Source organism: Haliotis rufescens, unplaced genomic scaffold (genome assembly GCF_023055435.1).
Source record: "Haliotis rufescens isolate VD_foot unplaced genomic scaffold, xgHalRufe1.0.p SCAF_12, whole genome shotgun sequence".
NCBI classification, from domain to species: Eukaryota; Metazoa; Mollusca; class Gastropoda; order Lepetellida; family Haliotidae; genus Haliotis; species Haliotis rufescens.
The window spans coordinates 11574458-11701736 of NW_025963802.1; the positions used below are offsets into that span (position 1 = coordinate 11574458).

Here is a 127279-nt window from a genome sequence, read left to right on the forward strand (position 1 = left end):
GATTTCTCCAAGCGCCAGTTACCGTCATCTGTTGGATTGAGATGAGCAGATTGGCACCATGTTGTCTTGAATACACTGATCGAGAAACTTTTAAGAATTTAAGAATAGGAAATTAAATATCATAATCAAATGATTTTAAAACACAATATATACAATGTACAAAAATAACTTGATGTTGAATTTCGTAAGTATGGAAAATGCCAGGAAGTATTTAATTATCAAGTCAGGCATCAAATGACCACTACCATCAAAATACACATCAACATTACCTGTTTTAAATCAAATATTTGTGCCATGACCCCCAAAACACTACATCATTGACAGGAAGACGAGAACGCAAAGTTTGAACTTCTTTTGACCGTAACAAGCCATCTCAGCATGTCTACGAGTAGGCATGGGATGTCTGCAATAGGCGATGTAATTACACCAAAACGCGCGGATCACGCCGTCTGTCGGTCTGATCTTTGCTTTCCGTGTCTATTTGAAAGGTCACCTGCGAAAGACCCACTGATTACGTATCCATATGACAAAGAACAAAGAGAAATATATTTGTTTTGTAAAAAGTTGTAAAGCCTCTATGTTGACCAAATAGAAGCCTTTTTTCAGAACGCAATATCCTGATTACCGTGGCATCGTCGTCGATGCAAAAGCCGGTCATTTTCTATAGTCAGGGAGGTAGTGTCTGGATGCTATCAATTCCGTGCAAGGAATCATTGCTGGGTTATTTATGGAGTTGTGGTCGTTCCCTTTCCTCAACAATTTATGTGAACTCTATTTTTTTTCTTGGATATTTGGTATCATTATTTATTTCCAGTTTGACCTTAACGTCGTGTTATTAGTTACTGAGGAGAGCTGAGGTGAGGTGAAATGGGGTTTAACGTCGCGTCCAAGAGTATTGCACTTTTATAGCGACGTGCAAGCACGTGTGTGTGTGTCGCTGCTTGTACTAGTCCGTACTCATGTCAATTTATAGTGCTATTACACTGAGATACCATGCAGCAGTTTAACATGAATAGCCCAAGCAGACGCAGTATATTGACTTGGAGCCGACTCCTTGTTTAGCCCCTTAATGCCGAGCGCCAGACAGGGTAACAACAAGTCCCTTCTTTTAAACGTCTTTTGGGTCGAACCACGGACCTTTCGCTCTCCGGGCGGACGCTCTAATACTAGACCACGGAGGCGGTCCTAGTTACTTAGTCAGAAACTAGGTAAAATGTTTTGTTAAGGCCTTTTTAAAAAGCATAGCAAAATAGACTCGTGTACATATCACTACTAAATAATAAGCCCAAATAACTACCACTTCAGATGTATTAACACCTATGACCACGTTCAGCAACCCATGCTTGCCGTAAAAGGCGACTATGCTTGTCGTAAAAGGCGACTAACTGGATCGGTTGGTCAGGCTCGCTGACTGACTCGTTGATGCACGGTCATCGATCCCAATTGTGTGGATCGATGCTCATGATATTAATCACTGGATTGTCTGGTCCAGACTCGATTACTTACAGACCGCCGTCATTAGCTGGAATATTGCTGATTGCGGCGTTAAACAACAAACCAACCAACTAACCAACGTAGAAACGGGGACAGAAGATAGATCCGGGTTCGAAACCAAGAATCATGTTTCGAGATATTTTTGACTGGAGTATTGGGCTTTGTCATGAGGGTATTCAGAGAGATAACACAAATTAGAATTTATTTGACGGATTTGGTCACATGGACAAGACTTCTGATCAACTGCTGATGGTACGAATATTTGCACGTGTTATCTGATTCTTAGAAATCCTTCACTACCGCTTCGAGAATTTTGAAGATTAAAATATAAGTTGAATATCCGTCACGTGTCAGTCCACGCACTTAAAGAGGGCCTGACAAATTCATTATCAAGGCGCCGTCGGCCAATTGCAACTCCAGCTTTGAATTACGTCTAGCCGTCGATGGGATTTGAATGTTAAGCGGTATATTTGGTAGTACATTTCCGGGACCCTGCAATATATATTTCTTAAAAGGATTCATATGATCTTAGGAATCCAGTTGATATCCATGACAAAGAGGACCAATCGAATTATTTCTCCTGGGAAAACCCTCGGTTTGAAGTCTGTTAACCCACTCGGTATTCTCACGGATTGACCACCTTACAACACAGAGTTAAGGAGATGAATCTTGGTTCGAATCTCAAAACTTATGACTGGATTGCACAGCTTTGTTAGAATGACATATTCAGTCAGATAAGGAAAAAAGCAACTGATTTTGAAATTAAAAGCCTTAGAAACACTGGATGTAAGTATATGCATTAAGACGAACTGTCGAATTCCCTTTTGAAGTGAGCATCGCTCAATAGCGTCATCAAACCAAACAAGTCGTGTTTTGAATGACTTCTATGTCAGTTATAGGTGCAGCAGTCGATTACATTTAAAATCCCGCAGTTGATTTATGTTTTATACTTCAAGACAAAAACTTTTCATGTCGATATTCTACATAAAATCGTGCAATGGCATCATGCACACTTCCACGATGACCAGTCAAACAGTGCAGATGTCAGGAAGATACCAACTGGACGTGTACTATTTTATTATGTCCGCGAATGATTATCATGTTGCGCCTATTGCCTGATAGCACATGACACAATACTAGAAGATAATCCACGTGCATGCACGTGCATGATCTATATTGTCTTTCAAACCTGCATGATAAAATCCTACTAAGCTGATAGCAACGATTCCTTAGTGTGGATGTCAGCAAATGTGCCTTCTGTGAACCATGCTGTCACTAATAGCTAAAATGTCTACTACTTACTAACCCGGGATCTGTGAAGATCCGGGGTAGAACAAGTCTTCAGCAACCCATGCTTGCTGTTAAAGGCGACTATGCTTGTCGTATTAAGAGGCGACTAACGGGATCGGGTGGTCAGGCTCGCTGTCTGGGTTGATGCATGTTATCGTATCCCAAATGCGTAGAACGATGGCTTGAATATTGCTGATTGCGTTGTAAACAACAAACACAACCCGACCCCCCAAAAAATACCAATAGGAAGTGATAATAGGGACCACTTTGGGTACACTACACATTCATAAAATACAAAATAAGCAATCCTCATATCTGTTTTTTGTTATTTAATAAACCAGGGAACGGCAAAATAGGCCTGCAACATAAACCTCCCAATCGATGAGACCTTGTATTGCAGTGAGTAAGAATCCAACCCATGTACTACACTGTTTGAACTTTTCTGTCATTGATTTTGTGGATACAGTTGAGATCTAGGGGATAAAATCAATTTTTGGTGATGATTATTTGAGGTGAAAAGAGATTTATCTGTGGGATACACTTCATTTTTTAAATATTAAAAAAGATACCCAACTGAGTACCGCGTACTGTGAATGCCCAATCGCAATAATTACTTGCAAAATACAATCCCTCTAACCAAACAAAATTGATTTTTTATAGAATTTTTTTTTATAAAATGGCAGATGCCTGAGGTATACACATAGGATTAATTCCCCGTTTATACTCGGGACAGCAGACGGAATGATGAGACGACAGTCTCATCTTTGTTATGAGTGAGTGAGTGAGTGAGTGAGTGAATTGTGTTTAACGCCGCTTTTAACAGTAATCCAGTTATATCACGGCGTGTCAGCTTAATGTGGGAGGAAAGCCCGAAGTGATGCAGGTCTCAGACGTTTACCACTTCGGTGAAACCCACGAGCACGGGTACGGTGCTGACAAACCTAGAAACATAATCGGGGTGAACCGGGATTCGAACCCACAACCATACGTTTCTGGCGTGCCCAAGGGACGCAACTCTGCACAGCGAATCGCGGCGCCTTAGACGACTGGGCCACCCGTGCCCCACCTCTTTGTTATGAATTCTTTGCCTTGAGAACTGCAATGAGATTGGAAAGTAAGAATGAAAGGGATCGAGTAACGTAAACGAAGTAAGCGGTAATATTAGGGTCATAAGTCGATACCAATTTTTTGGTTGGTTGGTTTTTGTTTAACGCCGCACTCAGCAATATTCCAGCTTATGACGGCGGTCTGTAAATAATCGACTCTGGACAAGACAATCCAGTGATTCAACTTTATGAGGCCATAGAAACATAAATCATGGATAATTTGCTTTTTGTGGTTTATATTTTAATGACGTTTCACACACATAAGTTTAAAATCGGCTTCTGAATCAAATTAAAACAATGACGTATGTTTAGCATTACCACACAATATATATTTAATAATGATTAGGCCATAATGAACATATTTTCAGAATCTGCACATTATGTTTTCCTATCATCGACCTTGAGAAAACAGTCTGTGGTCGTGTCACCAACTACGAATGGTGTATGCATATGGAGCCCCAAAGCGAGCGACGTATTTTGTCAACGCTGAATTCAGATAATGTTCTAAGTAATGAGTAATAAATATGCTTTCGCTCGTTAGATGTGTTTAGAAGTAAACCAAATTTGTAATACATGATCATAAGTTGGAATAAAAAGAGTTATCGAATGGGGAATCGTTATAGTAATCAATATTTATTGATTCTTTGTGGCGTTCGAGGTCACACATTTCTTTCAAAGTCAACGTCAAAATCCTTACACACTCGCCAACGTTCTCCAGGGGCGTCATGTATGTTTGTTTTAAGAAAAAAAATCTTCGTATGCAATGAATCTTGACTTCAAACACATTATATTGTCAGCGATATTGGAAGTTTATGTTCAAATACCAGCCTAGAACAGAAGCTGAGCAAGGAGTGAGTGAGTGAGTATGTTTTGACGCCATTTTTAACTATATTCAGGCAATGTCACAGAGGGACACACCAGAACTAGGCTTCATTCATTGTACCCATGTAAGGATTCGAACCCGGGCCTTCTGTGTAACGAGTTAACGCTTTACCCACAAGGCTACCCCACCGCCCAGTTGAGGAAGGATTCATGTTGTGAAGAGACAATGAAAAACACTTGGCCAGGTCACACAGTGTAACTACCTGGTCGTTGTTTGGTCAGTTCTGGGGATGACTGCGACACTTTCAACCATGAAACCACAGTGTCTGTCTGACATTATGTAGCTCTACCACTTTATGCAATATTCCAGCAATATCACGGCTGGGGACACTATGGTTTGGCTTCACACATTGTACCAAAATGAGAACTCGTTATCAGGTATTAAGTGTAATGAGTGAACGCCCTCTTGCTATGGTGAAATATGAGCTAATGCTCCTGTATTCAACAAATATACAGACAATTGCTGCAAGGTCAAGTTATGGTACGATCAGAATGACTACAAGCGATGATTAGTTAATCAAAACGGAAAAAATAACAGTCCATGCGAAACCTCCAAACAGGGAAATTCATCTTGCAATGAAAATGGCGTTAACAGGTGTATGTGGTTGTTGCCAGCTTTCTCTTTGTTTTGCAGAAATTTGTCGAGCACCTGTTGTTGTAGGTGCAAGCGTGGCGATTGGTTTGTTTGTTTGTTGTTTAACGCCGCAATCAGCAATATTCCAGCTATATGACGACGGTCTGTACATATTCGAGTCTGGACCAGACTATCCAGTGATTGACATCATGAGCATCGATCCACGCAACTGGGACACGATGACATGCATCAACCAAGTCAGCCAGCCTGACCACCCGATCCCGTTAGTCGCCTCTTACGACAAGCATAGTCGCCTTTCACAGCAAGCATGGGTTGCTGGAGACCAATTCTACCCCGGATCTTAACGGGTCGGCGATTGGTAAAACAATAGGAGTCTAATGGGGGCATCTCTAGTAGTGAACAACTATAACTATATAGAGTGAACACAGTTAAATGCATTTAAATATTTGTGCATTGATAGTGTGTGAGCGAGTTGTGTTTAACGCTGCTTTTAACAGTATTCCAGTCATATCACGGCGTGTCTGCTTAATGTGGGAGGAAAGACCCAAGTGATGCAGGTCTTAGACGTTTACCACTTCGGTGAAACCCACGAGCACGGGTATTGTGCTGACAACCCTGGAAACGTAATCGGTGGAACCGGGATTCGAACCCACAATCGTGGGTTTCTGGTGCCCCAAGGGACGCAACTCTGGACAGCGAATTGCGGCGCCTTAGACGACTGGGCAACCCGTGTCCCCTGTTTATTTATAGGTGAGTGAACGCATTAGTCATTTAGTATGATTTGGACTATAAAAGGGATTACAGACAGACAGACAGATTTCTTTATCAACACAAGCGATGGTTTGGTATATCGGGATCATGACAAATACAGACAAGAGACTGTATTCCATTGTGGCAAATGCACAGGATGACGTACAGTTTATTCCCAATTCTAAGGGCACTTTATTTTTGCCGGATAGGTGAGGTGAGGTGAAATGGGGTTTAAATGGATTATTGCACTTATATAGCGACGTGTAGCATGCAGTTTCACATGAATACCCCACTCAGACACAGTATACTGACTCCGAGCCGACCAGCCCTTGTTTTAGCCCCTTAATGCCGAGCGCCAGACAGAGTAACAACAAGTACCATCTTTTAACGACTTTTGGTATGACGCGGTCGGGGATCGAACCCCGGACATTCCGCTCTCCGGGCGGACGCTCTACCACTAGACCACAGAGGCGGTCTTTTGCCGGATAGAAGTTCATGACTGAGACCAGACGTCAAACTACCATCCATTGGAAATGTTCTCACAGAGGATGTTCAGTCACCATTAACACCAAAGAGGACTTTGTCACGAAGAACGATAAAATCCATAGTTATCTGGCAGATGAATAACGAACCACTGTTCCTGGCAAACCTGCAGCAGAATGTCCGTTCAGAATCTATGCCAATTCCTACCATCTACATGGATAAATTTCCAAGAATGTTACAAGCTGGCCCCAACAGTTGTTGAGATGCAGCCAGGTATTGATGCATCATGTATCATTGATCCTTCCACATGCTGGTGGACAATCTGGAGGATTGAGATGGACATCATGTTCAATACACTTTAGGGACATGAGGAAGCATACATTAATGGAATTAACAGAAGTAAAATTAATATTATAAACAAGCGACTTCAAAAACACCTATATAAACAATTTCTGACACTACCAATACGGCCTAAGGTAATTATTTCCATGATGGTGTATTTGCTTATGATACGGCCCATGCTCTCGAACACATCAAAATAACCTGTTCCAAATCAAGTAGTCATGTCATGTCCAAACGAACACAACCGTATGAACAAGACAACCAGAACACAGATATTTAATATCTGTTGAAGCCATCTGTCAATGCAGGAGATAAGGAGTTGAAACTGGTTCGACGTTTAAATGAAGGTCGAGACTGCTGTCAGGTGTGATGTATCATGTTGTTGTCACGAAACAGATCTAGTCACAATATGGATCCTTCCCGGTGCTTGATGACGTAATATGTGGGATTGAGACGAGCTCTTTGACGTGGATTTGAATGCGCTGATCGAGAATGTCCACACTCAGTTTATTATGGTAGTAAAGGTCATACCAAAAACAAATGTAAAATTTACAGCTTTGAATTTACAGGTAGAATCGATTGTGCCTGTGATTATTTTATTACTGAGTCAGCCATGAGATGACTACTGCCATTGCGGCACAGTGTGAGTATTTCCATGGCGGCATATTTGCATGTAATAAAGACTATTATCTCAAACAGATCAAAATAACCTGCAAGTAATCATGTCATGCCCAGACAAACACTAAAGTATTGACAGGAAGACGAGAGCACAGACATTAAGTTTCTGTTGAAACTGACAAGCCATCTGATCTTGTCAGTTCACAGGACGTGTGCACTAGGCGATGTAAATACACCTGACCATAAGGGCCCCGCATTCTGTTGGCCTGACATCAGAGTCAATATATTTATCATATGCGGACATGCTGACCTTTGTTTCCCGTGTTTTTTCAACGATCACCTGACGGAAAACCATTGATTACACGTCCAAAGGACAAAGAACACAATGAGGGATATTTGTTTTCTTCCTTAGAAGCCTATTTTAGAAAGCAATATCCTGATAATTGCGACATCCTTGTGGTTGAAATTGCCGTGTAATGTTTGTCGTGTGGGAGGTACTCTGTTGATGCTATTAATAATATCTTTGCTGATATATGCATGGAGGTGTGGGAGCTCTATTTCCTGAACAACAAGTGTGGCACACTCATTCTTTTCTTGAAATTTTCATGTGTTTATCCATTTTCATGGTGACAATTGTTACGAGATGATTTCCAAATTGACATGCAGAGGTTAATCCAGAATCTAGAAACTAAAAAGTGAAATCTATAAATGAGTGAGTGAGTGAGTGAGTTGGGTTTAACGCCGCTTTTAACAATATTGCAGTTATATCGCGGCGTGTCAGCTTAATGTGGGAGGAAAGCCCGAAGTGATGCAGGTCTAAGACGTTTACCACTTCGGTGAAACCCACGAGCACGGGTATGGTGCTGACAAACCTAGAAACATAATCGGGGCGAACCGGGATTCGAACCCACAAACATAGGTTTCTGGCGTGCCCAAGGGACGCAACTCTGCACAGCGAATCGCGGCGCCTTAGACGACTGGGCCACCCGTGCCCCCGAAATCTATAAATGACCACGCAGGATCAATGAACAATCAATGAATTATATTGAACCACAGTTTTAGGTTTCCAAGTAATAGCGACGGGTGGAACAAGTGTCGGCAGCTGTATGTAAACACGCCCTAGATTTAATGTAAGTGCACTCATTTTTATACGGGTACAGCGCACCTTCTTGATACTGTTCTATTCCAAAACTTCTCGAACGAACAATTCTGCCATGTTCGTAAACATCAGGGTCAGATAACTCTAATCACTCGCAGCGGCCGACAGAACTCGACATTTTAGTAGCACTTCAATCATTTGCTGCTTCTGACACAATCAGTACAAATAAATTTACAACAGCCTCTTCTGCCACATAACACATTGTAAGATGCATTTTGAGAGATTTAGTCAGAAATTGCGTGACATGTACTTGTATTGACAAGATGCCATAGTTTGTTTAATTTTCTTCCATAAAGGATTAGACTCGTGAAGATCCGAGGTAGAATATATCTTCAGCAACCCATGATTGCCGTAAAAGGCGACTATGCTTGTCGTAAAAGGCGACTAACTGGATCGGGTGGTCAGGCTCGCTGACTTGGTTGATACATGTCATCGATCCCAATTGCATGGATCGATGCTCATGATATTAATCACTGGATTGTCTGGTCCAGACTCGATTATTCACAGACCGCCGTCATATAGCTGGAATATTGCTGAGTGCGGCGTTAAACAACAAACCAACCAACCAGCCAACCAACCATAAAGGATTTACAGCCGTAGCAACGTGGACAAATCAAAAACCTCTTTGGAAACTCTTTCTGATGGGTTAATAATGACCACATAGTTAATCAGATGGAGCTAGGTTCGAATCCAATAACTGATATCATTAATCTGATGGGACCATATACCTTTTTCACGAACGCAAAGTCATTTGAATCAGAAAAAAATGTTTGAATTCTCCCAAAGACATTTTGATTAACTAATATTAATGATTTGGCCATGTGGTCAAGGAATTGAACCTACACTCAACTGCACGATTTTGTGGTTATTATGAACGCTTCAATACCGCTTCCAGAACTCGAAATGTTAAAAGTTGAAAATCTTAGAACTCGTCTAATGTCAGAATGCGCTTTTAAAAGGGCTTACCATCAGTGTAAAGGTAGTCGTTGTTCCACTGCGTTTCAGAACCAGGCAATTCTTGCTTTGATCTGAATGTGAAGCAATCTGCTACATTTGATATTTCCGCAGTTTCTTCATGTCTAATTGCTTGAAGAATATAACCTTGCATGGCGTATTTCTCATTAACACTTGTCATTTTAACGTGTACACTTCTAAGAAATCGGAGAAAACAATGCACTAATGCCTTCAGGAAAACAAGACAACAGGAGAGCCAAATTAAAGTTAATAATGATACATTGAAGGATTTTTGCAGCACATTACGTAGCTGAAGAACATAATCCATGTACATATACATGTCTAGCGGCCTATCGTAGTTGTACTGTGAACCTCATTCGTCAGAAATTTGTGTTCTGGGCGAGTGACCACTTTCTGATTTACTACAATTGATTAAAGGGACATTTCTCCACACCAGTGATTCGTTAATCCGAATGGTCGCAAATGCGCGTTCGGTGGGCCATGCCACTCCTAACATCTACAACTTCTACATGTTGTATATGAATAAAAGCGACAAACACATTTCCATAATCATACTATAAGAACATTGTACGATTCCGACTATATAATGAGCATGTATTTTTTAATCACTCTGATATGGTGACGATATCAGGTGTTCGCGAAAAGGTGAGCGCGTCTTGCCCCAACAGTGGCACCCGTCACAAACAGATGCAAAGACAAGTCAACTGTTCATCTGAAATGACAGAGGAACATATGGTACAAGTCAAAATATGGAATTGCATTCCAACATCATTTTTGTCACTGATGCGTCAAATTTGGTAAATGTTCTCCACATGCCTACCCAAAACGTTAAGACATTTTACTGATGCCTTGAATGTTGTAAGCCATATCAAACAACTTTTGAGCATTCTTTCCATGAACAAGCTCGATAATACCTAAAAAATCTTGATAAGAGTGTATTGTAATATCAAAATATGACATAGATGACGATAATGGGTAGGTTGTTATTTCGGGCAGAATTATTAAATATCTCTGAAGTACAATTTTGTACTAATAATTTTATCATCTATTTGTTGTGCTGCTGGGTACTTGCAGCATTCAACACATGTTGAACTTCCTCTTCCGATGGAGTTTTATTGTCATACGAGGATGATCGATTGTGAGAGATGGTCCTGATTACATCTACGAGATGGAGCTAAGATGAGTGAGTGAGTGAGTGAGTGAGTTGTGTTTAACGCCGCTTTTATCAGTATTCCAGTTGTATCACGGCGTGTCAGCCTTGGAGGAAAGCCCAAAGTGATGCAGGTCTCAGACGGTTACAACTTCAGTGAAACCCACGAGCACGGGTATGGTGCTGACAAACCTAGAAACATAATCGGGGCGAACCGGGATTCGAAAACACAATCATAGGTTTCTGGCGTGCCCAAGGGACGCAACTCTGCACAGCGAATCGCGGCGCCTTAAACGACTGGACCACCCGTGCTCCCGCTAAGACATAGGCATAAACAGGTGATAAATAAGACCCAAAGTGTCATCTTATCCTAAAGGTAGAAATACCACACCGATAATCAACATAGCGATACGACGAAGGTGACGTTCTGTCAAGGGCAAAAAGTTGGGTGTGGAATTTCCATCATTTTGTTTCAACACAATAGAAGATCCAATAATCATGAGATCATGCGATTTCCCTGAGCTGGTAATTTGCAAAATGTGAGCTAATTCCATTTTAACGTGGTAGACAAAGCCGAAATAGTTTGAAGACCGAATTTAGGATTTTAATGTTTGACTTTAAGTAGTCTGAAGCAGCGCAATTTGCTGTGAAGAGTTGCGACACTAACAGAAGTCAGTAACAGTATGATAGTGGATTCGAATTCCAGGTTTGCCCTGACTATAAATCTTATATATGTCAGCAAAATCGTTCTCATGGGCTACGCCGAAGTGGTAACATCTAAAACCTGCTTCATGTCGGGTTTTGCTCCCACATCACACTGACATGGCTGTTTAAAGCAGCACAAAAACCAAACCACTCACTCACTCATTCTTCAGAGGAAGGTGCGCTGTATGCGCCACAAGTCTCTATTTCCTGAACATTCAATACAAGCATTTCGAACACAGTCAATGAAGTGACGTGATGGTTAATCTAATACCTCAAACATTTCTGAAAAACGAAATTGTAATATATAGCTAGATATATGTAATACATGAAAATGAAACAAATGACACAAAAAAATATATAATGCCATAACTCATGAGACAAATACAGTTTTCTTCAAGTTTGTAATGAGAAATATAGTGACAGATTCTTTACGTATCCAAGGTGAAAATTCGGAAAAATGTATTTCGGTAACTTTAATAGAGCTGGTAGACTAATTTCTAAGTCACCTAGGGAAACCTTCCCTTTCTTGCTGTGCGGACCCACACTATAACTTGCCTCTAGCATTAATTACAAGTGTGAGAATATAAATCCATTGTGAACATTTCTATGTCGCTTGCTCGTTTTTATCACATGTCATAGATCAACGAAACGCGACAGATTCAACAACGGTGTTTGATCAAGCATGAAAGACAGCTCACAAAACAAAATTTGATGGAGTGAAATCGTTGCTTTCAACCAGCCCTTTTGTTTCTGTCGACGAACTGTTAATGTAAGCATACGTAGGCATTGAGTGGGAGACACAACGGGTCCTCTGAAGCCTACTGAGGTGTGAAGCTTCAAGCTGACTCTTGACAGTCGCACTTGTCACGTCAAGTGTCGAACAGACCCGATCTAAGCATCGGAAATTGGACTTCTGTGATAGTCACACAAGGGGTTTTGGAGTGCCCGTCAGTCCACAAAGGCAGGTATATACTTGATATATATCATACGATATGTTTGTTTAATTCCCTTTTCAAACTCGTCATATGGACAAGTCGAAACGAAAAACAAAATAATGATTTGACGATAACACGTTCATGTTAATACTTACTTTTTGCCTCGAGAACAATAATAGGATTGATTATATTCACGAATTAAATCATTATTTTAGAAATTTATGTTTACAGTTATTTCTTTACAATATACGTGGCGTTTTCGACCGAACCTTTTATTGTCTCCTGAGAGAGTTCAAAGCAAAGACTTACATGTATGTTGATATTTACCACAGTCGTCACTGTTCACGGTGGGCGTCATGAATGCTTTAAGGTTTGCTATATGACAAAGGATTCACCGACATGGAGACTTTTGATTCTGACTGTCGCAATTGCTTAATAAAACGAATAATTTGAGAACAATCATTTTTCATATATATTAAGCTTGTGTTCTTGCTGTTTTAACCAACCACATAATACAGTCAGGAATATTCAAGTTTGTGTCAGTCAGCCTGTACATCCGTGTAAGGACCAGTTGAAACAACCATTCTCTTTTTGAGGTACAATGACAAAGACAAAAATAGTCATGTCATTTTCAAACAAATACCACAATACTGACAGAAAGATGAGAACACAAAGATTTCATATTTTGTTGAATCTCACATGCCATCTTATCATATCCAGAGTCAGGAGTCTTCAATTGGCGATGTTATTGAACTTGTTCATGAGGATCCTGCTTATTACTGCCATGACAACAGTGTTTTCAAATGTATTTAATGATTGCTTTGCTGACCTTTGTTTCCATCCTTATTTCAAGGATTACCTGACGAAGACCCATTGATTCATAGGACAAAGAACAAAGAGGAATATATTTGTTTTTGTCAGAAAGTAAAGCCCTATTTTTGCGAAGAAGAAACCTATTTTGGAAAGTTATCCTGTGTTTGACGATATCTTCGTGGATGAAATTTCAGTGTAATGTGAAATTGCGGTGGACTTTGTTGGTGGTGGTGTTGCCATAAAAATCTGATATGGATTAGTTACGGAGGTTTGGATAGCCCCTTTTTTATAGCGCTCTCAATTTTTCTCTTGTTATTTTCCTATCATTATTCATTTGTAGCCTGACAGGAAAGTGGCGTTCCCAACTGGGCATCATCGAAAGGTTTCTTCTGAAAAAGCCCATGCTTTGAAGCCCTACCAAAGATTTCGGCTTCTCACTGATTAGCCACCTTGAATACATGGACATAAGGATAAGTACATAGACCTGGGTTCAAATCCAACGACTGCTGTTATATTTCTGACAGGATCATATAGCAGTGTATGTGATAACAGTCAGTCAAATAAGGAAAAGAAGTTTTTAATCCTGATCGGGAACATTCAATGTATGTATGTAACTGAATTCTAGAATTCCAAACAGGAGCGTACTAGGAAAGACTAAATACAAGCGTAAGCACCAAATTGAATAGTTGACGCTAAGCTCCCTCCCTGCGACATTTTGATTTTTATAGATTGAAGAAAAAAAGCAGTTTAAGTGTGACACATCTATATAACCAAACACACAGGCTGTAAAATTCATATTTGTTGTGGTAGGCAACTTACAAATCATTTTATAATGTACAATCATTGCAGCACCATTATAGCTATTTTCTGTATCTGTTTCATTCATGATAATTCAGGTGTTAAACCGAAATTCTCAAATTCGGAATAACCTTTTCAAAGTATGAACTGTTTGAAATAAAATTGTAAAGTTAAGTTAAAATTATTACAATACGTTTTAGTTATCATTATGAATGGTGGTTCAATGATTTAGACACCAGGTTATTTACCTAATGGTCTAAAGTTCAAATTCCAAATAATACTTATCAAGTCTAAGATTTGTGTAAAATGTCCTCAGTAAATTTCAACTACCCCTTGACATCAACCTTCGCGTGTATCGAGGGGCGGTCGGGTAGCCTAGTGGTTAAAGCGTTCACTCGTCACGCCGAAGACCCGGGTTCGATTCCCGACATGGGTACAATGTGTGAAGCCCATTTCTGGTGTTCCCCGCCGTGATATTGCTGGAATATTGCTAAAAGCGGCGTAAAACCATACTCACTCACTCACGTGTATCGTCAAATTTCACAGGACACGTCATGACCTCTCCAAAGCTCATGCATTTTGAAGCATATGCTTGCCAGTGTGTATTGGATCTCCATGCTGCCATGTACCTTGCTGGCTGCTTTAGTTGAACTATGTAAAGACACATGTAAGAATTTTCCCCTTTCATTGTTAGGTTTTATGTTTATTTCTAAATTCCTGAAGTTGTATATATGCCAAAATATTAATTGGTCAGTACAAAATTGTTTAGGTATTTCACACAACGTTAATATTACACTTGTACATTTGTGGCCGTTCATTGTGCATACTTTCAATGTATTTAATGTATGTATGCCTTTATTTGGATGTTATTTTGAATGTGTAATCAAAACAGGTAATGTTGGTATTCTGAAGTTAATAAAAAGCTATTGTTTATTGTAGTTTTCTGAACCTCATCAACTCGTCAACTTATCGAGACACAAATTCTTCAATTTGTCAACGCAACTGTACACTGCAACGCACATGACTCAGCGCTATCCAGAAATGTCATGGTTGTATAATCTCTATATTTGTATTTCCAACGTTAAATGTCACTTTATTATAAACCCTGTTGATGCGTGTGTTAGGTTTGTGTTCTTGCATCAACCTGCATTATTATAGCTACGTTTAATTTGGTGTCTAATTATTTGGCTAGATTGAAGACATGATGGCAGAGAGTCATAGAAGAGTTTCCCTTTTTGGATCGTCTCGTCTAGACGGGTCATTACTGATATAACAATCTCAAATGAAGTCAAACATTTAAATCACACAAAAATATTTTCAAATGATTTTTTAAGAAAATTTAAGTGTGGGCATATATCTATTGTGCCTACAGGCAGCTACGCTCCTGTCGAAGATTAATTAGGAATTTGAAAATCTGTCGCTTGTCAGAATAGTCTATTATGGGGGTCTGTCGTATTCCTTGATGCGGTAGATCTCGCTCCATCGCCGCGTTATGAAAGCCAAGCAAATTGTGCTTTGAATGGCACGTGGCCGTAAATATGAATTAGATGCGAAGCTGTATATAAGGCTTATTATGACATCGCGGACACCAAGACTGAGAAAAGAGTGCGCAAAATGGCTAAATGAAATATAAACTGGACAAGCGCCATTTTATAATGTTTAGTTAAAAAGGTTTGATATTTCAAGTTTTTCAGCAGACTCTTGACCAAAGCTACATTTCGTCACATCAACTGATGAGCCAAGTGCATGTGTGCCTAGGAAGGCATAATCGTCCCGGAAGAAGTCGACGCGGAAAATACTAATCCCATTTTGATATCAGTACTAAGAGCTGAAAACTGTGCACTGGTAGCATTCAGTGCTGACATTAGCGGTTTCAGATTGTGATACGTGCGCTCAGGGGATACCAGGATCCCCTTTTTGACCAATAAGCGACAGAAAGTCCGCGTTAGAATTACTTCTTAATCAGATTGTTTCTAAATCTATTCTGGTACCGTTGGGTCAAATTACGTTACTGCGACCGTCTGCTCGCGTGGACACATGTTGGTCTTCTCCATGGCTCTGATGGAGTTTTATCGGCATCCGAGCACGATCGATTGGGAGAGGAGTTCCCGATTACACCTGAGAGATGGAGCTGAAGCAGGGGCGCAAACATTTGACAAATAAGTCGCAAAGTGTCATCTTATGCTGAAATTAGAAATACCATGTCGATAATCAACACAGCAAAGCAATCAAGATGGCGTTCTTTCAGCGACCTTCGAGGGCTGGAAAGTAAATGTGAGATTCCTCTCAATGTTTTTGAATACATGGGAAGATAACCACACATGCATATATATCATGCGATTTATGTACCGTCGTTTAGACGACATGCGGCAATCCCAGGCCACTGCACTTGGTGATAAGATGTAATGGTCAAAATCTTTCGGAAAGTAAACAAATTATGAAATAATACCAAAATACTACAAATAGCTTGTAACAAATGTTATATCTGGGATAACACTTTCTGAGTAAAGTACAGATACTTTTATGGGTTGAGTCCCGTCCGGGATTCAAACCCTCGCTGCCAGAGTGAGACACCTAATCGCCAGCATACAAAGTCAGCGATCTAAAAATACCTTGCCTCCAAATTGAAACTAAGCAATGATATGCATTTCTGTGAACCAAAATATTGGTGTCCACATATGGTTCACTTTGGCAAATCATCAAACATAAAATAAATGTCATAGATCACAAATTTGCCAAAACAGATATACACATGAGTATTTACTAAAAGGTGAGGATCCTCCATTTTGTATCCCTTGTGATGAGAGAATCACGGTCAAGCATGTCGTGCTTGACTGTGTTGGTTTTTCAATCACAAGGGATAAATATTTCAAATCATCAAGTATCAAGGATTTTTTTTAATGGAATAGGTTCTTGTTTAATTATTGTTTTTTTAACATAAATTGAATTGTTTGAATTTTTTTTGATGAATATGTTTTGAAAATGTCTATCTGTCGTTTTAAAAATGGGTAGATTAAAATTGCAAACTGAGATTGGTAGTGGCTATATTCTTGAAGGGGGTTAAAGTACTGTAAATTTATTGCCCCCCTGAAAGAATATGTAAGTTCCACATCATTCAAAGTACATTTGGGTCTACCCCTTTTTTAATCGTAGTATATTTGTTAGTTTTAATTGATAGCTGCAATTGACTATAATCACCAGCGGCTGAAGGCATGGTGTAAATCCTGCTGGGGAGCCGTGAAGGAAGCAGAAGTATTGTAAGTCCCCACGGTCCCCAGTGTCGTGGCCATACTTTGGTTGCTGGCGATCCCTAGCTCGTTTTTATTATGTTTTGTTATGTATAGTAATATTGTTTTATCGTTCAATACTAGTTTTATATATGTCTGTGATATTCTAGTTATTTTACTGTCCTTTGCTGACAGGTATTTTAGAAAGACTACACGTATTTTGTATGTATGTTTAAATTTTTGTAGTCACGATATGGCTGAAATACTGCCGATGTGACTGTAACTCTTAAATCACTCACTCATAGATCACAACGAAATGTCATAGACACAACCTTATGTTTCAATACTTTCTCGAAATTAAAGGACAGAGAAAGGTTAACAGCTAATTACACATCGATTGTGTGAACATGGCTTTGCTTAACGTTTGACAATGCTTTTATCCAACCTATTTGTTTCTGTAGACGAAGTGTTGATGTAAGTAGGCTTTTAGTGGCAGACATAATGGGTCCTCTAACGCCTATTGAGGTGTAAGTTCCAAGTTGACTCTTGACAATCGTACTTGTCCATTTCAAGCGGCACAGAGCCGATCTCGGCGTCGGAAATTGGATTTCAATGATAGACACAAAAGGTGTCTTGGAGTGCCCGTCTGTCACCAAGGGCAGAAAACTGAGATAAATAAGTAGGTTTAATTCCCTTCAAGAATTCTTCAGACGGAGGAGAGGAGACGGCAGACAGACGAGATGACACATTCGTGTAAGTATTGTACTTATTGCTTCAAGACCAAACTCCGGATTGGAACTTTTGAGTGGGATTAACCTGTGGAGATGTAAAGGTGAAAATCGGTGGTATTTTGTCCCATTGTTTTTTTACGAAAATGATTATTTTCGTCTTTAGTCTTTATATTCTTTGCAGTGGCATCATTCCTAGTAAAACAGTAAAGTTTCCGATGAAGTTAAAACAAAGTCTAATGACTATAGTTCCTACACCCGTCACTGTTTGCAATGTGAGTCATATGTTTTAAGTTTGCGTACATGATTTATTTGATGGATGAAAGGATTTAAGGTCATGACGACATGCACGTCACTTCTGCCCTTAGACTTTCATTTTGAATTTCATGCGAACCAAAATTTTAAGTACAGCTGCATCCATAATACTTGATGAGAATAAATCGTTCGTATTTTATATATTCATTATTTCTTTATGCGACAAGTAATACAATCAGAAATAACAACTAGGCTTCACACATTGTACAAATGTGGGGAATGGAACCCGGGTTCGTGGCGTGACGACCGCACGATTTACCAACCACGCTACACCACCGCCCCCTGTGGTTGAGCAAGGGGTCAAAGGAATACCATAACAATCACTTGTAACCATCTTTGCTCGACACACATCTCTATTCACACAGCAGTGAATGGGTACCCGGTAGGATTAGATGGTAGCGTGACTGCTAACCTTCGAGCGCCTCACAGGCAGCTTGGTTTGTGTGATCCCCAGGGAGCTGAGAATGAAAATACAGTGTATAGTGATCCAAAGAGCGCTTGATCATGTTTTATGATGTGGATTTGGCACATTAAGAATATGAACACATTATTGTTTTTATGTTAAGATTAAAATTTAAAATACAGCAAAGAGGGTTTGGGTGATCCTGGCACAGTCGGACTGGTTAGGCTCATCATCATCTCAGGGTCCTTTCCCCCTCTACACGCAGCCCAGACACTAAATGGGACTTCTCGCAGGAAGCGCTGCCTTGTCAAACCCACCCAGAACTTTTCGGAGAATGTACAACCTCCTGCATTACACAGATTATCAGAAAGGCTGTACTCCTGGTAGCAAACCCGGGTACTCTCCCAATGTCTGTCAACAGATTGGTAGGTTCCAAACCTAAGGCACCAAGAACGATGGGAAAGCAGACAACTTAGTACTTGGGATGCAAGTGTGACATTTTGAAAGGGAGGTCTGCATATTTGCTGCTTTTTTTCCTGAATCTTGTCAAATCACATGTGTCAAAAGGGACAGAAGATTCATTGATCTAAATGATTTCATTGGATGTTTCAAAAAGGACAAGATCAGGTTTGTTGGTATGGATACGTCCGAGGCTGTAAACTGGCCTACTCCAAAGAATTTTGTATTTGTCATTTTTCATGAAGCCGTCTACATATTCTGGGTCGTATCATGGATGGAGGTCTGTGTCAGAACCACACGCAATTGTACACTGCAACGGGCATATCTCAACGCTCTCCAGGAAGTCATGGTTCTATAATCTTTGTATTTGTGTGCCTATATTTATTTTTCCAAGGTACCAAGTCACTTTACAATAAACCCTGCTAGTTTTGTGTTCTTGCATCCACATGCATTTTTATAGGTACGTTTGGGTTCCTAATTATTTGGCTAGATGGAAGACATGATTACAGAGAGTCATAAAAGAGTTTCTTGTTTCGGATCGTCACATCTTGACGAGACTTTACTGTTGTGACAATCTCAAACGAAGTCAAGACATTCAAATTACAAAAAACATATTTTAAAATGATTTTTTAGAAAGTTTAAGTGTGGGCCTCTGTCGAAGATTAAAAAGGAATTTGAAAATCTGTCGCTTGTCAGAATAGTCAATTAAGGAGGTATGTCGTATTCCTTGTTGCGGTAGACCTCGCTCCATAACGTTATGAAAGCCAAGCAAATTGTGCTTTGAATGGCTCGTGACCGTAGATATGATTCACATGTGAAGTGGTATATAAGGTTTATCATGACATCGCGAACACTTCTTACAAGACTGAGAAAAGAATATAAGTAAAACAACTCAAAGTAAAGAGCCTTATTCAAATTAACCATAGTAATCTCCTTATCGAGTCCTCGCGGCCAAGAAAATAGTCTCCACTATTACTGAGTTCAAAAACATCTTCAAACAGCCTCCTCTTAATCTATATGTAACATCAAATATTTCTTCTCATGGCTTCACATCTAGACATGTGAGTTCCGGAAGAAACTGCATCATGACATAGACATGTTTAAAACAAATGGAAAACAGGGCTCATCATTGACGTCATTGACACAATTATACCAAAATAGACACGACCAACACAACAACTGATCAGCCAAGTGCATGTGTGCCTAGGAAGGCATAATCGTCCCGGAAGAAGTCGACGCGGAAAATACTAACCCCTTTTGATATCAGCACTAAGAGCTGAAAACTGTGCACTGATAGCATTCAGTGCTGACATTAGCGGTTTCGGATTGTGATACGTGCGCTCAGGGGATACCAGGATCCCCTTATTGACCAAAAAGCGACAGAAAGTCCGCGTTAGAATTACTTCTTAATCAAATTGTTTCTAAACTTATTCTGGTACCTTCGGGTCAAATTACGTTACTGCGACCGTCTGCTCGCGTGGACACATGTTGGTCTTCTCCATGGCTCTGATGGAGTTTTATCGGCATCCGAGCACGATCGATTGGGAGAGGAGTTCCCGATTACATCTGAGAGATGGAGCTGAAGCAGGGGCGCAAACATTTGACAAATAAGTCGCAAAGTGTCATCTTATGCTGAAATGAGAAATACCATGTCGATAATCAACACAGCAAAGCAATCAAGATGGCGTTCTTTCAGCGACCTTCGAGGGCTAGAAAGCAAATGCGAGATTCCTCTCAATGTTATTGAATACACGGGAAGATTACCACACATGCATATAAATCATGCGATTTGTGTACCGTGGGTTAGCCGACATGCGTTTAAAAGTGAGTTAAATGTTTTCTGTGAACCACTAGACTATCCCAGGCCACTGCTCTTGGTGATAGGATGTAATGGTTAAAATCTTACCTGTGACGTACATACTGTTTATTCCACGTATTGTAAATATAAATACAATTACCAGATGGAAGTCATGATATTTGAGTTATATATATGTCAAAACAAATTTCGTATACTTTCAGAAAGTAAACAAATTATGAAATAATACCAAAATACTACAAATAGCTTGTAACAAATGTTATATCTGTATCTGGGATAACACTTTCTGAGTAAAGTACAGATACTTTTATGGGTTGTGTCCCGTCCGGGATTCGAACCCTCGCTGCCAGAGTGAGACACCTAATCGCCAGCATACAAAGTCAGCGATCTAAAAATACCTTGCCTCCAAATTGAAACTAAGCAATGATATGCATTTCTGTGAACCAAAATATTGGTGTCCACATATGGTTCACTTTGGCAAATCATCAAACATAAAATAAATGTCATAGATCACAAATTGGCCAAAACAGATATACACATGAGTATTTACTAAAAGGTGAGGATCCTTCACTTTGTATCCCTTGTGATGAGAGAATCACGGTCAAGCATGTCCTGCTTGACTGTGTAGATTTTTCCAACACAATGGATAAATATTTCAAATCATCAAGTATCAAGGATTTTTTTAATGGAATAGGTTCTCGTTTAATTATTGTTTTTTTTAACAGAAATTGAATTGTTTGAAAATTTTTGATGAATATGTTTTGAAAATGTCTATCTGTCGTTTTAAAAATTGGTAGATTAAAATTGCAAACTGAGATTGGTAGTGGCTATATTCTTGAAGGGGGTTAAAGTACTGTAAAATTATTGCCCCCCTGAAAGAATATGTAAGTTCCACATAATTCAAAGTACATTTGGGTCTACCCCTTTTTTAATCGTAGTATGTTTGTAAGTTTTAATTGATAGCTGCAATTGACTATAATCACGAGCGGCTGAAGGCATGGTGTAAATCCTGCTGGGGAGCCGTGAAGGAAGCAGAAGTATTGTAAGTCCCCACGGTCCCCAGTATGGTGGCCATACTTTGGTTGCTGGCGATCCCTAGCTCGTTTTTATCATGTTTTGTTATGTATAGTAATATTGTTTTATCGTTCAATACTAGTTTTATATATGTCTGTGATATTCTAGTTATTTCACTGTCCTTTGCTGACAGGTATTTTAGAAAGACTACACGTATTTTGTATGTATGTTTAAATTTTTGTAGTCACGATATTGCTGAAATACTGCCGATGTGACTGTAACTCTTAAATCACTCACTCATAGATCACAACGAAATGTCATAGACACAACCTTATGTTTCAATACTTTCTCGAAATTTAAGGACAGAGAAAGGTTAACAGCTTACACATCGATTGTGTGAACATGGCTTTGCTTAACGTTTGACAATGCTTTTATCCAACCTATTTGTTTCTGTAGACGAAGTGTTGATGTAAGTAGGCTTTTAGTGGCAGACATAATGGGTCCTCTAACGCCTATTGAGGTGTAAGTTTCAAGTTGACTCTTGACAATCGTACTTGTCCATTTCAAGCGGCACAGAGCCGATCTCGGCGTCGGAAATTGGATTTCAATGATAGACACAAAAGGTGTCTTGGAGTGCCCGTCTGTCACCAAGGGCAGAAAACTGAGATAAATAAGTAGGTTTAATTCCCTTCAAGAATTCTTCAGACGGAGGAGAGGAGACGGCAGACAGACAGGTGGCCGCGAGATGACACATTCGTGTAAGTATTGTACTTCGAGACCAAACTCCGGATTGGAACTTTTCAGTGGGATTAACCTGTGGAGATGTAAAGGTGAAAATCGGTGGTATTTGTCCCATTGTTTTTTTTACGAAAATGATTATTTTCGTCTTTAGTCTTTATATTCTTTGCAGTGGCATCATTCCTAGTAAAACAGTAAAGTTTCCGATGAAGTTAAAACAAAGTCTAATGACTATCGTTCCTTCACCCGTCACTGTTTGCAATGTGAGTCATGTGTTTTAAGTTTGAGTACATGATTTATTTGATGAATGTATGGATTTAAGGACATGACGACATGCACGTCACTTCTGCCGTTGGACTTTCATTTGAATTTCATGCGAACCAAAATTTTAAGTACAGCTGCATCCATAATACTTGATGAGATTAAATCGTTCGTATTTTATATATTCATTATTTCTTTATGCGACATGTAATACAATCAGAAATAACACCTAGGCTTCACACATTGTACAAATGTGGGGAATGGAACCCGGGTTTGTGGCGTGATGATCGCACGATTCAACCACCACGCTACACCACCGTCCCCTGTGGTTGAGCAAGGGGTCAAAGGAATACCATAACAATCACTTGTAACCATCTTTGCTCGAAACACATCTCTATTCACACAGTAGTGAATGGGTACCCGGTAGGATTAGATGGTAGCGTGACTGCTAACCTTCGAGCGCCTCACAGGCAGCTTGGTTTGTGTGATCCCCAGGGAGCTGAGAATGAAAATACAGTGTATAGTGATCCAAAGAGCGCTTGATCATGTTTTATGATGTGGATTTGGCACATTAAGAATATGAACACATTATTGTTTTTATGTACAGATTAAAATTAAAAATACAGCAAAGAGGGTTTGGGTGATCCTGGCACAGTCGGACTGGTTAGGCTCATCATCATCTCAGGGTCCTTTCCCCCTCTACACGCAGCCCAGACAGCAAATGGGACTTCTCGCAGGAAGCGCTGCCTTGTCAAACCCACCCAGAACTTTTCGGAGAATGTACAACCTCCTGCATTACACTGATTATCAGAAAGGCTGTACTCCTGGTAGCAAACCCGGGTACTCTCCCAATGTCTGTCAACAGATTGGTAGGTTCCAAACTTAAGGCACCAAGAACAATGGAAAAGCAGACAACTTAGTACTTGGGATGCAAGCGTGACATTTTGAAAGGGAGGTCTGCATATATGCCATGTTTTTTTCCTGAATCTTGTCAAATCACATGTGTCAAAAGGGACAGAAGATTCATTGATCTAAATGATTTCATTGGATGTTTCAAAAAGGACAAGATCAGGTTTGTTGGTCTGGATACGTCCGAGGCTGTAAACTGGCCTACTCCAAAGAATTTTGTATTTGTCATTTTTCATGAAGCCGTCTACATATTCTGGGTCGTATCATGGATGGAGGTCTGTGTCAGAACCACACGCAATTGTACACTGCAACGGGCATAGCTCAACGCCCTCCAGGAAGTCATGGTTCTATAATTTTTGTATTTGTGTGCCTATATTTGTTTTTCCAAGGTACCAAGTCACTTTATAATAAACCCTGCTAGTTTTGTGTTCTTGCATCCACATGCATTTTTATAGGTACGTTTGGGTTCCTAATTATTTGGCTAGATGGAAGACATGATTACAGAGAGTCATATAAGAGATTCTTGTTTCGGATCGTCACATCTTGACGAGACTTTACTGTTGTGACAATCTCAAACGAAGTCAAGACATTCAAATTACAAAAAACATATTTTAAAATGATTTTTTAGAAAGTTTAAGTGTGGGCCTCTGTCGAAGATTAAAAAGGAATTTGAAAATCTGTCGCTTGTCAGAATAGTCAATTAAGGAGGTATGTCGTATTCCTTGTTGCGGTAGACCTCGCTCCATAACGTTATGAAAGCCAAGCAAATTGTGCTTTGAATGGCTCGTGACCGTAGATATGATTCACATGTGAAGTGGTATATAAGGTTTATCATGACATCGCGAACACTTCTTACAAGACTGAGAAAAGAATATAAGTAAAACAACTCAAAGTAAAGAGCCTTATTCAAATTAACCATAGTAATCTCCTTATCGAGTCCTCGCGGCCAAGAAAATAGTCTCCACTATTACTGAGTTCAAAAACATCTTCAAACAGCCTCCTCTTAATCTATATGTAACATCAAATATTTCTTCTCATGGCTTCACATCTAGACATGTGAGTTCCGGAAGAAACTGCATCATGACATAGACATGTTTAAAACAAATGGAAAACAGGGCTCATCATTGACGTCATTGACACAATTATACCAAAATAGACACGACCAACACATCAACTGATCAGCTAAGTGCATGTGTCCTAGGAAGGCATAATAGTCCCGGAAGAAGGCGACGCGGAAATTACTAACCCCTTTTGATATCTGTACTAAGAGCTGAAAACTGTGCACTGGTAGCATTCAGTGCTGACATTAGCGGTTTCGGATTGTGATACGTGCGCTCAGGGGACACCAGGATCCCCTTTTTGACCAATAAGCGACAGAAAGTCCGCGTTAGAATTACTTCTTAATCAGATTGTTTCTTAATCTATTCTGGTACTGTTGGGTCAAATTACGTTACTGCGACCGTCTGCTCGCGTGGACACATGTTAGTCTTCTCCATGGCACTGATGGAGTTTTATCGGCATCCGAGCACGATCGATTGGGAGAGGAGTTCCCGATTACACCTGAGAGATGGAGCTGAAGCAGGGGCGCAAACATTTGACAAATAAGTCGCAAAGTGTCACCTTATGCTGAAATGAGAAATACCATGTCGATAATCAACACAGCAAAGCAATCAAGATGGCGTTCTTTCAGCGACCTTCGAGGGCTAGAAAGCAAATGTGAGATTCCTCTCAATGTGATTGAATACACGGGAAGATTTCCACACATGCATATATACTATGCGATTTATGTACCGTCGTTTAGCCGACATGTGGTTAAAAGTGAGTTAAAGGATTACCACGAGGCAAACCCAAGCCACTGCTCTTGGTGATAAGATGTAATGCTTAAAATGTTAAAACAAATTTCGTATACTTTCAGAAAGTAAACAAATTATGAAATAATACCAAAATACTACAAATAGCTTGTAACAAATGTTATATCTGGGATAACATTTTCTGAGTAAAGTACAGATTCTCGTACTTTTATGGGTTGTGTCCCGTCCGGGATTCGAACCCACGCTGCCAAAGTGAGACACCTAATCGCCAGCACACAAAGTCAGCGATCTAAAAATACCTTGCCTCTAAATTGAAACTAAGCAATAATATGCATTTCTGTGAACCAAAATATTGGTGTCCACATATGGTTCACTTTGGCAAATCATCAAACACAAAATAAATATCATAGATCACATCGAAATGTCGTAGATACAACCTTGTATTTCAATACTGTCTCGAAATTTAAGGACAGAGAAAGGTTAACAGCTCACACATCGATTGTGTGAACATGGCTTTGCTTAACGTTTGACAATGCTTTTATCCAACCTATTTGTTTCTGTAGACGAAGTGTTGATGTAAGTAGGCTTTTAGTGGCAGAAATAATGGGTCCTCTAACGCCTATTGAGGTGTCAGTTTCAAGTTGACTCTTGACAATCGTACTTGTCCATTTCAAGCGGCACAGAGCCGATCTCGGCGTCGGAAATTGGACTTCAGTGATAGACACAAAAGAGGTCTTGGAGTGCCCGTCTGTCTCAAAGGGCACATAACTAAGATGAATATGTGGGTTTTTATTCCCTTCAAGAAGGAGACGAGACGGCAGACAGACAGGTGTACTTTTTGCCTCGAGACCAAACTCAGGATTAGAACTATCCAGTTGGGTTGAGTATCACATTTGAACAGTGGTTTGTTACCTTTGCCTGGAGCTCCACACACACACACACACACACACACACACACACACACACACACACACACACACACATGCACTGTTCAAGTTAAAACAAAGTCTAATGTTTATCGTTCCTACACACGTCACGGTTTGCAATGTGAGTCATGTGTTTTAAGTTTGAGTACTTGTTTATTGGATGAATGAATTGATTTAATGACACTTCTGACCTTTCAATTTCATATTGAATTTCGGGCAAACTATATTTTTGAGTACACCTGCATCCATAATACCTGATGAGATTAAATCGTTCGTATGTCTGATATTTATTTGAGCTTTACACAACAAGTAATACAATCGGAAATAACAACTAGGCTTTACACATTGTACCAATGTGGGGAATGGAACCCGGGTTTGTGGCGTGACGACCGCACGATTCAACCACCACTCTACACCACCGTCCCCTGTGGTTGAGCAAGGGGTCAAAGGAATACCATAACAATCAGTTGTTACCATCTTTGCTCGACACACATCTCTATTCACACAGCAGTGAATGGGTACCCGGTAGGGTTAGATGGTAGCGTGACTGTTAACCTTCGAGCGCCTCACAAGCAACTTGGTTTGTATGGTCCCCAGGGAGCTGAGAATGAATTCCAATGTACAGTGATCCATAGAGCGCTTGACCATGTTTTAGGATGTGGATTATTATGACTATGCAGACGTTATTATCCCCCGCCACGAAATGGAAGGGGGATATAGGAATGGGTTCCGTCCGTCCGTCCGTCCGTCCTTCCATCCTTCCATCCTTCCGTCCGTCCGTCACATTTCGTTTCCGGAGTAGATCTTGAAAACCGTACCATATTTCTTCACTAAACTTGGCAAATAGATATATCTAGTGGTGAACTGGTGCCTTTTGATAGTTTGGGATTTAAAAAAAATATATTTTTCGAGTTTCCATGGCAGCGACTTTGATTTAGACTGAAAATGGCGGTAGTCCTCGTTTCCGGAGCAGATCTTGAAAACCGTACCATATTTCTTCAGCAAACTTCGCACATAGATATATCTAGTGGTGAACTGGTGCCTTTTGATAGTTTGGGATTTTTTTTTAAAGTTATTTTTTCGCGTTTCCATGGCAACGACTTTGATTTAGACTGAAAATGGCGGTAGTCCTCGTTTCCGGAGCAGATCTTGAAATGCTTATTCATGCTTATTATTATTATTAATATTATTATTATTATTATTATTATTTACAGATTAAAATACAAGATGCAGCAAAGAGGGTTTTGGTGATCCTGGCACAGTCAGGCTAGTTAGGCTCATCATCAGTTTAGGGCCTTTGCCCCCTCCACGCGCTGCATAGTCAAACCTACCAAGAACTTTTCGGAGAATGTGAATACTCACCAACACTGCAGGTTTCTGCATTACCCAGATTGTCAGAAGGGCTGTATTCCTGGTAACAAACCCGGGTACTCTTCCAATGTCAGCCAACAGATTGGGAGGTTCCAAACCTAAAGCACCGAGCACAATGGGGAGTCGGACAGCTTGCAATTGGGATGCAAGCGTGACATTTCGAAAGCTAGGTCCGCATATTTGCCATGTTTTTCCTAAATCTTGTCAATCAGATTACTGTCAAATGGGACAGAAAATTCAATGATATAAATAATTTCATTGGATTTATCAAAAAGGACAAGATCAGACTTGTTGGCCTGGATACGTCTGAGGCTGTAAATGGGCCTATTACAAAGAAGTTTGTATTTATCATTTTCCATGACGCCCTCTACATATTCCGGGTCGTACCATGGGTGGACCTGTGTGTCAAAACCACAAGCATGGCGAAGACGGTAATAAAATGATCGAGCTACACCATCATGTCGTTTAAGATACTGTGTTTGTGCCAAAGCTGGGCATCCACTGACAATGTGTTAGACAGTCTCATAAAATTCATTACATAATCTACATTTCATATTTACATTTAGATGCAAAATCACACATTGACGGTTTCGAGTGGGAAGTGACTGGTCCTGAGCAGCAAACAGAGAGCCTTCTGTTTCACTTTTCAGGCCAGACGACTTCATCAAAGCGAAGGACTCTGCAGTATTGCTGATCTCAACACACTGCACATAAACTCGATGCAGTGGTCGTTCAGATAGCCTCTCCTTGAGAGACTGAGTCTGGGCCGACTTGATATGGCACTTCGCTTGGTTAACACTCATTTCTGTACCGTCCAACAGTACAGACCTATTAACAAAATCAACATTGACATTGAGATTATGTCCCACATATGTCCTTGGCTCGTTTTAGAAAACGGTGGAATGCCTTGTTTTCATCATGGGCTTTGACATGCAAGAGGTTCATCAGACAAATAAATGTGTGCAAAAGTGCATACAAATTATATCATGAACAACCCCAACGTTAATCAAACCACGCCCTCCCATTGTGATTGGTAAATATAAGCGATTGAGGGAAGAGTGAGTGAGTGAGTATGGTTTTACGCCGCTTTTTGCAATATTCCAATCAATATCCTGAATTTCTTGTTTCGTCCAATCAAAAACACCAACAGAATATGAAAGGACGGGTACAGCATGGTATTTGTGGATTTAACTTTATTGCGAGCGTTCAGCTCTGAACTCCAGATTTTCTTAAGTCTACATTTGTACTCTGCCCGAAGTTTTTCCTTGATATGGGCATTCTGGAGTTTGACCATAATCTGCATCCCTAAGTACGTGTAGGACTGACCATCCACGAGATGGTCATTAACTCATCCCCCAAGTAAACTGACTGATCCCCCCTCTTCTACCTTGCCACGTATCAGTTGAAGAATGTTGCATTTGTCGAGTCCAAAGGACATGCCGATATCATTAGAAAAAGACTCGAAGGTTATCCATGTAAAGGAGGTGAGTAAGGGCGGTTAGCGATCTGTGCCGAGGAGGTCCCAGTTGATAAACTTCCTCTTTGCTGAGCAAAAGGCTTAAAGGATTTAATGACAAACAAATAAGCAAAGGGCTAAAACAATCGCCTTGGAATATTCCTCTTCTGATAGAAACAGGTTCCGAAGCCACCGCCTGTCCCTGCGAATACCTGCAAAGGTGAGTTGACCAGCAATTCATTAAAGACTTGAGTAAAACAAGAAGTCGCTCGGGGAGTTCAATACTTCCATTCGTGAGGTACAGAATCATAAGCTTTTCTGTAGTCTATCCAACACATGGAGAGGTTACGGTGATAAGTTTAAGCCTCTTCAAAGATCATTTTCTGAACTAGTAATTGAACCTTACAGCCCCAACATCCATTTCTGGCTCCTTTCTGTTCCGTGTAGGTGATGTCATTGGAAGGGCAGTGTGATGACACAAGATCTATATACTCGTAACACCCTGTAAATATTTGGTATTGTGTATTCAGACAAGTAATAGGGTGGAAGTTTTTTTGATCAGTCAAATCACCTTATTATCATTATTATTATTATTATTATTATTATTATTATTATTATTATTATTATTATTATCCAAGTCCAAACGACGTACATATTCCCAACGACGTCGTCATGACATGTGTAATCCGACTGACCTAAAACGATTATTAATAAGACGAAACGAAAACAGCTCCTCCAAATTGGAGACCAAAGTGCGTCATCCTGGAATCACTATTTTCAGGAATGTTAATAGCACATTATACATAACGTACGGACGTCACTGCGAAGCTGCCATAGCTGTTGCCATAGCGACATGTCAGACAAGACGTTACCAGTGCTATAGTGATTACCCATAAGCTTCAGACACACCGAAGAGTCCCGAATTGTGTGATAGATGGATGTCGCAGGATCGCTCGGTTCATTTCCGATGTCGCCCTAATACGCCCAGAACATTATCTACCCTCACATATAAAGTCAATGACATTGCTACAGCGGTTTTACTGCAGCGTGTAACAGATAGTCCCCACCCTCATGGCAACAGACATTTTGTCGACCCCTGTCATCGCGGCAATTCAAGCTCCTTATATACGGTTAGCTCTAGGTGATGTACATGTCTGAACATGCAGATATTGCCGGCTGGAGCTCACCTGCCAATATGGCGACAAACGCACACTTCGCATCTCATGCTGATGCAAATATTATAGGCAACGATTAACATGGCGGTGATATAATTTCGTTACTGACGTTCCCTGTCGTCTCGAAGTACACGGCTACACAGAGGGTACATCTAACCGTATTCCACGAGGAATTTCTACACATGAAGATCGGGGTAAGAAAAGTCTCACGCAAACCATGCTTGCCGTAAAAAGTGACTATGCTTGTCGTAAGAGGCGACTAACGGGATCGGGTGGTCAGGCTCGCTGACTTGGTTGATGCATGTCATCGATCCCAATTGTGTGGATCGATGCTCATGATGCCAATCACTGGATTGTCTGGTCCAGACTCGACTATTTACAGACCGCCGTCATACAGCTGGAATATTCCTGAGTGTGGCGCTAAACAGCAAACCAACCAAATCACCATATTTTAAATGATACCAGGTGTTGACGAAAAGGTGAGTATATCCTGCCACACCGGTGGCACCCGTCACAAACACACGCCAAAGGCTGCAGCGTCTGGAATATTGCTTCACATTAAAGGAACGCAAATCATTGGAAAGTGGAATCATCCCTCTTGCCATACAGTCTTGTGGAGAGATTTTCGTAGTCGCCCAGAATATTTATGCATATATCTGAATATGAAACAGGTGAGAGGGTTTGCCTGGTCTCGTATATTTCCAGTTCAGGTGGACAAAGCAGAGGAAGGAAATTGGTTATTTCACCTTCATTAAACGATATCAGACCATCTATATACATGAGGATTAAGTATACCTTGTGGTCAAATTCCTGGTGTTGATGTTGCCAATCTGAGCAAATAAATCAACAAGAAGGGGAGCACAACTGGTGCTAATGGGAATGCCTTCTTCTTGCCTAATGCCACAAATTTCATACAGATGTTGTCAATGAGGAAGTGCATCATTTCGCTCATTGTTTGTCTCATTGAACTTCAGATGGCAATTGCTTTCATTTTGGATAAATATGTTTTGTTCCAAACCTTTAAAGAAAGAGATGTAACTATCTGTACTGTCGCCACGTTTAGTATCAGATGCCCCATTTATCAAAGAATGGAGTTGTTTGGTTTTTCGTGTGGTATAGTTGTGTACAAATGAAAAATCAAATAGTTTGACCGAATTGAACCTGACATTTTAAAAGTTCAAGCAAATCCTTCAGATTTTTGAGAACCCACATGGTATTAAACCACTTATCAAGACTTTCTATGAATATAAAGTTTTTGTTTGTTTGTTTGTTGTTTTACGCCGCAGTCAGCAATATACCAGCTATAAGACGGCGGTCTGTAAATAATCAAGCCTGGACTAGACAATCCAGTAATTGCCTTCATGAGCATCGATCCACGCAATTGGGATACGATAACATGCATCAACCAAGGCAGCGAGTCTAGCCATCCGATCCCGTAAGTCACTTAAATATAAAGAACATCCTTCCTTGATTGTGTTAAGGATTTGTTTTAGTCTGTGAGACAGAGGTTTGGTGATACATGTGTTGGACCCAAGTCAAAATGTGTCAGTACAGATGAGTGGTTTGGGAAGAGTTCGTCCACGGTTGACATACTGGCCTTATATTTGGCACGATTTGATATGTCACTTTACCAGGTTCTTTGACCAAACAATTAATTTACTGATGCTTACATATAATGGTTATGTTATATGAGACCTTGTCAGGAAGAACAACTGCATACTTTTCATATCGGTCAGCTGATTCGGCATACAGAATATAAATTGATTTTCAGCAAATATGTGTACTTACTTACATATTTTATATCATCAGGCAACAAAGCGACCGTAAAATGAAAGGTGAGTATACTTGTTATCATTATTATATTGAAACCCACTGGGTCCCCACGTTTAATCACAACCATATACACAGTGACAAGCTGGGTAATCATCTATGTTCTTAGCTGAGTCTCACAAATAGGAGTAATGCCCTTTGACAGTGCGCTGTGATTGGTTTACCTTGTTTCTCAGCTCCAGCGCATTGCTGTATAACCGTTCGACATAGTTGAGAGATAAGTTGTAACATCTAACCCTGTCGGGACTTTCATTTGCCATATTGGGAAAATAGATTACTGTATTTGTTTTCGCCGAGTGTGCAAACACTCATTCTGTGAGAATATTACATTACTTGTTCAATCTATCTTTTCAACAAACATGGTGCATGCTGTGTAAAGCTGCGCTAATTCCGATTTAGATAAAACAAATATATTACCAATATTTGTTTTGATCGGTTTCGCAATTGCAAACTCAGTGAGGGGTATGTCTCACAGTTTATGCTAGGAATGTAAACAAATGTCAAGACACCGATTTCAATATTTTCGACTCAGGTTTGATAGAAATAGCTTCACTACGTGTTTGTATAGCATGATGGCAATGGTTTTAGAAGTAAAACGTTTTAAAACATTCATTTTCATTGTGGATCTAGTTTTGAATTTAAATCAGATTATTTCTGCTAACCATTTTGACCGTAAACATAAAACATAGGTGCCTGTATCTCATCTGTATCAGTTTACTATTCAGTGCTTTGAATCTGAGTGAATGAATGCTGCTTACCGCCGCGGTCTGCAATGTTCCAGCTATAGCTACATCATGGCAGGCTGTCTATATTCGAGTCCATATTCTTGTCAGACAAATCGTTACTAAAGACAGGCAACTATCAATGCGATAGGGATACGTTGATTCGTCATTTGCAAGGGTTAGAGTCATGGTGTTGTTTAGTGAGTGAGTGAGTATGGTTTTACGCCGCTTTTAGCAATATTCCAGCAATATCACGGCGGGGGACACCAGAAATGGGCTTCACACATTGTACCTATGTCGGGGATCAAACCCGGGTCTTCAGTGTGATTACCGAACGCTTTAACCACTACGCCCCGTGTTGTTTAGTCAGGGCCATGATGATAACATTAACAACCACCTTGGGATACGAGTTACACAGCCAGTTTAAACATTGTGGCTCTCCTATCCTTATATTAATCGCCTCTTACCACACGTCCTACCCTGGAGTCCCGATGGAGATACGCGGGAAAATGGGAACGATCGCAGTTGGTACGAGATCATATCATGATATCAATTTCTGAACAAATGTCTAGTACATGATATAGAACTCGTAAATAGCGATAGCGTGGCATCAGAGTACGCGCTTTATCTCGACACAGCTGTTTTAATGTCGACAGCACGGGTCTTCTTCTGTGATAATAAATGATGTCAAACAAGGAAGCAAACACGATTGCAGCAATGTAATGATCCACATCTATGACAACAGACGCTTTATTGATGAATTTCAGACAATATCTTGCGTGTGCACAGCAAGAATGGGGACAAGTGCAATATGAAAGAATTTTTTTTTTGTTATGCAATAAGTAATGTATGCTGAAATAAACATCAAAGCTATCCATGTTGCATACGTGTTTTGTAATGTCATGATTACAGTCGGTGTAAATAACTCAACCATCACATTTAAATTATTTGGATCCATTTAACTGTCAGACCAAATAAGAACCGTTTCCTCGGTATCAATGATATCAATGACCATATGCATTTTGTGCACCATCGTAATATATTTACCCACGTGAGTACATCCAATTAAGAGATTAGGTTACGATGAGACTGTATATATCGGATGAAAATAATCAATAGGCATTAATTCAGATTTGCTTCATAAACGCCACATCAGAAGGATGTTCTGGCGCCAGATTTATGTTAACCTCTGTCTGCTTCAGACTTCATGTAGACGGACACCAGCGTAAACACTCCACACAAATCTTCCACGTATTCGAATCGCTCCACAGTAACAATACAAAAAAAGAAAAGAAATAAAACCAATCCATCACAAATTACCACACACACACACACACACACACACACACACATGAAAAATAGTAACCACAAACACACAAGCGAGTCACTCAAACGCCATTTTATAATCAATAACATATCACACAATTTGATACAAGCTTCATATCACAAAGAAATAACAATGTATAAATGAAGCTACAGTTTAATTGTCCGGATCTACAAACTTCAGAATGAACAAAACATGGGTATGGTAATGCTCATCGATCTTCCCAATAGTTTCTGTCTAAAGGAGGTTTTTTCGTAAAACTTACGGACTTAACGTATTCATTTGCTTAAACTTGGTCGATGTTTCTGCTGGAGCACTGAAGTCCCTGAGTTTCACAATGAGCTCTGTAGCATTTATCAACTATGCTGAGTCAACCACACAAGAATTGTGTTGGCCGAGCCATTTCAAAACTGACCCCACTCTGTTGCAAAAAAAACAGATTTCTTAAAGGTTTTTCTGTACTTATAAATTCACAATCAGCGTACCATTGTTTAGTTTCAACAAAATCAGTAAATTCTCAATTGTGTCAATGATTTTCTGGACTGTGTGGTTTGTTTGGTGGGTTTGCCGTCGCGTGGCAAGGGTGCTGTTGTACCGCGTCGGGGGAGATGCCCTTACTTTTTTTGTGCGTGATGTTTTGGTGGGGCGGAACGAGCTTGCATTCGTGTGGTTTTCGCTGCTGTGTTGCCCTGTGCGCCCACTAGGACTATATTTATTACAAAATAATAACTTATAAACAAATTCAATCAGAGGTCTACTAAAAGGCGCTAGTTATTTAAGTATTTTCACGTTGTGTGAGTTCTTTGGAGTATGAACCTTCATAGAGTGAGGGCCAGACTGTATGGACGTCTAACAGATTCTAAGGTAAATTCATAGATTGCTGTAGACTGTCACTGTAGTCTAAACACGGATCGAGTCGATACTACGATAGTTTGGATGTGCTTTTGTTCGTTTGGTATTAAGGATGTGATGTTAGGAGGATATCCTTGAACGGGCATGCAATCAAACTCTATAACTTATCCCAATGTATGCTAAAACGCTAAGTTGCAGATTAAAAGGTCTTAATAGTGACAAACAACGCTTCTGTATTTATCCGAACTCAAGAATTCCCAGGTGCTTCCCCGTGAGAGTGGAACTACTCCGTCAGTGTTTACGTCATTTCAAGAATACAGTCTCGTATAAAACGTATGAATGTCAAAATGTGTCGGTCATGTGACCGACCTCGTGTAAACTGCAAATTAAAAAATGATATGCTCTTGAAAATATAGACTGAATGTCTACAGACTGAATCCCTTGTGGCAGCTGCGTGACAGCCTAAACCGCAGTCACTACTGTTAATTATCTCGGCCTTTCATCATAAGGTCCATTGTATTTTCTTTGTTCGCCATATATAATATACCGTCATATCAGGTTCCCCAATTCCACCTAACGGTTAACACACTGGACATAAACATCATTATATTTTGATACATTATCCTTTCATAATACAAAAGTAGAGTAATTGATTACAGAGATGTCATGGCCGCGACGAGGTGAAATGGAGTTTAACGTCGCATTCAAGATCATTGCTCATATAACGACGTACGTGCACGCGGGTGTGTATGGTATGTGCTTACAGGTCGGTTTTAGTGCGAGCCAACTAAGAGTGAGTTCTTGAGTATGGTTTTACGCCGCTTTTAGCAATATTCCAGCAATATCACAGAAATGGGCTTCACACATTGTACCTATGTTGGGATTCGAACCCGGGTCTTTGGCGTGACGAGCGAACGCTTTAACCGTCTTTATGACGAGCGACAGGCAGGGAAACAACAAGTATTATCTGTTATCGTTTTTGGGTATGACGCTTCGGGCGATCGAACCATCGAACTAGACGCTCTGTCCACTACACCAGAAAGAGGTCACCTTGTAAGGAACCTCAATTATATATTTGTCAGAAATGATTTTTGGTACCGCCCGTTTAAGATTTTGTGTGATGAAGGTTATCTGAGATGGACTATTTTTTTACGTAAAAGGTGATGCCAGACTTTTTATTGGCCCCACAACACATTACTTTCATTAGATCCTGCATATCCTGGAAACACGGGTCTCACACATTGTACCCATTTAGGGAATCGAACCCGGGCGAGAGAACGATGGCAGCGACATGATGTACCGATGTGAGGGAACGATGGAGCGATGACATGAAACGACGAGTGAGCTGAGCTTTAACGTCGCATGGATGTTATTTCAGCCGCACAGCGATGACTGACGATACTATGGGGCGTTGGCGGTCGGGCAGCCTAGTGGTTAAAGCGTTCGCTCGTCACGCCGAAGACCCGGGTTCGATTCCCGACATGGGTACAATGTGTGAAGCCCATTTCTGGTGTCCCCCGCCGTGATATTGCTGGAATATTGCTAAAAGCGGTGTAACACCATACTCACTCACCTACGGGGCGGTGTGATGAAACGATGGACCAATGCAATGGCACGATGAAAGGATGCGACAGAACGGCGATTTAATGAAGGGATGTAGCGATGCTATGCAACGACAAAGCGATGTGACGAAACCATAGCGGTATGCGAGGGAACGATGGACCGATACGATGGTACGATTGACTGATGCGATTGAACGATGGGGCTGTGCGGGGGAACGATGGGTTAAGGCGATGGAACGATGGACCGATGGTTGAAACGATTGAATTATACGAGTGAATAAACCGATACGATGGAACATTGGTATGATGAGACGAAACGATGGAACGATATAAAGATACGATGGACCGATGAAACGATGGAGAAAAGTAACAAAATGATGGATGTGATGGAACGTTGATGCGATGCGATTTTTTTCCTCCAAACTCTTGTATATGTTCCCAGCAGGTACGGCATGGTAGGTGGGGTTTGCGGGTTATCAAGGTCGGGGTATAAGGTTTTTCATTACAAGCATTCTACGATCTACGGTCACTTATTTGAAACACAACCACAATGCACGTGCTGGTTTTTTTAAATATAAAAGTCTAAGATTGAAAATCAAACCAGAATACTCTGCACGGAAACGTTATGTAGCCCAATGATTATGAATCTTAACATGCAAACAGACCAAATTAAATTTGAAAATACGTGCTTTAACAAGTAAGGAAACACGCTACTGAGAAATCAGAAGTGTAAATATAGCGCAATCCGTGATTGATATTGATGGATTTAATTAAAGTAGTGTATTGCATGCATGTATTAACAAATCTTTTTCGTGTGAACGTTTTTTGTATAAAATGGATGTTTTTAAATAGCGGTCGATGCTTTGTATTATTGTAAACATTGGAGGACACTTGTACTGTGGTAATAACGATTGAAATACTCATTTTACATTTTGTAGCAACCCCGTGGGATTCTGAAATAGAATAGGTCCTCACCATCCCGAGTTGTCGTAAAAAAGTAACTAATTATGAATCACTATAAAGCATGTGTTCTATAAAGATATATTTAATGCATCAGAATAATCATTAATGCGTAAAATGAATTATTCAAAGCCTTAGGATGAAAAAAAATTTCAGTAAAAACTATGACAAAGAAGCGTTCCTTATTTCAATTATAGTATCCGTTACCGTTTACTTTGATCAAAAGCAAAGGATACAATCGATTGATTTGTGTTTATTATTGCGAAATGTTGGACACGCCTCCGCAACGTGCTGCGAGACCACGACGACGTGTGTTTGACCAAACCTGGTAATGTCCAAACAATGGGTTGCTAACGACGTTTCCGAAGTTGACACTAATTGGACAGGTTCTACATTGTATTGAATCCATGGATCATTACTGTCCAGATACACGTACTCTCGTGCTACGTGTGATGCACCTGGCCATTAATTAGATCTCACCTGCATATGGTATCGTCGGATCATAGGTTTTGGCATCTAACGTTTTCGAAAGGCCATGTTTATCGCGAGGACTCACGCTAAGACAAGGAGTGTGGCGTCACACAAACATTGTAAATACTCAGATGATGACCTGGTTTTAAAATAAAGTCGTGTTTTATAAGTGATTGAGATGCTTTACAACTGTTCTTGTGATTAACGATAAAAATGGTTCTTAAGCATCAGAGGTGAGGTGAGGTGAAATGGGGTTTAACGTCGCGTCCAAGATTATTGCACTTATATAGCAACGTGCATGTACGTGTTTGTGTTTATGTGGCTGCTTGTACTAGTCCGGACTGATGCCGATTTAAAGTGCTAGCTCACTGAGATACCATGCCGCAGTATAACATGAATACCCCACTCAGACACAGTATACTGACTCCGAGCCGACCAGTCCTTGTTTTAGCCCCTTAATGCCGAGCGCCAGACAGGGTAACAACAAGTACCATATTTAACGTCTTTTGGTATGACGCGGCCGGGGATCGAACCCCGGACCTTCCGCTCTCCGCGCGGACGCTCTACCACTAGACCAGGGAGGCGGTTTCTTAAGCATCCGAAAACCCATAACACAGGGATAATAAAATTACATTGTACTTTACGTGTTCACGGCCACAATGGATTATTGCAACAGTGCGTTTGTGTATTAATAGATTCCCTTCCACACTACACTTTTTCATCGAGGGTGGGGAAAAAGAGAACCAAGTGTAGAGTTATGTTCCCTAGTCGTGGCAGGATCCGATGGCCGAACTGTCGATTTCGAGAAACTCCAATGATATTGTACGTAACGTAACAGGGTGGGATTAAATTTATTTTAGCAGTAAAAATGGATCAGTATTTGTGCAACCAAGAAAGGTTAAGGGTCTATCGTAGTAATCAGATACTTTCCAGTCTCAACTCGTGAAGATCCGGGGTAGAATTGGTCTTCAGCAACCAATGTTTGCCATAAAAGGCGACCACGCTTTTCGTAAGAGGCGACTACGGGATCGGATGGTCAGGCTCGCTGACTTGGTTAGTTCATGTCATTGTATTCCAATTGCGTGGACTGTCTGGTCTAGACTCGATTACGTACAGATCGCCGTCATATAGCTGGAATATTGCTGAGTGCGGCGTTAAACAACAAACAAACAAACAAACAAAACTAAACAAGATTCAATATGTTTACATTCTAAACATGTTTTAATGTTTAATCTGAACATTATCAGATTATAGAGATGTTGTGTCTAGGTGGTGTTTAGGCTGTTAGATGATAGCTCATTTCATGTGTTACCGAAATAACGTCAAGATGGAATACACCAAATGTGTTTAGGATTTCAACACATTCCTAATCATGTTTAGATCTAAACATGTCTTGTCTGTTCGAGTTCGAGTTCGTGTGCAGTTTGTTGAGAGGGTCAGCAACCCCCCAGAGTCCTTTGCTTGGATGAACTCGGCTGGCCTGAAAAGTGAAACAAAATGTAAACATGAAATGTAGATTATGCAATGAATTTAATGAGACATTGTCAGTGGATGCTCAGCTTTGATGGTGTAGGTCGATCATTTATTACCGTCTTCGCAATGCTTGTGGTTTTGACACAGAGGTCCATCCATGGTACGACCCGGAATATGTAGAGGGCGTCATGGAAAATGATAAATACAAAATTCCTTGTTGTAGGTCCGTTTACTGCCTCAGACGTATCCAGACCAACAAACCTGATCTTGTCCTTTTTTATACATCCAATGAAACCATTTATATTTTTGAGTTTTCTGTCCCTTTTGACAGTCATGTGATTGACAAGATTCAGGAAAAAACATAACAATTATGCAGACCTCGCTTTCAAAATGTCATGCTTGCATCCCAAGTACCGAGTTGTCCGACTCCCTATTGTTCTCGGTACCTTAGATTTGGTACTTTCATCATGAGTCTTAAAAATAAATTTTATTATTATTAGTAGTAGTACTACACAGACAAGACATGATTAGGAATGTGTTGAAATCCTAAACACATTTGGTGTCTGGGCTGCGTGTAGAGGGGGCAAGGGCCCTGAGCTGACGATGGGTCTAACCAGCCTGACTGTGCCAGGATCACCAAAACCCTTTTTGCTGCATTTTTTAATTTTAATTTGTACATCATCATCATCATCATCATCATCATCATCATAATAATAATAATAATAATAATGCAGGGTGCATCAATAATGCGCCAAAGCTACCCCATTTTTACTCGATTTTTCATTTCATGTTACAACCCAAGCTGCCTATGAGGCGCTAGAAGGTTAAGAACCACATTATCATCTCTTCCTACCGGGTACCCATTCAGTGCTGGGTGAACAGAGGTATATGCCACAGATCTGGTCGATAGTTGTTGAACATCATACATGTAAATCAATTTTGAGTGACATCTTACATGACGATATTTGGTACCACAGATATAATGTGAAATATCAATATGATTAGATGTATTCTTCTACCCAAACCCGTAGTGTCGGAAGAAAAATGTTTGAGGCTGACCAAGGTGTGCGTATGCCTCACGATCAGTTAAATGTCGCCACCATCTTCCACGAGACCTACGTCTGCTATAAAAAAGGAACAATGTAGCATAGAGGAGAAATAATTTACTGCTTTGTAATTTGTTAATCAACTATTCTTTTGTTTTTATTTATTACAAAGAACACACTATGCCTTTAAGGTTTAATAGGTTTAATATTAGAGCACCAGTTAAAAAGTGGGCAATGTTGTAACTGTTGACAATCCTTCTATAGATATCTACATGGTTTGCAACTTGCTAGTGCTTGTGTTTATGGTTTCCATACAATTACGATGGAAAGTAAAATACAAAAGGTAATACCTTGCCCACGGATAAATAATAATTATTGACGCGTTATATGTTGACAAACTATTTTTATATTATGATCTGCCTGATATGAGTGTTTCGAAGTTTTGCACGCTTCTAACTCACTAACTTCCTCATTCACCGATATACCATTCATCGGACATACGACTCATTTTCACTTACAACGTACATATTGAAAACTAAAAATTAAACCAAAACAGAATATTCTAACCCTACTCTTTAGATATGTTTGACAAACGACTGGTACCAAAAAAATCATCGCCCGCGCAATCAAGTTTCACCGGCTGTGACACCATAGCGATTAGACAGTGCACATGGTTGTCCCTGGGGGCACGGGTGGCCCAGTCGTCTAAGACACCGCGATTGCAGAGTTGCGTCCCTTGGGCACGCCAGAAACCTTTGATTGTGGGTTCGAATCCCGGTTCGCCCCGATTAGGTTTCTAGGTTTGTCAGCACCATACCCGTGCTCGTGGGTTTCACCCAAGTGGTAAACGTCTGAGACCTGCATCACTTCGGGCTTTCCTCCCACATTAAGCTGACACGCCGTGATATAACTGGAATACTGTTAAAAGCGGCGTTAAACCCAACTCACTCACTCACTCATGGTTGTCCCCCCCTGGTGTCTCCTCGACACCAGCCACCACCTATTGTTTTGAATAGGGAGTTCAGTCGGGCGTACAGATTAGATTGACAGACAATAGAGGGTGTCGTGGGCCATCTCAAAACCTGTATGTCCATTGTACGTTTGGACATATAATTGTCATATTAATTGTCATAAAGACATTTGTATCTTATATAACAGTATATCAAATGATCAGATATGATCGTTTCATCTTCAGCAGGCGTAAATTTTTGTTTATGATATATAACCAAATCAGGAGTGTAATATTGATTACTTTCCGATCCAAGCCGTTTTAAATTTTATAATCATGACAAATCGATACCAATAAGTACTTTGACGTGCATACACTTAACAAACGGTATTTCTCTTCGATTAATGTTGTGATTTATTGATATTACGGGAACATATAATCAATACAATCTTTTCAAATGCAAGTCTTGTTTTTCGCTTGAGCCTAACGCAACGGGACGACCTCCCTGGTGATTTGTAACGATAAATATATGCTTGACCAACTCGTCTCCCCCAGAGGTATGGAATGACGTCATGTGACGGATGGCAAAACACACAAACCGCTCCAAACGCATCGCCTGTATATGACGGCACCACGAGCTAGGCGCAAACGATCAATTTGATAAATTTATCAACCAGCCTTAAAAGCTATTATCAACTGTCCATGTAATCTGTGGAAGCGGTTAATTCCCAGTTGCTGCTCAATCGATCATTGATCGGCAGTCCTGGTCGTTGGATTCCGGACTCGTCTACTCTCGGTCTCGCTTCCGACTCGAACAGGAACACAAGCACGAGCACAGCCCTACATGTAGCACGGCGCTCTACCCGACTTTATGTCCCCAGAGACAAAGTCAACCGTCACCCACAAAAGGAAGCATTTCAGTATCGAGCAGACGACATCAGGCTGTCGTCTGCTTCAACCGGAAGTCGCCTGCCTCAGCTGGAAACACAGGTAAGATATTCCTGTAGGGTAATGTAGTGTTTGACTCGTGATCGGTGTGATCTAAAGGGAGATTTTACCGGCGGTATTTTTAGTACGATTAATGACATCTTTATCACAAGAGCCTTCGTTTATGGCCCACCACTCTCCTGACCGTTGAGCATGTCTGTTCGGTTTTAGATTTGATTGGAATCTCGGGTCAACGGTAGTACATGGTGCCATCGGCTGACAACACATGATGACGTTTTTATTCGATTGGCTGCATCTATGACTTGCAACAGTTCCCGAAACCCCCGTGCTTCATTGATAATCACGGCGCCCTATACCAATTCCATCGGAAAATGAAATTAGTAAAGATCGATGTTTGATGTTTTCGTCCTGCCATATTAAGAGTGTGTGAAGTGAATGAGATTTTGTCAGTAGAAGTCTATGCTAGGCCTACACCAACACTTTTGTACCGACGGGGACCTTATAACATGAAACCCAGGAAATGAAAATTCCTAACATTTTTGTCCTGTAGCAGTTTAACATCCAATCACCCGTGCTTTTATCATGTGGATATGGCTTCATGACGTTGTGTCGTTGTACCCTGATCTTACTTATTTAACTTGCCCCCTCTCTTTCCCTTCGCATACGTCGATTAAGATGTACCAAAATACATGGTCAGAAAGACATGCAACTGCATTTTCTTTCCATAAGCTGTGTATTATAATCATACACGCGTGGCTGGAAACGCTATGTTTGTTTGTTTGTAGTTTAAGCCGCACCCAGCAATATTCCATCTATATGACGACGGTCTGAAAAATAATCGAGTCTGGAGCAGATAATCCAGTGATCGATATCATGATCATCGATCTACGCAATTGGGATACGATGTCATGCATTGATCAAGTCAGCGAGCCTTACCACTCGGGGGGCGGTCGGGTAGCCTAGTGGTTAAAGCGTTCCCTCGTCTCACCGAAGACCCGGGTTCGATTCCCGACATGGGTACAATGTGTGAAGCCTATTTCTGGTGTCCCCCGCCGTGATATTGCTGGAATATTGCTAAAAGCGGCGTAAAATCAAACTCACTTACTCACTCAGTCACTTATCACAAAGTGCCGTAGAGGCGGTCGGGTAGCCTAGTGGTTAAAGCGTTCGCTCGTCATGCCGAAAACCCCGGTTCGATTCCCGACATGGGTACAATGTGTGAAGCCCATTTCTGGTGTACCCCGCCGTGATATTGTTGGAATATTGCTAAAAGCGGTGTAAAACCATACTCATTCACTCACTCACAAAGTGCCGTAAAAGGCGACTATGCTTGTCGTAAGAGGCGACTAACGGGATCGGGTAGTGAGGCTCGCCGACTTGGTTTGAAGCACGTCATCGATCCCAATTGCGTGGATCGATGCTCATGATATCAATCACTGGGTTGTCTGGTCCAGACCCGATTATTTACATACTGGATATAGCTCATATAGCTGGAATATTGCTGAGTGCGGCGTAAAACAACAAACCAACCAGCCAACCAACCACGGGTACACATAAAAAACTAACTTTCATGTTAATCTTCAGAGATTCGCCACAAAACTTCTACCTCCACATTGAAGCTAATAAGCTAAGAATCACTTTTCAGTAGCTCGTAAAATATCGAAGAAAACATTACATTTAGTTATTAGTATTGATCAGTCGAATATCATTTGGCATTTGTCTTTCAGCTTGGTAATTTTAGGTTGTAAATTACTCCGTGCCATAGCTTCAAATCAAATTATATTATGTAGTACACATGCTGAGTGGTACGTTTCTGTGCCTTCATATCAGCAAACAATTATAAAAACTATTCCTTGGGAATGGTTAATCATTTTCTTGTTGTCAGTAGTTATATACACGGCGCCAAAACGTGATAGGCCCTCATCATCAGAGAATGAATTAAATTGATTTCTTCCCCTCATTAGGTTCATTCTTTGTAACAGAAAATGCAAGTTAGCTTTTCAATCATTTTCTTGTTAGAGGCATTTCCTCAACATGATTTAATATGATTTTATTTTTTTCTTAAAATGAAATTGAATTGTAATAACATCTTGCTACAAAGGCATGAAGTTGCTGTGCAGAGTTGTGTCCCTTGGGCACACAAGAAACCCGGGACCGTGGGTTCGAACCCCGTTCGCACCGAGTGTGGGTTTGTCAGCGCCATACCCGTGCTCGTGGATTTCATCAAAGTTGTAAACGTCTGAGGCCTGCATCACTTTAGGCTTTCCTCCCATATCAAGCTGACGTGTCGTGATATAACTGAAATACCGTTTAAGACGCATTAAACCAAACTCACTCACTCCCTACAAAGGTTTGAAACTGTTATTTAGGCTTGAGATATTGCTCTGCCTCTAGCTGCCACTCGTGTCCACGGGGGTAACATTCACATTGCCCGGCGCCAGTGTCAATAAAATGAACACATCGGACAAGTTAATTTATCACTGGAATTCAGTCGGGATCTGAAAAATGCTTTAGTTGACAGTGAATCTTCCAATATTGATTAGTTACTAGTATCTAAACTGTGACTGAAGCTCCCCAAGCATCACATCTCCTGCAGACCGGCCTAATTAGAAGCAGGTGAATTATTCCATTACAACAGTAGGTCTTGTCATATCCTATGTGTGACAACAAAATCAGAGTTTGTGATAGACAGACAGACAAATGGCGTGTTAAACTAATGGTAGGGACCCATCCCACAACCGCTGGTTTCACGCAACGATAGTGGTAGAGCGTCTGCCCGGAGAGCGGAAGGTCTGGGGTTCGATCCCCGGCCGTGTCATACTAAGAGATGGTACTTGTTGTTACCCTGTCTGGCGCTCGGCATTAAGGGGCTAAAACAAGGACTGGTCAGCTCGGAGTCAGTATACTGTGTCTGAGAGGGGTATTCATGTTAAACTGCGGCATGGTATCTCAGTGGGCTAGCACTATAAATCGGCATCAGTCCGGACTAGTACAAGCAGCCACACAAACACACACGTGCATGCACGTCGCTATATAAGTGCAATAACCTTGGACGCGACGTTAAACCCCATTTCACCTCACCTTCCCAGTATATGATACCGCCTGTTCCATGACACCCGTGAAAATCCGGGTTAGAATTGTTCTTCAGCAACACATACATGTTGAAAAGGGACGAACGGTGGTCAGGTTCGGTGACCTGTAGGATGTATGTCATTGGATCCTAATTGCGAAGATCGATGCTCATGATATCAATCACTGGATTGTCTGGTCCAGACTCGATTATTAACAGCCCGCCGTCACATAGCAGGACTATTGCTGAGTGCGGCGTTAAACAACAAACAAACAATTCATAATTGCGGAACTGTATGAAAATCCATTGACGATCAGTTTAAATATCAAGATTGTTTATAAAGCAGTATCCAATCAGCTTGTCGCAACTTTTTACTCCCTATCCTTACAGTACACCTGGCTTCATTACCTGTACGTATGCTTTATTACCTGTGTAGGGGCGGTCAGGTAGCCTAGTGGTTAAAGCGTTCGCTCGTCACGCCGAAGACCCGGTTTCGATTCCCGACATTGGTACAATGTGTATAGCCCATTTCTGGTGTCCACCGCCGTGATATTGCTGGAATATTGCTAAAAGCGGCGTAAAATCAAACTCACTTGCTCACTCACTCATGTATCACAAAGTGCCGTAAAAGGCGACTATGCTTGTCGTAAGGGGCGACTAACGAGATCGGGTGGTCAGGCTCGCTGACTTGGTTGATGCATGTCATCGTATCCCAATGGCGTGGATCGATATTCATGATGGTAATCACTGGATTGCCTGGTTCAAACACGATTATTTACAGACCGCTGTCATATAGCTGGAATATTGCTGAGTGCGGCGTTAAACAACAAAAAAATAGTTGTAGTCACTCCAGCCTGATAACGGTGCAAGAATCTGTACCGACACACCGCAAATGCAATGAACCAGAAGTTTTTATTATTATTCATATTTATTATAATAATTATATACTCACCAACTTCTAGAATGCCACTCAAACAATTTAGATATTCCCTTCGCAATAACTCTTTACATAAAACCGTGGATTATAATTGTATTTGATGTGCATTGCAGCCACAACGATATGAATAATAATAGCACTTTCAATGTTTTAATTATACACACCAAAAAAGTATGTTCCAAGATGTAAAGCGTTAGTTATAAATATTTATGTTCAGATTCTTGTCTGGCAGAAAGGGCCAACGTTCCTTTTGACTCGGTTAACAGTTTTTATGCATGTGTGTTTCTGACAAAATAGATTGTATACATCGAAATAACATTATATTTGTATCTGAATATTTTCAACTTATTTCTCGTAAATGTTTATGTGGGTTTTGTGGTCGAAGGAAAAGCAACACTGAAAGTGGATATGTTGTAGGAATTGTATGATGAAAATATTTACACAAAATCATATTTACTTCTGTCGGATAAGGGAAAGTTTACTTGATATACATGTAGTGTTGGCCATAACTTTATCCGTTTCAGTCCCCGGTGAAGATCCGGGTTAGAATAGGCCTTCAGCAACCCATGCTTGTCGTAAGAGGCGTAAGGTGTCGTAAGGTGCGACTAACGGGATCGGGTGGTCAGGCTCGCTGATTTGGTGGATACCTGTCACTGTATCCCAATTGCGTAGATCTATGCTCATAAAACCATTCCATGGACTGTCAGGTCCAGACTCCATTATTTTCAGACTGCTGTAATACAGCTGGAATGCTACAGAGTGCGGCGTTACACAAACTCACAAGCACCCGCTTTGGTTAAACATTATGATTTGTTAACGTGTATCATTACATTTTTATAATCCATCATATAGTTTTAATTTTAAAACTCGTCATATAGAGAGCAAAGAATAAAATGTGTTCTTATTTGAATTATTTTAGATCTAGCATGTTGATAGGTATGGTTCCAGGTTTGTCGATCAGTAAAGGATAAATTGCATTTAAACCCGTTTTTTCCCATAACACAATGTTCCCGGTGGCATGGAGGAAAAAAATCACATCAATAACTCCAGCTGTTGATCGGTGTGACGTCATCTATCAATGTCGGACATGTGCTGACAGATCGGATCACGTGATAATGAGAGTTTTGACACCATTAATATTGTTGTCGAACATCAGAGACGCCGACAGACTGCCACGTCAACTCCCAGTAATGAAATATTAGTTTACGCGCCGAGCCCTGTTTACGTGCGAAGTGCTCTCAGTAATGAGGCCCGTATAAGGAGGCTAGCCTTGTGATGTTGTGAAACAATCATTACCATTCTGGTTGATTTCCCAGCAGGGGGTGTTGGTGTCGTGTTGACAGCTGGAAACATGATTCGGATGCTTTGTGATGTGTAATACGAATATAATTATCAATAATATTCTTAAAGATTACAGGTTCAAAATCGTTCGATGCTCATATTTTTTACTATGACATTGTATTTAAATCTGATAGATTTGTTCTTTGCGTTTTAGTTTTATTTGCCATAGTTACTATCATTACCGGGGCACGGGTAGCCCAGTCGTCTAAGGCGCCGCGATTCGCTGTGCAGAGTTGCGTCCCTTGGGCACGCCAGAAACCTATGATTGTTGGTTCGAATCCCGATTCGCCCCGATTATTTTTCTAGGTTTGTCAGCACCATACCCGTGCTCGTGGGTTTCACCGAAGTGGTACACGTCTTAGACCTGCATCACTTCGGGCTTTCCTCCCACATTAAGCTGACACGCCGTGGTATAACTGGAATACTGTTACATTTGCGTTAAACCCAACTCACTCACTCACTACTATCATTACCTCATGATGTCGGGTCCGGAAGGATTCTTGATAGACCGCCGACATATAGCGGGAATACTGCTGAGTGTGGCGTTAAACAACGAACAGTATAAATCGACGGATATCACGTCAGTCTGTAAATATTAGTGCTGAGACAAACAAACCAGTGGTTGATGCTATGAGCACCTAACCATGCCTTCAAAGTAAGTTGAAATGGGGTTTAACGTCGCATCCAAGATTACTGCACTTATACAGCGACGTTCATGCACGTGTGTGTGTTTGTGTGGCTGCCTGTCCTAGTCCGGACTGATGTATACTGACTCCGAGCCGACCAGTTCTTGTTTTAGCCCCTTAATACCGTCAGGCAGGGTAACATCAAGTACCATATTTTGACGTCTTTTGGTATGAGGCGACCGGGGATCGAACCCCGGACCTCCCGCTCTCCGGACAGACGCTCTAGCTCTAGATAACGGCTTCAAGGAACGATGACATACAATCAGCCAAGTCCTCGATCCCATGTTAACCTGAGGGGCGGTCGGGTAGCCTAGTGGTTAAAGCGTTCGCTCGTCACGCCGAAAACCCGGGTTCGATTCCCGACATGGGTACAATGTGTGAAGCCCAATTCCGGTGTCCCCCGCAGTGATATTGCTGGAATATTTCTAAAAGCGGCGTAAAACGTCGGATCACCAATCTTGCAGATGCGCAACAATTGGTCTAAAGATGACTGATACGGAGTTAAGACAGGGGGTAGAGACAGGGATAAATTTCGATGAGACTAAATTTTGAATGACCTCAGTTTCAACGCTTAATTATAACTCACCTATTTCTGTAGACTGTCATACAGACCCTGACACAAATAAATCCAATACAGCCCATGTAAGTCAAAATAGTTAGCAGTCCACATTACTGCCTTTCTGAAAATGATGAAAGTCTCTTAGCTCCTTTTTACTATATTTTATTAAGAAAACTTAACTGTTTTGTGTGTAATATAATTTTCACTTTAGCCTACTATATGAAGTACCGGAAACACTCTTTCCGCGACTGATCGCGACGTCACAGTCTGTTATTAACTGCTGACATCCATATAACATATAGCGTTACTTGCGTAAGTGTGACGGAAGTGTTTAATGCCTTCGTCATATAGACTCTGCACTAGTTTTATTTGCTTATCGTCACTTTTAGACCCGTGAAGATCCGGGGTAGAATAGGTCTTCAGCAAACCATGCTTGCCGTAAAAGGTGACTATGCTTGTCGTAAAAGCCGACTAACGGGATCGGGTGGTCAGGCTCGCTGACTTGGTTGATGCATGTCATCGATCCCAATTGCGTGGATCGATGCTCATGATATTAATCACTGGATTGCCTGGTCCAGACTCGATTATTTACAGACCGCTGTCATATAGCTCGAATATTGCTGAGTGCGGCGTTAAACAACAAGCAAACCAAACCAAACGTACTTTTTATAATATGGAGAGACGAGATCTGAATGAATATGATATTAGTCGATGGCCATGTCGACATTTCCCGATTCGTATTCGTGAACACATTTACTAAAATGAAATACGATACGATGACCTCTTTCTAAAATACAAACAACTGACTTGGAAATGTTAGCAGTATTGTCCAATAAATCATACAATCCGTGAAGATCCGGGGAAGAATAGGTCTTCAGCAACCCATGCTTAATGCAAGAGGTGACTATGCTTGTCGTAAGAGGCGACTAACGGGATCGGGTGGTCAGGCCCGCTTAATTGGTTGATGCAGTCATCGTATCCCAATTGTTCCTTTGTTTGTTGTTTAACGCCGCACTCAACTATATACCAGCTACATGACGGCGGGTCCCAATGGCGTTGATCGATGCTTATGATATCAATCACTGGATAGACGGGTCCAGACTCATGGAACAGGCGGTATCATATACTGGGAAGGTGAGGTGAAATGGGGTTTAACGTCGCGTCCAAGATTATTGCACTTATATAGCGACGTGCATGCACGTGTGTGTGTGTGTGTGTGGCTGCTTGTATTAGTCCGGACTGTTGCCGATTTATAGTGCTAGCACACTGAGATACCAGTTCGCAGTTTGACTTGAATACCCCACTCAGACACAGTATACTGACCCCAAGCCGACCAGTCCTTGTTTTAGCCCCTTAATGCCGAGCGAGAGACAGGGTAACAACAGGTACAATCTTTTAACGTCTTTTGGTATGACGCGGCCGGGGAGCGAACCCCGGAGCTTCCGCTCTTCGGGCGGACGCTCTACCATTAGACCACGGAGGCGGTCTTGGTTCTCTTATGATTCTATTGATATTATCAATGCATTAGCATTTGTTTTTTCTTTGGAATATAAGAGGGTCGACCAGCACAATTTGTCTGGCAATTCAATGATATCAAAAATAGCCTACATCCAAGACGCCGCGTTGATTTAAAAAGACCTGTACAGCCTCGTTCAATGAGGCAATTACAATTTCGGATCATGCTCTTGATTGCTTTTTTGCTCAAATGAAAAGGCCATACAGCTACGGTAATACAAGCCAAATCAATTCAACATTATGTTTATGGCAGTCAGATTGATATTTTTACCAAGCAAACGTAACAAAGAAGGACAGAATTAATTATCTGAGCTACATCCATTTAATGTCTGCCTGTTTATTTCTAAATAAAGCATTCTGCCATGGAAATATAAAGAATGGCGCATTGGTCCTCATAATAAATATATATACCAGATACAAATCAACATTTCATTTGACAGGTTAAAATATGCATGATGCTTTAAACAAGCACAGTGTCTGAGGGCCTGTCAAAAAAGGTTCTCAAAGCTTCTGCCAACCTATCTGCCTATAGTTTTTGTTTGTTGTTTAACGCCGCACTCAGCAATATTCCAGCTATATGACGGCGGTCTGTAAATAAACGAGTCTGGACCCGTCAATCCAGTGATTGATATCATGAGCATCGATCCACACAATTGGGATACGATGACATGCATCAACCGGTTCAGCGAGCCTGCCAACCCGATCCCGTTAGTCGCCTCTTATGACAAGCATAGTCGCCTTTTAGGGCAAGCATGGGTTGCTGAAGATCTATTCTACCCCGGATCATCACCTATTCTACCCTGGATCGTCATCTATTCTACCCTGGATCTTCACGGGTCCATCTGCCTTAAGACCACATCTTAATAGAGCTGAATGGACCTTATAGAATAAATAACTGGATCACGAATGTACCACGCTTTGCATCACCAAGTATATTTGATAGTGTTGATAAATATATAAGGGAATAGGGGCGACAAAACCATTTCCATTATCGTAAGAAATCTCCATTCTAAGATTCATTCCATTCCAAGATTCTGACTATAACCATACATGTTTATGGATCACTGACTAATGATATTAAGACCAGGTGCACTCGAACAGGTGAGCATATCCTTACCCACCTTCGGCGCCCGTCATAGAAACACGCACAGGCAAGTCAAGTGCCCTCCCGAAAAACCTGAGGACAATTCGAAATAGGGAATTGCATCGGATATAATTTTGGTAAGTGTTAGTCAAATTTGGAAATGCCCTCCATATGTCTGCCATAAAACGTTTGAACTCTTTACTGAGGCCTTGAATGTCTTGATCCCTGATCACACAGGTATTGAGTCGTATCACGCTCTCTGAAATCGTCGTAGAAAGAGCATGCACGATTGTACCTCAATCGTTGGGGCACCAAAGGCTGGTGCTGCTGGACATGAAGGGAAGTTCTCATGTTATAGAGACTTGTGGATAGTTTTTGTCGCTGAATCTTTATACATAGACCTAAATATGAAACAGACGAGGCGGATTCACTTGTCTCTTTATTTCGAGTTCGGTTGGGAAATGAGTGGAAGGGAAATAGCTATTTCACCATTCAAATTCGCCCATTTCTGATGTAACGCCGCCGTGATATGGCTTGAATATTGGAAACTGATAGAAAATCATCCAGTGTGATGAACATCTCTGCGCTGGTCTCCATAACATAAATAATACATGGAAACAAATGTTTTACTTAAATTAGTAATGATTTGTGTCTTGTCAGGTCGCTATCAGACAAAGATCATCCGTTGGGAAGTCCGACCGAATTGGTCTTTAGTGTCCTGTGCTGGGTGCAAGAGCCGTCGAAAATAGGGGTCGGGGTTACACTGTGCGACCGGGCCAATTGTGTGTCACGACAGGACTTTACCTGGGTCAGACTCGATCGTGTACGGGCGTGATACAGCTGCAATATAGTGTGGCGTGTACCAACATTCACTCATTCACAAACACATTTAACAGACAACATGGTCTGCAGACTCAAGTGCATTTGATAAACGCTACAAACGTTAACCGACAACAATCACTGATCGCGAGAACGGCATCTGCGGCCCAATTTCGCTGAAGGACAGACAGACTGAAATGTGTATTTAAGTATCACTCCTGGGTATAACAGATACAATGAAATATGTAATTAATCATTTAATGAAATAAACATCATTGAAAAAATTGTAAAATACCCATGACCAATCAGCGATTTGACCCGTGAAGATCCGGGGTAGTATAGGTCTTAAGCAACCCATGCTTATTGTAAGAGGTGACTATGGTTGTCGTAGGAGGTGACTAACGGGATCGGGTGGTTAGGCCCGCTGACGTGGTCGATGCATGCCATCGTATCCCAGTTGTGTGGATCGATGCTCATGATGTCAATCAATGGATTGTCTGGTCCAGACTCGATTAGCTATAGACCACGTCATATAGCTGGAAGATTGCTGAGTGCGGCGTTAAACAAAAAAACAAAACAAACAAAGCTTGCCGTAATAGGCGACTTTGCTTCTTGTAAGAGGCCACTTCCGGGACTATTTAAGCAGGGGACTTCTCAAACATACATATGTTTCGCCTGGTGTTTTGAGTCAGTGTCTATACTATACTCTTCAATGCATTTTGGACGTTTTTTTAATTTGTAGTAAATAACAGTCATCCATAACCGCCTCTGTTTGAAACACTGACGTAATATGTTTTTACATGGCTGGCCATGTGATAATAAGGTTTGTTTGTTTGCCGCACTTAGCACTATTCCAGCTGTATGACGGCGGTCTGTAATTAATCGAGTTTGGACACAGTTAAGATAACATATAGCGGATCCAACCACCCAATTAGTTTAGTCGCCTCTTACGTCAATTGCAAGGATCGTAAAAGGCGACTATGCTTGTCGTGAAAGGCGACTAACGAGATCGGGTTGTCAGGCTCGCTGACTTGGTTGATGCATGTCATCGATCCCAATGGCGTGGATCGATGCTCATGATGTCAATCACTGGATTTTCTGGTCCAGACTCGATTATTTACAGACCGCCGTCATATAGCTGGAATATTGCTGAGTGCGGCATTAAACAACAAACCAACCAATGTCAAGGATAGGTTGCTGGGGACCTATATTCCAACCCGGGACCTATTCGCTGTGGGCCATGGCAATGCACGTGCTCACATTGGTGTGTATAAGAGGGTATAAGAGGTTTTTTTATCAGTACGTTGGTCTGTAGGGTGATACGATGCACCTTACAAACATGGCGTTAAGACAATACCGGCATGTATTGATAACAAGACTTTTCCCCATTTATTGTTGATTGTCACAAACTCCTTGAGCGCGTATTTGAGTTATCACGCCACACTTACCAGTATTTCAACAATATGACCGCGTGGCACAAGAACTGTCTCCAAGAATTGCCATTAAGGGATCCGAATCTGGACATTGAGTTTAATAGCGTAGAGTTTGATAACGCATAAACCTTTCGGTTTACCCCACCGACCTTGAAGCAGTGAGAGAATGAGTTGGGTTTAAGCTAGCTTTGGACAGTATTCAGTTATATCACGGTGTGTCAGCTTGATGTGGGAGAAACGTCCAAAGCCACAGACGTTTACCACTTTGTGGGACCCTCGTGGAGCACTAGCATCGTGCTGACAGACCGAGAAACATTATCAGGCGAACCATACGTTTCTGGCACCCCTAAGGGACGCAACTCTGCACAGCGAATTTCAGCGGCTTAGTCGACTGGACAGCCCATGCCTGCCCCCAGCCCTTGAACTCAAGGAACATCCTCAAGATCACGATTGCTTCTTGGATTCGCCTCTGTTAATGCCGCGGTCTCAAAATAGAAATCAATGAAACTCTGTCTGAGGTTTCGGGAATCGAAAGGGTGCCACCATGGAACGACAGTGCTTTGAAAATATACCGCGATTCACAAATCGATTTCTCAGACAGAATGCCGTTTTAAATGGTCGTTAAGATAACTAAAGAAGGTTAACAACGTCATGGCGCAAAATCAACATCTCAAAGACTCGTTGATTGAATTTGGGTACTGAAGAACATCCTGACTAACTGCTACACATTCAGGGAATTAATTGTTATTGACGCACGATGATATGCCTGTGTCCCATATGCATGCATATACAGTGAACTACGGTTATAACGAACACGCTTATAACGAACTAACGGATAAAACGAACTAACTTTTTAGTCCCGACTATTTGCTGTAGTTATACTGACTGTATATATGCTTATAACGAATTACGGTTATAACGAACTAAAATTAGTAGTCCCTTTGAGTCCGTTATAACCGTAGTTTACTGTATATACATAAAACAGACGTGTGGGTGATAAGGCAGACCAGTCGTTGGAGAGCGTTCTTCTCCCACGTTATCGCCCAGGGCTCGAATCTTCAGATGGTTATCAGAGATTAAACCCTTATTATTGTATCCCGCAGTGATATTGCTGATGTTGTTAAAAGTAGTTTAAAATGTAAATTACTATCATGACCAATCACTCATGGCCTCAAGTCATTTTCGGGAGATTGAGTAGTCCAATGTTTAAAAAGTTGGTTCGTCACGATGAAGGTCCGGGTTCGATTGTCGTACAATGTGTGAAACCGAATCTTGGCGTCTCATGCAATGGTATGGCTAGAACAGTGTCATGGATCGGCATGAAACTCTCACTCATAGGGTCCGTTCCACAAAACTAACTCACCGTGAGGACTATCGAAGTCTTTGTCTTCGGGGGGAACGGGTGGCCCAGTCGTCTAAGGCGCCGCGATTCGCTATGCGTCCCTTAGGCACGCCAGAAATCTATGATTGTGGGTTCGAATCCCGGTTCGCCCCAATTATGTTTCTAGGTTTGTCAGCACCATACCCGTGCTCGTGGGTTTCACCGAAGTGGTAAACGTCTGAGACCTGCATCACTTCGGGCTTTCCTCCCACATTAAGCTGACACGCCGCGATATAACTGGAATACTGTTAAAAGCGGCGTTAAACCCAACTCACTCACTCACTTTGTCTTCGTGTTGGAACTACGACAATTGTAGTGCTGTGGTCGCGGCTCCACGTTTCACTTTTCACCGTTATAGTGAAACAGCCTATAAGAATATCAGGGCAGCACATATATTTGAGATGTAAAACCGCTTGAACTAAAAAGACTGGAAAATGCTAACCTTCTAATGATACAGTCAAGTGACATTTGCGTAGTTCAATTTAACAAGGAAACGCCCGTTCCGACATCCAGACCAGGTTTTTTTCCCAGATTCCACCACATCATTTCTCACAGTGCGATAACGACCCGAGTAATGAATAGCGTGTATCTTTCGAGATTAACAGTTTTTTGCTTGAATACCTCCCTGTACAAATTAAGATGTTTCGTGAGTTGTAGCTAATTCGCTCTTCTTCAGTATCAGCTGTTTTAATGTGACATCCAACCTTTCCTCGGCGCTGCAATTTGCTCGGGAGAGTCGCGTTCCTTAGCCATACCAACAACTACTTTTTGTCGGTTCGAATATCAGATTCGCAATGCTTGTATTCGTCCTTGGTCTGCTAGTGCCATTGTTTTCTCCAATTTGGCAAACGTTTGATCATCACCATCGCGGATTTTCCACCCACGTTAAGCTTACACGCCGCAATATAAATGATCACGATAAAAGACTGAAAGCGGCGTTGAACCCAAGCGCCATTGGTTCATTCAAAGTGGCAAATGTATGATCAGGATCATCGCAGACTTTCCACCACGTTAAGCTGTTGTTTGTTGTTAAACGCTGCACTCAGCAATAGTATAGGTCTTCAGCAACCCATGCTTGCCGTAAAAGGCGATTTATATTTGTCGCAAGAGGCAACTCACGGGATCGGGTTGTCAGGTTCGCTGACTTGGTTGAGGCATGTCATCATATCGATGCTCATGTCAATCACTGGATTGTCTGTTCCAGACACGCTTATTTACAGACCGCCGTCATGTAGCTGGAATATTGCTGAGTGCGGCGTTAAACATCAAACAAAAAAACAGCAATATTCCATCTATTTGACGACAGTCTGTACGACGGAGCCTGGGATGACATTCCAGTGGTTGACATCATGAGCATCGATCTACGCAACTGGGAACGCTGACATCCATCAACCAAGTCAGCGAGTCTGACCACCCGATACCGTTAGTCGCCTCTTTCGACCAGCATGGGTCACGTTGAGCTGCAAGGCCGCGATATAACTGATACATATTGTTGAAAGTGGCGTTAAACCGCTCTCTCACTAATGATGTTTTAGGATAAAGTTTACATGTGCCAGCTACACATATGGGCCGATGTACATTAGAAGTATACAAACTTTCAACGTTGACAGGCAGTCCGAAACTCAGACTGTCTGAGTCTAAGAGATGCTGTCAACGCGTTTGCTTTGGTCCAGCTCATCCGTCGTTTCACGTCTGCAGTCTCGTGATATCTCTTGCAAACAGGTGCACTGATAATTGGCTGAACGAATTGTGGTCATGTAGGGGATCGATTCGTCTGAGTTGCAGATAGACATCCTTGATAAAAGTCTCAGGGTACATAATCATCTATCTAGTTTTGAGTAGGTATAATTATTGACACCACTTAAACGCCTAATGTTATATATCCTGCTGAAGAACCACTAAATCTTCTTGAACTCTGTATCTTGTTCTGACCTTGACATTGACTGCCTCAGGTTATGAGTTTTATTTTGATTGTCGTGTTTGACATTTGATCACTATCGTCGTTTTATGCGAATGCTGTTTTATTCCATCATCAATATCGTGATAGCTTCTCACATAATTCATATTATTGTTGTAAACGAACTGAAACGAATCACCATCAACATTGATAAACGCGTTACCAAAGACAAATTATATTCCCAACGATTCTTTTTATCTAAATACGGTTCAGGCCTTACGACTCTATCAACGATGGAATCTTAAAACCCGGGTCTACTCACACCAATCGATAATGCCACAAAAGGATCACGTGACCATAAATGCCCACCCAGAACGCAAATCAATGGAATCGCCACAAAAAACTAAAACTGGCCACGCCATGGGCCGCTGAGAAGGCAGTGTCTGTTTAAATTGTGTTTATTGATTACTTGTTGAGAATAACATGCTTCTGATTGCACCCGGGTAGGTTTCCAGGAACACGTCTACGAAAAGACCTCCTGGCTGTAAACATGATGGAAGGTGTTGTGTCGTTCCATTGTGAAGAACCATTAACTCGAACAACCTGAGTGGCAGAATAGTTATAATGACATAGTCGATGAGCGACTCAGAAGCCAAACTGACATCTCCAGACAATGTTGACAACCTTAATATCTGCGTGAGGAAACCTGGTGATAGCTTGGTGGTGATATGCCATCGTTTGTGGAAATAAACGCTACAAAGCCCTTTCCATAATCATACGAAATGTGTGCTTACTGCAGAATTCATTGTACGATCCCGACTGTGCCTGAGCATGTGGTAATGAAATAATATCAAATAGTGATGATTTCTGGTGTTCGCGAAAAGGTCAGCGTGTCCTGTCCCACGGTGGCACCCGTCACCAACACATGCAAAGGCAAATTAATTGTTCACTTGAAACAACAAGGGAGCATATGGTACAAGTCAAAATAGGGAATTGCATTGGACATTATTTTGGTTTGGTTGGTTGGTTGGTTTGTTGTTTAACGTCGCACTCAGCAATATTCCAGCTATATGACGGCGGTCTGTAAATAATCGAGTCTGGACCAGACAATCCAGTGATTAATATCATGAGCATCGATCCACGCAATTGGGATCGATGACATGCATCAACCAAGTCGGCGAGCCTGACCACCCGATCCCGTTAGTCGCTTTTTACGACAAGCATAGTCGCCTTTTACGGCAAGTAAGGTCTGCTGAAGACCTATTCTACCCCGGTATCTTCACGGGGCAGGAAAGTATGTACTCATGTTTGATAGAAGTGAAACAAACAAGAAATGGTAATTCGATGGTTATGTATTTGATGTATTTGATACAGGTATCATGGGCAATATTACATGCATCACACCAATGAGTATCTCACAATAGGTGACGTGCACATGACGTCTTGCGAACAATGTGATCGCATTTTCACAGTACACAGTAATGAGCAGAATAAAGTGTGAATTTTCAAGAGTTTACTTTTTTTGCCCGTCAGACTCTTACGAAAACAAGGTTGTTTTGAATGATCATAACATTGAAATCAATCACGTGATTAAACAAACGCCGTTGCATAACTGAAGCACCGTTCGTGGTTGTGCAAATCAGAAACTGCTGCCATGTTTTCTGAATTGAGGAAACATCGTTACAACGGACACAATTTATATTCGACTACCTGCCCATTTCTTTAAATAATTGTATGTGACCCTACCAGCAACATCACCCTCCAGCAATCACCAGCAAGATCAACGTAAACCGAAAATAATCTCCGTGAGGCAGCTTACGTGACCTTCACCACCATCTTGAAAGGAAACAACGATGAAATATTTAAAAGCTAACATTCGGATCAATCAAATGGTCTATTCCCAGCTGCCCAGGACATGGTTCGGCCATTCAGTGCCTGCTATTGCCAGGCATTCTCGATCACTGATCACTATTGTTGATCAGCCCAAATGAGACACTTCAGAGGGCCAAGAGCTAAATAATATTAATTCAAGCAAGGCACGGCAATGGTGTTGCTAAATAAGATGGCCTTTGTACTGCGTGACCGCGTCTTTCCCAGTCGTGCCCTCAGCTGGAGTGGTCGTGATCGAATTCCAACATCGACATTGGGTATTGTCAAATAAGCCGTGGCTGTCGTTTAAATAAATATGTGTCCACGAGTAGTAGACTTCATTAATGGGAGAAGAGTTGAAGTGTCTCCATGACAGAAATAGTGGATCATTTGTGCGTTATATAATAGTAAATGCTTAACTCGGTGACGTAGGACCATATTGGTCTTTCGTTTGATGAACCCCTGGGGATTCTGGGGGAAATCGAAAACTAACTTTATAAGTGTTGTAGTTATGACTTTAACTACGTACCACACGCAATGGTGTCATTCTGAACACGTGAAACTGAAGTTAAGTGCGCGTTTATTGTCACTTCCGGGTCCAGAACGATAAATTTGCATCACTTTGCGCTTTTCTCGAAATCCCTCATCAAACTGATGACCTGTGATATAACTGACATACCGTTGTAGACGGTGTTCTCACTCACTCACTCACTCACTCTCACTCACTCAGAACTCACTCTTGTCCAGAACAAGAAAACGATCTTTCCGTCAGGTCACATTAAAATATCTTGTTTCTCATAAATAGGTCGAATTTCAATTGAAAAAAAAATCGATTCCCAAACATTCTGATCTAAATTTCGAATTTCCTTTTCCCTTGTTACGATTGTCCGCCAGTATTTTCCCTGTAAACATATGTGTCATTCTGATCATAAAGGTGTCGCCTGGAGATAAAAAGCGTCATCGTTTAGGGATCACCAAAGTTGCAAATCTCTATGGCCTGTTTTACATTGGGAGGGAGTGAATGAATGGTGTTTAACTCCGCAGGTAGAGATGTTTCAAATATATCCCGGTAGGCAGCTCTTTACTCCGGTCTTTCCTCCCACATTTATAAGCTGATACAGTGAAATACTGTTTAAACTCAGCTCTGAGTCGTCGACTCACACGTAACCTTTGACGTCGAACGCTGCTCATGTCGCCGTGGCTTAAATATATATTTATCATCCCAAACCAGCATCCACCTGAGATATCTGAAATACCAAGCCATATCTCCAGTACATATCACGACAATGGTATCACTTACTGATTTAATTCTGGATTTTAAGAATGAAATATTCTGTCCTTCGTTTAATACCAACACCACAAGTCAGTATCTAAGCTTTACAAATGCGTTCAGTCGGGTGAAAGCGTCTCGATTCGCTAAGCACAAATGCGTGCCTTCGTCGTGTTAGGACCCGTCGACCGTTGGTTCAAATCCAAGGTTTTCCCCAATTTTCTCCCTTGGCCTGAGTGCACCATGCTCGTGGGTTTCACCAAAGGGATAAACGTATTTAACTTACGTATATTAAGGGTTCCTGTTATATAAAAACGACAAAGTAAAAATATGATTTTCAAATCGCCATTAAACATAATTCAAACGTTCACCTGACAAGGAATCTATTTTGGGGTAGAGACACTATTCAAAAGCGAAAATAACTTTTCACAATCCACCCCGTAGGATTACGCTGACACATATTTTGACCATCCAGTCCACCTTGTAGTTGGCCCTTATGACAAGCAGTGGGTGCTAGAAACCTATTCTAAATAAGAGTGTAGTGGAGGTTGGAAAACATCTACACACAGCAGATATATTTCAAAATAAAAGTGCTTGCATAAACTGTACAGGAAACGCTAACTCGTCTACTTTACATGAGGGAAATTTAATGCTGTATAGCAGAAATAGTGGATGTGACTTTTTATGATAACTTGTGACAAGCGGATATGCGCTGGTAGTCGCAATTTTTCTTTGCTCGGTTTTTCTCTCAAAAAGCAATTCTTAGTCACGAAAAGCACTTTAGGGTCCATTATTTTGCAGACTCAGCGTGGTCGGTAAATCGCGCTGCAGGAATCCTGGCCTTCTATTTACATCTTTGAGAACTATTTCGAATCGCATACGTCAAAGAAGTTTCTTAAAGGTTAATGTTATCCCACTCAAATATATTTTATAACTTCACACGCATTAATGAAAAAACCGAAAAGTGCTGGTAATCCAACATGACAAAGATATCACATTCTAGGATAGGGACCTTATGCCTTGTGATAGAGATCATAAACGTTTGATTTGACCCAAAATGGAATGTGATGTATCTTTCAAACATAATCCTGTGTATCTAGTGTAGCGATAGGTTTACATGTAAATGAGGTATATAAACACCTCACTCAGTATTTAGTATCGCGTTGTTTGTACTATGGAGGCAAGTACTATATAGTATTACTATTTTGTACTCTTCCTGTCTTATAATGAGGTGGCCCAATCGTCTAAGCTGTGCAGAGTTACATCCCTACAACACTCCAGATTCCACAATCTGTCAACGCCGTATGCCTTCTCCTCCGTTTAATCATAGTGGGAGGGAAGAGTGTACGGCTTGCAGGTTTTCGTGCTACGTGTTAAGTTGACGCGCAGACGTTACGGAAGCACCGTTCAAAGTGGCACAAACCATAACTCATACACCAGTAAGTCACATCAACGTCTTGTATTTGGGGACACAGTGATCTGAGGCTCCGATGTGCAGGAGTCAGCCTGATTCCACTGACAGTCCCCGATTCACCTGATTTGGTACGTCAATTCCATACCTGTGCACGCAGGCTTCGCCAAAATGGTAAAGCATAATTTTTTACTTTCCTTTCTCAATAAGGTGACAAGCCATCCCGAGTTTCACCAGAAAACTAAAACATCTTGTTTGGGTTTCTCTCCCGCAACAAGGTGACAAGCCATCTCGTGCTTTACCAGAATGATAAAGCATCACTTTTTACTTTCCTTTCTCAATAAGGTGACAAGCCATTCCGAGTTTAACCAGAATACTAAATCATCATTTTTTACTTTCCTTTCTCAATAAGGTGACAAGCCATCCCGAGTTTAACTAGAATACTAAAACATCATTTTTGAGTTTCCTTTCACAAGAAGGTGACAAGCCTTCTCACGTTTCACCAGAATACTAAAACATCTTGTTTGGGTTTCTCTCCCGCAACAAGGTGACAAGCCATCTCGTGCTTTACCAGAATGATAAAGCATCACTTTTTACTTTCCTTTCACCATAAGGTGACAAGCCAGCCCGAGTTTCGCCAGAAAGATAAAGCACCACTTTGGACTTTCTCCCACAACAAAGTGACAAATCATCTCGTCTTCCGGAACAGAAGTACCGCTCTGAACAACTCACAAACACAGTCTTATAGTAAATGCACTGTTTTGTTGACTAATGTCTTTTCAGCGCTCAGTCGCTCTCATATAAATAGATTTCTCCTAACAAAACACTCATAACACAAAACTGATTAGTGAATAGATGTGACCATCTCATCTGACGCCAGCCTGCAACAAAAGCAACACTATAATCGGTTAACGAGTAAAACTGCAGGGCTCTATTTCAGTCGAGATGTATTCAGCTAATGTCACCGAAACTAATGACCAATGTAAAGCTCTATATCACAGCAAGACTGCTCCGTGATAAAGCCTCTATGACGGAAATAAAGAGAGACTGGACAATAAAAGACGCGACAGACGCCAGACACTGTTTGCGCAGCTCAGTCTCTGTGACAAAAGGACATTTAAGAACTTTGTCTGCATTTATAGGTTATAGGTTTTGCTTTAGGCCACAGCGAGAAGCCAATCTTACGGTGTCTATGATCCCAGACCTTCATCTTGGTGATTGTTTTTTTTCCGGCTTGCATTTCTTGTTAAGAAGATATCTTTTTGTGATACAGTATGAACATTCTTGATTTTCATTACATCGAACATGAATATTAGACAGTTATTCATGTATGTGCATTTTGGGAATATGTTGTCCTCAAAATGATATGGTGCGTTCTTAAAGGTCACTTAACATGTTTTGTAGCGGGAGACCTATGTGGTTTTGCCACAGATGAATATGCAACTCGTATCTAAGGAATATCTATAGTTCTGTCAAGCTCCGTCAGGTTATGTCAGGTCATGCAAGGCACTGTCAGGTCACGTCGATCATGTTCTTTAATAAGGGTTGTGAAAAGATTAAAGACTTAATATTAACATTGCGTGGCAAGACTTAAAAAAACAAAAGTTGTTTCGTAGGCATTTACAGAAATGGCTTACATTTATGCAAGCATGTACATGTGTAAATCCTTTGTGTCCTTCAACATACTGCTATTTGGGTATCAACATCTCCAGTTTTGCTAGTAAATGTGTCTGCATTCATATAAGTTTAAAGGATATGTTCAAGCACATTTTGCTACTAGTAATTCTCCTCAATTTCCGATAATTCTCTTTACAAAGCTAAGCATAATCCGATTCAGAACTAACAATAGGCTTCGTCGCGATAATCCTTTTACTCATATTAAAATCAACGTTGCCACCGTAAGGAACATTTGCCGACATAGAAAGGTTAATTGGAATCGAGGACTTACATCCGGGTCTTCTGTAGGAGGCTGAGATTAGTTTCGTGCAATCGGAGCTGTATCTTGGCGATACATAACGATCTCGAGACTTAACCAAATATTCCAACGTCGTAAGCTTGTTGATGAGCAATTCATTTAATCTTGTCCATAATAACTGGAGACATACATCATAGTGACAGTCAGTATCGGTCTCGTCTTTGCCAACCCACGCCAACAAGGCCATATTCCCATGGCATGTATGCCAATATTTCCGTTTAATCGTTAGCATTTTATCGTTGTTTGCGCATTCCATCGTCGATATTTGTCATCATAGACTGAAAACATGCTGGTTAAAAGCGTGGGAGATAAAGCGATTACTATTGACATTTCATATGAACGACATTTTTCTTAAGTCTCATGATGTAGAGAGAAAATGTTTACTCAATACCGAAAAACTTTGACACTCCAAGGGCACCGTCGGTAATGAAAATGTCCGTACAAGTGATAGGCACGGCTTAATTTCCCTTTTGTTGTATATACACGTTCCCAACAAGATGGATTTACGTATTATAAAGGTTTCAACACATTTATCATTCTATACAATTACTCCTTTGCCTTATGTAGAGTCAGATATGTCTATCCGTTATCGTCTAGGTTTCTGACTGATTGCACAACACGTTGAAGGATGTCCTCATTGTTGGTTCACACGAAATGGCATTCGAAAAACATGTTATTATTGGCTGTAAATAACTCATATATATCCCAGACATGCGCACGCATTAACTTCATCGCTGTTGCGTCCAATAGGCGTATCAGAAACATATGATTGAGGTTCCGAGTCCCGGATTCTCTTTCATATGTAAACATCATTCCAGGGATCGTTGTAAACGGCTAAATTACAGTTCTAAAGTTCAAAAGTGACGTTAAACCTCACCCACTCATTAACTTCATGTAACGGAGACGGCGTCCGTGGTCTAGTGGTTGAGCGTCCGCCCGGAGTCATACCAAACGACCTTAAAAGATGGAACTTGTTGTTACCCTGTCTGGCGCTTGGCATTAAGGGGCTAAAAGAAGGACTGGTAGGCTCGGAGTCAGTATACTGTATCTGAGTAGGGTATTCATTTAGAACAGCGGCATGGTGTCCCAGTGGGCTGGCACTATAAGATCGGCATCAGTCCGGACTAGTAAATGCAGCCACACACACAGACGCACGCACGCACGCACGCACGCATATACACTCACACACAAACACACACACAAACACACACGCACGTACGTACGCACGCACACGTGCATACACGTCGATATATCAGTACAATAACCTTGGGGGCGACGTTAAACCCAATTTCACCTCACCTCATGTAAGCAACCATAGCCTAGAGGAAAAACGCAGATCTGTGACAATTAATACATAAAGTAAGCGCAAAATTGAATGTTTCAAAATATAGGCGTATGTGCGTGTGTAAAAAATATACGCGTGAGTTTATTACATATATGTGATTAAGGCTATGGATGCATGAAAATGCTGTCAATGTTATTGTATAATGATTTGATCAAACGTGTCTGAGTGCGGTTAGCTGACTCTTACCAATGGCTTCAGATTAAAGGGCAATAAACTTAAGCGATATTTACAGATGTGACACATACATATTTGGTCATGATTGTCTGACTGAAGATTGCCATGTTAAAATAGAGCTGGGCGTGCCAGTGTACAGTTGTTTCAAAGTTGAGGATTGATGTGGACTTGAGGCTATGTTAGGAATTATATGTCCAAGGCTTGAATTGTCATATAACACACCGCTCCATAATGGATCTCTACAGTTTGTAGTTCTCCTTTCATTACCGGCTGGGGCCACGAGTGGCCCAGTCAACTAAAGCGCTGCTATTCGCTGAGCAGAGTTGCGTCCCTTAGACGCGCCAGTAACCTATGGTCGTGGGTTCGAATCCCAGTTCGTCCCGATTATGTTCCTAGGTTTGTTAGCACAATGTCCGTGTTAGTTGGTTTCACCAGAGAGATAAAACGTCCGAGACCTGCATCACTTCGGGCTCTCCTCCCACATTAAGCTGACCAACGTCATATATCTGGAATATTCCACAAAACGACGTTAAACCCCTCTCACTCACTCACTCATTACCGACTGATTCAAACTTGACACTAATGCATTCATGAAGTCAAACATGTGAGACATCTTTGTTTGCAGACAACTTTTTGAGGATCTAATGTTTACTTTTTCTGTTAGTTACTTGGACTATCTTCAACACTTATTGTTGGCTAAATCTGCAATATTAACCATGAGGGTAGAAGGTTTATGTGTAATAACTTAACGATATTTGCCCATGTGCATGTTAGCGATTCTCAATTCTAATTGCAATGGTAAGTTGAAGCAGTATGGCGTCATAGTTCCTTGTAGTAAGTTGATTGTTTCAAAATACCCATATAGTTTTTATTTATACTCGGAATGCATACAACATTTTGTTCCTTCATTAGTATACGAAGACATGTACCAACCAAGTAAGCGAGCCTGACCACCCAATCCCGTTGGTCGCCTCTTACAAGCGCGATTTGCTGACCAATTCTAACCCGGATCTTCATGGGTGAATCTTCACGTAATACTCCACGGCGAAATATAGTGAACCCTTGAACATTGGAACTTTAGTACTTCATTATCTCGTTATATCTTTTAATACGATCTTTGAGGATTCTGCTTCTCTCAGACTTCTTTAGGACGAGAACATTATTGCTCCAGAAGAATGGATTTAGGCATTCTGGAATGCTATTGTCGCCCTGTTAGTGACACTCGACTCGGTCACAATGTTGTAGGGCACATCTAATCGACAATTGCTCTGAGGAGTTTCAAAACAGTTTTGTCCTTCAAATGCAGTTTTGATTTTTCGAGAAACAGGTTCCAATATTCATGAACTTAATCAACATACTTGCAAAACCTGAAGATTCATGCAAAAATAGGTATTGTTTGTCAGAATGAATTGTAATTTCATCATTGATTTTCTGTCACATGAGAAGACATCAACAGAAAACATGTTGTCATTTTAAAAACCGATGTTTCACATCTCCATTACTTTACTAAATTAAACCAGAGAAAGAAATAATCAATTGTATAACCTGGCCAATGTAACGGAGTTTTCCACTGTTCACCATCCATTTATATGACCGACATAAAATGAATGCAATCTGACACTGCCGAGCAAAATCCATACCAGTGTGAATATAATCATTAAAAATAATAGGAAAGAAATGTGTGAATAGTGTACAAATCATGTTTATCTGTCGAGTTTTATTACACTTTCTAAAGTTTCTAAAGGTTTCGTTTGAAATTTCGTTTAGTAAGGGCGTCGGCGAACGTTTACATGATTGATTGGTTGGTTTGTTGTTATCATGAGCATCGATCCATGCAATTGGGATCGATGACATGCTTCAACCAAGTCAGCGAGCCTGACCACCCGATCCCGTTAGTCGCCTTTTACGACAAGCATGGGTTGTTGCTGAAGACCTCTTCTACAACGGATCTTCACGGGTCACGTTTACATGAAGAAGTGTACTACTCAACACAATAAAAAGAACACCCATAACTGAAAGCTTAAGGCTGTGTTTTGCAATATACCCACAAGCCATGACAGATTAACTATGGTCATATAAAACCTCGGGTTTTCTTTAACTTTTTTTTAGGTGTGGTATGTATAAATGAACACTCTGTAAATATAACGGGTTGAGACTCAGTGTACTGACGCAGCTATTGTTTGTTTCTTTCAATTGTGTGTCAACTTGTTAAACTCCGCTCTCAGTAATATCCCAGCTATATGACGGCGGTCTGTAAATAATCGCGTCTGGGCCAGACAACCCGGTGACTGACATCATGAGCATTGATCAACGCAATTAAAATGCGATGACATGCCTCAGCCAAGTCAGCGAGCCTGACCACCGAATCCCGTTAGTCGCCTCTTACGACAAGCATTGGTTACTGAAGACCAATTCTAATCCGAATCTTTCAGATTCCTTTGGGCGTAAAATCAAAATTACGAATGTATCACTGAAAGCGTTCGTATACAATTCCTCTTTCTACAACGAATGTCGTCACAACAATTCCAAGGGTAATATTAAACATGCATATAATGTCAGTATTTGTCTTCACCTTCCCAACATCTGAATACGATAACAGGTAAATAAAAAACGAGCGTTTCGGTAGTCTAGAAGTAAACGCGTTGGTTCTATACTCCGAAGATCAGGGTTTGGTTAACCACATGGCTAGGAGGTAAAATGTGTGAGCTATATCAGTGAGTGAGTGAGTGAGTGAGTGAGTGAGTGAGTGAGTGAGTGAGTTGGGTTTAATGCCGCTCTTAACAGTATTCCAGTTATATCACGGCGTGTCAGTTTAATGTTGGAGGAAATCCCGAAGTGATGCAGGTCTCAGACGTTTACCACTTCGGTGAAACCCACGAACACGGGTATGGTGCTGACAAACCTGGAAACATAATCGGGGCGAACCGGGTTTCGAACCCACAATCATAGGTTTCTGGCGTGCCCAACGGACCATCCGATCCCGTTAGTCGCCTTCCACGACAAGAATGGTTTGTTGAAGACCAATTCTCGCCAGCGTCTTCATGTAGAGGCAGCGTTATGGTTCTTGCAGAATTCGTATGTACACTACTTGAATAATATAGAGACAGGACCTCGAACTGTTCAAAACTCGACGTTTCATTACAAAATCAAGACTTCGAGTGGTTTTGCTGTGTGTGCTCCATCGTACAAGTCAGGAGTTGGGTCCTCACATAAACGCATGTTGGAGAACATAAAGCATTTCCATGCAATATAGCCCTTACCCAATAAATACCGCGGCACATAACAGACTTAAAGTCGTAAATTAAGTCTTCTCGATTTTTCGTACAAGACAGAGTAATTTCAAGGCGCCGGTAGAATCCTTAACGGTACTGTGGTCCAATATAGGCATTCCCGATTAACTATTGAGACCCGCAGTGAGCGAATATTCACATAAAACACTTTATCTTTGGCTGCCTACTCTGGCCATTTCAAACAAACTGATAAATCGTTGTTAACACGATGCAGCGCTGACTAAATAACGCACCAGCTCAGTTTTTTTTGTGAAAACGTCGATCTCAATCTAAACTCAAGATTAGCAAATCAGTAGCACCACATATGATCAGTCTGAGAGTGTTAGGGCACGGGACAATAATGACGCCATACATTACACACAGTACTTGCTCTGTAACATCGGTGGCTGAGCAAATATTTACAAAACGAAATCAATGACGTGAATGAGAGGCCAATAGCCCAGTCTGTCACCACCGAGGCGTTACATTTGAAATCAGTGGGACTTGCTCGTCTGATGTAGGTTGAGCACCGAGAGTGAAAACCCCACTTGGGACTTGAGTACTGCGCAAGAGTGGCGTATTTGTGGCGTATTTGTACAAACATTACTTCTGTGGGTGGAGGTACGGTGGGATCGTGTGTGTGTGTGTGTGTGTGTGTGTGTGAGTGTGTGTGTGAGTGTGTGTGTGTGTGTGTGTGTGTGTGTGTGTGTGTGTGTGTGTGTGTGTGTGTGTGTGTGTGTGTGTGTGTGTGTGTGTGTGTGTGTGTGTGTGTGTGTGTGTGTGTGTGTCAGCTTGTTCTAGTCCGGACTATTGCCAATATTATAGTGCTAGCCCACTGAGATACCATGCAACAGTTAAACATGAATACCCAACTCTGACACAGTATACTGACTCCGGGCCGACCAGTCCGTGTTGCAGTCCCTTGATTCCGAGCGTCAGGCAGGGTTACAACAAGTACCATCTTTTATCGTCTTTTAGTATGACGCAGCCTGGAATCGAACCCCGCACCTTTTGTGCTTCGGAGGCGGTCTGTGGGTGAGACTGTGTGTGTCTGTCCGTGTGTGGGCGTAGGTGTGCCTGTGTACGTCTGTGTGTGGGTGTTGGTGTGACTGTGTGTGTCAGCCTTTGTGTGTGTGTAGGTGTGACTGTGTGTGTCCGTCTGTGTGTGGACGTTAGTGTGACTGTATGTGTCAGTCTCTGTGTGGGTGTAGGTGTGACTGTGTGTGTCCGACTGTGTGTGGGCGTTGGTGTGAGTGTGTCTGTCAGCCTCTGTGTAGGTGTGACTATGTGTCTGTCTCTGTGTGGATGTAGGTGTGCCTGTGTGTGTCTGTATGGGTGTGGGTGTAGCTGTGTCTGTCCCTGTATGGGTGAAGGTGTGTCTGTGTGGCGCGTCTGTCTCTGTGTGGGTGTAGGTGTGACTGTGTGTGTCTGTCTCTGTGTGGTGGTAGCTGTGTCTGTGTGGCGCGTCTGTCTCTGTGTGGGTGTAGGTGTGACTGTGTGTGTCCGACTGTGTGCGGGCGTTGGTGTGAGTGTGTGTCTGTCTCTGTGCTGATGTAGGTGTGCCTGTGTGTGTCTGTGTGGGTGTTGGTGTGGCTGTGTCTGTGTGGCGCGTCTGTCTCTGTGTGGTTGTAGGCGTGTCTGTCTGTGTCCGTCTGTGTGTGGGCGTTGGTGTGACTGTGTGTCAGCCTCTCTGTGTGTGTAGGTGTGACTATGTGTGTCTTTCTCTGTGTGGATGTAGGTGTGCCTGTGTGTGTCTGTGTTGGTGTGGGTGAAGGTGTGTCTGTGTGGCGCGTCTGTCTGTGTGTGTGTAGGTGTGTCTGTGTGTGTCTGTCTCTGTGTGGGTGAAGGTGTGTCTGTGTGGCGCGTCTGTCTGTGTGTGTGTGTAGGTGTGTCTGTGTGTGTTCGTCGGTGGGTGGGTGTAGGTGTGCCTGTGCCTCTGTGTGTGTGTGTGTGTGTGTGTGTGTGTGTGTGTGTGTGCGTGTGGTGCGTCTGTCTCTGTGTGGATGTAGGTGTGCCTGTCTGTGTCCGTCTGTGTGTGGGTAAAGGTGTGACTCTGTGTGTTTGTCTCTGTGTGTAGGTGTGACTATGTGTGTCTCTCTGTGTGTGGGTGTAGGTGTGACTGTGTCTGTCTCTGTGTGGGTGTAGGTGTGCCTGTTGGTGTATGTGTGGGTGTAGGTGTGACTGTGTGTGTCTGACTGTATGTGAGTGTCGCTGTGCCTGTGTGTGTGAGTATAGGTGTGACTCTGTGTAATGTAGGCGTTTCTGTGAGTGTCTCTGAGTGTGTGTGTGTGTGTGTGTGGGGGGGGGGGGGGGGGGGGGGGCGTAGCTGTGTCTGTGTGGCGCGTCTTTCTCTCTATGTAGGTGTAGGTGTGCCTTTGTGCCCGTCTGTGTGTGGGTGTAGGTGTGTCTGTGTGTGGGTGTATATGTGTCTGTGTATCTGTGTGTTAGTGTCGGTGTGTCTGTGTGTGGGTGTTGGTGTGACTGTGTGTCAGGCTCTGTGTCGGTGGAGGTGTGTCTTTGCGTGGGTGTAGGCGTGTCTGTGTGGCGCGTCTGTCTCCGTGTGGCTGTAGGTGTAGCTGTGTCTGTGTGGCGCGTCTGTCTCCGTGTGGCTGTAGGTGTAACTGTGTCTGTGTGGCGCGTCTGTCTCCGTGTGGCTGTAGGTGTAGCTGTGTCTGTGTGGCGCGTCTGTCTCCGTGTGGCTGTAGGTGTAGCTGTGTCTGTGTGGCGCGTCTGTCTCCGTGTGGCTGTAAGTGTAACTGTGTCTGTGTGGCGCGTCTGTCTCCGTGTGGCTGTAGGTGTAACTGTGTCTGTGTGGCGCGTCTGTCTCCGTGTGGCTGTAAGTGTAACTGTGTCTGTGTGGCGCGTCTGTCTCCGTGTGGCTGTAAGTGTAACTGTGTCTGTGTGGCGCGTCTGTCTCCGTGTGGCTGTAGGTGTAGCTGTGTCTGTGTGGCGCGTCTGTCTCCGTGTGGCTGTAAGTGTAACTGTGTCTGTGTGGCGCGTCTGTCTCCGTGTGGCTGTAAGTGTAACTGTGTCTGTGTGGCGCGTCTGTCTCCGTGTGGCTGTAGGTGTAGCTGTGTCTGTGTGGCGCGTCTGTCTCCGTGTGGCTGTAAGTGTAACTGTGTCTGTGTGGCGCGTCTGTCTCCGTGTGGCTGTAGGTGTAGCTGTGTCTGTGTGGCGCGTCTGTCTCCGTGTGGCTGTAAGTGTAACTGTGTCTGTGTGGCGCGTCTGTCTCCGTGTGGCTGTAGGTGTAACTGTGTCTGTGTGGCGCGTCTGTCTCCGTGTGGCTGTAGGTGTAGCTGTGTCTGTGTGGCGCGTCTGTCTCCGTGTGGGTGTAGGCGTGTCTGTGTGGCGCGTCTGTCTCCGTGTGGCTGTAAGTGTAACTGTGTCTGTGTGGCGCGTCTGTCTCCGTGTGGCTGTAAGTGTAACTGTGTCTGTGTGGCGCGTCTGTCTCCGTGTGGGTGTAAGTGTAACTGTGTCTGTGTGGCGCGTCTGTCTCCGTGTGGCTGTAGGTGTAACTGTGTCTGTGTGGCGCGTCTGTCTCCGTGTGGCTGTAAGTGTAACTGTGTCTGTGTGGCGCGTCTGTCTCCGTGTGGCTGTAAGTGTAACTGTGTCTGTGTGGCGCGTCTGTCTCCGTGTGGGTGTAAGTGTAACTGTGTCTGTGTGGCGCGTCTGTCTCCGTGTGGGTGTAGTCGTGTCTGTGTGGCGCGTCTGTCTCCGTGTGGCTGTAGGTGTAACTGTGTCTGTGTGGCGCGTCTGTCTCCGTGTGGCTGTAGGTGTAACTGTGTGGCGCGTCTGTCTCCGTGTGGCTGTAGGTGTAGCTGTGTCTGTGTGGCGCGTCTGTCTCCGTGTGGCTGTAGGTGTAACTGTGTCTGTGCCCCTTCTGGTCCTCTGTACCGACGACTTCCTCTCTCTTCTCTACACCCTTTAATCCTTGTCACATTTGTGTTCTAGATCACTATCCCCCTCTCCCTTTGTCATCCTTCAATCCCCGTCGCACCCCTCTTCCCCCTCATCCCTTATCATCCTTCAACCCCTCGCACCCCTCCTCCCCCTCTTCCCCATTTCAACCTCAATTCCAAACACAATAAAACAGCCAGTGCCAAACCTGCCGTGCAAAGACTGTCATTATCAACTCTATGTCTCTTCAGTGAACATTTATGTCCATTTTACGTGAGTTGGGCAATAAGCTGGACTCACGTACGCTCGTGATGGTTTTCTCATTGCTGCTGACTGACATTCTATCAACTTTAATCAAAGCGCCTCCCGAAGTGGATATTTTAGTAGCGAAACGGTTATGTCCGTTGATAGTGTTCCAGCATAAACATAATGTGATACAATAGATTCCGCGTAATATCCGCGCGCAAAAGTTTGCTGCTTACGTCATGGACGGCGCGCTGGCCCTATATCTCGCTGTTCAGAGTTGCGCCCCTTAGTCGAGCAGTTCGTTGTTTCTTTTCAGGTTTGGTCTTGATAATGACCCTCACGTCATCAGCACCATTACCATACGTAGGAATTATACCAAAGATTTAAACACAAAGTAGACACAATTTATGGATAACAACTTCTTTGATACTGTAAAGGCGACGTTTCGGTATAGATCCTAAAACCGTTGTCAAGCAACTTCTTTACAGTATTAAAGAAGTTGTTATCCATAAAATGTGTCTACTCTGCCATCCGTCAACTTCTAAATAATGCGTCTCAAACAATTCAGATTTAAACACGCGTACGTCTGCGTCTCATTGAGAATGTCCTCCACATCAAGCTGGCACACCGTGTCTCCACTACCCATCTCATGAGATCGCTCACGCGTATGGCAAGCCGTTTTCACATTTATTACGGAATTACAGATATCTTCAATTGTTTTAAAGATATCGGTATTTTATTTAAAGATATCAATAATGTTTTTAAGATATCAAAAAATAATTAAAGATATCTTAAATTCATTTCTGATATCCATAATACAATTACTGATATCTTAAAATGTTACGGTGATATCAACAAACTAGTTTGTGATATCTCTAAATGTATTTAAGATATCGTTAAACAATTACCATCCTACAGTACATAAATATACTAGAAATAAATTCAAGATATCTTAAATTCAATTCAAGATATCTTGAAATAAGTTATACATATCTACAAATGCATTAGAGATATCTTTAATTCAATTAGAGATATCTTTAATTCAATTCAAGATATCATTAATTCTGACCGTTACTGATATCAAACATCCAATTAAAGATATAATTAATACTTTTGATGATATCTTTATATCAATTATTGATATCAGTTATCTAATTTAAGTAACATTATTAATGTAACATCTTTAATAATGGCAACAATTGAAGATATCAATAACTAATCATTGATATCTGTATTTAGTTTCAAGATATCAGGAATTGAATAATGACATCATAACAAAACATGACATTTTGATATCTTTAAATCATATTTTGATATCAATAATCGAATTTAAGATATCAGCAATTCTTTTCAAGATACATGTATCTTCAATTCCATTCAAGATATCTTCAATTCATTTCAAGATATCTTTAAAACAATTGAAGATATCTTAAATTTTATTGCAGATATCTACAATTATCTGCATTTAAGATATCTTCAATTCCATTCAAGATATCTTCAATTCCATTCAAGATATCTTTAATTCATTTCAAGATATCTTTAAAACAATTGAAGATATCTGTAATTCCGTAATAAATGTGAAAACGGCTTGCCATACACGCGTTCTCTTGTCGCTGAGGAAAGTCTCTGTTGCGACCCTTGTTTCCAGTGTATACCAAGATAACTTATAACTCCTTTCTTTGAGACCAAAATGATCTTGTAGGTTAAAAGTTATTATTAAATACAGCTTCATACAATATCCTACTCGGCTACTGCGGAATGAATTCGGGCGACACCATCTTTGCCATACAAACAATTACATAGTTATCACTGAAATATGAAACGTCAACGCCAGTAAATAACCAGTCTCGATTATCTACCGAAACAGGTTCCATTAAGTACAAGGCCAAATAGTGGTGAAAAGTATATGAACGGATCGTTGAAAGTCAATGAGGTGAGGTGAGGTGAGATGAGGTGAGGTCAAATTGGGTTCAACGTCGCGTCCAAGATTATTGCACTTATATAGCGACGTGCATGCACGTATGTGTGTGTGGCTGCTTGTACTAGTCCGGACTGATGCTGATTTATAGTGCTAGCTCACTGGGATACCATGCCACAGTTTAACATGAATACCCCACTCAGACACAGTATACTGACTCCGAGCCGACCAGTCCTTGTTTTAGACACGGTAACAACAAGTACCATCTTTTAACGTCTTTTGGTATGACGCGGCCGGGGATCGAACCCCGGACCTTCAGCTCTCCGGGCGGACGCTCTACCTCTAGACCACGGAGGCGGTCCAATATTAAGTGAGTGAGTGAGTTGGGTTTAACGCCGCTTTTAACAGTATTCCAGTCATATCGCTGCGTGTAAGCTTAAAGTGGGAGGAAAGCCCGAAGTGATGCAGGTCCCATACGTTTACCACTTTGGTGAAACCCACGACATAGTGCTGACAAACCTGGAAACATAATCGGGGCGAACCGGGATTCGAACCCACAATCATAGGTTTCTGTGCGCAACTCTGCACAGCGAATTGCGGCGCCTTAGACGACTTGGCCACCCGTGCCACCAGCAATACAAAGGCCCCAGGTCTTCGGCGTGAACGATTTTACCCCTAAGCCAGCCTACCGCCCCTCGAAATCGCAAACGAAGTTTCGTAGATAGATATAAATGTACACACTTATCAGAAAACAAATTCAAGGAAACCTCGCCAGCAATGAAACATGAATCCGCTACTGTGATTCGTTAATCTGGAAATGGAAGATATATATAAATATTATATGGAAGATACCAGTGACAGTGTTCGGGTTAAGTAAACTACCGGGCAAAAGAAAGTATTCACTTGAAAATTGGTACATACGTACCGTTAACAAAACGTTACTGGGCTGAAAACTGTCGCTGAACACTGTAAACTTAAGGTCCAAAACACAACTATGATATCCCTATCAAATATACATCATCATCGAAAACCAAACCGTGTAGCCACCATCAAACATGGATGTATACGTTCTTTGGCAAGCAGTTTAGTTTTACTGTAGATACCGCTTAAATTATATAATTGTATAATAATTTTGGTATTTGCTTTGTACTTTATAGCATTTCCTCTGCTCTAGACGAACTAATCATGAATGTTCGAAATTGTTAATTCTTCCACTGCGTCTGATTCAAAATGTCCGTTATCATGTTTCCGCCATGTTTCGAGGACCAGATTCTGATATCGACCGGCTACTCAGTGTGGACCGACGATACATGCTCTACCCGTAGGAAGACAAGAGAGTGACCTCAAATGACTAACTCTCTTGAATATCCCTGTTGGTAACACTAAATCAGGTTTGCTTCTGGTCATGATCTTTAAATCGGGAGCTGACAGCTGCAGGTGAATGGACATACGATACGGTGAAATGATAATCAGTCGGCACGCCGAGGTTAGTCTGCGGTCAAGGATTGTCCTTGGTTACTTTCCGCAACGCGATGCAGATCGGAGACAGTTACCACGTTGGTTATTTGTTTTTATTCCATAATTATATGTATATGTACATCTTGTGAAATGTTTGTACCGATAGCGGCATCAGTTTAAATAAAAGTTCAGTCCAGTTCAGGTGAAAATACAAGCGACAGAACCTCGACAGAAGAAATCTCAGCCAAGAGCAGAATCGATTGTACGACCTTATCATGAACATGTGTAAATGAATCACGGTTAAATAATGATTATACCATGTGTTCGCATCCTGCCACTAGTGGCACATCTCACAAACACACGCAAAAGCAAATTATTGTTCACCCGAAGAAAAACGGCATGTCTGGCATAGAATTGCACAAGACATAATTTTTGTCAACGATGCGTCAAATTTGGAAATGGCGTCTACATGTCTACCATACAACTATTGACAAGCTTTACTGTGGCGTTGAATGTTATAACCTTGATCAAACAACTTCTGAGCGAGGGTTGTGTGACGCTCTTTGAAAAGGTACATTTGGCATTAGTTGAAAAACCAAATTGGCAATGGTCATAATCGGCACGAATCAGGAATCACCACATTAATGTATATGCACCATTTGACCCTGAATTTGGACTCTGGCTGGTCAATCAGAGGTTGTCAAATCGCAATACATTCCCTCTGGTTTTATGAATAAAATTATATGAATGGAACAATGATGACACTAGGTGTTTGCGAAGGCATGTCTTACTCCATCGCCAGCATAATGTGCTCCGTCGATAGATCAAGATCTATCGGATATGTAACAAGTGTTACAAGAGATACAAGTGTTACATATATGTCTACATAGGTAAATCCACCTTATAAGGGAGGCTAAAGACGATGTGTTGTGAAAAATAATTTTCCCTTTTCACAAAAATAATATTCTGTCGGTGTCGGTGTCAAGGTAATTGTTTGCATCCTTCCGTTCCTTGGTTGACCCGCCATTTATTCATGGCTGTCGACGGGCAGTCGGGTAGCCTAGAGGTTAAAGCGTTCGCTCGTCACGCCGAAGACCCGGGTTCGATTCCCGACATGGGTACAATGTGTGAAGCCCATTTCTGGTGTCCCCCGCCGTGATATTGCTGGTATATTGCGAAAAGCGGCGTAAAACCAAACTCACTCACTCATGGCTGTCGTTTTTCCGAAGATATGCCGTATTTGTAAATGATGGATACGGGATGCAAGTTATCATTGAACTGACTCTGCATCACTTTCATTTCAAATATGTGAAAGCTCGTTAATCCAGACGGTTACCCGAGAATCGTCTGGATAAACTAACTCCTGATTGAAGAATCATCGTAACCGAGTACTGCCCCTTGCATCAACAGAAACGTTCCCAAGACCACCTGGTAGGTACCGTTCGAGATTAACGGGACCTGAGCTAATGAGGTTTGCATTGCGGGTCTTTAGTTCATTCACACAAAAAAGTCCATAGCTCCGTAGGTAAGAAGTGTTTCATGGCATGGGTTCGTTCCTAGAAATTTGCAAGTGAATATGGGTAATACTCTACCAGTGAGTCACGTCAAACTACGAGAATATTGATGCTTGGTTTTTTTATCACTTCCAATCAGTTTACCAACGCCCCCGTAATTGCGCAATGTCCACCGGTTAGTCATGGTGTGTTTGTTGTACTAGCAACAGCAGCAAGCTGCAAGTGAGGGTCTGTCGATGCCGGAGGAGAAACGGGTCATTATGACCTGTGGAACTCATCTAGCGGTTAAGTGATCGGTGAATAAATCACCCCATTGCATTCCTTAATTAAACATCTGCCGAGTGGGGAATTGATTATTTTATGTTGGTTTTGACCTAGTTGTGTTGCGTTGTTTCATAGATAAAATAGATTTGTAGTCCCGACATATTCAAAACACTCTTAAATGGATTTCAAAGATCATACATAATCAATAATTCTAATGAACCCGGAACGAAATTCCGTACTGTGTTAAACATATCAATAACTGTGCATTTATTGACAGGAATGGATGACATTTTGTGGAAATTCGTTTACATTGTCATCGTGGCAGTATGATGGATTTGATTTTAATAGTCGCTGATAAAATAACTCGTTTTTTATCTGTTTAAATTATTATGTTCATAATTATTCTGTCAGGTGATCTCAGGTGATGTGATGCTGTACATGATGAAACCTCAAATCTGCCATCTTCACAAAGCAGCCTGGGAGCACGGGTGGCCCAGTCGTCTAAGGCGCCGCAATTCGCTGTGCAGAGTTGCGTCCCTTGGGCACGCAAGAAACCTATGATTGTGGGTTCGTATCCCGGTTCGCCCCGATTATGTTTCTAGGTTTGTCAGCACCATACCCGTGCTCGTGGGTTTCACCGAAGTGGTAAACGTCTGAGACCTGCATCACTTGGGGCTTTCCTCCCACATTAAGCTGACACGCCGTGATATGACTGGAATACTGTTAAAAGCGGCGTTAACCCCATCTCACTCACTCACTCACAAAGCAGCCTTCCCGTTTAGATTGATGTCACGCTCATAATTTTTATCATATTTCCTTAAGTAAGAAGACGTCAACAGCTCTGTAGGTTTTCTATCTGACAATACCAACTTTGCAAGGAAGTTACAGTTTATAATTTATAACGAAAGGATATCATTATCATAATTTAAAGCAAAATTGAACATCTCATTTGAAGGTATAAGAACGTGGTGATTTGAAAGCAAACAGTCGACATTCGCAAAGGCTTTGACGCAACGACCGCCTCCGTGGCCAAGTGGTAGAGTGTCCGCCCTGAGAGCGGAAGGCCTGGGGTTCGATCCCCGACCGCGTCATACCAAAATACGTTAAAATATGGTACTTATTGTTACCCTGTCTGGCGCTCGGCATTAAAGGCTAAAACAAGGACTGGTCCGTTCGGAGTCAGTATACTGTGTCTGAGTGGGGTATTCATGTTAAACTGCGGCATGGTATCTAAGTGAGCTAGCACTATAAATCGGCATAAGCACGCACTAGTACTAGCAACAACACACACACACACACACACACACACACACACACACACACACACACACACACACACACACACACACCTGCATGCACGTCGCTATATAAGTGCAACAATCTTGGACGCGACGTTAAACCCAATTTCACCTCACCTCACAAACACCACTTTAATGAATCAAGTAGGATTTACTTGACAAACGACTCTTTTTAAGATGTCAAAATTCACAATTATGGTTTTGGAGGCGTGTGGCGGTTTGTCGCAAACATAAGGAATTAAGTGTTTTTTTATCCTACATTGAACTACTGAAAGGGCATTAATCCGAATGTACGTCAGTAACTGGTCGATCCTGGCACAAGAAAACACAAACGCTGTGCGAAGTTGCCTCCCATAGGCGTACCAGGAACCTATGATCGTCGGTTCGAATCCCGGTCGGCCCTGATTATATTTCTAGGTTTGGTAGCATCACAACCCGTCATAACTATTATGTTCAAAGCGACATTAAGCCAAATCTATTCACTCACTCACTTCAGCTTGATCGATTCGATTTCATCACGTGATGACCGAGATTCTCCAAAACAGGCACGGTCAACCAAGATGCTGAAATGATTGATTGCTATAAGATATCCGATATTGACAATAGAAGAACCTGTCAATATGTACACTGAAGCGGTGTCCTTTATTGTCACTTTTTTTAGAAGCAGAAAAATATCATTCAGCCTTTTTGTTATTATGGCATGTGCAGACGTTTCCGAACTCAATACAACAAACCAGTTTATCAATAATGCTTGGGGAGAATGGGTTCCAGGCCACGTGTTACGGTCGTAAACACCTAGCACTGTTATGTGTTTGATCAACGGCTGTGGTGCCTGCGCGATTTATACGTCCCAAGCGTCATTGAGAAACACTCCTGTTTCGTGAGATCGTTTAGTGACTTTGGTGTGGAGTTCATGAATATTTGACAGATATTGCAGCTACCTCGCGTGCTGTGTCCGACAATACCGACACGTCCATTTAAACTGGTTGTCGCTACCTTCATATTAACTACATCTCGCCTGTCCAATATAACCGTTTGCTCACAAAATTGTGGTTTGGTTATATATACACATGGGTTTGGTTTGTTGTTTAACGCCGCAATATTCCAGCTGTATGACGGCGGTCTGTAAAATAATCGAGTCTGAACCAGACAATCCAGTGATCGATATCATGAGCATCGATCCACGCAATTGGGATCGATGACATGCATCAACCAAGTCAGCGAGCCTGACCACCCGATACCGTTAATCGCCTCTTATGACAAGCATTGTCGCCTTATACCGTAAGCATGTATACACCTGGAACATTGTGAAAGTACCAAAGCTTATTTATATTCATATATCCCGTCATTTTCACTGTATATATACGTATGTTTATATAAAGTATGTTTGTGTAAAGTTTTGAACAAAAGCAAATTTCTTTGTCAGAAAATTAATATAGTTACAATAATCTTATATATCTATTTCATGAGCTTGACTTTTTTGCAGGGGCAGATATTACATGAATCAGCTTGGCACGTTGTTAAGTAAACAAAAATGTTAAAATGAGAAAAAAAATGCATTTTTAAACATAATGTATATATATTTGGTATGCTTGCCCTTATGCATAAAAAGAAACGACTGAATTATATAATGCCAATGTTTCGCTATTTATATATTTAAAATTATGAGACGTTCTAGTATCTGTTAATTATCGCACAAAAGGAAGTTGAAGACGCAATGTGTGTGCGTTATCTTCCTTTGCGGCTGTGTTAATTAACTGATTTTGTTGAAACTGAAAAGGTACGTTAATTTTGTATTACGTATGCCGTTTACAAGTGCATAGATTCTATAACCTATAGCAACAGAAAAACGTTTAAAAATATGTAACTTTGCAACACAGTGATTGAACACGTTTCGTAGAACGGACCGCCTACGTGGTCTAGTGGTAGAACGTCTGCCAGATCGGAAGGTCGGGGATTCGATCCCTTGTCACGTCATACCAAACGACGTTAAATGATGGTACTTGTTGATACCCTGCCTGGCGCTCGGCATTAAGGGGCTAAAACAAGGAATGGTCGGCTCGGAGTCAGTATACTGTGTCTGAGTGGGGTATTCTTGTTAAAACTGCGGTATGGTATCTCAGTGGGCAAGGACGATAAACCTGGCATTAGCACGGACTAGTACAAGCAGCCACACACACACCTGCATACACATCGCTACATAACTGTAATAATCCGGAAAGCGACATTAAACCCCATTACACCTCACACCACTTCGTAGAACGTGGCAAAAGAAAGGCAGCACATAACATACCGAAGTAGAATATAAAGTCTAGCGTGGTGTAAAACAAGTAAAACTCCATAAAACGTATGACACACGGGAGGTGAATCGCGTGTGAACCACTTTAAGAATCAGTAACAAGTGTCAAGAAAAAACAGATAATTGTCTCGAGTGAATACTTGGTGTTAGGTCAAAGCCTTTAGAGAGTGACTTGTGGCATGAATTCAAGAGGGACATAAACTCTGTTTCGAGACCGATGTATTATGGGTCACTCTTTGCAGTGCAGGGGGACAAGTACAGAAACATAAGTGATTTTGGAATCATCTGTGTACCGTCTATACTTAACGTTGAACGTACTATTCATCTACGTACCGTCCATATTTAACGGGCAACGTGCCGTGTGAAACATCATCTACGTATTGTCCATATTTAACGGGCAACGTATCATGTGAAGCAACATCTACGTACCATCCTTATTTTACGGTCAACGTACCGCATGAAACATAATCTACGTACCGTCCATATTTAACGGGCATCGTACCGTGGGAAACGTCATCTACGTACCGTCCATATTTAACAGGCAACGTACCGTGTTTACAAAACATCATCTAAATACCCTCTATGTTTAACGGGCAATGTACCTTCTAAATATCATCTACGTACCGTCCATATTTAACGATCAACGTACCGTGTGAAACATCATCTATGTACCGTCCATATTTAAAGGGGCAACGTACCGTGTATACAGACATCATCTACATCTACGTACCGTCCATATTTAACGATCATCATACCGTGTGAAACGTCATATACGTACCGTCCATATTTAACGATCAACGTACCGTGTGAAACGTCATCTACGTACCGTCCATATTTAACGATCATCGTACCATGTGAAACGTCATATACGTACCGTCCATATTTAACGATCAACATACTGTGTGAAACGTCATCTACATCTATGTACCGTCCATATTTAACGATCAACGTACCGTGTGAAACGTCATCTACGTACCGTCCATATTTAACGATCATCATACCGCGTTAAACGTCATCAACATCTACGTACCGTCCATATTTAACGATAATCGTACCGTGTGAAACGTCATCTACGTCACGTCCATATTTAACGATCATCGCACCATGTGAAACGTCTACGTATACTACATCTACGTACCATCCCTATTTAACGATCAACGTACCGTGTATACAAAACATCTTCTACATACCGTCCATATTTACTGTGGGTACAAACTGGGTTCGATCCCCGATAATTATTCTGGATCTGTCGGCCCCATACCCGTACTCATCGGTTTCAGTGGTAAACGACACTTGACACTTTGGACTCTTCTTTACTTCAATCTAACTAACACATCGTTCAAAGAAATGTTAAGAGCATCGCATGCAGTGCGTGCTTCTGATCCCAACCATCCACGTGGGTGTAGAGGAAGAGCGTGAACTTGCAATATTGATGCACAAACGCCTATGCGTTAGGGATGATTCAGTATGGTAAATGTCATCATGCTAGAGTCGGGACATATTGTGTTTACACCTTCATCCATCCCAGAAGAGATATGAGTTGAGATTCAGACTCAGATCAATCGACTCAGCGACGTTCCCTGTGAGTAGCACGGAATTCTTTCGACAAATGTCACGAGAATTTTGAAATGCCGTGAAGGTACTCCGAAACACCACAAGGATCTGTTAAATGGATTAAAGTACACTTGATGTACGACTAAATGCATTTGTTGAAATCTGGCCTTTCGGGCGAGTTTATGCGATTCTTTATTGGTCTCTGACGTAGGAACACCTACCATTGATGGTGCGCTCACTGTTCGTTAGCTCCTGGCTTCATCGATTTTTTTTCAGTTACAAGCAAAACACGTATTTTCGTTATTGCACGACACTTATTATCACCTTGTAATAACGTGTTTTTGTCTCGGAAACTGCTTGCATGTGTTAATGGAGAGTTACGAGACTTGGCACGTCGCTGCTCCAATAGCCTTGGTTTAGAGCTTAAGAGTGTATTGTAAGGAATGTCTTGCATATGTTCGACTTGTTGTAATTGTGATTTATTTAGCTAGTTTTTAGACGTAGAATTTGTGACAAATTCGTATCTCGTTTTCGTGTCCTGTTTGATCCCAATTACGATGATATCGAATCTGGAATTATATCGAATCTGGTATTATATCGAATCTGGTATTATATCGAATATGGTATTATATCGAGGTTTAGATATGTCGTCAAACTGACTTTTGTCCTTACAAATGGAGCAAAACATGGAATAAAATGGTAGGACAACACTATTCACCTGTTGTACTGTATGCACACGCCCACGCCCACGCCCACGCCCACGCCCACGCCCACGCCCACGCCCACACCCACGCCTACGCACACGCACACGCTTAAACCCATAACGCTATACTTAATGAAATGGACAATATATACTCAACAACAAATGTTCCTGTGACACCAATATTTTAGTGTATTTTTCAAACAAATAAAGTTTGGTTTTCAATATTGTAGTACATGTATGGAATCATGTCACAACAACGCAACTGCTACAGAAAAGCATGCATTCCATGCAAAAGTTGATTTTTATGCAAGCCCCATGCATTTCACTACAGGTATGAAAACATGTGCGGTAACGGGATTCCATATGCATTGTTTAGCATCGTGCTGACAACAACCACTCAGAAAAACAACAAAATTACGCAATTATTCAGCATTACGAAATGCCACGCCTGTCCGAAAATGAGTGTCTGCGAGCCATTGGTATGCTTGAAGCAGGATCGGCTCAACGTGATGTTGCAAGGCAATTCAACGTCCAAGGAAACACCATTTGGTGTTTATGGCAACGTTGGCAACAGACGAATGCAGTCAGAGACCATCCTCGAAGTGACAGGCCACGCGTAACCAATAATCGACAAGACAACTGGATTCGAACATCACACCTACGAAATCGATTCCAGCCAGCAACAGTGACTGCAAGAAGCATCCCTGGCCTTCGACGAATATCTTCACAAACCGTACGTCGCCGCCTCAGATGTGCAGGGATTGTCTCAAGAATACCCGCCAGACGTCCCATTTTGACAGGAAACCACCATCAAGCACGTCTACAATTGTGGAGACAGCGTCTTCGCTGGACGGCCATGCAGTTGGACAAGTTATATTCACAGACTAGTCTCGTTTTCCCCTCAGCCACAGCGATGGACGGATTCGAGTGTACCGACGTCGAGGTGAACGTTACGTCAATCATTGTGTCATTGAAAAAGATCGGTTCGGGGGCGGCAGCGTTATGGTATGGGGTGGGATTACAGCAAGACAGAGGACCCGTTTGATACTGGAAGAGGGAAATCTAAATGGACAGCGCTACCGCGATAAGATCATCGGCCCTGTTGTTCTACTGTTTTGGCGTCGTCATGGCCCAGGCATTACCTTTCAACATGACAACGCCCGGCCTCATATTGCTCGACTTGTTCAGGATTCTCTTCAACAAAACAATGTGAATGTCATCCCCTGGCCGGCTCGCTCCCCTGATCTCTCACCAATCGAGCACATGTAGGACGAGATGGATCGACGCCTTCAACGTCAACCACGTGTTCAACAGACACTCCAGGAACTTCGAAACATGCTCCAGCAGATATTGACAGATATCCCACAGGATTTTGTGCGACGCCTGGTCCATTCCATGAGATGAAGATGTGTTTGCTTGCATCGCAACCAGAGGTGGACACACACTAATGATTTTTTTATGAAATCACGCATTTTCTGAAGTCAGTATTGCAAATTAAACCATTTGAACACTTACAGGACTCTTTTATCTGTTGTAAACCGAAATTGTTTCAGATTTGGTAAAAAACATAACTTTGCATTAAATCTTATTCAATGTCACAGGAACTTTTGTTGTTCAGTATATTATTGCCGAAAGGATCTAACTTTCATTTGCGGCCACAAATGGCATATTTTGGAATTTCTTTTCCGTCAACCAAAATCTTGTGTACAGGAAAGGGTGCTTCATTGTCCAAATCGCCTAATCCTTACGCTGACGCAATACGCAGTGCAGTTACGTCCCTATGGCCATTGGTTCAAATCCAAGACCAGACTGATTCTCAGATTGTCACCACCATACCCGTACTCGTGGGTTTTTACCAAAGCTGTGAACGTCTAAATCGTTGTGTTATCCTCTCACATTAAGATGGCACGCCGTGATTTAAATGAAAGACTTTTACAAACAATATTTAGGCTCAAAATTTCAATTATATAAATACCTACTTTTGCAGATACCACGTGGGCGGCCCCTAAATCTGAGAAATTTTATCTTGAAACCATCAACATCTGGACCTAACGCTAAAATGGCTTTGTCGGGTATCAACCAGGCCACTATAATAGTTCTGTTGTTAAACATATTAGAAAAACCACGAGAGTTTGATTGATCAAAATTCCTCTGTCGTCTTCTGTAATCACGGGTAGCCCAGTCGGCTGAGGCGTCTTAATATACAGAGTTGCGTCCCTTGGGCACGTCAGCAACGTGGAATGTGGATTCGGATCCCGAAATCGACCTGAATAAGTTTCTAGGTTTGTCAGCACCAGACCCGTGCTCGTTGGTTTCACCAAAGTGGTAAACGTCTGAGACCTGCATCACTTCAGGCTTTCCTCCCACATCAAGCTGACACGCCCTGATATAACTGGAATACTGTTAAAAGCGGCGTAATCCCAAATCTGTAATCACTTATATACTACGTGCCAGCGTATTGTGTCATATATCAGTACACAGCTTATGCAGGGACGCAAATAGTGTGGCTTTACTGTATACATTGAACACCAAATATCAACTTTCTAACATCAAACGCCATCCGTCCATTAACCTTCATTAAACCCCCATCACTCGTATATATCGCACGCCTCAACATTTCACTGGCTCATCAATTAATTACTGGATGCAGTTTTTTTAGAAATGGTTTGCTGAGTATTCGATCTGTAATGGCAGCGGCTTTCAAATGCTATAACGCACGTATATAACATACCATTCCCTATTGCGCAGACCCATCTGCATATAGAAAGCCGATCAGAAAGAGCACTTATCCCTCGCTCTTCTACATCCAGTCGTAGGCGGTAAAAATAGAGTGAAAAAAAACATTTCAATGGTCTATATTTTTTGGGAATTCTTTTTCCATCCTTAGAATCAATTAGAACAGCATATTGCACTCACATAGACACCGAATTCCTTTCTGTGTTTGGTCACACCATGTTGCCGATTGCTTCACAAACATACGCTCTTTACCATTTGCAGTGCCACGATGGCACATATCGAACAGTTGCCCCCTCCCCCCGACGCAGGCTACAGTGAATCGACGTTTTCACGTTAAGCATTGGAATTTCTCAATGGGTCTATCGTTTACATGGCTCAACACCGCCTTAAGTAGCCCATTGATCCTATTGAGGATTTATAGTAAGAGCGTAGGCGGTGGGACACGACTTTTTGGGGTTATCTTTCCATTTGTCTGTTCTGTGCAAACATCTGTCTGTTCTGCCTCTCAAATGAGGCTTGCATGAGGGTTCTACTCAAGTCAGCCTATCAGCATGTCGGGGGGTCCAGTCAACTGCTATTAGTTTTCCTATAGTAAATTGTGTACAGCTTAGACATGAAGTGTGTGTTAAGGATACACGAGACAGCAAGGGTCTGTTATCGATAACAAACAGGTATCGGTCACCTGGTTCGGGGGATTGTGTGTCCGAAATGACAACATCTGGCCTTAACGCTGCGCACCGGGCTTGATAGGGAAACAGAACATGTAAAATCAAAAACTAACGTTAACAAACGAACTGATTAGTAGATATAATATATAAATACATATTTATGCATTACACACTTAACAATTATATATTCCTATGTGCATATACGTTGTAAGGTAAGAGGGTACTGACGGTCCAGTCCTCTAAGCTGCCAGAAGGCAGTGTGCAAGAGTTGCGGCCCTTAGTCGTGCCAGGATCCTTTGATCGTTGAGTTCTTATCCAGGATTCTCGCTTATTATGATCCTTTTGTCAGTGAAGCTTTCCTCCCATAATAGTAAGACCCACCACGATGCAAGTGAAATAGCGTTCGAAGCGGCTTTAAGATGACTCACTCACTCGTAAAATATAACATAATAGTTGATATTGTAACTGGATGTTGTTACTTTCATATGCAAGTTTTGCAAGGCTTCTGAATGGGTAATAAACATCATTTGATTCATCCCTTTTGGCAGGGTAATCGAACGCCTGTATTTTGTGAACAGTATATGTGAATACAGCATGTATGGTTTACGAAAGGCAGGAACGCCTCTGAATATATTACGGTCAACTGCTTACGTCCGATTGTTCAACAAATTAAACTCTATATCTAATACTGTCTCCATCGCCAGACTTGCTGAAATGATGGACGCCCTTTATGAAGCACGCGATCTATACATAACCCGCTGATGCAAACACCCTGGTCACAATATTCTTTACGTAATGACGGAGATACTACGTTAATGTGTGCGACAAGCCATCAATTAGTAAGTAACATTGCCTCTAAATAGTATGGATTTACGTCAAGTTCACGCTTAAACCTATTGACTTAAACCTCCGTGTGCAACACAGGGATAGCTGTACGTGTGATAGTGAGTGAGTAGTTTGGGTTTGACATCACGGTATTTCAGTTCTATCACGGTGTGTCAATCGTTTGTGTGAAGAACGTTTTCCACTTTGGTGCAACCAATCAACATGGGCACAGTTCAGACAAACCATAGATCATTAACAGCGCGAATCTCTAATTGGAATCCGCCGACGCTTCTGGCACGACGGAGTTAGCGGCGTCCTTGACCTCTAGGTGAAACATGTCTTCAGTGCATGTGCATGACAAGGTCTGTGGGCAACACAAAAGTCGCGGGATGATAAACGCAATCCATTTGAACCACTCTGAACGAGTATGCAAGGTATTCAAGTAATTAAAACCTAAATAAAATAAATATATTCGCCGAACGACATTGGTCTCATATTATACCAGTGACGACAACGTTCGCCAACTTGGGTAAATATGTGAATTAATTCCTTAACCCCCCCCCCCCCCCCCCCCCCAAGCTCAATAGTTAATATATCACCCAAGTCTTATGACCCTATCGGCTTATTACCCCATATATAGCTCAGCGCCCGGGTCAATGACGTAGTGACTTTGCCTCATTTGATTAGCGGCCATGTTCATTAGTGACAGTATCGTTCTCGTCAACCAGCGGATCTTATCACCTCGCCTTCCGTCGTCTGTTCCTGTTGACTAGTTGTTTTGTTCTGGCCTCTAATCAATAGGCGGCGTTTTGTCAGTGGTCAGTTTGACCACACTATTGTAGTTTAACAATTACCGTTCGGTACGGGAAGAAAGACGGGTAAAACGCCGAAAAGTCGGAATGGGTCTACACACATATTCATCCCCCGCAACGAGGTGGAGAGGGGGATATAGGAACAGAGAACATTTTCTCCAAAACAGTTTGAGTCAGAGAAATGAAACTTTACACACGGGTGTTACTGGTCATGCTCTCAAATGAGTTCAAACATTGGTGTCGTAAATTCATTTATTACAGAGTTATGGCCCTTGCCCCCTGCTTCAGAACAGAGCGCCTACTGCGTGACAGTGGGACACCTTTTCTCAGAAACTATTTAAGTTACATGAATGAAAGTTTACATGCTCATTCTTGTCAAGACTGAGTTCGAAAACTGGTCCCGTCAGTTATTGTTTCACAGAGTTATGGCCCTTGTTCCGTGCTTTTCAACTTCGTGCAAACGGCGTAAAATGGGGCAAGTTTTCTCAGAAAATACTGAAGTTACAAGACCCTTTAGGGGTTGATGGTGATAACGCTGATTTAATCCTTGGCTTGTTATCTTTATTAATATTGATACTCTCTCTCTCTCTCTCTCTCTCTCTCTCTCTCTCTCTCTCTCTCTCTCTCTCTCTCATAAAGTAAACATATGTGGTACGTAAATCATATAAGACTGAAATACAGGCACGTCCTTTCAAACCGCTTTCGACTTGCGAGGATCGATTTGAGAGGGAGAAAAGCTCTGTACGTGAACACTGAATACCTCCAACTGTCATCCAGACAAGGAGGGTAGCTTAGTAGTCGGGTAATGCAATTGGTTTTATTGCCACATACGCCACGTACATATTGAATTGCCTTACATCACTGTTTTACGAAAGTGCTACCTGTCAGAAATCTAGAACTCCATGCATGCCGGGCATCACTTCACGACATAAGAACTTCATTGATAGGAAAAGGGAAGGAAGTGTTCTTAGGCTATGAGGTATGCGTAGTCAATGTTGGAGACACGGGGCATTTTAAAAGCTTTTTTCAGCTGTGAGAGGGAGTCTAAATGGACTGTTTTAAGGGATACAGGATGATAAACTGCGTGCATTGTGTCAGATAGAACCAGCAGAGTAATCGATATGTCTGGCTGATTCCAACTCGGACAAAAGTGGGCTGTATTTTAAATCGGTTTCACACCAGGTTGAGCCAGACTGAAAGATTCATGGTTTGGATGAGACAGGGGGATAATAAATTGGTACATTTGGGCAGATCGTCCGAGTGGTTGTGATCGAGGTACAATGTAGGAGCACAATATCTTCAAACTAACCTTGTGATTTTTTCTCGTGCGTTTATGCTAGTAAATCGGTACAATTTGGTAATTAAACGCATCCTCGTTAATCAGGGTGGTATCATTCCACGTGAAATCGTCCTGATCAATACAATATTCCGTCAAAGACACATACTCAAATATATTACCTATCCCAAAACTATAATGTCATCTCCGTTGATACTAAGTTGGTAATTGTATTTCTTGTATTTGAAGCATGTCCCATGTCTTAAATAGATATAACACGACGCCTGTGACGAAATACAGTTTCTTTCGGAGACTAATTATAAGTTTGCGTTAACGTTTAGAGTTCATGTATTTGGTAAATATACCTTCGTCTGATCCCATCAATTCTTACCTTTTATACATGTAAACAGATGTATTGAAGTGTTTTGCTATCTTAAACAGATGTATTGAAGTGTTTGGCTATCTTAAACAGATGTATTGAAGTGTTTGGCTATCTTAAACAGTTGTATTGAAATGTTTGGCTATCATAAACAGATGCATTGAAATGTTTGGCTATCTTAAACAGATGTATTGAGATGTTTGGCTATCTTAAACAGATGTATTGAAATGTTTGGCTATCTTAACACAGATGTATTCAAGTGTATGGCTTCCTTAAATGATGTATTGAAATGTTTGGCTATCTTAAACAAATGTAATCAAGCGTCTGGCTATCTTAAACAGATGTACTGAAGTGTTTGGCTATCTTAAACAGACGTATGGAAGTGTTTGGCTATCTTAAACCGATGTATTGAAATGTTTGGCTATCTGAAACAGATGTATTCAAGTATTTGGCTATCTTAAACAGATGTATTGAAATGTTTGGCTATCATAAACAGATGTATTGAAATGTTTGGCAACTTAAACAGATGTATTGAGATGTTTGGCTATCTTAAACAGATGTATTGAAATGTTTGGCTATCTTAACCCATGTATTCAAGTGTATGGCTTCCTTAAATGATGTATTGAAATGTTTGGCTATCTTAAACAGACGTATTGAAGTGTTTGGCTATCTTAAACCGATGTATTGAAATGTTTGGCTATCTGAAACAGATGTATTGAAATGTTTGGCTATCTTAAACAGATGTATTGAAATGATTGGCTATCTTAACACAGATGTATTCAAGTGTATGGCTTCCTTAAATGATGTATTGAAATGTTTGGCTATCTTAAACAGATGTACTGAAGTGTTTGGCTATCTTTAACAGACGTATTGAAGTGTTTGGCTCTCTTAAACCGATGTATTGAAATGTTTGGCTATCTGAAACAGATGTATCCAAGTGTTTGGGCTATCTTAAACAGATGTATTCAAGTATTTGGCTATCTTAAACAGATGTGTTGAAGTGTTTGGCTATTGTTCGTTTACATTGTCTGTTGGTTGAGAACAACACACGTCCACAAAGCTAGGGTTCTCTGTCAGCGTTGTGTGGCGAGACTTTGGGACGTCCGATCAGTCTGGATGTGAAGAAACTGAATCTTTATGTTTTAACTTTAACCCGATTGATAGTCCTCTATATATTAGTTTTACTTGACGAGAAACAACGCCGGCGTAGACATCATCTCCACAGGGGATATTCACAGGGAGCATGTGATTGCTTATGCGTAAGGGAAGAGGGAAACATAGAAATACGTGTGATTGGTTCGTGAAGTTTATCACGCCGTGTCAGCTTCATGTGGGAGGAAAGTCTTATCTGATAGAGGTCGTAGATGTTTACCGCTATGGTCAAACCCACGGACACCGGATTAAGATCCACCAAGAACCGTGGTTTGGTTGAATCTAGATACAAGCGGGTTATGGGTGGCTAGGGACAGCAAATGTGCCTTGGTGACCGTGGTATTAATGCCTCGTTTGGGGTCAGATCATGAGAGCATTTATTTGTCGAAGAAGAAGTGGGTTGGTCAAGGTAAAGGTGGGTGGTTAGGACACAGCCATTTACTTAAGGGCAAAGAAACAACGTGTGGTGGTGTCGTACTCTCAGATCTTTGATTCAATGGAGGAGGGTTGAAGACTTTGTTCATGTTCAGTCAAGGAAACCGTAAGAAGAAATTGTGAAAAACTTCAAGGAAAAAAACAATAGGTCCAAAGAGGCGAAACTTGTACCACACTTCCTGCAGCTGTCTCATATAGTTTTATGTTAAAAATTATTTTCTTAAAATCCTTCATGGCTATAAATTCTCCCAGAACCTCCCTGTAAATTACCGTATATCTTGTCCAACCATCAAGCGGTGCAGTTTGGGTATCGGTGGCCCAGTCGCCTATGGCGACGCAATTCGCGGTGCAGAGTTGCCTCCCTTGGACACGTCAGAAACCTATGATTGAATCCCGATTCGCCCCGATTATGTATCTCGGTTTTTTCAGCACCATACCCGTGCTTGTGGGTTTTACTAAAGTTTCTAACGTCTGAGACCTGCATCACTTCGGGTTTCCCTACCACATTAATGTTACTGGAATGCTGTCAAAAGCAGCGTTAAACCCAATTCACTCACTCACTCGAGCGGTTAAGTAATTCTCAGTTTGTTTTGGTACTTAATTGAACAAACTGCACCACATAATTGTGCAGCTTTTAAAGACATTTTAAAGGTTTCCGGCTCCCTGTAACCTCCGGACATCTAATGGGAAGGTATCCGGAAAATTTCCGGAAACGGATGTCGATCTTTGAGGGAACAATGAGGTACCGAGTTTAATGTCGCAGTGGAAACATTCCTTACCTTACATGTTGTTATTTAAATTATCAGGATTCCTGTCTGAACAAAACACAAGGTATGATAAAGTAGGGATGTAATCCCTGACATGGGTGAACTGAACTGCAGTAATTTGGTCCAGGTTCTGAAGATTCTGCTGCATTGCAAAGCAAAAACATTTTCCAAAGTTCTATCTGGCGCCAGTAAGCTTGGAGTTTATCAGGATCAGAGATCAGTGGCATAGTGTGGCTCCAATAGGCTATTGACGTTCTTCATCTGCGGAATCACTCCAACCAGGTTCAGAACATTTTATTGTCACATTTGGTCAAGGGAGATTGTCCAACCAGGTTCAGAACATTTTATTGTCACATTTGGTCAAGGGAGATTGAGGTACAAATTATGTCGATGTCGATGCAAGTGTTGTCCGGGGTTTTGTGTTTTTCCAGCTTTCGAGTACAAGGAATTTTTCAACAAATGCATTTTATATAAATCAGAAATGTCAGACGATTTTTACAGCAATACATTAAGAATCCTTGTCGGCGTTTATGTTGTTTCGGTTATTTTATTTCCCCATCTGCATCAGTGAGTGAGTAAGTGAATGTTGTGTGTACCGGCGACATGGCTTGGTAGCTTTCCGGGCCAGACGCACCAGTGGTTGACAGCATGAACAACGATCCACACCGTCTGAGTACGATGAGACACAATCAGCCAGTCACCACACTATCCTCAGTTTTGTACTCTTTCCCTTTTGTCCCACATCGCGATGATATATATTTAATACAACTTTTGAAGGGCTACCCGTGTGAACATGAATGGAAGTCAGACTTAAAGCTGTCCTGATCAAAATTAGAAATAATAATTAAGAATCAACCAGACGTCTAAGACCACACGAAGATGAACAGTTTGATATTACTACTGGAAGCAATATGCGAACAAGTATAAGTGATACATGAGCAGGTGAACACTGACCAAACCTATCACAATATTATTGTGTGTTTGTTTCTTGTTTAACGCTGCACTCAATAATATTCCATTTACATGGCAGGGCTCTCTAAATAATTGAACCTGGACCAGACACCATGAGAATCGTTCTACCAAGATACATGTTACAATGGTCACAGATCACCATCAAATGTCAATAAATACAATGTAAGTGATGCTATGGTATCTGATTGACCACAGACCTAAAACACGTAAGGCCATGGTCACGGATTCCTGATTAACTCGAAATAGAGTAGGTCGGGGCTTGTGTTAATAATGCTCGTGTATTATTGTGCTGAATTACACAGTGTTCACATCTGGTCTTACGTTATTTATTTCCATAAGACATAACATAATGTATCCAATCTCAACACGAGCAGATGACGGTGGACGCTTGAAACAATGCGTCGATTTCAAAGCGAGTAGAATGTGGTATCAGAGCTATGTGAATGTTCCAAGTCATAGTCAACGTCAGCTAGCGGAACGTCGCGACTGTACTGGCGTACTGTACTACGTGTTACTGGCGACAATGATAGTGGTACTAAATAATTGGAATTTTTGATGCCCTGTGATTACAGGTAGGATAGGTACCGTGTTGACCGTGTCCTGCGTAACAGGTTTCTAACAACACTTTTAAAGGATATGAACACTTTAGTGATGCAAACAGTCGTGTTAACATGGCCACGAGATGGTAGCATTCGTCTCTTCCTCGTTCTCCTCGACATCAGTTCGTCCGCCGCTGACACCACGTCATTAAAGGCTCGTTTGCCTTAGCGCCGACGTCATCAGCGTTGACATCAACATCATTGAGGGTAGTTTCCGTTCTCAGATGAGAGCAGATTGAATTGATCTTCCCATCATGGTTGGGTTAACCATCGTATTATAGGATATGGCTAAAATTTACGTCCTCACTTATTACACCGCAGATATAATATTCATTCTCATTAATTTTCAAAAACAAGGACGTCAAGCCATCTTTTACTATATCATATTTTACTGGAATATGTTTGGAATTTGCATACCTTTTACTGACAACAAAACAGATATTGATAAATACAAAAATAGACTTCCGCTTACATTATGCTAACTATTCGTTTATCCTCTTGATATATATTATTCATATTGCGTTATGCAATCATTATACAACATTATGTTGACATTTTTCAAGATGAATCACACACAACGCAAGCTTTCACAGTCGTAGCTCGCATCAAATCAATTGCATTGTTCGTATGTGGAAATCTTATTAGCTGGGAACATATAGTTCCGCTTTTCATAAAGTAGGCATGAATTATTTATTGAATTTAGATCAAAATATGGATAATCCGCATATGTAACATGTTATCCAGTCGACTGGTTAACCGGATTCTCGTTCGTTCCCGTTGCAGCTTGAGCAATATCGTACCGAGTGCAATTGCTACATCGGCAGTTTGTTTGTACTGCAAAGTAATGTGTCAGTGTGTCACTTTAAAGCGGGGCGGACAACCCAGCGCAATACAGGTGGTGATGTTTATCGCCTTGGTAAAAACCTCCAGCAAAGATTCTTCCGATTCGAAACCAGCAGATCCTGGCACGACAAAGGGACGTAGCCCCACACAATATATGGCGATGTGTCATAGTTCTGTCAAATTTCGTTCATATTTTTTCATCAGAGAAGAGGTATTTATTGTCTTCCGTTGTCCCGCGTGTCGGACAATAGTAAAATGTTGTCCATAGCGACTATAATAAAAATAAAAATAAAAATAATAAAAACAATAATAATAATAATGAAATTTAAAAAATTAAACAAAATTGTTGTCCATAGCGACTATAATAATAATAATAATAATAATAATAAAATAAAGTAGTAACTCAATTACATGTTTACATTCGAGTAATTTATAATTACAGCCGTTTTCTTCAGACGTTTTCAGTTTTCCGTCAGCTTCCATATCACTTGAATACCAGTAACGTTGCTTACGTACTGTTTCAAAATTATTACTTATCCGCTTACCAACAATGAAAATGGCGCCGGTTCGTCTTCCGCTTTCGGTTCTTTGTATGATTGTCCCAAACAGAACGATATCAACTTGGCAACAAATGATGTCGTTTTCCATCGAATATTCCAATATGTCCTTTCCAAGTATAGCCAATATTTCCTTTTACATTTACTCTAGGTAGGGGTTTCTATTGTCAAGATGAGGGGATAGATACGACTCTGTCTCACTACCATACAATTGCGGATTTTGCGTTAGAAGGGAAGAATCGGTCACCCCATGCTTGTCGTATAGCCCCCTAATAAGACTCGAGCCGTGAAGATTCGGGGTAGAATAGGCCCTCAACCCATGCTTGCCGTAAAAGGCGACTCTGCTTGTAGTAAGAGGCGACGAACGGGATCGGTTGATACATGTCATCGTATCCCAATAGCGTGGATCGATGCGCACGATGTCAATCACTGGATTGTCTGGTCCAGACTCGATTATTTATAGACCGCCGTCATATAGCTGTAATATTGCTGAGTGCGGCGTACAACAACCACAAACCAACCAATAAGCTTCGGGTTGTGTCAATATGTGACTTGGCTCGTCGTCTTGCATTGTGTTCTTTCTTTGTTCGTGTTATCAACCACTGGTTTGTCTGGTCCAGACTTGCTCCGTCACAGGCCACCGTGTAACAGTTGGAACACTGCTGATTGTGGCTTATACTGAGGCGTCGTGAAGTATGGCATTTGTCAAATTTATTCCGTATCTGATAAAACCTTATTTATCCTGGATATATTCTTAATAGTAGCTGTCCCATTATGGTTATTCTTAATAGTAGCTGTCCCATTATGGTTATTCTTAATAGTAGCTGTCCCATTATGGTTATTCTTAATAGTAGCTGTCCCATTATGGTTATTCTTAATAGTAGCTGTCCCATTATGGTTATTCTTAATAGCAGCTGTCCCATTATGGTTATTCTTAAAAGTAGCTGTCCCATTATGGTTATCTATATTTGTTTCCGGGGTAGAATAGGTCTTCAGCAACCCATGCTTGTCGTAAAAGGCGACTAACGGGATCGGGTGGTCAGGTTCGCTGACTTGGTTGATATACATGTCATCGATCCCAATTGCGCGGATCGATGCTCATGATGTCAATCACTGGATTGTCTGGTCCAGACTCGATTATTTACAGACCGCCGTCATATAGCTGGAATATTGCTGAGTGCGGCCTTAAACAACAAACAAACAAACAAACAAACAATATCTATATTTGTTTTGCGGTACATGGATCAATATTGTATTTCTGTTCACTTCAGCCATTGAGCGACATGCAAAGTCTGAACAACCCAATATACATCACACTGAAATTCCCGTTCCGCACAGGACACCAATGTTATAACTACCATTTAAGATGCATGTGTATAAAAACAACACGTGCGCCAAATAAAGCCAAAAATGTAATTATAAGCCTTGTTCGGTGATCAAGCAGCCCTTTGATTGACGACCGTTAACGCCTTAATGAGGAAAAACATCCCACAATATATATGTGCTGGAACTCGGTCAAATCCTTATTTTTTGGATCGAAACAAAACAAATAGGATTCCTTTAATTCATCAATAAGGGGGTGTTTCCTGCACTGAAATCCATATTGGTTTTGTTACATTCCGTGTTGATGAAGGACCGACAGTAAATTTAAACTAACTCGTCTGTGGTCACAGTCGAAGAAACGTGATTCGCTGTTTCTGGTAGTCTTTGTTTAGAACACAAGAACTGCGGTTCTCTTACAAGCTCGGCTGCATGATCGTATATACTGCCTTCGTCGTCAAGGGCGCCATATGGACTACACCGATCCCAGGTGATTTCGTAAATGAAACAATTTGTTGTAAATTAAATGGATTCGGTATATCTCTTGTGTAGCTGAATACTGTCCTATTTTTATCAGCTGATTAGATTGTCACAAACTACAATTGACGGGTCATAACAGTCTTTATTTGATCATCAAGCAGGCCACTGCTGCAGCTCTAGAGTCACGTGACCGCGGATCGATACAGTTCTTCTAATTACGTACGCTGCCTGACGCGGCAACAGAAGTGACACAGTAGCTTTGCGCCGCTGACATACAGATCCCTTTTTCAAGGGGTTCTTATAGCAGGCTTATAAGAGTAGACCTTGGTCAGTAGCGTTTGGCCGGTTGTGTCACCTTTGAACTAGCTCTGATATTACGGTTAAGAACTGGCCCTCGTGATAATGACTGTTCCTCGAGAGTTGCTATAGATCAATAGTGAAAGCTACGTAGCGCCTGCCTTCGTACTGGATGGAGAGAAAGCAGCCGCGCTGAGATTTATAATTGCAATGTGACTTGAAACAGCGCAAGGATCAAGTCTTTGCCTAACCATAGAGTCCATGTAAGAATAGGTCAAGAGGCTATTCCTGTCTGTTATGCTTATTCTTTATGTAGAAGCCTGTATTCTTGTATGTGGGCACAGTCGTGAAAATGTCAAACGTGCATGGGTAAGTTCTGTACATTTCATCGATGAAACCTTCTTTCTTTCAGTTCCCAGCCGGTAGAGATGGTTCGTATCGTCTTGAGGGAAATCTATTCCAATTGTGTTGTTAATCCTGCAACTCGTCTACCGACACCCTTGTGATTCGTCCAGTCCAGGGCTGGTTCCAACCAAAGACCAGACTTGTTCCAACGGGAACGAAGGGGGTCACTCTGGAAATAGGAGGGATATACTGTCATCAGCTCGTACTTACAGCGAACAGGAGTGTTTTATCAAAGGCGTCGCTGCTTCAGACACAGGGATTGTGATATTGTGACAAGAATCGCCCAGGCAACAAGGGCTCTTAATGACTTTAGCCCGGCCAATACCACACGAGGAACAGACGGCGATATAGCCCGTCAGTCAACGACAGGACAGGTGTCGCGAGGAAAAAGCCAATAGCATATGACACAGGAGCCTTGAGTGGATGTGTCTTGTGGATTACTGACTCCATAATAGAGTTTGTCTTCTCTGTTGCCCTATTGGCTAGTTTATTGCGTTTCCTTCCACTCAGGTCCCCGAGTTGACAGTCCACATGATGAAGGAGTCTTGTTGAAGTGACTGATACAATTATGCCATGATAAGGTTGCTTGAGTGCTTGTTAGAATATTTTGATAACGACGAATTACCAGGACAATTTCTGAGAGGAGATGGCGTTTTAGTTGCTTTATGAGGAACCTGAAGTGCCTTCAACGCCAGTCTTTGTGAGCAATGTTACATGTTGAGGATATCCCAGAAACTATCGTGTCTGACAACATTGGAAAACAAGTCAGTTGAAATTAGATAACCAGAAAAGGACATATTTATTAGATTGATTCTTTTTCTTTCCTGTCTCAGGGTTTAGATTGAGGACTACCGTGAAGTGCCAATGTGTGTAAAGAAACTATTTCATAACAGGTGCTTCATTGCCGTTGAACGCGTCAGAATTATAAAGACTTTGAGCCATCCACTCGCCATTCATACACGATCACATGAAACCTACGCATAGACGTATCACGTTATTCAATGAACCTGGCGAAATCCATTCGAGTTGATGCAGAGTGTTTAGCTTGCAGCGTGGCGATCCAATAGCTTGGCAGGCTTCGCGCTGTCAGGAATTCAGTTTATGTAACGGAAACTGTCGCCTGCTCTACCCAAAATAATTCAGTGGTGGTTGAAGTGCTACAAATGCACTGATCTGAACTGCGGTGTGTTAGAAGCCTCTGATTTTGTGTAACTGGAGTCGAGTTGGAGTCGAAACCTTTCCAGGTTCCTAATGTAATAAATGGGAGAAAAGTACTTGTCGAACACTCCACAAATGAAGTGAAGCACACATCATGCTGAACGTTGCTACCAAATGACAGACATCTGACTGCCAACTCCATCTTCCATACTGACAGACAACAAACCCAAACAGTCATGGCACTTGCAGAATCGAGAGAGACTTATATAGAACTAATTCTTCGATGGCTAATAGACAATAACAGTACCGAGGCAGTTGACTTCACCCAGCCGTATGTCCGGCGATCGCTCCGGTATGTGTATCCATTGTTTATGTTTCTCCATGCCGTTGTGGGCGTGGTCGGGATTGTCGGGAACATCATCATGCTGATTGTTCTGGGCAAGAGGAAACTGTACCACGACCAGACATTTTTCCTTCTGGGCAACCTGGCGTTTGCAGATCTCATCAAGTGTATTTTCGTGCTGCCAATAACACTAGCGAATTTGTTGATCCAGAACTGGCTCCTGGGAAGTTTTCTTTGCTTCTTCTTGCCGATGATGCAGTGCTTTCCCGTGTACGCTTCAATGATGACGTTTCTCATGATCGCCATAGACCGCTACAGAACCATAGTCCACCCCTTTAAATCTCGCCTCCCTGCAGGCTTGTGCACAATCGCCGTATGGGTAGTTGCAGTGTGTGTGGTGCTGCCGTTTGCCGTTTATATAAAGTACATTGATTTAGGGGCATCGTTGGGCGCTCGATTTAACGGTGTCGGGATCTGTTACGTGTATTTTGAGAGACGAATTGAAGAGTACATACGAGCAATGTTTGTTACGTTATACGCGATGCCTCTAGCCATTATAGCTTTCCTGTACGTTCGCGTATCTGCAGAAATCAAATCACGTGAGTCTGCTTCTATATCTATTCACTTTGCTTCCAACGGTAGCGACGTCCTTCGGAACATACCCGATCACTCTTACCAATCCTCGCTAGCCTGGCCGAGAGAGAACCGAGCGACGACGTCGACATCCGAGGTTGGTGCAACGGCCGAGCCGACCCCACCGCAGGTGAAGTCCTACAACGAACGAGCAACGCAAGACAGCGACGATGATTTGGATCTGGTAAAGGAAAAGCGAACCCAAAACTACCTAATTTCCATGACAACGTTGTTCGCGATGTGTTGGTGCCCTCTTCACATCCTGATCCTCGTGCACTACTTCGTCCACGAAAACGATACGAACCAGGACCATTACGACGTCACGTACATCACATTCACGTGGTTCGGTTTCCTCTCAACGTGCACGAATCCGATTCTCTTCGCATCTTGGAGTATGTCGAGCGCGACAAAAGATCGCCTCAGGGGTTATTTCCGGTTCAGCAACCGACGCCGTAGTGCGTCGTCACAGGTAAGCCGTACTGACGTCACCACCGTCCCTTGCACACCTCGTAGCTCCTCACGTCATCCCAGTCCTAACTCCGCTGAAGCTCGCCAGGTCTGAGTGGCACAAGGAAGGTGGGTTCAGCTCACGATACGCCGTGTTCGTAAAAAAAGGTCGTAAAACAAATTGATATGCATTGGCACAAGAAGTCATTTGACAAAGTACATATAATGAAATCCTAATTTCATCTTTTAAATACTCGGGGCATTTTTATTTTCCTATTTAAATGCAAATTGTATTTTCTGTTCATGACATAACATCATGTATTTTCAAAATTTTATGATACATACGCCGTGCAATATTAATTTGCCATTTCTGGGAGAGTTATTACGTCATTTGACGTTTACGCGTAATGTACTGGTTCATACTCACTGTACTCCTTAGGCAGTATAACTGTAATATTCGGATTAACATGCAGGCCATGTGAATGTTTCAGGTTTACATGTACGTTATTCTCAACCTTTTGGCTTCCCGTTGAAAATTCTTAAGATTTTGTTGATATTGAACAGAGCTTACCACTTGTTTGTAAAGAAAAAGCAATGGCATACAAAGCTATGTCGAATTGTGCAAATTTCAAAGCATCATTCTTGAGGAGAAGGTTCCCACTTTTCATCTTTTGGTAAACAATATCTGAAACACGATTTCATTAATTGCCATATAAACCAATTCATGAACGTTTTTGACACCTCACAATTCAAACAGCCAAAAACATTGCCGCTATAAGCACGGTAGACTTTTTTCGATCTCGAATGCCACGTCCTGTCAATATGTCACACCAGCGATGATTTCATATTATCTGACACAAACTAACCACTTCCAGTGTGCTATGACCTTTTTTTCCTAACCACGGCGACAGGTGTGCTGTTCTTTCTATAACATCTTGTGTATTCTTTTTCTTCTTTCTAGTTTCTTTGCAATCTCTAAGAGACATTGTATTCTATCATGTATGTATCTCATCAATGTGTCTCCACTTTGTGTGTACAAGCTTGGATCAATATAGCACAGGATTGATTGCTTTAAGTCATGCTAACGCTATGTACAGCTGTGCGCCGATACTAACATCAAGCCATTGAAGCGCTTGGTTGCTATGTTCTGTGTTAACAAGTTCTTATCAGAAATGATTTCAAAACGCAGTCATTAGCCTATCATTTTGTGGAGCAGAGCTAGTGTTTCTGACGTTATATCATATCTAGAGGCACTTTTGTATAATTCTAAGAAAATGCATCTATTGAATACTTTTCCGTAATAACATACGATGTCCGAGATTGATCCTAGATGGCGTGAATTCCATTACAATCATGTAATAAATGGCTAAGAAATAGATTTTGGATATCTACCTTGGCTCAGCGTTTCAGGTATACTTCTCCGGGAGTTGAGAAAGCACTATCGATGTACATGAGTCGTTTACCGGGATAATACGATGTCATGCGCTTTGCACATGTTTCTTTGCGGAGAACAGCACTATATCAGCTGTCATCTATATCAGCGCTCGTACCATAGATTTAAATTGAAGGAGAGGTATGACAATAGCCCTGATTCGTGGTTCACAATTTTCTGGAGCTAAGTAAACAAAACTGTCAAAAACTGTCATCAGTATTATCAACAGTAAATAACCGGACTTACTTACGATGAGATGGGTTAGATATTATACCAAATGCGGTAAATTAGTTTTCCATGAATCATTCTAAAAAAACTTTTAATAATCGGCAACAACATTGTCACTATTTAACAATCTAAATTCGGGACCTCACATTCTTATATTATAAATTTAAGGTTAGAACAAAGGACTTTATACAGAGCAATGTTGATTATTATTTGTAAGTACTGTATCTGAAAATTCTTATGACTAAACAGCATCTGATTGCATCCGACAGTGACAACGAGAATGCCTAGAAACAGTATCTATAAATAAATCCGAGCTTGAACACGTTTTATTACCACACACTGTATCCGATGCAACATTAAAACCAGTTATCGTCTTTTTAGATGCTGAAGTTATTAAAGGCGTTGTAAAAGCCACTGTCTGTATTCCCTTATCCGCATTAATAAACATTATCAGACCAATGACAACGCTGACCTGTGGTAATCTGGAGATTTTTTAAATCATATTCTATTTTCAAATTAGCAAACGCGTAGGACAAAGAAAGTAGACACAATTTATGGATAACGACTTCTTTATTTCACTGTCGTTTCGGTATAGATCCTTTTTTCCAGTTGCAATCCGTCAACTCAGAATGCCTATCAAACACTTAGGACACACAAGTTGTGAAGTTTACATGCCGTCTCCAGTACACACACACACACGCACACGTCGTTGCATTCTTACATTATGTAAACAGAAGCAGGAAACAGGAATTAGGGAGACATGAGCATCGCAGGTGAACATTATGCATCAAGAAGTACGATAGAATTACGAGAATCACTTGTGAGTCAAATAAAATCATGGCATATTCCTTACAAACTTAAATACTGCACAATTAGTTTTAAAACATACATTTTCATTTCCCTTTAAAATTGCATTTATTGAAACCGTTTTTGTGAAGTTTTCATCAATTTATTAACACAATTAATTGGTGCGGTTTAATGATTAGAACATTTAATGGAGAATTAGTGATTTGAAAGTTAAAAGAACAAGAAAAAGTCACTTCCGGCACGTTCAAGGAGATCAACCTTTGATATAACTCAATTGTGCCTTAATCTAACGTGCCATGTATCACAAAGCCGTTTGCAGTGCAATAGAAGACTACCAGGAAGAAAAATGTAAAAGTCTTATATAACTGTAGATCAGTTGCACTTACCAGCCATTTATCAATTAACATAGCATTTCCCAATTCAAATGCAATTTAATCTTGCAAAGAACAACTTTCAGACACTGAGATGAGGTCCTTACTTGCCATGTTCCAAGCAGGATATGCAGCAGTACACCAGTTAACATATTTGAATACGTTAATAGCTAAAGCACTCAACAGGGGTTAGGAAGTCGGTCGTGCTTGGCATACCAGCCTGGTTTACAAATAAGCCAAAATTGGATTAAGGGTACGCAATTGAAATTGATCGAATCTTATTTGCGTCGTAGAAAGCAATCAGCTGTGATTAATGGGTACGTATTTTCTGTAGAGCTACTTGGGGTCTTTAATGTTCGATGGTGGGACCCGTGCTGTTTTACTGCTTATCGCGATAATGTATCAGACATGATTTATGAAACAATTTGCCGATGATATCTCTTTGTAGTTCCACCGTTAACACTGAGCAGTTCTCTATATCAGCACATTAGGAACAAATGAAAGTCTTTAAAGGACGACATATGATAAGGGTCATATTTGTCCAAATGAAAGTGTCAAATTATAAATTTACAGAACCATAATGTTACATGTCCGTATGGCATTTTAATGTTGTTACTTGCATGTTTTGAAGTTCTGACATGATCAAGTACTCCAAAGTGTTGATAATAACGAAGTTTAATCAAAATTCATTGTGAACACGTCAGATAAATTTCAGACCAAATTCTAAAATATTTCCCTTATATCTATTATTAAATTTAGTGTTTCAAAGAGCCCTTATTATGTATGACGTCAACCCCAGAGGAAAACCAGTCTCCGAACCAGACGCCACTGGGCATAAGAGGCAAAACAGAAGCGAAACAACATGAATGGATCATAATACCACGGTGATAATACCACGTGTTCGCGAAAAGGGTAAACAATATTATACCCCATCCTTTAATTTCTTTGTACTTGTTTTTGTTTTGGAAATACACCGCATATGTCAGATTCTGTATAAAACATGCATAGTTTAAGCCATTCGTGAAACGTTACTTTAAATGCCCTTCAAACTATATTAGAGGCAGGTGGTTTAATGGCGTCACAGGTCTATGAGTCGCCTACAACATTCAATGGGGCAGACGTTGCACATTCGTCAAAGGAGACGCGATTCACTGGCAGAGTTGCAGAAACCGAGGATCATGGATTTGAATTCGCCCTGATTATGTTTCCCCACGATCGTAAATCCCATGCCATAACATGGACTTACGACAGTGTCAGCGCTAAGACGATCGTAACTCCCACACCTTATCATGGACTTACGACAGTGTCAACGCAAAGGCGATCGTCAAGCCCATACCTTAACATGGACTTACGACAGTCGTTTCGCTAAAACGATCGTAACGCACGTACCTTAACATGGGCTTACTACAGTTGTAGCGCTAAAACGATCGTAACTCCCATACCTTAACATGGACTTACGACAGTGTCAGCGCTAAGACGATCGCTACTCCTATACCTAAGCATGGGCTTACAACAGTGTCAGCGCTAAGACGATCATAACTCCCATACCTTAACATGGACTTACGGCAGTGTCAGCACTAAGACGATCGTCACGCCCATACCTTGACATTGACTTACGACAGTCGTAGCTCTAAGACAATCGTAACTGACCTTACCTTAAAACGGACGTACGTAACAATCAATATCCCCAATGAGTACTCAGACACCTGCATTTATTATATAATTGCATTTTTTCAACACCACTATCATAGCCAGGTATATATTACATATTCTTGTTCTAACATCCTGTACGTACGTTGCTGTGGTTCGTTATCAGATTGCCAGGAATTCATTATGAAGTGATAACTATTGTTGACGTCTTGAAAAGGAATAGATATATCATCATATTAACATTTACTGTATAGTACCCTGTGGAATTGTTTACAGAAATGTATAGAAATACAAGGAAATGATATTTTGACCCAATATGTATGACAGTCGTAATGCCTATAGCGAACTATGGTTATAACGAACTAAAATTAGTGGCCCCGTAGAGTTCGTTATAACCGTAATTTACTGTACATTGACGATCATTACCACATTAATATATATTTATGCTCGAAATAAAAACAGTCATGTTTAAACGGATATCGTTACGGATATCTTTGGACAGAATTCCACAACAATAAGTGGGTGACTTTAAAGGGCGAAGAATATTCCTCCATTAAATGTAGTCTCCTCCATCTTTGGTCATTTTTATTCTTCCTCAGATACCTTTCAAATATATTTAGGCGGAGGGGACGTGAGTCAAGCGGTCGAAAACACCAGTTTTCTTTACACCTTGCCACCCTTTCCTGTGCAAGGATCAGCTGATCGTGTGTTCGAATCCCGGATTCGCCCTCCTGGACATCATCGTCATTTTGGGCTATGCTCCCACATACCTGGATATGACAGTTATATTAAACATTTGTTCTTATATCAACAAGGCTTCTGGCCCTTGTTACACAAATATACATTCCGGAGTTTCGTTTCAAGGATTAAAAGCGATACTTTTAAAAATATGAAGCCTGAAAAATATATGCGTTTGAGAAAAATAGATTATATATCACATAGTTATGTCAGAGATCATATCCTACTTACCATGTATGTTTTGGACGCTCGATCTAGCTATCACATGAACCTTATAAATGTAGGAATTTGTTCTTGTAAAACTAGTTTGCTTTTCAAGGTTGTTACCTATGCCCAATGTCTTTTGCTGTGATATGACTGACTATTGTTAAAAGCTATGTAAAAACATTCAACCCAAATAAATAATATAAACTGGAGGCCAAAGAAAGTATACCGAGTTTGTATGGGGTTAACAGTTTAAAAAAACATCTGAAGACACACTTGTTCAGCAAAATATATACGGCCATACCAACTGTGCGAGCTTCAAGAGCGCTTTTGAGCAGTCAGTCTGGAAACTAGCGCTATATAAATACCAAGTTGATAATAATAATAATCACTGCGTTTCAGTGCTCCATTCCTAACATTTTCACAGCTATTTTGTCCTTCATCAAGACTGGTTATTCTCCTGTATTGCCGTTTTATATTTTATGTAATTTAGAAGTGGAAGATGTTAAATGTGATTATGTCTTTTTAACCTACACTCATTTCTGCAACAGGTTGTTAAACCTAATGCGTGGCTGGGTATTTTTTTGTAAAAATAATTGCTTCAATGAAGACTTGGGTAGGAAGTGAATTTGCAACCATGACTCACACCATGCTCGAAATGTTGTTTAAAACGAAACCACGTAGAAGTATTCATTGAGAGCTGTTAAAGCGGCAGTACAATTCATATTTTGGATACAATATCTCTAACTGAAGATATTTTGTCAGCTGAAAATCAAACATATGATAAAATTAATTTAGATGTATGGTTTCTTTTGCGCCCTAGAGTACATATATACTAAAACACAAAATAACTGTTATCATATTCTAATGTATCGCATTGATAGTCTTTGTAAGGATAAAACACAAAACTTTAATATGTTTCTTTGAAGGTTTAATGTGAAACGTCTGTTTATTTTCATTCCCAATTAGAATATACAGCAGTTTGAAAGGCACATAACCTTGAGTTTTCTCTGACTTCAACTGGTGAAATGGCATCAAACTAACATGGTCTATCAAAAAGTGTTTGATCTTTCTGAAGCGCCAGTAGCGATCATAATCACTATTAGTTGTCAGTTATCGATCAGTTCATATGATCACAGTTACTTACTTTATGAATATATATGTCTCCAAAGTCACGCCATGTTGAATTATGTGATGATGGATATAAATATAGATATGACAGAGAATAATCAGTCTCCATTATCATAAACATATATTCCAGTGGGCGTAAACGGAACATAAAATTGGGAAATTTATATGAAAGGATCGCTGGAAATCAGTGATAACACTAGGAGTTCCCGAAAAGGGTAAGCATGTCCTGAAAGTACCTTTTGTGAACTCATTAAGAACCCCGAGCGCCTTTGTGGACATGCATCATCAATTTAAGAAAACGCGTTTTTATCTAAATCAATTTAACTTAAACTTTAGTTTCTAAAACCTTTTTTCTTCGGCTCCTCCATTTTTTTAAAAGTAAGCCCACGAACCAATGTTTCTTGCTTCAACATATGTCTTGTACTGTTTTCTTGACCTGTGATTCTCGAGCTCGGCGCTGTTTTTAATCTATAGGTCGAGTGTCACAACACTCTCCTAATGGTGATCGATAAACAACCCAAAGGATGCATTGCTTCCATTCCGTGTTTTATACCCCACTTTAAAAGCCTTGAGTGTTATGAAGAACCCTAAGCCGGTTTATTGTTAAGCTCTGTTACATTATAGCGCATCAGTAACTCGAAACGACTACACTGAATGTGCCACTAAAAAGGATCGGAACTTCTAATGATTAGAAAACGGAAAAAGGTAAGGTCATCTGCGGCTTTAACGAAGCCAGGCAGAACAACACGTCGACCCAACATCATCCCTGTCGTGATTAACGCTTTTGTTACGAACTTCGGATATTGCGAAGTCTTATGACGAGCATGACGTTCATTAAACCTGGAGTTATCATTTAGTTGTGGGTTATAACTACAGCAAAGTACGGTTAAAACGAACAAGCTTATAACTATCTGACGGATATAACGAACTATTTTTTTTGGTCTGGTCTATTTTCTGTATATATTCCGTACATTTGCTTATAGCGAACTACGGTTACAACGAATTAAAATGAGTGGTCCCTTTGAGTTCGTTATAACCGAAGTTTACTGCAGTTGATATTGCAGTATAAACTTTCATGTCAGGTTATGCTATAGAATATATGATAATGACAATCCTTCGAGTAACGCATGACGTTCGAGATAGAGGGTATCCATGTTTTCCTTGTATAAATAATCCTACATGCATACACAATAGGCTTGTGTGACGTAACACGATTGCTATACTTAAAAATGATATCTCCTTTTGTTTTGGGGTTACACGGGTGGCCCCGTCGTCTTTACGCCGCTATTCGCTTTGAAGAGTTGCGCCCCTTAGCCGCTATTCACTCAAGCTCCTTCCCAGCGCGTGACACCTTCGTTTCACACTTGGTAACATCGCTGCCACCAGCAGCCAAGAATCAAGAATCTTGACATTTGCCCTATACCCCCATATGTAGTAACGTTAATTCTTTTGTTTATGTCTTTGGGAATGCCAATACAGTTATTTTTGAAAAGGTTTACGACTAACCATATTTCCCAGATAATTTAACCTTCTTGTTTGTTTGATCGGATTGGTTCGAGATTGCAGATGAACGTAAATCAACCAACTTCTCCCTTTCATTCTTACTATAACAATTACATGACAGTTGTAATGAAACAGAATTCAAATCGACAAACAAATAAAATAATTAAGCAGGGGTAAGAGTATTCGGCCTCAGGGCAGTCATCACTTGTTTGTAAGCAAAACGGTCAGTCGGTTGCGAGTTCAACTCCAAGCATGGTTTGAGTGGGGCGCTGTGCGGAGCTTGCTATTCACTGTGCAGAGTTGCGTCCCTTTGGCTTGTCAGAAACCTAAAGGGAGAGATTCAATCCCGTCTCGCTCTGATTATGTCCTAGGTTTATCATACCCGTGCTCGTGGGTTTCACCAAAGTGGTAAGCGTCTGGGACCTGCATCACTTTGGTCATTTCGCTACATCAAGCTGACACGCCATGATTTAATTGATGTACTGTATATATACAGCGATCCGATGCATCAAGATATATCGTTGAAAGTCTCGGTACGATATATATAATAATACATGTATCCTGTCACGATATATATCGCGATAGAGAGGTGCTGATAGGATATAGTCATCGATCAACCATGGTTGATATATCGCGATAGAGGGGTGCTGATAGGATATAGTCATCGATCAACCATGGTTGATATATCGCGATAGAGGGGTGCTGATAGGATATAGTCATCGATCAACCATGGTTGATATATCGCGATAGAGGGGTGCTGATAGGGTTTAGTCATCGATCAACCATGGTTAATATATCGCGATAGAGGGGTGCTGATAGGGTATACTCATCGATCAACCATGGTTAATATATCGCGATAGAGGGGTGCTGATAGGATATAATCATCGATCAACCATGGTTGATGTCGTATATATCAGCATATAGCTGTACTCATGCGATAGGTGCCACGTTACCAGGCGTATCTATGTATCGTATCGACGGGAGGCAGTCCTTGTATATTAGATATGTATGACGAACCGTGGGTTCTGATTTCACACACCAATAATTGTACCACGATATATCGCAGCTGATGTTGATATGATACGACACGATATATGGATGTCACTATGATACGTGTCACGATACGTGGATGTCACTCTGATATGTGTCACGATACATGGATGTTACTGTGATACGTGTCACGATGCATGGGTGTTGTTGGAATACGTGTCACGATACATGGGTGTTGATAGGATAGGTGTCAGGATACATGGGTGTTGATAGGATAGGTGTCAGGATACATGGGTGTTGATAGGATAGGAGTCACGATACATGGGTGTTGATAGGATAGGTGTCAGGATACATGGGTGTTGATAGGATAGGTGTCACGATACATGGGTGTTGATAGGATAGGAGTCACGATACATGGGTGTTGATAGGATACGAGTCACGATACATGGGTGTTGATAGGATTTGAGTCAGGATACATGGGTGTTGATAGGATAGGTGTCAGGATACATGGGTGTTGATAGGATAGGAGTCAGGATACATGGGTGTTGATAGGATAGGAGTCACGATACATGAGTGTTGATAGGATAGGAGTCAGGATACATGGGTGTTGATAAGATAGGTGTCACGATACATGGGTGTTGATAGGATACGTGTCACGATACATGGGTGTTGATAGGATAGGAGTCACGATACATGAGTGTTGATAGGATACGTGTCACGGATGTTAATCACATGGATATTGACATTATTTTATCACGGTACAGGGGTCTTGAAACGATATCCATCACTATACGTGGATCATAAAGCGATATCACCACGATATATACAGGCGTCACGATACTTGTGTATGGCAATTTTGTATAAAACATCGATGGATCGTTACAGATACTGATGGCAATATTGGGAAATATTATGCACTGAACATCGTTGTATGGTCACCATATAGCTTCCAATATTTTTTTCTCTTCAATTTGTTTGTTCACATATTCGTTTAAATTGTCCATCAGGTGAAATGAAGAAACAAGTGAAAATTATGTCCAATGACACTTGAAGGGTTTATTTCCTTCCTACATTGAGCAATTTTGAAGGTTTCCCCCCTTCTGGAAATAAGGCTCTTTTGGAAGAACGACAAATGTGAAATTTTAGATCGGTGGATGATCCAAGAAATATAAAATAAAACGCGAAATAGACACATGAACTAAATGCATCGGACCGTCTATATAAAACTTGCTTTGATCCGCATATCGCGTGTTTTAATTCCCCAGTACCGGACCTGATTCCGTTTCAGGGAGACGTATGGCATTTACCAGTTTGCACCGACATTTCCTTCTGTGAAAAGATGAAAGTTGTCGAGATAATAATTCACAATCAATAACGTGACATCTCCAGGAGACCGTCACGTGTATTCAGATCAAAGCCATGTGACTGTCATCTAATTTATGTTTCATTGGAGAAAAGACCTAATCCCCGTGAACACGTGCATTTGTAGGCTTGAACTCGTTTTCAATACACTGACACACAGTATTCAAGACTAGTAGAAAGAACACGTTATGAAAGGTAGTAATGGCAGTTTCAAGGCTAATCGGTGTGGCTTACGTCAAATCTATGGTTTTCTGTAGAATAACATTATTTCAACATTTGTACCTACAGAGATACCAAACTCATGAAACATTCCAGCTATATGACAGTGGTCTGTAAATAATCGAATTAGGACCAGACAAATCAGTGATTGATATTATAAGCAACGATTCACGAAATCGGGGCACTTAGACACGCTGTCAAACAAGTCACGAATCTGGCCACCCGATCTATTAAGTCGCCTTCACGATCGACACAGGTTGCTGTAGGACACATTCTAACCCAGAATCCCAATTTAGTCGCCTTTTACGACCAGCCGCGAGGTGCTTAGGACACTTCCGGGTACTTCCGGGACTATTCCGGATACCCGCGGGGTTGTTAGCTCAGGCCACGCTTTATACGAACCTGTTGGATGTCTTTCAGAATGGATTAAGTCGGTGCGTGATGTTTTCATTAGCAGAATGCTCAAACTGAGAAAGAGGAAACAGAATTGGAATAAACCAATTATGTCCCAGACAGTAGTCTTCCACTGAATGAGAAGTTAGTAGTTGTTCTCACACATCACAAGGCATCAATTAACATAACCAATATATGTAAGCATCACTACATTAATTGCTTGATCAAAGTTGGTTGGTTTGTTGTTTTACACCACACTCGGCAATATTCCAGTTATACGACGGTTGTCTGTAAATAATCGAGTCTGGACCAGACAATCCAGTTATGGATATCATGAGCATCGATCCACGCAATTGGGATCGCTTCAACCAATTCAGCGAGCCTGACCACCCAATCCTGTTAGTCGCCTTTGCTTGATCAAAGTACTTGGTATACTAGACATATGAAATAAGCCCCTACATAAGGCCAGCATGTTCACCAAGGAAGAAATTTGCCCAAGCCACGCATCTGTACTATCAACCTTTTGACCAGACTCAAAAGTCCATTCCTCTTTTGTATTGTTTTCTCCATCAAGAGAGATACATTAGACGGGCCTGCAAATGTACCATCAAATTCCTGTCTCAAACATTAACCATAATCCTTAAATACAAACAAGGAAGAACTTTCAAGAGGATTTAGTCAAAGGATTGGCTTGAATTTTAAATCTCAGAAAACGAACCACGTTCAATTATTATGAATTTTAAAACTTCGCACACCACTTCCTCAATCCATTGGTATTTGGAACTAAACGTGATGACCATAGCTATCGTTACATCTCCACCTCCAAAGGTCCACGACAATTTGTCAGAAGTGAAAGTAAATGTCACCTTACTGAGAAACCAATACATGAAATGCTGGACTTCCTCATAGATAACAACGATGTGGCATTTGGAGATAGCTCATTTAGGTACGGAGTAGGCATCTCCGTGGACACCAATTGCGCTTCCCCTTTATGTCGAGCACTATTATTCAAGCAGTTCCAGCCTTTCGTGTTTTCATTTCACAAGTTTTGACGTACACTCGGGCATCCTATTTCAAAGGGCTTCATATGACTTCAATACTTGTTTGATGAGGGTTACATAATTTAAGGCCTTAGTAAAGCATTCAAAACCTTTTATGGTAGATATGTGAAGGCCATTTCCAAATGTGACGCATAATATAAGTGACAAAAAAAGGACAACGCAATTCCCTATTTTGACAATTGACTTCCCTTTGCATGTGTTTGTGACGGATGCCACAAGAAGGGGGATTACATCTGGTGTCGTCGCTGTTTCATTTGAATTCGCACGGTTTTATGGTTGTAGAAAGGGTTGTGTCACTTTTACTATTATCATATAATAGTTCAGGTTCCCGTTAGGCCTAAATGAGTAATCCGTTTTGGGTTTTGCGAAATCTAACGTGTGATGCCTCCCGCTCCTACCGTGAGGAATCCAGGTAAGATATATAGGTCCCAAGAAGGGATCGGGTGGTCTGGCTCAGTGACTTTTGTTGATCATCGCTTCCCAATAGCGTGGGTCGATCTCATGATGCTTAATGGACTGTCTGGTTCAGATTCGATTATTATCGACCGCCGTCACATAGTTGGAATATTGGTGATTGGTGGCTTTAAACAACAAACACACAAAATCCTAAATCATACGCTCATCTACCTATGAAATATGTAACAATGGAGAACTAACTCGCGCTTGCGTACACTAAGTATTCTAAAACCAAATTGTCACTCTGTGCTTTGATCAAAGCGAAGAAGGCTTACACTTTTGGACAAAGGGAGACATTGCCACAATACTTAATCATCCTTGCCCCCAGCTTGACTGTTAAGATTTTGGCAGAAATGTGTCATCTTTGGCCTTGAGGTTTTAGTGTTACCATTCCTTGGCCCAATGCTTTATAAGCGAACATGACTTCGTTGGCCAGTGCTATTGATTTTTCCTCTGCCTAATTGAACCAAAGGCTTATTAGCCTTCAGGACCTCATACGTACACGGTTGTAAATTGTTTCAACCTCACTTTCCTATCGGCGCAGTAATTACGTGCCACTAGGTGATGCTGGTCCTTCGACTACCGGGAAGCTTGGAAATCCCTAGGTACGCGCGACTCAAACACGACAGCCCTGAATTCCTTTGATCAAAGTTTAATGAATGTCAATTAGGGATTAACAATTATGGCTTGGGGCGAAAGGTCAGTACAAATGGCTGACACTGAAGTAGATATTATCAGAGTAATTTTCCCTGGATGTAGATGTCAGGATTACTTGGGTACAGTGGAAATGCAATTTAAATCCTTGGTAAACCCCTCTGTGGGTCTTGTTTTCTTAATAGGAAAATAGCATCCCTAGCGTCTTAGCGTGTACATGGTTGTTCGCCCTAATACGTTAGCATGCCGGCAGCATTACGACGGGAGATACTAAATGGGTTTTGCGCGCTGTATCAATGTAGACAACTAAAGCCAGATTTTTGTTTGTTTGTTTGTTGTTTAACGCCGCACTCAGCAATAGTCCAGCTATATGACGGCGGTCTGAAAATAATCGACTCTGGACCAGACAATCCAGTGATTGATATCATGAGCATCGATCCACGCGATAGGGATCGATGACATGCATCAACCTAGTCAGCGAGCCTGACCACCAGATCCCGTTAGTTGCCTCTTACAACAAGCATTGTCGCCTTTTACCGCAAGCATGGGTTGCTGAAAACCTATTCCACCCCGGATCTTCACGTCTTTAACGAATGCGAACGTTTTTATCACTAGGCCACCTTTCCGCAGGCACGGTACGCATCATGGTAGTAGGTGTGTGATTCTGTCGGTCACTAGTCATAGATCTAAAGAAAGCATTTATAGAAAACAGTTTTATATTTAGTGCATTCGATTTTCATTTTTGATATAATTCGCCCCGATGAGGTCCAGCTCGTCAGCACCATAGGTTCTCATGGGTCTCAAAGCAGTGGGAACTGTCTATGATCACTATCACTTTGGGCCACGCTAACACGCCCTGATAATTGTAATGGAGTGCTGTTCACAGCGGCGTTAAACACAATTCATTCACCTCTTCGGGTACCTAATTTATTGAGGAGTTTGTTTGGTCTGCACGTTTAGTGCCGGTTGTTATATACATGTAGGCCTTCTCATGTTCATATTCTTTTTCAAATAACAAAAAAAATGTTTTTTTAACAAAATAGGTAATCGATGGAACTTTTTCTGAAGAGAAAATATTCACTTTCATAACCATTTGGGTTGATCGTTCATTGCTAAGTTTAGAAACGGTTGATTTGTAAACACTATCGATCATTGTATTGTTAGGAGGTCCATAAGGCAATGCCAGCTTCAAGACATCAATAAAACGACCAAGTGCAAATATGCCCAACCGATAGTCTGTTCATAAGTTCCACTTTAAATAGCCCTGATCAATGTACAATGCTGTATAAGCAGAAGAGCCCTTAACACAAACACCATGATGTTTAGGTTGAACATTCATGACTCAACACGCTTAACTCTGTCTTATACAGTTCTTGAAACGAAGCATGCACAAGCTAAACACCAGTGTATATGAACAAGTGAGATATTGTGAGTTACAATCGTCGAGTGCAAAACATTTGAAGATTACATTGCAAAACATTGAGTTATCCATTATTCAAATACGCTTTTCTTTCTCATGCAGTTCTGGAACCTAAATATTGGGGAAGTAAAGGTAGAGTGTGTTACATGCGACAAAAACACAACATTTGAATATAACAATTCCACATATACAATTATCCTAAATTCACACATAATAAATACTCTCGGTCCCATTTACAAAGCGATCATAGTGCTACGACTGTCGTAAGTCTCAGGACCCGTGACGATCCGGGGTAGAATAGGTCTTCAGCAACATGCTTGTCGTTAAAGGCGACTAACGGGATCATGTGGTCAGTTTCGCTGACTTGGTTGATGCTTGTGATCGTATCCCAATTGTGTGGATGGATGCTCATGATATCAATCACTGGGTTGTCTGGTCCAGACTCGATTATTTTCAGACCGCCGTCATATAGCTGGAATATTGCTGAGTGCGGCGTTAAACAACAAACATACAAAGATCTGGGTTCAGTTGTCTACATTGATAAAGCGTGCAAACCCCATTTAGTGTACATTCAACTCTCATGGAGACGGTTCTTGACCTAATGCATACACTGGTTAACATAGCCTACAGATTATTGTTGTGGAGAAATTTATGAATTAGGCTTTCTTTGAAGTTAACAGAAGCGAGGTTCGCGGAAAGACGATGGGTGCAAACTGAGCGAAATCAAATAAACGAAGACTACTGTCGATACTGATCTAATACAGAAGTAGCCTTTGTTCACCATAGCTGAGTTTGTTAGTGCGGTAGCGGTGCTCTGCAAGAGTATCTTGACTTGACTTAAGAAATACCATGACTCGTTTGCAAACGTAGCTTCGTTTTGAACGACATTCGAATGAAACGTCGCTTAAAATAGCCATACTGTCAATTTACACGCACTTTGCTTGTCGTAAGAGACGACTAACGGGATCGGGTGGTCAGGCTCGCCGACTTGGTTGAAACATGTCATGGTATCCCAATTGCGTGTATCGATGGTCATGATATTAATCACTGGATTGTCTGGTCAAGACTCGATTATTTACAGACCGCCGTCATATACCTGGAATATTGCTGAGTGCGGCGTTAAACAAACAAACAAACAAACAAGCAATACACGCATGGGCAGGACAAATGCTGTGTTTAGTAAATGATTAGAGAGTTTATGATGGTGACGTCACTTCCAAAATGGAGCTCGATCCAGGGCATTTTCAGAATCGAAAGTTCATGCACCTGATAATCAAGGAAGTCCGAAGTTTACGTTACAATAGTATAAAGTTTAACCCTGATGTCATGCCTGCTCCGTACCCGATTGAGACCGAATTGTACTTCATTCAGTCAGGAATTGAGTCCGTTTGAAAGCTACTTAAACAATTAGAAACGGTTATAGAGCTATATGTTTCGCCTTTGTAGAGTGACATGCATATTACTAAATGTACCGAAGCACCCATTCACACACTAGTTGATTGGCACTACCTATATTCACATTTAAAACTAATTATTACGCGAACTGGTATATGTAAGTAAAAAGGCATTCATAAATTGACGATATATTAATGTACTGTCGCGAACACTTGGTATCATCACTATTTGATATTCATACACCATGTTTATGATAATATATTCGGAATCGTACAATGGACTCTATACTTAGCTGTATCTATAGTTTAATCAATCAACATTATCTTGAATGACGTTGTCTTAAGGTAACATATGTCACAATACATATATTTTGCTCTGTGCTTTGCAATGCTAGGTGTACATTCGTTACTTTTTTTTGGTAGGATGTAAGAGTATTTGTAATATGTTCAGTGTTGTATCTTAGTATTCATCACTTAAAACAACTGAGGTGTCTGAATAAGTGTAACATTTGCTGTGCTGTGTCTGAATTTGATTACCGAATATATATTCCATACGGTCCATTTTTTCAGAGGCGACGTTATCAAACCCATCCCCACTACGTCAACGGCGCAACATGCACGACGTTTGAAGAGCGTATCGGTCTGGACAACCAAGCGGGTGGTGACAAAAATGATGAGGTCGAAGCAGCTGCAGTCTGAGGAACACCTGGAGAAGGCTTGGAGGAGTCCACATGGACATGCATCTCATTTTGGGACCAATTTGGACCATCTGAAACCACTTCAGCTTAGCCGGGACGACTTCAACTCGTCATCATCACCAACGCTAAGGATCACCATGGTCCTTAGGACCGCTTTTGGTCAGCTGGAACAGGAGCCCTTTTTAACAACATCGCTCAGCTCTGATTGACCTCCAGCTTCTTTTGGACCACTTAAGGTCGGCTTGAAACATTAGCTTCTTTGGGACCAGGTCGGGTCAGCTGGAACATGGGTATGTTTGGGACCACTTGCCTTTTGGGGACCACTTTAAGTCAGCAGGGACCACCAGCTGCTTTGAGACCACTTTGGGTCGACTTGGACTACCATCTCCATTTGGAAATATTTAGGTCAATTTGGGCCACCAGTTTCCTTGGAGCATATTTGAGCAGTTGGACCGGAGATTTGTTTGGGATCACTTCTGGTCAGTTGAGTTAAGATGACCAGCTTAGTTTTGGAGATAGCGTCCCATCACTTGTAACATTGTAATTCTGCTGCGGGAGAGTGATGCTACCCAAGGCAGATGAATTGACGCCTGAAGATCACTTGATTTCTAGAAACCATAGAAGAATCTGTAATAGGACATAAGCCTCACGCAGTTTTTTCTTGGTGTGTCATGATCAGAGATAACGTTTTGATGGACCACACTGGTTACATATGCCAGGATTGACATAAAATTGTTTTTTCACAATGACGTAGTGTGATCACTGTCGTCAACAACTGTCTCAACCGGGACATATTTACAAGGTTTGCTTGGACACATAGTGTTGTAACGACATGCAATTTGCAGTCTGAACGTTTATGCTGAAGAATAAATTACCCTACAGATGTTACGAATGTCGTGTTTCGTACAAGTATCAAGTAATGGTTTTACTGTCAGTGGATATTGGTACCTATCTAATAAAGGTAGTACAGTTCCGAATAGGACGTTTTTCCGTGGGGTAAGGTTTTGAACGGGTCGTGATTCTGTACTGAGTCATATTAACGGTTGGTGATTGAATAATACTTGCAACTCTGTCATTTAAAGAAATATCGGTGCGCGGTGGTCACGTTAATATCTTCTGAATTGCATACATGGAATACACTAAGTTTGTGATTACATTGCCACAATTTGAAATACCCCAATGATTCAGTCACCTGTACAAAGTCTACGAAGAGAACACAAATTGAAATTGTATGCGTAAACAAGATGAATGATTTTGCTTTGTTTCGCGGCATGTTTACAAACAAAGAAATCGTCTACACTTCAGACGAACTGCTGGAAAGAACAACTTTGGTCACATTCCAGTAATGGAAACGGAGATAACAGGTCGGAACACATGCTTGAACTGTGTTGGACTGTTCATGATAGCAGTATCCCAGAAAACTTTGTTGCACTTCCATCACATTTTGATTGTGTGACGTGAGTTCGGTAGCGATCAGCCGAACCTTGATTGGTTGTCATCACATTTAATTAAAATCAGACCTCGGTTCTCGCTACCGCTAAACAAAGATCTGAGGACATCCCATTAAGGGTCACGTCAGAACGACCTTCCATCCTACCAATCAGAGCATCGCTTACCAGATCATGAAAGTGACAGTCGGAATGTGATTTCTAATCATGCAACCTCGAAAACTTTAACTCCGAGCGATAGTTACGGGTTTAACGACTGAATCCATACAATCTAGACCATCTGTTAGCCATTCCAGAATGTTCTTTTGTTCAGGTTTCAAATTTGTAATCAAGAATTTGTCAAAATATGTTTCGATGCGGTCGCCAATTTGAAATAAGTGCCGTAAAGCACGAGAAAGCTGCCTTCTGATTGGTCATTCCATTGGTCGGTCAAAGTTCGCGCAAGGTCGGTCTGACGTGACCCGTAATGGGATGTCCTCAGATCTTTGTTTAGCTGTAGAGAGAACTAAGATCTGATTTTAATGAGATTGGTTGGCATCAAGGACCAAATTAAGCGACTGGATGTTGTTCAACGCAGTGAGGATATTCACTTTGTAAATAAATAGTCTTTAAAACAGTTGTTGATTGCAAAAAACGGTGACGTCGATGACACGTTATCAGCATGGGTCACACAAAGTACCCGTCCGATTGCCATTACAATATCCTGGGATATATTGGGAACTGGGGGTCTTTGAACTATAATCCCAGTTTGGATTGACCCGAAAGGAAAATGGACTGTAATTTCGTTGTATTTTGACTGATTAGGACAAAGATCACATTCAAAATAACCTTAATTTTGGTGATTGTGCTTAAAATTGAATTAAAAATATTTTGTCTATCACAGGACACGGGCGCATTTAGTCTCAATTTAGATCAATCTTGTTCTGCACAGTCCAATGCTTGTATCACTGAACTGTTGTGTAGTTGCAAATGTTTTTTTGGAAATATATATATCTTTTGATTGGGCAAGATCTGTGACAAGAGACGTGGAAGTGTATAAAATGGACGCCGAATGACACCACGGCATCTTAATATAGGTTCAGGTTTTTTTAAGATGAGTGAACTGTGATTGTGAAGTACGCTGCATTTGGTGTGTTCCGGTACACGAAGACTGCTGACGTCATCGATATTGTGCCTTTAAGCTGGGACCAGTGCGTGGCAAGAAATAATGAGAATCAAGAGGGTGTATATAATAAGGATACTACTTTTGTATTATTTGTAGCAACGTTTGTAATACATTGGAATACCTGCCATTCGAAAGCTTGTTATATATCTACATGATCATATATAGTTTTATCAAATCACATGGTGTTTGTTAATATTGTTGTTCAATGTTTGTGCAAGTGATAATAAACGACAATAGTTTTAAAAACCGTTTTGTTCGTCGTCATTTACTGAACTTAATTAATCTCAAGTCTACATCGAGATCAGGTATGTTGCTGATAGGTCAAGCACCATAATCGGACTTAGTGAGTGTTTTAAGCCGCTTTGAATAGTATTGCAATTAAAAGTACGGCGTGTCACCTTGATGAGGAAGCAAAGCCCGAAATGATGCTGGTGAAATTAACGAGTATAGATATGGTTCGGACAAACCTATACCGAGTAAGGCGGACAGGCATTCGAACCCACCATCTGACCCAGGGGACTGGCTCGCCGAAGGGACTACGCACAGCGAATTGGAAAGCAGTTTTGTAGCAGCTCAATGCGACTCCTTTACAGTACATTCAGTGACTGTGCTCATGTTATACTTATAGTTATCTCCTAGCGCCCTGCAAATGACCGAGTCCAGGCAAGTCAACCCAGTGTTTGCATGAACAATGATTGACGCCGTCGGAACCCGATGTCATGCGAACAGCCAGTTCAAACCACCCGATTAAAATGTAGTCTGATCTCACGATAAACAGGGAGTGCTTTTCTAAACAGGAATCCCCAAGGTCTAAAAATGTTAATATTTTGAAAAAGAATGCATTTCACATTGCAAATCAGTCCATACACTAGGAATTCAGTTTTCTCACACGTATAATACTAAAACGGGATTTTCTAATCATTTCGTCAATGAATCTGCCACCCAAAGAAACCACAGAGGGTGAGATAGCATCAGGCCCCTTTGGCGCACGCTGGAAATGCCAAATGAGGTAAATTGGCCGACTTTCTCAAATCTAAGATTGTTTACACTGATAATGTGTCAAGACGAACGTATGTACGGTCTGATGAGTGAGTGAGTGAGTGAGTGAGTTAAAGTTTAACTTCACATCGGCAATATTTCAGCCATATCGTGACGAAACAAAATTTGACATTAACAATATATTTTAAACTGTATAAAATTCTGCCGACGAAGGGCAGTATAATAACTAAAATATCGAAGATTTACATAAAACTTGTTAGAGAGCTTATAAAAATATATTGGCATTTTGTAACACAATATAAAAACAGGCTATAGATCGCCAACAACTGAAGGTACATGTAGATCACCACGCTAGGTTCCATGGGGACTTACAGTACTTTTTCTACCTGCATGGACCCCAGTTGGATTTACATCATCCCTTCAGTTGTTGGCGATGGCTGACAATTTTAGCCACACGTTAAAATAATACATATGCTACGATTAAAAAACGTGGTCGAAATAAATAATTTATTTATTATACTTTGAAAGACGTGGTCTTACATACCCTTTCAGGGGGACAATCATTTTACACTACTTTAACCCCCTTCGAGGTTAAAGCCACTAACAATCTTAGTTATCACATCTATTCTGCCAATGAAATGTCCGGACTATGGTGTGTCCGGACTCTGGTGTGTCCGGACTCATGAAGGTGTCCTGGCTACCGGCTATTCAGTTTAATGATGTGTCCCGACTACCTAGTGTTCGGTCTGCCAAGTTCCGATGGAAGCAAAGGAACCGTAAGATGGAACTGATGGAATAGGTCACGCCTTTCTGTCGTGAACCTCGATGTTGCAGTGCTAATGGCAAAATATGTCGAATAAGGTATCTCGCTTTGATGAGGCATTCCACTGAAAAGGTTTCACGAAATTACAGGCACCGTTTTTCATGCAATTACTACATTGTTCCTTTCTGAAATGTTGTAAAGGTACTCACTCGAACGGAATAGTAATTGTATGCGCAACGTAGCTCAGAAAAGATCAGTCGACACAAATTAGCTGCGGGGCGAGAATGCAATTTCTGGCAATTATCTGCCAAGAGCATCTGCGCAATATAATTCAATATAAAACTTCTAAGTGTCTAGGGGTTTACTTGCAAGACACGAACTGACTGTCAATTTTGCACCCGACGTTGGTTGGTTGGTTGGTTGGTTGTTTTACGCCGCACTCAGCAATATTCCAGCTATATGACGGCGGTCTGTAAATAATCGAGTCTGGACCAGACGAATCCAGTGATTGACATCATGAGCATCGATCCACGCAATTGGGATCGATGACATGCATCAACCAAGTCAACGAGCCTGACCACCCGATCCCGTTAGTCGCCTTTTACGACAAGTATAGTCGCCTTTTACGGCAGGCATGGGTTGCTGAAGACCTATTCCACCCCGGAAACACCATCTATTATATGATGTATAGCTTTTCTTCTGCTGTGCAACAATTCCTGAAAGCGAATTGATACATCTTAAACTTCCCACAAGCAAAAGGTTGGTTGGTTGGTTTGTTGTTTTACGCCGCACCCAGCAATATTCCAGCTATACAAGCAAAAGGTATAGATCCATGTTAAAACTGTGGGGTACATGTAACTGTACATTATCGTGTGGCTAAGGGACAATGGTGTAATATTAATTTAGTTGGAGATATAGAAATGCAGTCATAAATGCCTTGTCAGTCAAAATGATTGAAATCAACAACAAAACAAAATCACCATGATGAGTCATGGGTCTTAAGAACACAAAAAATATACTGAACGTCAACCTTTATGCACAAAGCCATGCATCATACGTGCCGTCTTACACTAATCCAGTATTACATCGATTCTATGCTGTTATAAGATGAGACATCGGAGCTGAATGTTTCGTATTCGTTTCAGAGTAACCCTGAAATCTAATATAATTCGTATTGACAACACAGATCCATAAAAGGCGTTACAATAAATCGTATTATCAGCAAATATCTTAAAAAGCGAAATCCTGAATAATAGAATTTTCACAACACGGCCATGACCTATGGCGTTGTGGCATTGTTTGTTAGTTTGTTGCTTTTCGACGCACTCTACAATATTCCAGCTTTATGACGGCGGTCTGTAAATAATCGAGTCTGGACCAGACAATCAGTGATTGATATCATGAACATCGATCCACGCAATTGGGATACCATGACATGCATCAACCAAGCATAGTCACCTTTTACGGCAAGCAGGGGTTGCTGCAGACCTATTCTACCCCGGCATCTTCACGGAGATAACGCAACTGCGATACAATAACATGCATCAACCAAGTCAGCGAGTCTGACCACCCGATCCCGTTAGTCGCCTCTTACGACAAGCATAGTCGCCTTTTACATCAAGCATTGCTTGCTGAAGACCTATTCTACCCCGGATCTTCACGGGTCTGATGGTTTCTCTCAAATATTGATCGATGGGGACGAGTGTTCAGTTTAATGCCAATTTGGGCTCTCTCTGAATAAATCATATCGGTCTCATGTCAGATATCTCTGTTAGCAAGAAACTCAACAGACAGATTCGTTTGAATTCTACTTAAAGAGCAAAACCCGTGGTTTGTATCATTTCCTTGCCGACAAAAATGCGATTATTGTGATAAAAGCAATTGCCAGCACGACATAAGTCTGCGATCTTTGAGGAGAGGCATGCACATCATATTTCATCTTACCTTTCCTAGTTAAGTAGAACTGTAGGAATTATTTGTTCTGCCTGCAATTTGCCTTTGAAGTATAAGAGTCCCCGTAAAAGATCTGGGGAATTCTAACGACACAACCATTTCCAGAATTATACTAATTGTTTGCTTAAAGCAGATTCCATTGCACGAATCCGACTATATTATATTCAGGTGTTTATATTTGTTTGTTGTTTAACGCCGCATTCAGCAAAATTCTAGCTATATGACGGCGGTCTGTAAATAATCGAATCTGAACGAGTGATTGATATCATGAGCACCGATTACGCAATTGAGATCGATAACATGCATAAACCAAGTCAGCGAGCCTGACCACCTGATCCCGTTAGTCGCATCTTACGACAAGCATAGTCGCCTTTTAAGGCAAGCATGGGTTGCTGAAGACCTATTCTACCCCGGAATCTTCACGGGTCTGTTGTGGCATTGACAAAGGTCTATTACATGAACGAAAATAATATTGTTTGTCACTGTCCTATGACATACCATTGCGACTTCGACCTTGGCAGCGTTACAACTATTCCCGGTCTCCTGCTGCTGTCGGTGAAAAATGCCCTAGGGATGAATACAATTCATGCAGTCATAAGAGTGGGATGGGTGTTGTTATAAATCACTGTACCAAGCGTTTGTGTTTGTATGGAAAGGAGTTATTTCTAGCAGGCACTGTTTACCGGAATTGTGATTCATTTGACGCAGTGAACACACGTGAAAGGCAAGATCAGGAACGGCAGTCAGCAATATTCCGACTAATTCACAGTTGTCTGTTAATAGTAGACTCTTGGCCAGGTGAACAATAGGTAGTATGTCAGTGTGTGTGTGTGTGTGTGTGTGTGTGTGTGTGTGTGTGTGTGTTGCTTAACGCCAGCCACGCTCGGCAACCTTCAGCTGCAAGGCGGCAACCTTTAAATAATTAGTTTGGACCTGACAATCCAGTGACTGATATTGTGAGCAACGATCCACGCCATCAGCAAAGTCACCGAGCCTGACTACCCGATCCATTAACTGGCCCACTACGACCAGCCTAGGTTGCGAGAATTCTCACGGGATCGTGTGGTCGGACTATTGCTGAGTGCGGCGTTAAACAACAAACAAAATTTTAAAAATCAATGTAATGGGCTCATATGACAAGCATATGTGCTTTTGACATGTCTCCGAACTTAAATCCCCAACAGAGTCACTTGGAGATTTTTTGTAAACCGTTTACAATATTACCTTTTAGCGACGATTGCCGCGCATGAAGTCAAATACTTACAAGAACCACGCAGCTATTAGTGGGCTCGTCAACCTTCACCTGTACATACATTGTTTGTATAAATTCAGTCTAGTACAAGAAATCCACATCCTTGGACCTTCTTCGTCCATTATCATCGCCAGAACAGTAGCCATTTTCTCGTTATCCTACCCTACCTATCAGCATGTACTCATTTGTTTTGTAAAAAATACCATGACCCGTGAAGATTCCGGGGTAGAATAAGTCTTCAGCAACCCATGCTTGCCGTAAAAGGTGACTCTGCTTGTCGTAAAAGGCGACAAACGGGATCAGGTGGTCAGGCTCGCTGACTTGGTTGATGCATGTCATCGATCCCAATTGCGTGGATCGATGCTCATGATATTAATCACTGGATTGTCTGGTTCAGACTCGATTATTTACAGACCGCCGTCATATAGCTGGAATATTGCTGAGTGCGGCGTTAAACAACAATCCAACCAACCAACCATTTTATCATCTTCGATAAAATAGCCCGAAAGAAAAAAAAAACCTGCAAGAATTCGTTTGTTGACGTTCATGATGGAAGATCAATAAATAGTATCGATTTGCTCTACCGGATGTCTTCCAAGAGTAGGCAGGGGAACAAAAAGTAAATCAAGCACTCACGAGGAACCATCGATAGCCATTGACAAAAATCACTGCATTATAATTGAACTGGTGATGAACATTTCTTTGCTTGGACAATGGATTGAGGTGAAGGCACTGTTAGTCGTAACATATGCTTCTGTCTTTTTATAAACATTAATGACGACAGTGTTGCTTTTAAGAAAGAACAAGGCTTTGGAGCTAAGAAGACAACAACATCGATATCCCCCGCCCTTTTTATGTTTGGTTTTCTTATTACCACTCTAAGCATCATTCATCTACACTCTGCAGAGAACAAAAGCTATATTAGTAAATATCGTAAGAATGTTGCCTACATCTATACAAAATTAATACAAAAAATGAATTGGTCATGGTTTGGAATTCTGTTTGGTTTGGGATTGATTTGTGTGGAGAGAATAAGGTCCTGAAGACATTCGGTGTGAGTGTGAGTGAGTTGGGTTTAACGCCGCTTTTAACATTATTCCAGTTATATCGCGGCTTGTCAGGTAATTGTGGGAGGAAAGCCCTAAAATGATGCAGGTCTCAGACGTTTACCACTTCGGTGAAACCCACGAGCACGGGTATGGTGCTGACAAACCTAGAAACAAAATCGTGGCGAACCTGGATTCGAACCCACAATCATAGGTTTCTGGCGTACCCAAGGTACGCAACTCTGCACAGCAAATCGCGGCGCCTTAGACGACTGGGCCAACCGTGCCCCTACATTCGGTGAAAGATGGAAAATCTCAAACCTGAAGCACGTGGCGCCAAACACACACAAACATGGCATGCACGTGCAACATTACTTTTCATTTGCATGCCATCACAATCTTACAGCAAGTGAACAGCGAAACCATGCCAGGGCTGACAGGAACCCAACACAACAACGCCAACGGCAAACAGGAGAATCATCTTTAGTTCTGATTTTTCCACGTGGCACCGAGCACCATTACAAGCACCATTACAAGACCGTTATCACCATTATCACCATTATCACCGTTATCACCATTACAAGACACTAGGGACAACATGTGACGTTCCCGGATCACTACTAGAGCAAAGGACAGATACATACGGCTACGTCACTAACGTGAACGAACCACCACGACCACCTCTACTACTACGGCCATGCCAGGACTGCGAAGGATATCAGCCCAGACAGTGAGGGGCCATTTACGCGCTGAAGGTGCTCGGGATAGAAGAACAGTTCGAGGAGTCATTTGGACGGACCTGCATCTTCGG

General features: G+C 41.4%; 1 protein-coding gene across 4 annotated transcripts; it reads left to right on the top strand.

The window, feature by feature from the left end:
* Nucleotides 1-42611: 42611 nt before the first annotated feature.
* Nucleotides 42612-119470, top strand: LOC124143403 (prolactin-releasing peptide receptor-like). 4 transcript variants are annotated; one of them, XM_046512377.2, is made up of 3 exons: nucleotides 42612-42883; nucleotides 98558-101260; nucleotides 117715-117844. In XM_046512377.2, the coding sequence occupies exon 2, from the start codon at nucleotides 99945-99947 to the stop codon at nucleotides 101244-101246; it is 1302 nt and encodes a 433-aa protein (XP_046368333.1). In that variant the 5' UTR covers nucleotides 42612-42883; nucleotides 98558-99944; the 3' UTR covers nucleotides 101247-101260; nucleotides 117715-117844. The 4 variants fall into 4 exon arrangements, with proteins under 4 accessions (XP_046368333.1, XP_046368330.1, XP_046368331.1 ...); XM_046512374.2 differs by having other exon boundaries at nucleotides 42614-42883; nucleotides 98558-101153; nucleotides 117715-119470; XM_046512375.2 differs by lacking the exon at nucleotides 42612-42883 and adding an exon at nucleotides 98078-98175 and having other exon boundaries at nucleotides 98558-101153; nucleotides 117715-119470.
* Nucleotides 119471-127279: the final 7809 nt, after the last annotated feature.

Bases quoted from the DNA above. Each gene is read 5' to 3' on its own strand.
- LOC124143403 (XM_046512374.2), top strand. From the start codon at position 99,945: ATGGCACTTGCAGAATCGAGAGAGACTTATATAGAACTAATTCTTCGA. The intron at 101,154-117,714 runs GTAAGCCGTACT...CCATTTTTTCAG, and splicing joins GCCGTAGTGCGTCGTCACAG to AGGCGACGTTATCAAACCCA.